The sequence below is a fragment of the Rattus norvegicus genome, chromosome 8 (assembly GCF_021556685.1).
Source record: "Rattus norvegicus strain SHRSP/BbbUtx chromosome 8, alternate assembly SHRSP_T2T, whole genome shotgun sequence".
Lineage (NCBI taxonomy): Eukaryota > Metazoa > Chordata > Mammalia > Rodentia > Muridae > Rattus > Rattus norvegicus.
This window is the reverse complement of record NC_141541.1, coordinates 98,510,731-98,654,909: the sequence shown is the minus strand read 5'-3', so window position 1 is coordinate 98,654,909 and position 144,179 is coordinate 98,510,731. Positions and strand designations below refer to the sequence as shown.

The following is a 144,179-nucleotide window of genomic DNA, read 5'->3' as shown; positions in this document are numbered from 1 at the left end:
ATAGAGGAGGTTTGGAGGGAGGAAAGAGAGGAAGAAATCTTGTAATTATAATGTAAAACAAAGTTTAAGACACACAAAAAAATTATCTTTCCCCTTTTGGTTTTTAGTGCTATATAAAATTTGGTTTTTAGGTGCTATATAAAATTTACATTAATACATTTGTCTTCTTTTCCTTGTAAATGTATATTTTATTACAAGGTTCTCAACATGACTCTAGCCACCAGTGTGGAAAGAAACCTCCTCCCTCCCCTGGCATCATTTTCTGGAAACGTTCCCTCTTCTAGCATAGACTTTCACATCGTCTAAGAAATACAACATGTCTTTACCTCTTGACCATTAAAAAAGTTGGCCACACTTTTTAAATCATGATGGTGCCACCAGTTTCATTGTATATTTTCAAACAACCAAGGAGAATGTAACCGTCTCTGTGGCAAGAGACACCTGATTGACTCAGTTATCTATGAAAAATACCTATAATGCCTACAATAGGGACGTGGAAAATTCACATTTTCTTCTGTCTTGGTCCCTTTTCTCGTGTAAAGAAAGGAAACTGTGGCCAGTTGGTAACACAGGTGCTCCACCCTGTGTTATCACATAGCTAGCCAGAAAGGGGTTTCACTGCTGTGGATATTGAACAAGGCCTTGCCAGAAAGCTTTCCATGGCTGGAAGAAAAGATTGTTAGGACCCCCAAAAATGTGCAACCATCTCAAAGCGGGAATTTAGGGTTTGGGGGGATGTTTATACATGGGTTTGAGAATCCTTAATCCAGATTTCTCTAGGGTGGCAAATGCATTGTTGCACTTATAAGCTGTAAGCTGAGCTGATGAATGGGACCTTCTCAGCCCTAAATATTTTTTATTGGAAATTTTTTATTTACATTTCAAATGTTATTCCCTTTCCCCGATTCCCGGACATAAGCCCTATATCCCATCCCCCTCCCCTTCTTCTATAATGGTGTTCCCCTCCTGATCCATCCCCCCCATCCTGCCACTCCCCCGACATTCCCCTACACCGGGGGTCCAACCTTGGCAGGACCAAAACCTTCTCCTCCCATTGGTGCCCAACAAGGCCGTCCTCTGCTACATATGCAGTTGGATCCATGGGTCAGTCTTTGGGTAGTGGTTTAGTTCTCTGGTTGGTTGGCATTGTTGTTCTTATGGGGTCACAAGCCCCTTCAGCTCTTTGAATCCTTTCTCTACTTCCTCCAACGGGGGTCCTGTTCTCAGTTCAGTGGTTTGCTGCTAGCATTCGCCTCTGTATTTGACATGCTCTGGCTGTGTCTCTCAGAAGAGATCTACATCCGGTTCCTGTCAGCCTGCACTTCTTAGCTTCATCAGTTTTATCTAGTCTTGGTGACTGTTTATGTATGGGGGCCCTAATTATTTTTAAACAGGCAGTCTTCTCATAGTAACAGACGGGAGGTTTTCAGGAACTGCGAGCACAGGCATAGGTTTCATCTAGTTGTGTTCTGTGTGTTTTTCTGAGATCGTAGTATAATAAAAATAATTGTCTCATAATGAAATGGGATCTCTTTATATAGCTTTATGGAAAGCTGGGATTGGAAATGATTGTTGTTATAACAATATGATATATCCCTAACTAAACTCTGACACTTTACATGGTAAATGCACCTTTTATTTAAAAAAAAAAAAGAAAACATTGTTGTTCCCCCCAACCGTGTGCCTGCTCTGACATGTGAAGTATACATCTAAACGCATCAAATCTTCACACATCAAAATTTCTCAGAATAGAATTCAAGTATCAACCCAAAGATAAGAAAAAAATCACACACACACATACATACACACACACATACACACACACACATACACACACACATACACACACACATACACACACATACACACACATACACACGCACACACACACTCACACACACACATACACACACACATACACACACATACACACACATACACACACACACACATACACACACACACTATTTGTTTAGCATTTTTATAGAGGTTAACATTTGTTATTTACAAAAATATATGGTATACTACGTCTAAGTTAAATGCTGTGTCTATGGTACACGTGCTACACACCAATTTGCCATTGTAACATTCAGTCTAGTATAGATCCAGCCAGTGTAACAAACTGTTTAACTGCTATAAAACTTAGTCTAATCTGTTTTGATACAGGAGATGAGCATCTGAGATTGGCCCCTGATTTCAATATCCCAGGATGCAAACCTGGCCCCTTAATCACTATCTATATGACTTTATCCTCCACTACCTACCTCACTGTACCTGCTTCTTCTCATTTGCGGAATTGGAAGCCACCTATTTAACAGGTTATTCTGGGGATTAAATTAAATAAGAATGTGGGAAGCTTTGCCATTTTAATTAGAAAGAAACAAAGCCCTGTTTAACCTACCAAGAGACTACAGATTATTTTAAGCAGAAACACTTTGCGTTTGTTTAAAATAAATTAAAGAGCAGAACACTTTGGTTCTTGTGCATTCATTAAAGCAGGTGAGATGAACAATGCTAAACAGGTCTTTGATGAGGAATAATACAATCTTAATTTTCAAAGATGGACTGTTTAACACAAACCATCTGTGGTTACACACACTGGTTTCTCGCTACAAAAGCGCGAAGCCCGGGACAGGCTGGAACCTCACTATTTAGGAATCTTTGCGTCTTCACCTGTATTCCTTCCAGAGAGATAGAAGGAATGTTTGGATCTCAGGAATGCTTGCGAGCCAAGCGAAAAAACTAAATTAATTAATTTCATTATGAATTCATAGCGACGTATGCACAAGAACTGTGCAGGCTCAGTCCAGATGTAACTCCAACACGGAGAGGCGAAGTGCACAAAGTCCCACCTCTAGCTAAGTGGCTATTAGCTGTTTTTGGCTTCTGGAAGAGGGCAAGTACCTTTTTCTTTAAACGGGCTCCACTAAGGACCACACGTCCAAGAATTTGTAAACAGCACAAACTGTACTTCATGATTAAGGAGGGGTATAGGTAGGATTTGGTTCGTGGTAGAGTGCTTGCTTAGCATAATAAGGCCCTGAGTTTAATTCCTAATACCGTAAAAGATGAATAAATAAGAAAATGGGATAAAAAGAGGACGCAAAGTTGGACATGTAGGCAAATAGGGTTGGAGCTGGGAGAGGGAGCTACTATGGTCAAAATGCATTATGGGAAATTCTTGAGACGCTAAAAAAAATGAGAAAGAAAACTGATAACACACACCCACCTGAGAATTTTATTTTAGAGGGCTTATTGCTGGTAAGTGTAGAAAACTTAAATTTAAAAAGAACGTTGTTCTATTTTGTTTTCTGAAGCGAACTAAATATACTCTTCTAATACACTGCGTTTTATCAACCTCTGGAAGCATTTTCGAGTGCATGGTGGATTTAACCCCATTAATGTTTGGAAATAGGATGAGTGGTTCAGATTCTGATTTTCATACTCAGCTAGCCTAACTGTAAGAGACTCTTTCTTGCCTTATAGGGACATCTGCTGGCAGGTAACTAAAAGGTCTGGGAGAACAGGGTACAGGCCTCAGCCTGGGCAGAACTCTGCAGCCCCACATGTCTCTGCTTCACATTGCTCATGGCTGCCGAAATTCAAAATATTGTATCATTTTATGGTCCAGTGTTTCTCAGATCAATGATGAATAGTGGAGGCTAATTACTACCTCTCACTTTAAAAGTGAATGCTTGATAAAAATTCAGGAACTGGTAGCACTTTTTCTGCTAATGTTGGCCATCAAAAAAAAAAAAAGGATAAGATTATTGAATTGACTCTCTTTTCTTTTTTGATTAATCAAGAGTCACCTTCATATTCTTTTTTTTTTTTGAGAAATAGTGCTGGATTAAATCAGATATTATCATCTTAGCATTAAACTGCCCATCAAAGGTAATATTACCCACAATGCAACAAACAGCTTGCTCACGCCACTTCTTTAAGCATCCCATACATTCATTGGTGGGTGGATATTATCAAAAATAACCACCATGTGCCTTTGTCTCCTATTATTCATACGTGTAACTTTTAAAGACAACAGAAGACTTCCATCAGCTAAGTGTAAGTACACTGTAGCTATCTTCAGACACACCAGAAGAGGGCATCAGATCCCATTACAGATGGTTGTGAGCCACCATGTGGTTGCTGGGATTTGAACTCAGGACCTCTGGAAGAGCAGTCAGTGCTCTTAACCACTGAGCCATCTCTCCAGCCCCCAGACTTTACATTGTAACTTGTTAAATTTTGCTTTCTTTGGTGAAGTACATGTTAAGTAAAAGCAGAAGTTCAGATATTTTCTTTCAGAAATTTGGAAATAGAATGAAATGAACCATTATTTACCATATGCTCTTACAAAATACAAAAGAAAAATGTTAATAACAGAGGGAATAACATAATCTATACATTAAAGAATGGTGTTTCAAAACATACACACACACACACAGGAAAATTGTAGGAAAAGTTTAAACTGTTTACTTTTAGTTCAACACAAATTCTTGTAGCTAATTATCATGAGATATTGCCTAGAAATTAACCAGTCATGTTGTGTTTCTATCTCCAGACTTACAATTAGTAACGCTATTAATGTGGTTCCTGTACTTTGCATTACTAATTATTCTGCTATGAACTAATGGTGATAAAAATAGCAATACCCATCAACTACCAATTAATGCTTAATGAGAGCATATAAACCTTGGCATTGTAATGCATTTCAAAACTGTCATTGCTCACGTTCCTTTTGTAATTGTGCAAAAATGGGTAAAACCAGTAACCACTATGATGGAAAGCGTAGAGAGCATAGTGATCACATCATTGAAAGAAAATCAGAAAAATAAAGGTTCCTTCAATAATATGTGTATGTGTGTATGTGTGTGTATGTATGTATGTATGTATGTATGTATGTATGTATATAGAGAGAGACAGAGGGAGAGAGGTGACATAGGTATGTAACTGTGTCAAGTCAGTACAAAATTAAAGATACATGCTAGAAAACCAACTCAATTGTCATAAACTCTTTCTGAAGGAATTTCTTCAACAGGGAAGATAGATTCTAATTCAAGAGCAGACAGTGTAGGTGGGCAACAGACTGTGACAAACCAGCATATCTAGTCTCTTCTATGGGCCCATAAAACTTCCATTAAAATTATTTACAGTCTTCTTGGGGTTCTGCCACAACTGCCACAACTTTTGGAAGCATTAACTTTTTTCTCTCATTTTAACTTGTACACAACTTAAAAATAAATATAGTGGTATGCCTTTTCTTCTGGTCAATTTGTTATCATTTTATAGATCAACTACTAAGCCTAGAAAAGACCCATTGGGTTTAATCACAATATTTAAAAATATACCCTTTATTTAAGAGAAAAAAAGATAAACTCTAGCATCTGTTCTGAAATGAGGATTTGCATTATAGCCCAAAGTTGTTCTCAACAAAGGGTCAAAGTGGTCCAGTGTGGATCCCAACCATCCTTCCTCTCTGAGACTTTCCGAAATCACAAACCGGGTCATCAGTTGGAAGGACAGGAGGGTGGCAGGCTGGCCTCAGCTCAAAGGCTCCGTTATTCATAGATAGGTTCAGTGTGTGAGACGATGTTAGCCATGATACGGTTCTTAGCCTAAGTTCGCCGATGCTGTATGGAACACCAACCTTCGTGGTTACTCCTTCACAGAAGGCAGGTGTAGACTTCTTATATCGTACCTCAAGGCTACAAAGGTAAATGTTCAAACCCACACAACCAGAAGTACAGATGTTCTTTTCTAATTTCTAGAACCTGGCGCAATAATAATTTGTGGTATGCACTCCTGGGCAAGCCGTATTGACGCTCAAATTCCAAGGAGGAAAAGGTCATGGACATTATATCTCAAGTAATAGACTTCAAAGGCATTTGAGTGCTACATGTATTAAGTGCTGCCTTTAAAAACGTGATTCGCGCCATTGAAATGCTTTTCAGTGTTTGGCTTCTAGCTTTCAGTTCCTACTTCTCTAGATACACAGTTTAAGATCGCCGCACTCTTTGGAAGTCTACAGGTAAAGTCCACTCATGCAGCATCCCGTCACCCCGACCCCTGCCATGCCTTCTTTCAGAAAAGGTTACTGCTTGAAAGATTGAAAATCTAATTGGGGATTCATAGATAACCAAAACTATTGAAAATCATTATTTATGCAAATTATTTTGTAGAATAAGAACTAGGAAGTATGAGGATGATGTCTTCAATTGATTTAAGAAGGAAGAAAATTGGGGATTTTTTTTATTACTATTAATTTTTTTACAGTCCAGTCATTGTTCCCTTCCTGTTCCACTCTCCAACAGTTCTTCACCCCTCCCCCACAACTGGTCTCCAAGAGGATGTTCTTCCACTCACCCAGGCCAGGCCTCCCACTCCCTGGGGCCTCAAGTCTCTCAAGGGTTAGGTGCATCTTCTCCCACTGAGGCCAGACCAGGAGTCCTCTGCTGTATATGTGTCGGAGGTCTCAAACCAGCTCATGTATGCTGCCTAGTTAGTGGCTCAGTGTCTGAGAGATCTTAGGGGTCTGGGTCAGTTGAGACTGCTGATCTTCCTATGTGGTTGCCCTCCTCCTCAGCTTCTTCCAGCTTTTCCCTAATTCAACCACATGGGTCCCTGACTTCAATCCAATGGTTGGGTGTAAGCATCTGTGTCTGTCTCCATCAACTGCTGGTAGGGCCTCTCAGAGGACAGCCATGCTAGGCTCCTGTCTGTAAGCTCACCATAGTTTCAGTAATAGGATCAGGCCTTGGAGCCTCCAGGAGAGAAATTTTTAAACAAGTCTCAAGTAATAAATACCTATGCTGTAGCAAGGATTATTGAAAGATCTAAGAAGTGTTGGTGATCGTACATTACCCAATAAATTGGTTCTATCATAAATGATGCTAAAACAATAAAAATACAAAACAGGTTTGTTTTTGTTTTTTTACCTAGTTACAGTTAAAGACTAAAAGCTTTAGTTATATTTCTCAGAACTTAATGGTAATAAGTTTTCTATGATTGAGAACAAAGGCATTATAGATTCAAAAACAGTGACATAGTCGTTCCATTACTGTAAGCTGTATCTAAATTACTGTAAAACCTGGCTTTCACTAAAAGATATAAGATAACTAAGTTGATTGTCTTTATATTTAAAGATGACCTAGTATGACGTAAGAAGTTAATACATAATCAAACCCCATTATAGGCAGGCACACAGAATGAACATTGAAAGTCCGTCACTTCTTACACAGGGAATTTGAAACAAGTCTTTTAGTTACGTTCACCAATTAACATCTTTACATATTACCGTAATGTAACTGGGGATTTCTGAAGGTGCATTCTCGCTGACTTCCAGATTTTAGACCAATAAACTAAGACTTCCTCTCCCTTGTATCCACACTTCTTTTTTCATATCTTCGACCCCTTTCAGTTAACAAATGAGCTATCCTACCCAGGCCAAAAGCAACAATTCTTAGACCAGGCTGTGGACAGTTATGACTTTCCTAGTGTTTCTTGGTCTTTTTCTTTAATTTTCCTTAAACTTAAATGTGAGGCACTCATTTTTTTCTTAGACAAACAGTATGCTTTTATGTATTGGCCATTACAGTGAAAGATAATGACTGTGTGCATCCAACACCAGATGGCACATTCACATCTTGAAAGCGGGAGGAAAACCATATTTACATAAAAAGGCAAAGAAAACTTGAAAGAAACTTTTACAAAGGCAAGAACTAGGATCTATGAAAACAAATGAAAAAACTATAAAGATTTTATAATTTAAAAGATAGATTACATATTTACATACATGTATGCATATGTAGATAGTATTGGTTAGAAGATGGATCAATAATAGATGATAGGAAAATAGCAGACCCCACCCACTCAGAGGAGAAGGGGGTGAGGGACCAGTGAAGGATTGTGGGAAAGGATGAGGGAGAGGAGGAACAGTGAGCAGGATGTAAAGTGAATAAGTAAAAAAGAAATAAATTTTTAAAAGAAAAAATAATTACTTTAGTACTAGTATTACTGGTGGAATAAGGCTTCACGAAATTATTTTATGAATTGATTCATCATTAGAAATTCCAAAAGAAACATACATATCATTGACCTAACATCACTTACTGTTCTGGAAAAAGAACATTACCAATGTATAAAGATTTATGGAAACAGATGCCTGTCACAGTTCTTACTTGCATGCCACACGTATTATTTTGGGCAATAGCAGCAAAGGCTGCTGTACCCTTTGTAGGAGTGTGGTCGGAAGAACCACCCCAATATCTGTACAGTGGACTATTGCGTAGTTATTTAAAGAAAAGTTGGAGCCAAGACTGGCAAGGGTGGCCTTAATAAGTTCAAGGCAGTGTCACATAACATGCTCAACTAAAATCCTGTTTCCAGTTAACAAAAAGAGAGAGAGAGAGAGAGAGAGAGAGAGAGAGAGAGAGAGAGAGAGAGAAGTGAAAAGATATTGATAAGATTTATGTAAGTCTTTTTAATTATGGAAAGATTTTCAATTGTGTTAATTGCATATGAGGGGTAAGATTTTGAGAAAAGTAGATTGGGATTTGGATTATATAATGTGTTTAAAACAATCAGAAAAGCAACAAAAATGAAGAAAGGCATGTAGTCCTTGAATTCAGCTTCATTAGCATGTTTACTTAATCTGTTTATTCAAGCTCTCACACAGATCCCTCTCCACCTGAGCCAGAAGGGATGGGTTGTGCAATGGAGGGCGAGAAAGCAAAGGTTGTCCATTGTGCAACTCCTAACATTTTTCTCCATGGACTTGGTACAGCAGAACACAACTGTACCAGCTATGATCATATATGCACATGCATTTGTACTATACGGTGAAAAGGCAGGTATTCAGACCAACATGAGAAAATAACATACAATAGTTTACTTTGCATTTCTCTGGTGGAGAGGTAGATGGAGGACTTTTTAAAAGCGGTTATGGGGTATTTGGGGAGGGTTTTTTAAAGTGTCTATACAATTTATTTGTCCACTTGTTGACTAGCAGTTTTGTTTCCTTTCTGTTTAACTTCTTCCTATTCTAGTTTCCTCTTTGTCTTATGTAACACTGTGCTCTATTTCCTCTTCCTCGGTAGAGCCCCTTCTGCATCCCGGTCCTTTACTAGCTACCCAACCTCTGTGGTTATTGTGACTGAAGCCCATCTACCTCAAGCCTAAAAGCTAACACCCTCTTATAGAAGAAAATTTCAATATTTGCCTTTTGACATCTGGGTTACCTCTCTAAGGATAGTTGTTTCTAGCTCCATCCATTTACCTGCAAATTTCTAATTTTATTTTTTATAAGTTGAATGATATTCTATTTTCATCATCAATGACACAACAGTTAATGAACATGTAGGTTATTTCCAACTTCAGGCTATTGTGAACAGAGCAGCAGCGATGAACTTGGAGGGTCAAGCATCTCTGTAATAAGATGTAGGACCCTTGGGGTGTTTGCACAAGAGCGGTTTAGCTAGATTGTGTGATAGATCGACTTTTAACTTTCTGAGGGATTGATTTCTGTGGCAGCTGTACCAGTTTACACTCCAACAACGAATAAATGTCTGCATGTCCCACACCCTTACCAGCATATACTGTCCTTTGTTTGACTGATTTTGGCCATGCAGACGGATGTAAAATAAAATCTCAAAGGAGTTTTAGTTTTCATTTCACTGATATCTTAAGATCTTGAACATTGTGAATATTTCTCAGTCATTTGCCTTTCATCTTTGGGGAACTGTTTAGCTTGCTAGCCTAATTTTTTTAATTGGCTTATTTGTTTTCTTGAAGTTCAGAGGGTTTTTTTTTTTCAGTTTTTATATACTCCAGACACTAACCCTCTATTGAATGCATAATTAGTAAATACTTTGCCCATTCTGGAGGCTTCCACTTTTCTCACGTGATGATGTCCTTGTCTATGCAGAAGCTACTTAAATACATGAGGTCCCATTTAATAATTGTTGGTCTTAAGGCCTGTGATATTAACCCTAACCCTGAACCCTAACCATGAGTCTTGTTTAGAATGTCCTTTCTGGTACCAATAAGCCTAAACTTATCCCCCTCTTCTCTTCTATACGGTTTAGGGTCTAGACTTGCATTAATATTCTTTATTATCTGTTTAGAGTTGAGTTTTGTGTGAAATGATAGATACATTTCTACTTTCATTCTTTTACATGCAGGTATCCAGTTTGACAGAAATGTTGGTTGAAGACGCTGCCTTCTCTTCAGTGTGCGTTTTGGCTCATTTGTCAACTCTCAGGTGTCTGTAGGTGTGTGAGGTTATGTGCTGTTCTATTCCATCGACCCGTGTGTCTGCTTTTATGCTGGTCCCATGCTGGTTTTATTACTACAGCTCTATTAAGTCAAGTTGAAGTCTGGGATGGTGATATTTCCAGCAACTCTTTTATTATTTGGGATTATTTTAGCTATTCTGGGTCTTCAATATTTTCATATGATTTTAAGTTTTTTTTTTAACTTCTGAGAGTTGTGTAGGAATTTTGATTGGGAATGCATTAAATCTATAGATCGTGTTTAGTAGAATGGCTGTTTTTACAGTATTAATCCTACCAATCCATAAGCATGGGAGAAATTTCCATCTTCTAATGTCATAAAGTTTTTATTATACATGGCTTTCACTTGATTGGAATTATATCAAGATATTTTTATAGACTACTATGAAAAGCATCATTTCCATGATTTCTTTTTCAGTATGTTTTTTTTTTTCATGTAGGAAAGTTACTGATTTTTGTGTACTAAGTTTGCGTCCTGCTGCTCTGCTCCAAGTCTTTATCAGCTGTAGAAGTTTCCTGGTAGAATCTTTTGAATCTTTTATGTATGGAAACATAATATGTGCAAATAAGGATGCTTGAGCGTCTTCCTTTCTTATTTGTGTCCTCTTGATCTCCTTCAGCTTCTTACTGCTCTGGCTAAAACTCCAAGTACTATATTGAATAGGTATGAAGACATTAGGCATCCTTTGTTCTTCCTGGTTTCTATTTTTAAATAAGTCAAAAAACATTGAAGAGAAGATCCTCTTCAACTGATAACACCAGAAAACTATTTATGTACAGAATGAAACTAGATCCCTATCTCTCACCCTGTACAAAAATAAATTCAACATGGATCAAAGGTCTTCATTTAAGTCTAAAACTGCTAGAGAAAACCAGGTGAAACATTTTGAGCTATGCCGCACTGTACGGTGCACGGACTGTGCCACCAAATGGGCACTGGACTGGTGAGGTGGAGCATGTTCAAACCTGAGGAGTCTCAAAGATTTGAGACAAGAGTGGGGCTGCTCCCTCCCTGCATACATGCCTTCTCTGGATCATGTAACCATGACCCTCAGCTAAGATGACCATAGGCAGTCAGAGACGTAGCACAGCACCTGGAACGCCTCTTCATGCTAACGAGGCATCTCAATAGCTTAGCCTTCACTCAGTGACCTTCCTTTCCTGGATATTCTCATGCCCTTCCCCAAAATTATATAATCTCTGATTCACCCCCAAATAAAGCATATGTGTTCACATACATCCGCGATAAAGAAACATGAACAAGCTAAGATAGGCTCAGAGAGCTGCTTTACAGGGAAGGCCTTCGCCTAAATAAGCCACAGCACTAAGACTTCTGAAGAAGGCCTTCTCTCTTCGCTAGCCCATCTGGCACTCAGCCCTCTCTCGAAGCAAGATTGGGATCCTGCTCATACCATGCCCCACAGTCCCCTTCTGGCCTGACATACAGTGGTGCTCTGATGCCTAAAGGGAGACTTGGACTGTAGACTTCCATCCCAGACTTTGCCCTATCCTCCCTGCCAGTGTATTAGCAGCCTGAACACAGCCAGAGGAGAGGCAGAGCACAGGACCACACCATACCTAGAGATTTACCTAAAGGGTCTTAAGTCAGTATGTCACAGAGATATCATTTGCATAGCATTCACTGTGGCACTAGTCACAATACGAAAATTATGGAAACAACATTGGTATTCATCAACAGACCAATGGCTAATAAAAATGTAGTGTAAATATACAATGGAATTTTATTCAGCCATAGAATGAAATTATTTTGTGTGTAGGAAAATAGATGCAATGGAACATTATCATTTAAGTAAATTGAACCAACTGAAGATTATCATTCATGTAAATTAAGTCAGATTCAGAAAGACAAAAGTTACATTTTCTTCCATCTACAAATCCTAGATTCATAAATATGGGTGTGCATTCCGTCTCGCCACTGGAAGGCTGGGATGCCATTCTGGGAGACAAAACACAGGGGTACTTTGCTATATTCCTTCCTCTCCACCTTTGGGGCACCAGGCTCCTGGCTGCAGGCTAGGGCCAAGGTTGGTTCTCAAACTCCCTGGGCACCCAGATGCCACTGGGAACTGCAGGGAGTAAGAGTGCACACCCCCACCCTGCGCCCAACATGGGGTGGGGGTCCATTAGCTCAGGATGTAGGCTTGAACAACTGGTAAAGGATCAGCTAGAGGCTCAAAATCTAGAAGAGTCTACCAGCCCATGGAATTCCCCTGTGTTTGTTGTAAAAAATTAAATCAGAAAAATGGAGGATGCTAACAGATTTAAGAGCAGTTAATAAAAAGATAGTTCAACCAGTGGGTCCTTCACAGCCTGGACTTCTTTTACCATCTTTGTTGCCAGGATTATGACCTAAAATAATAATTGACTTGAAAGATTCCTTTTCACAATACCGTTGCATAAGTAGGATAGGGAAAGGCTTGCTTTCCCAGTACATGCTTTGAATAATAATTATCCACTAAAGAGATACCACTGGGAAGTGCTTTTCCTCCCACTGGAGGTTAACACCTCAGTATTCTATACAATGACCATTAGAAATAACTCATAAGCAATTCCCTCAATCTACCATTTATCATTATATAGATGACATTCTGTTGGCTGATTCTGACAAAGATGTTTTAAAGAATATGTTAAGGTAACACAAAGAGTTCTGCCAATCTAGGGGCTACAGATTGCTCCAGAAAAAAAATGCAAAGAGAAGATTCACTTAGTTATTGTGATTGTAAAATCAATCAACAAAAATTTCAACCACAAAGGTACAGATCCACAGGGACCAATTGCAAACACTTAACAATTTTCAAAAATAAAGGGAGATATTAACTGACTGAGGCCTACAATCAGATTAATATATAAGAGTTAATTAATTTGTTTCAAACATTACAAAGAGATTCAAATGTAAACAGTCCAAGATGTCTAACAGCTAAAGCAGAAAAAGAGTTAATTCTTGGAAAACAAAGACTGCGAGAGGCAGATGTGGATCACATTGACCCTAAATGTGCTTGTGTTTTCCCTTCAATTCATTCTCCTACTGGGCTCATTATGCAAAGAGAAGATAATATTATGGGATGGATTTTCTTAGCTTATAGAGTAAAATATTGAAGGCATATATAGAAAAGATTTCTGAGTTAACTATGAAAGGTAGAATAAGATTATGTCACCTGTCAGGAAGAGATCTGCTGAAATTGTAATACTTAACAAATGCTGCGATTACGTTATCATAGATGATTAATTAATATTGGCAAAGAACTTGTAGTAATTACTTTGGCAAAATTAATAACAAACATCCAGAAAAGCAAACATATACAGTTTATGAAATGAACTAATTGTTTTTTCCATATATCCTAAAAAGAACACCGACTTCTGAGTTCTACAGCAACATTCTATACTGATGCAAACAAGATGGGGATGGTTATAATTGAGACAAAATAAGCAAGGTGCTCAAAAGTCTATAAACCTCAGTTCAAAAGTCAAAATTACATGCAGTCTTTATGGTTTTATTAGGTTATCCTTAATCTCTTAACATAAGCACTGATTCTTTATATGCAGAAAAAAGTTGTTTTCCATACAGAGACTACTGAAATTCATTTGCCCATTTGTTGATTAGCAGTTTCATTTCTTTGTGTCTAATTTTTGAAATTCCTTTTTTTAAATTCTGGATATGAGTACTTTGAAAGGAGAGCTACAGATAGTCTCCTTGCTCTGGGATATCTGTTCTGCTGATTACTTTTTTTGATGTACAGGAAATTTTTCCCATGTAGTCCCATATATTAATAATTGGGGTTGATTCTCTTTAGAAGTTCTCAATGTTTTGAAGGGTAGCTTCTGTGCTTCCTTGTAGAAGTTTGTTTCAGGTCTTAGGTCTTTGATTGTGAATAGATTTTTTTTACAAAGTGAAATACATAAATCTACTTTCATATTTCTTCATGTAGAGAACGTTCTGCTAACCACTTGTTATGTAGCCTCTTTGCAATATGTCTTTGCCTTCTTTGTTAAAAATTAAGTAGCCATAGCTTTGTCATCTTATTTCCAGGTCCCTATTCTATCCCATGGGACTTCCTGTCTATTTTTATGCCAGTAACAAGCAGGCTTTGTCACCATAGTGCTATAGTATAATTTGAGGTCGTACATAGTAATACCTACAGCAGTTTCTTACTCCAGAGAATTGCTGTAGCTGTTCCTGATCTCTTGTGGTTCCATTTGAAATTTTGTACTGTTGCTTTCTAAACCTATGAAATATGACACTGGAATCTGATAGGTATCTCACTACTCTGTAAATTACTTTTGGTAGTATAGCCATCTCATAATATTAATTCTGATAGTCCAAGAATATGTGGTATCTTTCTATCATCGATAATCCTCTGTAATTTTCCTTTTTAATATACTGAAGCTTTGATTGTGGAGGTTTTACTTCTTTGGTGGAATTTTCTGTATCTAGTTCTCAAATCTAGTTCATCCATACTACATTTTATTTCTGAGGGTTTTTTTTTTAATTTGGTTTTAGTTTAGGAAACCTATTTAAATACAAGAGTGGAGTTTTAAATTTCCCCACTGTCATTGTGTCAAGACCTATGTGGTCTTCTATGTCTTTTGGTGTTAGTTTTATGAAATTGTAAAGGTTTACAAATGTTATAACTTCTTAATTAATTTTTATGAATGTGTAACTTCCCTTCTTATCTCTCATAATTAGTTTTGGTGTAATATTTGCTTTGTTAACATAAGGATAGCTCTCCCTGATTCTGTTCATTTTCTATTTGCTTGATAGCTTGTTCTCATTGTCTTTGACATTAAGTTTTGGGCTATCTTTGGGGGCTAAATGTGTTTCTTGGAGACAACATAGAGTTGGTTCTTATTTTTTCAATACAGTCCATTACTTTGTATCATTATAGCGGGTGAGTTGACACTATTTATATTTAAGGTTAATATAGAATGGGGTTTGCTATTTTCTACAAATTTTTTAGGTAATGTTTTATTTTAATAGATTATTAGTATTTATTTTTTCTCTCCCATATTAATTTTTACATTTTGCTAAGTTGCTGTGCTGGACATGGTTGTTTATTTCCCAAATGTGATTTATTTATCTATAGTTTTGATAAAATATGCCCTGTCATGTATTCATCTTCCTCTCTACTAAGTAGACACACTTCCTCCAATAAAGCTACACCTTCTCCAAAAAGTCTACCCCTCCTAATAGTGACTCCTTATGAGCCAAGTCTTCAAACACATGAGTCTACGGGGGCCATTGCTATTTAAATTACCAAATGTTGTCAAAGATTCACTATTAATAAACTTTAAAAAAAGAAGAAACTTTAATTCACATACCAGTGCCAGGTCTATACCTGGGACTCTGGATTCCAAAAGTGCAGCACACAGACACCTTGTCATGAGCTTTTAAGATCAGAGAATACAGTTACATTTTGCCTATATGCAAGTAGAAAGGTTACCTCATGCAAAGCAAGTTTTTGTTTACAGAAGCAGAAACAGCAGTTTTGTCAAAATTGCACAAGAACCAGGCAATCACATATAGTAGCTCTTAACATCCCTTAACATTTGAAGTTTATTTTTGCTTTATATTTCTCTTAAGCAAAGTGATTTTAAACTTTTAAACAGAAAGGGCATATTTCGAGACAATGCAAATTAAGGCAATTCTTGACAACCAAGCCAACACTACAGAAAGTTCTTAGTAGAATACATTAGTACAGAATACTTAGTTACCCACTGTCTTTTTTTTTATTAGATATATTTCTTTACTTACATTTCAAATTTTTCCCTTTCCCAGTTTCCTGTCCATAAACCCTCCCATTCCCTCCCCCTCCCCATATGGGTATTTCTCCCATACACCCCTTTAGTGGCCCCCCATATTCCACTGCACTGGGGGTCCAACCTTGGCAGGACCAAGGGCTTCCCCTTCCACTGGTGCCCCAACAAGGCTATTCTCTGCTACATATGCAGTTGGAGCCTCAAGTCAGTCCATGTACAGTCTTTCGGTAGTGGTTTAGTCCCTGGGAGCTCTAGTTGGTTGGCATTGTTGTTCTTATGGGGTTGCAAGCTCCTGCAACTCTTTCAATACTTCTTCTAATTCCCCCAAAAGGAATCCTGTTCTCAGTTCGGTGGTTTGCTGCTAGCATTGCCCTCTGTATTGGACATGCTCTGGATGTGTCTCTCAGGAGACATCTATATCTGGTCCCTTTCAGCATGCATTTTTTAGCTTCATCAATCTTATCTACTTTTGGTGGCTGTATATATATGGGCCACATGTGGGGCAAACTCTGAATGGCTGTTCCTTCAGTTGCTGCTTTAAACTTTGCTTCCATATCCCCTCCTGTGGATATTTTTCCCCTTTTGAGAAGGAGTGGGAGCATCCGCATTTTGGTCATCCTTCTTCTTGAGCTTCCCATGGTCTGTGGATTGCATCTTGGGTAGTTCCAGCTTTTGGGCTAATATCCACTTATCAGTGAGTACATACCAAGTGTGTTTTTCTGTGATTGAATAACCTCACTCAAGATGATATTTTCTAGTTCATTGCATTTGCCTATGATTTTCATGAAGTCATTGTTTTTGATAGCTGAATAGTACTCCATTGTGCAGATGTACCACATTTTTTAATCCATTCCTCTGTTGAAAGGCATCTGGGTTCTTTCCAGCTTCTGGCTATTATAAATAAGGCTGCTATGAACATAGTGAAGCATGTGTCTTTGTTGTATGTTGGGGCATCTTTTGGGTATGTGCCCAAGAGAGGTATACCTGGGTCCTCAGGTAGTAGTACTATGTCCAATTTTCTGAGGAACCTCCGGACTGATTTCCAGAGTGGTTGTACCAGTCTGCAATCCCACCAACAATGGAGAAGTGTTCCTTTCTCCACATCCTCGCCAGCATCTGCTGTCACCTGAGTTTTTTATCTTAGCCATTCTCACTGGTGTGAGGTGAAATCTCAGGGATGTTTTGATTTGCATTTCCCTGATAATCTTCAGCTGAGAACGTTTTATTTAGCTCTGTAACCTACCCATTTTTAATAGGGTTATTTGGCTCTCTGAAGTCTAACTTCTTGAGTTCTTTGTATATTTTTTATATTAGCCCTCTATCAGATGTAGGATTGGTAAAGATCTTTTCCCAATCTGTTGGTTGCCGTTTTGTCCTAATGACAGTATCTTTTGCCTTACAGAAGCTTTGCAGTTTTATGAGGTCCCATTTGTCGATTCTTGATCTTAGTACATAAGCCATTGGCGTTGTGTTCAGGAAATTTTCCCCAGTGCCCATGTGTTCGAGATGCTTCCCCACTCTTTCTTCTATTAGTTTGAGTGTATCTGGTTTGATGTGGAGGTCCTTGATCCACTTGGACTTAAGCTTTGTACAGAGTGAAAAGAATGGATCAATTTGCAGTCTTCTACATGGTGACCTCCAGTTGAACCAGCACCATTTGTTGAAAATTCTATCTTTCTTCCATTGGATGGTTTTAGCTCCTTTGTCATAGATCAAGTGACCATAGGTATGTGGGTTCATTTCTGAGTCTTCAATTCTGCTCCACAGATCTATCTGTCGGTCTCTGTACCAATATCACACAGTTTTTATCACTATTGCTCTGCAGTACTGCTTGAAGTCAGGGATGGTGATTCCCCAAGAAGTTCTTTTATTTTTGAGAATAGTTTTCGCTATCCTGGGTTTTTTGTTTCCAAATGAATTGGCAGATTGTTCTTTCTATCTCTATAAAGAATTGAGTAGGAATTTTGATGGGGATTGCATTGAATCTGTAGATTGCTTTTGGCAAAATTGCCATCTTTACTATATTAATCCTGCCAATCCATAAGCATGGAAGATCTTTCCATCTTCTGAGATCTTCCTCAATTTCTTTCTTCAAAGAATTGAAGTTCTTGTCATACAGATCTTTTACTTGCTTGGTTAAAATCACACCAAGATATTTTATATTATTTGGGACTAATGTGAAGGGTGTCAGTTAGGGTTTCATTGCTGTGAAGAGAAACCATGACCAAAGCAACTCTTATAAAGGAAAACATTTAATTAGGGCTGGCTTACAGTTTCAGAGTTTCAATCCACTATGCTCTTTGTGGGATGCATGGCAGAATGCAGGCAGATGTGATGCTGGAGAAGCAGAGAGGTCTACATCTTGACCTAAAGGCAGCTGAAGGGGACTGGCTCACACTGGGGACAGCTTGAGCAAATGGGACCTCAAAGCCTGCCCCCACAATGGCACACTTCCTCCAACAAGGCCTTGCTTCCTAATAATGATACAGCCTATGGGCCAAGCATTCAAACACATGAGTCTATGGAGGCCAAACCTATTCAAACTACTAAACCTACCATAACAATAACAGACTAAACTTCTGACCTGTAAGCCAGGCCCAATTAAATATCTTCCTTTATAAGAATTGCTATGGTCATGGTGTCTCTTCATAGCAAAATAAATCCTAATTAAGACAAACCCCAATTTATAACATTTGGGTGTTCATCCAGGATTTGGATGCTCATCGAGATCCACCTTCTTTTTCTGGCTAGGCTCAGGACCCTAGAGGCTTCTGGAGTACTGGGAACAGAGAAATCATGGAGGCCCAGCATTTGGAAGAAGTCACTGGCAGGTTCTCAATATCTCAATTGTAAGAAAAGAGACTTCAGAAAAGCTCTGGTATAAGTAAAGGTCCTTTTGTTTGTCTCAATTTGTAGGACCCCTGGAAAAGCTGGACACAGCATTAATTCTCAAGTGGGAAGGACCGACAGAAAGGGTATGCTGCTGACCCCTGTCCTCTGTGGACAGTGAGGGTTCAAAAGAAAACCTTATCTGGGGCTGGAGAGATGGCTCAGTGGTTAAGAGCACTGACTGCTCTTCCAGAGGTCCTGAATTCAAATCCTAGCAACCACATGGTGGCTCACAACCATCTGTAATGAGATCTGATGTCCTCTTCTGGTGTGTCTGAAGACAGCTACAGTATAATAATTAATAAATAAATAAATAAATAAATCTTTTTAAAAAATCGTATCTGTAAGCTTTATTTGTTATCAGCTTACTCTGGCCAGTTTTACAGGAATTCAGGATTCTTTTAGGAGTGGATAGTATTAAAATGTTGTTTTATGCTGTTCTACTTGAGTAAGAGCAGGCCCCGAGGTTGAGTTATGGCTGTTCCTCCTCTAGATCCTAACATGCCTATTTAAAAGTTTTCTCCAAAATCCCTGTTCTGTGTCAGATGGGCCACCTGACTATGTGACAGAGAGAAGAAGAAAGAGAGATGAAGTTTTATGTGGGGTGGGGAGACTGAGAACCATTTCTAATGGGGATTGTTGCCTAATGCTTTGTACTCTTTGGTTTCATTTAATTCTCTAAAACTTTTTTCTTTTTTTTCTTTTTTTTAAATATTTATTTTATTTTTATTTATATGAGTACACTATAGCTGTCTTCAGACATACCAGAAGAGGACATTGGATCCCATTACAGACGGTTGTGAACCACCATGTGGTTGCTGGGAATTGAACTCAGGACCTCTGGGAGAGCAGTCAGTGCTCTTAACTGCTGAGCCACCTCTCCAGCCCTAATTCTCTAAAACTTTTGCTATGAACCTTTGCTATAAGATCAAGTATGAATCTTATCTCAAAATTTGTAAGACTATTACATAAACTTCCTGTAGCTCAGGATTTGTATGTTTGTTGGGTGTGGTTTAAGATCTGTAAAATTTATAACAAAAGTTAACTTAAAATCTATAGTAAGAGAGTCAATGGTTGGAAGTCTACACATAGGTAATCTTCATTCCTATGGTGCATTGTATGTGTTACTTGGACAGTATTCATGTTCTGAAAGAATGGGTACTTGTAAATAACAGTGGGACTCCTAGATTTTTTGAACTAGGATGAAGCTATGTGGTGATTCATGTGCTAATAAGACTAACGAATAAGGACAAAATGATTTTTTTTAAATGGTTTAAGAAGATTAACTGGGAGATAACACTGAAAAGGCTATGATCATTAAAATGTAATATTTTCTATTCCTCAATCAAGGCAACATACATGAGGATTGTTTCCCATGTTCAACAATTCCTTGATCTTTTTAAAAATGGCTAAGTAACAGGTCTTCTGGATGTCAGCTTTATTTCAGAATAAAGTCATGGATTAAATGAAAATGTTTGTCCTTGATGTTCTCAAAATTCATCGAGCCTGTAATCATCAGTGGTTTGAATCTTCTAGTAATTTTGCCAATTCTCATTTCACTTGAAATACAGGACTACAGCCAAATACATACCTGAGCTAATAGAATACACCAGCTCAGGACCCAGAGGACTAGGCCCAAGAAATCCAATTAAAACATTCAAGACAGGAAACACTGCCAGAAGCAGAACCAAGTTGAAAAGCTCCAGAAAGGAAGCTGTCCCAAAAAATAATCTGGTCAAATCACCTCCTGGTAAAGGGCTCCTTGCCTCTGGCCAGGTTTTGATGCTAACCTAACAGTCACTCTCCAGCATCCCTAGTTTGATTTTCTGATTAAAAATATGACCTTAAAAAAAAAGACTAACAGAGGTTTTATGTCATGAGATAAGATCTTACCAGGGTTTTGGACGACTAGGATGGCAGAGAGAAAACTGTATTATTCTAGATGAATAATAACAGGGGCTCAAGAGACAGTGTAAACTAGGATGAAAAGCGATAAAAGAAAAACTAAATGTATGTAAAAAAAAAATGGGAAGCTAAGTTGGAGCTACAGTGATTAGCACCCAAAACTGAGGTATTTCTATCTTGTGACATGGTAGGACAATGGCCTAACAGTTTGGCAAGAACCCATGGAATGTCTCTCCTTACACAAGACAGCATTAACTCTCTGATTACTACATAGGGCAGCATTAGCCTTTGGTAGCCAGACACAAAAGATCTGAGAGAATTTCCTGTGGAAATTCTGTGAGGAACTTGAAACATTCAATTCTTCACTGTTCTGTTGTCCACAGTCTTAGTGGGATCCTGCAGGGGGATGGGTCGTGTGTGACTCCAGGGGACTGAAGTCACTCTGCCTCCATGGAAATTCCTGAAGAGGAGCCTGTAGTAATCATCCAGGTAGCTGGTATTTATCGGTTTATTGACAGCGGCCACTTGGTTTATACAACCTGCTCAAATTTATCTTCCTCAGATCTCTGGTGGTATTGATGACCAAAGGGGGAAGATGTTACAGAATATTTAATCACAGTGTGAACCTGGAGATTATCTTTTTTACTAGAAATACCTCTTTCTTGTTGTGGTGTAGCTTAGCCTTAGCACACACCTTTAATCCCACTGGCTGTAATACAGACATGCCCTTAGTACACATTTTTAATCCCAAACAATAAAGGTAAAGGTAGTATGTAGAAGGAAGCATTCATGTTTGAAAATAATGTCTAATTGAGTTGCAGACAAAATGACAAGTCAGAGAAAGATTTGACAGAATAGGATAAACCCAACGGTCTCAAGAGCAGAGAGAAAAGAGAGGCTACTTAAAAGAGAGCAGTGTGGAAAGAGGAGGCAGTTTTCCTGGAAGAGTTTTAAGAGATAAATTGAAGAAAAAACAAACTAGGCACAGGTGAAGACAGAATGAACAAGAGAATGAGAAGGAACCAGAAGAGTAGACTATATTGCCAAAGTTAATATGTGGCCAAGCAGAGCAATTCAGTCAGAGGCCAAGAGAAGCCAGAGAAATCAGTCAGCTTAGAGAGGAGTTTAAGCCAGAACAGCTGAGTTGAACCAGCCATCCAGGGTTCAGAAAGAACAAGAAAGGATGAGCTCATTCAGCAGTAAATCTCAGAAGTTGAAAACATTCTAAGCCTAGATTAGATTATATGTAGGCTAGAAAGTTCTAGCACTAGGCCTAGGTTAGCAGATGGAGACAGTAAGCTTTAGAGACAATGATTACATCAAACAAACATAAGTTACTTTTACACTATAGGTTTATCAGTTTAGCAGCAGCTGCCTTGTCAATGCATTCTCATATATGTAAATCAGGCCTTGCTTTTTATGCAGCTATTAGGTCTCCTGGTACTAAGGGCAAACTCACAAAATAGGTTTCCATGTAACTTTATACTATTCCTTTATTTAAAAGAACTTGTTTTTCTATGCTTTCAACCACTGTCTTATAGTAAATGACTGAATAGACAAAGGAGAAATGTCTGAGGTTTATGCTAGTTATAAGGATCTCATAAAATTATAATAAAACTTAAAGACAATTTATTATGTTAAGACCCCAAGGGTTTTATCATGTTAATCAACAGAGTTCTGATATGCTATTAATTCCCTTTGGTTTTTAAATTTCCATTCTTTCCCTAAATATAGACCAAAAGGTGATTCCCATCATGCTAAAAATATCATATATATTATATTCACACACACACATATATATATATATATATATATATATTAATCCTTTTACCTCAAAATCATTTTGGGAACCAAAAGCTTTTACTATGACTCAAAGGTCTACTGCTTTTTTACAATGTGGATTTCTGTACAGATTACAAACAGTGGTAATCCTAGTGTATCTAAAACTTTTGTCTCCTTTTGTAAACTTTAAATTCATGTAAGCTTCAGGAAGTTGTGACTTGAATTCACTTTTCATAAATAAGTACCTCTGTCCATCAACAGTAAAAGCTTCCTTACCTACTGCTTATTTTGGAGAGGGAAGATCTAAATGTAACATTTTCCTTTAAGTTCTTAAACTTTAACTTCTGTCACTAGTCTATATTTGTTCCGGGAGATTTCCACTTGCCTTACAGATGCCATCCATGAATCAGCTGCAAATGACAAACTGCTCCAGACAGCTGCAAACCCTGGACTTGCTGAAAGCTGATATAAACCAGACCAGTCAATGAGTTTGTTCCGTATCTCTTCAGCTGGGCCAGCAAACCAGATGCCTCTGCTGAGTGCCCCCACTGCCTGAATCCTAACCTTTGGTCTTTGGTTAGCATTGTAGCCTCCATGGTCCCTAATATCAGCTCAGAAGCAGCTACAGAAGAAACTATGTCACCACGCATCCTCAACAAAAGGCTGAAATATTAGGTCTAAAAGAAACTGGGACCCCACTAAAAGGGACCACACCTTGTCATCCTGACTACCCAAACTGCTATCAAAGGTGGACTGTATTCACACCTGGATATATCACTCCCAAGTCAAACACATCATGGGATTATAAGCTGACTTCAGAAAATGGACCATCACCAAGACCTGAGAAGACCCACTAAAGACTGATGTGAGTGGTTGACTCATAATTTTGTTTTGTCTAACTAAGTTCTCTTCCTGCTCTTTTATGGAAGATTTGACTAGATCTCCCTTTAAGAACAAATGCAAACTTGCCATAAATGTCTCACAGCTCCCAACCGCCACTTTGTCAGGTGGACATTTCTTCCTTCACTTCCTGGAACAAACTGATTGGTTTACAAATGCTGGCAGATAGCTCCTTGCTTGCCTGTTTGGCAGGTGTATCAAACTCTGAAATTCTGTATCTTGGTGTCCTTGTTCCCCTGGATGTATATTTATGATGGTCCAGTAGGGAGAAAATACAAGCATGCAAGGACACACAGGCTCTTTCAGACTCCATGTTCAGGTGCGGGGGATGAAATTTCCATCCTCATAACCTTCATAATAAGCTTAGGGTTAGGAACAGCAGGAACGGGTCTTGGGACCACTGGTATACAAATGACTAACATTAACTGCAAAAAACCTAGGGTGCCAAGTAGCTCAGGATCTGTTTGTATTTATTGATTAAAAATCTATTGCCAACCGGGTCTGAAACCGGGTCTGGAACCCCTCAATCAAATAAATATTCACCAGCTTTCTGTTATCGAGGGTTTCCATCACTGCTTAAGCTTTTCTTAGATTCCTCTCCACAAATTGGAAGCTTACCCCTGAGGTGACCACTCCCTTTATTCCATTTAGCATCAGGCTTTTTCTTTAAACTTTTCAACTCTTTGAGAGAAGGAGTTGTCTATCATTCTTCCTGATGCTCCCTTTCTCCTCAAATTGTACACTTTGTACTATTCCTTGCCCAATGTAGTATTTTTTTGTTTTCATCATAGATCTGTATAGGAGTCACTACTAACGGCCCACAACAGTCAATACAAGGCTGTCTTGAAACCTCTGCTGCCAGTGTCCTTAATCCAAACTCTTCAGTTTAGCCTTAGGCAGATATTTTGTGTAAAAATCACAAGAGTAAATATGTAAGTCAACATCAAGACAGAGAACGGTTATATAAGCTTCCTCACATGGGAAATGGTTTGAAACCAGATTGTCTTGCCTCATAGGAATCCTCAAATGTGGGGGAAGATAGCCAGAATAATCCTTGTAGATTGCAAATTCTATGAATACCTAAAAGCCAAATCATTCCAAAAGCAAAATCATAAAAATAACCCCTTCAAAAAATTTAAAACAAGCAATTAAAGGAACCACAGTTGTGTGGGGGTGCATATGAGTGGACAAACTTGTGGGTGTGACAGTTTGCTCATCCTTCTTTGTGCCTGTAAAGACCATAGTCCTCATTTGGCATCTTTTTTCTTTACCATTGTCCTCATTCTTTATCATTCAGTCTCTCACTGAACTTGAAGGTCGTTGGTTTGACTTTGATGAATGGCCATTAAGCTCCTGGCTTCAGCCAGTCCCTGCCAACACCATCCCTGCCAAAGCTGAGGTTACAGAGATGCATGTCATCCTGGAGGTTCAAAATTCAGGTCTTCATGCTCCTAGGACTGAGCCATCTCTGTAGCTCTCCCATACTTTTAAAATATTTATTTGCATTCGATGTGAATTTTTATGTATAAGTGTTTGCATGCATGTCTGTGCACCATGTGCATGCCTGGTTTACAAGGAGGCCAGAAGAGAATATCAGATTCCCTGTAACTAGAGTTACAGATGGTTATGAGCTGCCATTCGAGATATTTGGGGGAGAGAGACGGAACAGACTCAGAGCTGTAGGGGAGATCTTCCGAAATGAAGGCAGAAAAGGAAAACATCCCACGGAAGGGCAGCCTGAAAGTGTCTTGGACAGTAAGACCAACGGACTTCACAGAAGGTAACCAGGAAACTAAGTTGAGAGTAGATTTAGAGGTGTTGAGCTCGGAATAAAGATAAGGGCACGCTAGTCATAGAAGGCTTAGAAAAGCCCAGCCACTGAGACAATAAGACAGGTTAAAAATGAACTAATGTGTGTGTGTTTCATCTGCAGATCCCAGGTAGCTCCTGGGCGAGTGCATAACGCGACCCACTGGGAGCTCAAAGCTGGGTAGCCAAAACTGCACGATACAACCGCCAGCCCCATTTGACCCATGAAACTATCTTCCTGTATGCTCTGGTTCTTAAGGTTCCTGACAACCTAGAGAAACGGAACCCTCCCTCAGAGTGAGACTCGTCAACTTCTCTGACAATGCACACAAATGAGTGTCTCTATTGAGACCCCAGCTTCCCTCGGTCACATGAAAGAAGGAAATAGTAAACTTCTACACAGCTGCCTGCTCCCCAAAGCTAAAGAAAGGATGAGCAGTTAGGATCCATTTAGAGCCCATTAGGAAAATCACGGCCAAGGATCAGACCTTGAAGAAAACCTGTTCTACAGCTTCTTGGAGGCCCCGTAGCTGCCAAGGGGCCCAGGTAGGTAGGCTGGTCCATCTGGTCGATTGCAGGGCTGGGGCCCAGGAGCTGCCTGTTGTCTCAAACTGGCCCTGACACTCCTCCCTTCACCTACTGCTGAGAAAATTGAGGCCCATGGTATACCTCTGATTAGTTTTATTTGTCTGGGTTTTTTTTTCTAGAGGTGGGAGTTTCACTACATAGCCCAGGCTTCTCTTGGACTCACTGCTTTGTGATCAGCTGGCATTACAGAGTTTTAGGCTCCTGTCAAGGGTCAAGAATGTGAAATAGCAACACAAGATTTCTGTTGTCTTTATAGCAGGAGTACATTTACTATCAGTGTTCATTAGTTCTCATAGGAAAACAGGTAAACTGGGACTCAGGACACAAATCATCTGCTCAAGACATAGAAGAATCCCAGACCCTTCCCCTACTCATGACACATAACCTCTCATGACCGTGACCCCTTTGGCCTAACAGGAGATTCTGAAGTATCATCATCTACATATTTATTTATCTGTTGCTATTGTGTTGAGTTTGGGTATCACTGCATAGCCACAGATGACCTTGACCTCTCTATGTTGATTAGGCTGGCCTCGAACTTACAGAGATCTGCCTGTCTCTGCCACCTGAGTGCTAGAATTAAAGGCATGTACTCCTCCTATACCTGGATAGAACCACTTTTAAAATGTAATAATCCAATTAACATTTATTCCAATTAATTGAGTTTAAAACATTTTCCCCGAGCCACTAAAATGTCCCAGATTCCAGGTATTCGAGAGGCTCCCAGGACCCAATGGGGATGACATTAGCCGAAATACCCAACAGAGGGGAGATAGAAGAACCTCAGACCACCCCCAGTAGATAGGCATGGCCCCAGTTGAGGAAAGGGACCACTCACTCAGCTCAAACTTTTTAACCCAGAATTGTTCCTGTCTAAAGGAAACATAGGAACAAAAACAACAACAAAAAACAAAAACAAAAAAAGAGCAGAGACTTAAGGAAAGACCATCCAGAGACGACACCACCACCACCACCACCACCACCACCACCACCACCACCACCACCTCGGGATCCATTCTATCCAGACACCAAACCCCAACACTATTGCTGATGCCAAGAACTGCTTGCAGACAGGGGCCCAGTAGGGCTGCCCTCCAAGAGGCTCTGACAGCACCTGACTAAAACAGATGCAGACACAGCCAAACAATGGACTGAAACTAGGGACCCCAGTGGAAGAGCTAGGGGAGGACTGAAGGAGTCGAAGGGGATTCCCCATAGGAAGAACGACAATATCAATTAACTGGACCCCTCAGAGCTCCCAGGGACTAAACCACGAACCAAAGAGTATATACTGGGTGGGATCATGGCTCCGGCTACAGATGTAGCAGAGGATAGCCTTATCTGGCATCAATGGGAGGGGAGGCCCTTGGTCCTGTGGAGTCTTGTTGCCCCAGCAAAGGGAGATGCTAGAAGGTTGAGGTGGGAGTAGTGGGTGGGGGGAGCACCCTCTTAGAGGCAAATGGGAGGGTTGAAGGGATGGGGGGTTCAGAGGGGAGGCCGGGAAGGAGGACAACATTTGAATTATAAATAAAATAATTAAAAAGAGAATCATTTTCCCCTCCACTCTAGCAAAGGCTTCTTCAAGGTCTTTTCTGAGCCCCGTTTCCATTATCTGGTCTTCTGGGGTCTTGCCACGTCACTTTACTTACTACATAAGCACATTTCTGAACCCAGAGATGCCTGACCTTCTACTCGCAGAACAGCAGGTCTCTTCAGGCTTTCGGTTCCATGTTCCTTCCTCCCTCATGGAGCAGAAGGTGCTCGGTCCTCCATTCTGTATGAGAAGGAAGGAAGGGGCTGCAAATGAGCTCAGTGCCTAGCGCTTGCTGAGCTTGTGTGAGGCCCTGGGTTTGAACCTAGAGAATTGAGGTCAGGGTTGGCTGAGTGGTGCTGTGGTGGGGATGGGTGTGGTGAAGGCAGAGGGGACAACAGTGGCCTGGACACCATGCCATGCTCTAGGGATTAAATGATAAACAAGATGGACCTAGGGCCCCTGCCACTTCCATCCCATTGCCTCCCCTAGGGTCCAGGTCTTCCCTGCTCTCTGGCCAGCTTGGCTCTTCATACCTTCTGTGAGAGCCTTGTGCACTAGGCTTAGGGCTCCTGGTAATCTTCTACACTCATCAGCTCCAAGGACATCCAGGCCTCTGCCTGTTGACAGCTTGGTTCCCCTGACCCTAGGAACTAGGAAGTCATCCCCCTCAGAAGGAGAACCTGAGGTAGATAGATTTGCCTACTGGTTTGCTAGGAAAATAAGGCCCCTTGGACAGCAGAGTGAAGTGACTTGAGAGGGTGTTTCCCAGAAATTTCCTTCCAGTCCAAGTGTCTTACAACAGGGACCAAGCCCAGAGCCCACACAGGATCTGCCTCACCCCAGCCAGAGGCACAGAACAAGAACTGGAGAGGTTTGTGGAATATCTTAGCCACTGTTGACATTTCACTGGATGTCAGGGACCTGCCCATGTTTACATTCACTAAGTCAGGTGACTTCAGGACAGCTCCAGGAGAGCACTGTACTCAACTCTGCTCCATTGCACAGGTGAGGAAGCTGAAACAGGGGGCTTATTTTAGCACATTACCCAACCCCCAACCCCCATCTTTTCCAGTTTCTCCCGGAACCCTCCTGGTTGGGCTTCAAGCTTGTTGCAGAATGCACCTCCAAAATAATGCAGACAGCCATTACACTGAGAATGGTCTCATTCTTCCCCTCCCCACCCTTCCAATCTACGAGTTTCCTCCTCTATCACTGATCTCCTACCATCGGGCCAGCTTCTTTATACTGTGCCCCAGTCCTCAAGAAATTAACCCATCTCTGTCTCTGTCTCTGTCTCTGCCTCTGTCTCTTTCTCTCTGTGTCTGTCTCTCTCTGTCTCTCTGTGTGTCTCTCTCTCTGTCTCTCTGTCTCTCTCTCTGCCTCTGTCTCTCTCTGTCTCTCTGACCGTTTCTGTCTCTCTATCTCCCTCTGTATGCCTTTCTCTCTCTGTCTCTCTCTGTCTCTCTCTGTCTCTCTCTCTCTCTCTCTCTCTCTCTCTCTCTCTCTCTCTCTGCTTTAAGAACAGAGGCCTTAATTGTATCTCAGTGGCTCGAGAATAAGTATGACTTCCCAAGCAGGGAACAGGGATGATGCCAGAGTGTTACCCCAAAGTAGTCATGCACAGGAAACCAAGAGGACTGAAAGCACAAAGGCTTGAATGACTTGGGAAGCTGCAGTAAACCAACCACAGCTCCCCCAGCCCCCAGCCCCCAGCCCCCAGCCCCCAGCCCCCAGCCCCCAGCCCCCAGCCCCCAGCCCAGCCCCAGCTAGGCCTTCCGTTGATGTTAGGTTGCAGAGCGAGTGGAGTAGGTCCTGGAAGAGTTCTCATCCCACCATTTCCTGGTGAGAACTGAGGTCCTACTCAGGGGACTTGCTGTATAGGTGGAAACTGGGGTCCTGGGCAGAGGATTTTCTATACTGGTAGGAACTGAGTAGCATGTAGTTTGAGGCTTCTTTACATCCTCTGGGCATAGGAGAAACTGGCTAGAGATGAACCCCTAGATGTATGTTCCCTGGGGTTTGCCCAGGGACTGGCCTTGTGTAAGTAAGTTCATTTCCCAAATTTCCTCTTTTTGGTAAACAGTGGCTACTTCCTTCTGTGTGGCTACTTCCTCCTGGTCACTGGGTTTCAAGAAGCTGGCCAGGCAAGGACTCACATGTCACAGATGACAAGCCCTCTGACTCCACGTTTAAAATGAGAAAAACTGAAGCTATGTTTGTTTGGTTTTCACTTTACATAAACTAAAAAGTATCCAAATTGAATGTAAAAAGAGGTGCAGAGATGAAATAAACCTAGAGTCCTAGATGAGAAATAAATAAATAAATAAATAACATGAACCGAACGGTAGTCTAGAGTGACCTTAGAGAATGGGTGGGGTAGAGGAATGGGCAGGATCAAGTTAAATTTGAGTTGATTGCAAAGGCTTGGGCATTCCCAGTCACTCATGGGAATCCAAACTTTCCCTGGACCCCTGAAGGTACTTTACATTGCCACTGGGGATCTCAGGCCTGTGGTTTCAGCCTCCTGAAAAAGCCACATTTTGGCCTAGCCAGAGTTTTTGAGGGACTTGTGAAATATCTATTGTATAAGAAAAATAGCAGTTGTGTTGATAAATGCCAGTAATTGCAACACTTGGGAGGCAGAGGCAAAAGCATAAGTTCTAGACCAGCCTGGGCTTCATAGAGAGAAGGGGCCCTGCCCAGCAAAAGACAGAAAGAAAACAGGAATATATTGACCTCAAAAATCCACAAAGAGGACCAAAATCAAAATTAAACATTTCTGTAAATATGTTGCGCATAAAGTGCAGCATTATGTCTATGCCTTTACCCTCCAAAAGATCCTGTAGATTTTTCTTTTTTCAGTTGGCCAGAATTGCCATGGAGACACAGTAATGCTCAGGAAATCATAGCCAGGGGCTGGGGAAAGAGACCAACAGTTAAGACTGCTTGATGCTCTTGCCAAAGACCAGGATTCTGTTCCCAGCACCCATGTGGTGGATCACGCCCATCTGCAACTCCTGCAGTACCCTCTTCTGACATCTTCCAGCACCAGGCACACATGTGATGCACACATGTGCATGCAGGCAGAACCCTCACACACATGAAATAACATAAGCAAAGCTCTGCTTTAAAAACCAAAAGGGACATTAAAATGAGCAATTCATCATTATGTAATATCAAAAATTTATGGATGTATCATAGAACCTTTTAATTTCATATTGGTGTGTATGAGTGTTCTCCTCGATGAAAGTATGTGAACGCTTGCAGTGCTCACCGAGGAGGATCAGATCCCCTGGAATTGGAATTACAGCTGGTTGTGAGCCATGTAGGTGCGGGGAATCACATCTGGGACTCCTGTAAAAGCAGCAAATGCTTTTAACCATTAAGCCATTGGATCTCAACCTGTGGGCCATGACCCCTTTGGAGGTCAGATGGCCTTTTCATATGGGTCCTGAATGTTGAGAACCATTGCACTAAGCCATCTCTCCAGTCTAATCTTTGAACATTTATTATAGTCAAATTGTGTTGATATTTTCTCTGCGACATGAGAGCATTCCAGGGTGTTTAATATGATATAGGATGTAGTCTCCAAAAGGAAGAAGGCAGGGTCCTGCAGCACTGAAGTGGTGTCCCAGGGACAACCAATGTGAATGTGAATGTGCAGGGAATTCAGGTGCAGCAGAGTGAGGCTAGGACCAGCTCAGAATCCCTTGCCCAGCAATGTCTACCAGCTCCAGCCTGCCAGCCCAGACAGCCCCCCAGGTTCCCCATCTGTCTGCCCAAGAAGGATGTTATCTCTATATTTGCTGGAAATCTAACTCCAAGTACCATCTACAAAGCTTGAATCTGTCCTCTAGGACCGTAATTCAGTGGTAGCCCCACCTTCTCACAAACCACTCGCTGACTGAGCTGCGATGGGCTGTATCCTGCCCCTCACATCTCAGTCACCCAGCTCTTCCCCTTTCCATAGTATTTCAAAGTCACACCCCATCTTGACAGCCTTCTCCACAAGCCAATTAGTCATAGGCCTTGTATCCACCGAGGGAGGCTCAAATTTGAACTTAGTTCCCCTCACTCCCTGGGGCAACTCAGCTGGCACGAAGCACGGAGGTCTTTTGCCTAACATGCATGTAGACCAGTAGGACCGATAGATTCCCCTCTCAGAATCTGCTTACCAGGGAAGAAGCAACACTAAGGGCCCCATCCAAATGCAGTCATAATAACAATGGCAGTAAATAAAGGACTACAGCAAAGGGAGGTTAAATAGCCTGACCTAAGATCCAACTGGGCAGTCTACTTTGGTGACCTTGTCTTTTTCCAGTGTGTGTGTGTGTGTGTGTGTGTGTGTGTGTGTGTGTGTGTGTGTGTGTGTGTGGCGGGCACCTGTGCATTTAAAATATGCAAGAGGGGTGCAAAGGGCTGGAGAGATAGATGGCTTTGCAGTTAGAAGCACTAGTCCCTCTTGAAATGGCTTTGGGTTTGGTTTTCAGCACCCACGTTAACACGCGACTATCTGTAACTCCCGATCTATGGGATCAGGCACTTCTTCTAGTGGTGTTTTTGATATGTCCTCACAAACATAACTAGAATGTCTATCTCTCTATGGGAAAGGTGAGCTTCATACTCATTGTGCCTTCAGCCTGGACTGCTGTCCCCCTCATCAGTCTCTAGTTACCTCCCCCCTCCCATCGTGTAGGGATCCATCTTCCTTGGCAAACTCCATCCTCATACTTTGTTCTGTTTGTTTTTTTAAAGCACTGAAAAACATCTTGTGAGGTTGTTGTTCTGGGGATTCCAATAAATTAATACAGGAAATACCGGGAAGCTGGGTGGGGCTAGCACATTCCTGTAATCCTAGCACTTTGGAGGTGGAGACAGGAAGATAGCCAAGGCTCATTACCAGCCGAGGCTACACAGAAATCGTCTCAATCCTACACTCCCAACACCCTCAGGTAATCACTGGTAAGTGATATCTTAGTTAGGGCTCTATTGCTGTGATACAGAACCATGACCAAAAGCATTTTAGGAAGAAAAGGTTTTGTTGTTGTTGGGATTTGTTTGTTTGTTTGTTTTTTCACTTCACAAATTATAGTACATCTCTGAGGGAAGTCAGGGCAGAAACTCGAGTCAGGAACCTGGAAGCAGGAACCATGGAGAACGAGCTCCTCACTGTTTGTCTTTCATGACTTTCCCTTCAGTTGCCCAAGCCTGTTTTCTTTCTTCATCCAGCACCAACTGCCCAGGGGTGGCACCGCCCACAGTGGGCCTGACCCTCCCACACCAATCATCAATCAAGAAAATGTCCAGTAGACTTGCCTACAGGCCAATCCTATGGAGGCATTTTTTTCCAATTAAAATTCCTTCTTTCCAAAGGACTGTAGCTTGGGTCAAGATGACAAAATACTATCAGTACAGTGGTAATATTTTAAGCAGCAAATCCTTCTTTGCCGGTAATAAGAGCATCTGTGCAGCAAACAACTGTTTTGTTTCTTTGCCTTTTAAAATGTGTGCATTATTGTTCCTCTTTATTCGAGTATATTCTCCATGAGGCCAGAAAGTCACTGCCAAGTATCCAGTGATTGAATCCTACACAGAACGCCTTCCATAAATATTTGTTTTCATTCAATGAACAAACCAGGATGCAGAGAGGCAGTAAATACTTTGGCTTCCATCCACAAACTCAACAAATATTTACCGAACACCCACCCGTTCTGTACCAGGCAACTGGCGCTCTCATTTTCGTAGTATCAGCCTATGACCGGCTGGACATAGATTTTTAAAATCAAAGCTTATTCGGAGTTCAGGGCAGTGTTAAGTAGACTTTCCATAGTTTTTGAGAAACCCTTTCGTGGAATCCACGCTCACATAAAGAAACAGAACGTAGCTTCCCGGGCTAGGGCGGAGCTTGAACGCCCCCCATACCCCCCATCCCACTCCACCCCCCCAAAAAAAATTAGTAGAGGCCAGTTGGAGCAAGCCTGGATCATTAAAAAATCCAGGCTTCCCACGCTGTGGGGGCGCGGCGGGGGCGGGACTACAAGTCCCAGGCTGCTCAGCGCGATACGGCCCTGCGGAGGGCGCGGCGCGGGGAGGTGGGCGCTGCGGCGGCGGCCCGGAGGCGCGGGGCGCGAACGCGGGCGCGGGCGCCGGCGGCGGGCCATGCCAGGGGCCGGGGCTGGCGCGGAGGAGAGCTGCAGTGGTGGAGAGGGAGTGGTGCCGGGAACAGGCTCGGAGGCTGGAGCGGTGGCGGGACGGGAGCCCTCGCGGCTGTGCGGCTACTTGCAGAAGCTCTCGGGTAAGGGCCCGCTGCGCGGCTACCGCAGCCGCTGGTTCGTGTTTGACTCGCGCCGCTGCTACCTCTACTACTTCAAGAGCCCGCAGGACGCTCTACCGCTCGGCCACCTAGACATCGCCGACGCCTGCTTCAGCTACCAGGGCCGCGATGAGGCTGCGGAGCCAGGAGCCGATCCGCCCACGCACTTCCAGGTGCACAGCGCCGGTGTGGTCACGGTGCTCAAGGTAGGGCGATCGCGCCCCGGTGCCCACTTGTATCCCGCCTGCAGATTTTCCCCCTCTACCTTCCTTCCTTGCCCCAAAGGCCTCCTCTTATCCTGCCCAAGCCTCTCTTCGCCACTGCCAACTCTGATTCCTTCCTCATTCTTATCTTTTGCCCTTTACCTGTGCTTGGACTATGAGGCTCAGGCAGGTTTGGGAGTTACTAGGCTAATCTTTGACACTTTGACCCATTGCCTCCCAGTGCACCTTTCCTTGGATCGCTCTCGCGTCCATGCTCACCATCTCTTAGATGCTCTGCGAGTCCCTCCCACAGTAGCAGGCTTCCACCCTCCATCCCTGACTTTTTAACTCCTTCTGTGACCTTGGATATGCCCTTTGACTGACCCCTCTGTGCTTCAGCTACCCGCACTGTGAAGTGGGAACAACAATAATATAAGGGTGTTGGGATTAAGTGGTTAACACTCTAAAGTGTTCAGTAAACGTGGCCCGTTTAGTGCTATACCCAGAGGCAAGTGATAGCAGGGCCCCTGGAAACAATTTACCACGGCTCCCCTCTAGAGAGGTCAGGGATGCTCCAGCAGTACCCATTCTGGCTGTTTTCTTGCTTCTTGGGAAAGATGGGAGGGGTTGCTTCAGCTTATGGGAGGCTTCCTTAGGTTTCCCCAGAGAGACTGAGTCTTAGAGACTTGGCAGTTGTCACCAGCCCTGAGACAGCATTTCCCGGTTGCTGGGAGTTCTAAAGGCCTGGACCTTGACATCTCCTAGGAATTATTGTGTTTGGAGCACGCAAGGGTCTGGGCCCTGGCCTAGAGCTGGGCTGCCTCTCACTCTAGGCCTTGCTCCCTGCTTGGTTCCCTGAGTCTCCACCCTCTCTTTTTCTGGCTTCTCTTCCGTATTGCAAGCTGGGCTTTCTCCAGGGCTGGGCTTGAAGTATCAGCCCTCTCAGAGCTAGCCAAGTAGAGAGCAGCGTGGCCTTGTGAGCATGCAACTGTTCCTGAGATCTGCACAATGTGCAGCAGCTGGGGCCATTCCCTCAAGCCATTTCTTGGAGCTTTGTCTTACTCAGCAGAGTCTGAATGGGGTCGGGGAGGGGGAGACGGGGAGACATGGTGGTTTGGGCCCCTCTCTCCGCCTGCTCTCTGAGCAGATGCATAAAATGTTTCTTTAAAGGAAGCTAAGCAGGCCTGCAGTTCAACTTGAGGTAACTCAGTGTCTGTGTAAACTTGGGACTGGCTCCCAGAGTGTCCACAGGGAGTTTTGTCAGAAGCAGATGCTTGTCCTCTGTGTACATGTGGACAGTGGTGAATTTCCGGTGGAATTGCTTGTTAAAAAAGAAAACTGAGCTTCCTGTTTCAGATTTTCTCAGATAACTTTAGAACTCTCTCCCTACCAGTTCTTTCATTTTTAAAACATCTAAACAATGGCAGTATCTGCCTAAGAGGAGTTACAGTGTTTAATGAGTGTGGCTTTGGACTTGGATGGATTTGAACTTGCAGCCTGAGTCATGGATCATGTGTATTGGACACATTTTATCACTTCTCTGTCTAGTTCCTGCTTTGGTCTAATGTGAACTTTACCTTCCTCCTTGAATGGCAGTGAGAATAGAAAACATTCTTGGATGGCTGCCAGGGCTCTAGAAAACATTATGGAAAATGGCTGGTACATTGTAAGCACTACCTGGCAGACATTTAAAACATCAGGCACTGTCTTTGGCCAAATATATTGTATAGTCTGTTGAATTAAATATGAATTGGGTACTACTACAACAGTCATTGCAGTCCTATAGCGGAATGGTATGGGTAGTAAACAGGAAACTGAACTGCATGTGTCAATCTGTATGCTTGTCACAAATGTAAAACTGAGCAAGAAATTAGTTTCAGGATGATACCGTTTAGGTGAGGACTAAGAAGTTTGTCTGGAGTGACATCCATACACCTGGATCTGTGCTGTGCCCTGCAGGCAGTTGGGAAGCTATGTCACAGTGACAAGCTCTGGTTTCAGGGTGGTAGATATCTCTGATAGGATAGGATTATGGAAGGGGATGGATACCCTTGGGCTTCTAACTCTGGTTCTGCAAGGCTTCTCACCTTAGGCCGGGTCATAGCTGTACCAGGGTTGGTTGTGCTTTTCAACGCATCCTTTTGTAGCTCTGGCCAGCCTTAAACTGGCAGCTTAAGTACCTCTGTCCCCTGAGAGCTCAGATTAAGGGTGTGTGCCACCACCACCGGTTTAGATTTAAACTTTTTTTTATTTTATATATATGAGTGTATGTATTTGTCCTGGTTCCTGCAGGGGCCAGAGAGGATACCTGAAACCTGGAGTTACTTGCAGTTGTGAGCTGTGGAGTGGGTGGGAACTGAACCTGGGTCCTTTGTAAAGGCAAGTGTTCTTTAGGTATTAGCCATCTCTCTGGCCCCTGATACTGTTTTGTTTTGCCTTTTTAAGAGGGGAAGGGAGACACGGTCACATGGTTACTGACTTACCTGATTTTCATTCAGAATTTCACAGGCTTCATGAATATTCATGCAGAACTTTTTAAAAAAACTTATTTTTATTTTATACCTACATTTATGGAAGTGTGTCATGTGTGCTGTTCCCGTGTAAACCAGAAGACTTAATCAGATCTCCTGGAAGCAGAGTTACAGACGTTTGGGAAGAAGCACCAGGTGGTTACTGGGAACTGAACCCTGGTCCTCTGGAAGAGCAGCCAGTGCTCTTAACCACTGAACCATCTCTCCGGCCCTCATGCAAGACAGTTTCATATGTAAAATTGGAGTGTTGGCCTGACAGAAATGGTAGAAATGGAAAAAGCCAGGGCTTTCTAAACGAGAAGGGTAGCTGAGATGTAGAAGTCAGAGTCAGGGTGGCTTTAAGAGACTGGAAAGAAGTGCTTAAAAGGACCTAAATTTGATTCCCAGCACCCTAGTAAAAGCTGGGCATGGTATTACCATACCTATAATCCTGCTGGAGAGAAACAGTTGGATCCCTGGAGCTCCCTGGCTGACCAATCCAGTCACTGGTGAGATCCAGGCACAGTGAGAGAGACCTTATCTCAAAACGGAAGGTGGAGAGTGGCTGAGGAAGACACCTAACATTGATCATACACACACACACACACACACACACACACACACACACACACACATCACACAGAGAACTTCAGGGCACAGTAGTTCCTTTTGAGCTGCTGGAGTAAAAATGTTTCATTGGAAAAGCCGGAAAAGACCAGTCATCCTCCTTCTCATGTGATCTGAATCCCATGAGTGTGGAGATTTAACACAAAGGCCAGGGGAGACCAAAGAGGTTTGGTTTCCAAAGAGGTCTTCTGGTGAGGACTTAACCCCTGCCCCAATTCAAGTCTGCCGATAACTGCACACGCCATTTCTTCTGCAAAGGATGAGTAAAAAGAGAAGAAAATCGGTGATTTGCTTATTTTATCATCATGTGTTTCTTATTTTAAGCATCTTGCAGCCTTCTCAGGAAAAGCTGTGGCTTTGTTGGGCTTTTTCAAAATGCCTGACTGCTTAAGTCTTAATGAAAACTGAGACTGGAATTTCTTGGTAAACTCCTCTATTCTTGACGTCAGGGATCTGGTCCAGAGCCCTATTTTACAGATGAGGGACAAGAGGCCCAGAAAGGGGCTAGGATCTGCCTGAGATCAGAAGACTAGACTCAGATCATCTGTAAGCAGAGTCTCTGGGAACAGGGCGTATCCAAGCCCCGTTATCTGTTTTGGCAAATCTCTCTCCAGACTTTGGGTTGGTTCTGTCTTGTTCTGGATTAGGTAAAGTGTAGTGGCTTCCACCTTCCCTCGGTCCTTGGAGTGCAGCGAGTACTAGAACCTTGTCCCGTCTAGTTCTGCTAGCCAGAGGTACTGTAGCTTTAAGTAGAAGCTGCTTCAGAGGCCTGGAAGAGGCAGATGCTTCCTAAACAGGGTGCAAGAGGCTTCTTCTCCAACTTTCCTGGGACCAGAGGCATAAAGATCTTTCTAGGGTTAAACTGGTATTTAAGATAAGAAAGCATGTGACTGAATGTGGACCACCCCGCTCCAGCTGAACTCTGCAGTCCTTGGAGCAAGATACATCATCAGACTGGTCACAAATGAATCCCCCTCCCTGCTCTCCCTTTCTTGTAAGCATTTGGTGCTCACGTGGACGTGTGTGTGTGTGTGTGTGTGTGTGTGTGTGTGTGTGTGTGTGTGTGTTGCATGTTGGTTTCCGAATCACACGTAACTGAACAACTACGCATCCCTACTTCGGCCCCATTCTGTGGGAGAAGTGCCCATTCCCTCGTGTGGAATGACAAACATTTGTTAGTGTGGGTAATCATAGTGCGCTCGGTGCAGAGTAGATGTGGTAAGCCAGTCTTCCTTGCTGAATGGCTCTGCTAAGCTGTTCTGCATTCAGGCATCTGTGTAAGCTCTTGAAGCATTATTTAAATCCTAAGATGGGGGAACTTGGCTTTTCACAGACTTGTTAGGGTTTCTCAGGGCGTCAGTTCCTTAAAAGTAGGCATAACTACCTGTTCAAGTTCCTAAGATCGTAGCTTTCTGTCTCCCCCTGCCTCTCACACACTCCTTGTTGTAGGGGGTCTCTACCGTGCCACGTCTAGTCTAGCTCTTTTCATAAAGTAACTGTGCTATAGACTGAGTGAATATTTATTTCCTTTTTCAAAGTGTATATGAAGAAGCCCAATCTCAAGAGTGGTATGGATTTGGATTGTGGAGCCTTCGTAACTTTTTTTTGCCTCCTTCAAAACATTTAATGAAGACTGGTTGTGTGTTAGACGCAGACAGTGGCAGAACACAGGGTCACATGTCCTTGTCAGGGACTGATGTCTTGGCATTCGAAACTATGAAGAATAAATTTCTGTTTAAGCCACTCAGCCTGTGGCAGAAGTATTATCATCCTCATCATCATTACCACCATCATTTGCATGTGTGATGTATATGTATGCATGGCACATACATATGAGTTCTTATGCAAACAGAAGCCAGAGGCCATTTTGGGCATCTTCTTTTATTGCTGTCTGCCTATCCCTTGAGACAGAGTTGCTCACTGAAGCCAGTCAGTAAGTTCCTGGGATCTGCCTTTTGTGCCACCTCCACCCCAGTACATACTTACACACATACATGGACATGCACACAGAGTCACAGAGTACTAGGGTAAGTGTCATACACTGCCATGCCCAACATTTTTACATGGGTGCTGGGAATTCAAACTCAGGTCCTCATGGTTGCATAGCAAGCTGAGCCATCTCCACAATCCCACTGGAGATTTTCTTTTCTTTTCTTTTCTTTTCTTTTCTTTTCTTTTCTTTCCCTTCCTTTTCTTTTCTTTCCTTTTCTTTTTTCCCAGTACTAAACTAAAACAAGGAGCCTCAAGCCGACCTTTGTTACCTGAAGGAAAGGCACCATGGCCAGTAAGCACAGATATTAATGGGACCTCTGGCCCTTTAGATGTGATCATCTAGAACTCTCAAATGTGCAGATGTTTTAAGAACCTGTTTGCCACATGTCATGAGAGTGACTGCCACTCAGTAAGAAGCCAGGAAATGTCACAGGCAGTAACAAGCCAAAAGAAGGTTCTGATTCAGCCCTCCCCAGAGGGCATTCGGTCCTGTATGTGGGAGTTTGTGGTGTCTTTCTTGCCCACAGTTTAGACTCTGGGGACACTGTTGTAGCAAGGGCAAACTTTTTACAGAAAGGGGCACATGGTAAATAGTTAAGGTTGCACAGCCCATGCCATCTCTGTCCTGTTGTAGTTCAGATGCAGTCTATGCTGAGTATAGCTGGGTTCCCAACATTTGAATTTCACAGAATTCATGTAATATTCATATGCCACAAAAGATTTTTCTTCTGATTTTTTCCCCAACCATTTACAAATGTTCATTTTTAAAAATCTATGGCTGTTGGGCAACACAGAAGTGAGCAGCAGCTGGCCCTGAGGTAGAAGGACTCACACAGGAAGGCTCATATTTAGAGGCAGCCTTGTTCCCTTGGCTTCTGTGGACTTACAGCAGGATTTGGGTCTCTGCTTCTGAGAGCTGAAGGAATCCGTGAAGGTTAAGCAGAGACTGATGACTGTTTCCCCCAATGGCTGTCTCCTCCAGCTGGACTGCTGCAACGTCCTGCAGACTAAGTAGCTTATAATACCTGAAATGTGCTGCAGTTCTAGAGCCCGGGAAGTCCGAGCCTGGGCCTGCTGAGAGCTCACTCTGCCTCACAGATGATGCCCTCTGGCTGGGCCCTCAGGTGGTAGAACTCACTAACCCCCTACACCACTTCAAAACAATTCTATTTAGCCCACCTTACTCCTTCTGCTTTTCCCTCGGCATAGGGTTTCATGTAGCCCAGGCTACATCTGGTTTATGTAATGCTAGGGAGAAGCCCAGGCTTCATGCATACCAGGTAAGCCTTCTACCAACTGAGGCACATCCCCAGCCTTGTACTTTCTTTTAAAGACAAAGGAATTGGATTCGTCAAAGCCTGCCTGATGATCGTGTGTGTGTGTGTGTGTGTGTGTGTGTGTGTGTGTGTGTGTGTGTGTGTGTACAGAATCCTTCAGCTTGGCCTGATGATCATGTGTGTGTCTGTGTGTGTGTGTGTGTACACAGAATCCTTCAGCTTAGCCTGATGATTGTGTGTGTGTGTGTGTGTGTGTGTGTGTGTGTGTGTACACAGAATCCTTCAGCTTGGCCTGATGATCATGTGTGTGTCTTGTGTGTGTGTGTACACAGAATCCTTCAGCTTAGCCTGATGATTTTTGTGTGTGTGTGTGTGCGTGTGTGTGTACACAGAATCCTTCAGCTTGGCCTGATGATTTTGTGTGGTGTGTGTGTGTGTGTGTGTGTGTGTGTGTGTGTGTGTACACAGAATCCTTCAGCTTGGTTGCACCTTTTCCAACATGGAGCTTCCTTTGAAGGAATTTTTTATTCTGCAAAGGCAGACACGAGTCTATGCCCACAGGTATAATACAGCAAAAACAAAAGTAATTCTTGAGTCCCTGAGAAACACCAATTGGAGATGGAGCCTGCACATCCTAGTACTTGGGGGGCCAGAGTTGCATTTTTGTGCCAGTGAGATGGCATTCATGTGTGAAGCTCATTCTTTCGATTCCTCTGCCACAATGCATAAACAGAGGTGGACCATGGAGGTAAGGGGGGGTGGGGAAGGCTGCCTCTAAGGAATAAGGTAGCCTTGTGTAAACTCCCAAACACCTCTCAAACCAGGAAGATGACAGTACTACCAACAGAAATCTGAGTGTTTCTCTTCTGTTGCCAGTGGCCTGATTCGGGGTCTTTTCTGATGACTTACACGTGCTGTAGTCCATCTGCCCACTGGCCTTCCTAACCAGTCTTGTTGCAGAGGTGAGAGCATAGTAGATCAAGTGTTAGGAAACCTGTGTTCCGGGCTAGAGGGATGGCTCAGTGGTTAAGAGCTCTGACTGTTCTTCCAGAGGTCCTGAGTTCAAATCCCAGCACCCACATGGTGGCTCACAACCATCTATAATGAGATCTGATGCCCTCTTCTGGTGTGTCTGAAGACAACAACAGTGTACTCACATACATAAAATAAATAAGTTAAATCTTAAAAAATAAATAAAAGGAAACCCATGTTCCAGGCTCCATTTAGTTTGCTCTTTCCTTCCCTAGGATCACTGGAAGAAAGCCATGCCTTCTTTCCACACGTAGGATAAATGACAACTGCTAGCCACGGAACACTGGGATTCAGTTGTTGTTGTTGTTGGGAGAGTCTCCAAAGATAAGGGAGTCAGGCTTCCTGTGGGTGAGTTCCTGCCTCGCCTGCCTGCCGTGCTGTTGAGCAAGAGACTCTGGCTAGTGATGGTTTCTACTTCATTAGCAGTCATTGACGGTCAGTTAATTTTGGGAAGTGTTTGGACAGGACCTAGGACATTACTCACATCATTATAAAACAAAATGCTAAGTGTATAAATGGATAAAGAAAATGTGTCACAGACCGTGAGGTTTTGTTCAGTCATGAAGAGTTAAATGGTGCCATTCGCAGGAAAATGGGTTGAAGAGTAGAATACCATGCTATGCAAAATAACCCAGACTCAGGAAGAAAAATGTTGCATGTTCATGTGGAATCTAGAATTAAAAAGATTATGTGTGCATACAAGACTATATATATATGAATATATATTCATATACATTTATATATGAAATATGCACATGTGAATGAGGGAACATGAAACATGAAAGTAGAAGGGAACATCCTGGGAGGGGACTGAAAAGAGTAATGGGGATGATGGAAATGCATTGTAAACACATACAAGAGTCATAATGAAGCCTATTGATTTGTGTTATACAATGAATATATGCGAATTTATCTAAAAAGTAGATAAGTGTAGCGTTGGAGATTTCTGAAGTATCTTTGCTTTGTCAGGGCTAAGGGTGCTGATACCTGAGGTGATAGTTTGGGAGGCCCTGCCCTGCCCTGCCAGATCCTCCTCCTCCTGATGGCCATCTTCACTAACTGGGTGATTCACATTTTTTCCCTCCTATGTACACTGCCAGTTTATTTCCCCTTCCAGGATAACTGATTCCTGAGAAATAGAGGGGTCACTATGGTGGTTTGGATGAGAGTGATCCCCATAGGCTCATGTTTTAATGCTTGGCCCCCAGTTGGTGGAAATTTTGGGGGAGGATTAGGAGGTGTGCCCTTCCTTGTTGGAAGAGGTGTGTCACTGGGAGTGGGCTTTAGCTCTCCCTGCCTCGAGGTTGCCATCGCCACATGTAGGATCTCAACTCCTACCTGCCTGCTGCTCCCCTCCATGACAGTCATGAACTCTATTACCCTTTTGAACCCTGAGCCCCAAAGTAAATGCTTTCTTTTGTAAGTTTCCTTTGTCTTGATATTTTGTCACAGCAATAGAAAATTAACTAAAAGAAGTACCAAGTGTACTTGATACTGATTTCCACCTGAACACAGGATCTGAGGAGGAAGACCGGTCTCTTGGTTGAACCATTTAACAATCAGCCACTGGTTGCCGCCTTCCCGTCCCTAGTTAGAACAGAATGCAAACAGTAGCCCTCCTCCTCACAAAAGGAAGGAAGGACCCTGCTGATGTAGAAATGATTCTCGGACTGGGAAAGGGAAAGAAGTTTTGATTAAGAATCTGGAGTTCTGATGTCCAGAGACGTATGTATGGGATTTTCCCTAAGTCCTCACAGGTTTGGTTTGCTTTCACGAGTGCCTGCAGTGTGGGCATCGGGAGTTAGGAAGTGGTGATACTTCTAAATAGTTTTCTGTAAATTCTCTCTACCAAAATCACTTGGTTCAGATTAATGCCCTGGGACTGGTAAGTTTTGGGCACTTCTGTGAACAAGAAGCTGAGGGCCCAGGGAGACTGTCACCTAGATGTTTACTTCTGTGCTAGGGACCCAAGCTTGAATCCTTATGCTTGCACAGCAAGCACTTACCTAACCTGAACCTTTTCCCCTAGCCGCTGTCGATTGTCATCAAGAAAGTCCCTAGAGAAGATAATGGGGGGGGGGGGGGGTTAGGCTTTGATACAATGGTGGAGCTGCACAATAACTTAGTGCCTCTTGGGTCTGCAGAAAAGGCCCCAGGAAGATGAGAGTTTAGACCACCGAATGAGGTTTTATCCTGTGTTTGGCTCAACTTCTGCAGAGGTTGTGTGGAACAGGAGTTAGGGGGCTTTAGGATGTGGATCCCTTGGCTGCCTCCTCTGCTTTCACCGGGACTTTCTTCCAGCAGAGTGCCTTAAGCCAGGCCTGAGTTCCTGCCTGGAGGAGGGCCGGCCAGTGTTATCAGGATGTTGATCTTGGATTAAAGGAATTATTTCTAGGCAGCCAGCCCAGTTTTATTTCCCTTTGCAACTCTCCGATGTTAGGGAAGACTGTAGGGAAGGTGGCCTGATTTTTCTAAATGTGATTGCAGCCAGCCATTTACCTGGCAGGGTTCATAGGGCAAGGTCCTGATGGATCTGCAGCCGGAGTCAACTATGCCTCTGGCCTCAGGGAGTGCTTATCCTTGTGTACACTGGGATGTGATCAGGGCACTGTCGTTAAATGGCTCTGCCGGTTGCCCCAGAGTCAGAACTAGAGAGGTCCCCTGAGATTAGCCTGCCCTTCCCATGCATATAACACATTGAGGAAACTGATTCCCACTGTGACTTAGTCTTAGGGCTAAACTCTCCTCCAGACACAGGGTCCACATTGTTAGAGATTACCTGATCCACAGTGAATGCATTATTAGGAAATCAGTTTTATACATACTCACAATTATTCATTTAACTATTTATGTTGGACATAAATCGAAGAAGCTTAACTGCATGGAGCTTGGAAATGGACGGTAGAGATTATAAACTTCCAGTGGCCAAACAGAAGCAGTGATGGGTCTGTGCCCATCCCTCTCTGGCGCCTTCATGATAAAGTGTTTACCAGAGGAAGCAGGCTTTTGGCTAGAGCAAGTCCTCTAACCGTAAGAAGGGAACTCAGCAGTTTCCCAGGCCCTCGCGTGTGCCGTTCAGAGGGAACATGCTAGTAAGACTTCCTGTCCTTCCTCAGACCAGGAGTCTTGGAAGTGACCGTGTAGAGCAGGTCTCCAGTGCTGTGGGAGTGCAGTGGGGTCCTGCTGTGCTCGCTAGGCCAGTGTAGGCCTCAACAGCCTGCATTGCCAGTGGACATCCCTGCCCTTCTGCTGTAGATCTCTGGCCTCCCCTCTCTGCATTGTGGGCCATGGGTGACTGTTCTTTGGGGTACTGTTTGATGGTGGCCATGATGCATGTGTAGACATCACAGGACAACTTGGGAGAGCCGTTATTCTCCTTCCATTACATGAGTTCCGGGGATGGACTTAGGTTACCTTCTCTCTGGCCTTTGATGGTAAAGTAAATATAACAGAACCGCGTGGGTGGAAACCAGTGAAGTGTGAGCCCTTTACTCTTCGGTTAGCAGTCTGTGGTTTATAGCTGCAATCGTCTTTGCATGCTGGGTTTCTATGCTCTGGGAGGAGGCAGTATTGGAGCTGGGCTGTCCAGCAGGCCCCTGGCTGAAGCCACAGGAGTTCTTACTTGTCTTGGCCCTCGCTGACTTTGCAGCAGCAGAGCCACCGGAATCTAGCTCTCTGGTCACTTGGAAGCTTCCCGTGTTCCCTTTCTCTGGAACTGAAAGCATTTGACAGGCTTTGCCATTTCCTGAGAGGAAGAGCAGGCCCAGGGAGTGGCCTTGGCCCATGCTTGCATCCTGATGAACGTTGCCTGTGTGGGCAGCCCGAGATGAGATGTGGTTCGGCCAGCCCCTTGCAAGCTGGCCATGTCTGCTACACCCATGCCTTCATACTTTCTGCCTCTTTTCTGATTGTCTAGTGGACTTTCTTCTGAGTCCATTACCAGCACTTGCCCCGTCCCCCCACAGCAGGTCCCAGCACAGCCCAGGCTGGCCTGAAACTCACCAGGCAGCCCATGTTGGCCTTAGCCTCTCAGCAGGTGAATGTTGGAATTACAGGTGTGAGTCACTGTACCTGGCCGCCATCTACTATGGTGTTAAGTTAAAGGTCCTTTAAGAAACTGCTTTTCTCTCCAAGATTTTTTTTTTAATTTGGCATGTCTCACAGATTGACTTGCCATTCCTTCATGGGACCATTACTAATGTTCTCCGTTGGCCCAGTGTTAGCATATGTGCGGCCCATGCTAGCACAAGCACTTGCTTTGGGTGCTAGAGAGGGCAGCACTCTCCAGCTGGACACCCAGCAGAGTAAGTCAGAAGCACGGAAAGCATCCAGCCTTCAAGAAGGGAGTTGGGCTAGAGTTCAAGTGGTTATTTTCATAAGATATCTGAAAATGCTAATTTTTGTGAGTGATTTAAAGACTTAACAAATGAGACTTTCTTGTTTTCCCCAGAAGTGTGGAGTTTGTAAAATATATCTTGTCTTCTGAGGAGCAGGAGTGGCCCAGCATTAGCTGCCTTGGCCTCTCGCTTGGGTTCAAACAGACAATTTCAAAAACCTTCCAAGGGAAACAGTATTTTTCCATTAGTCTGGAGCAGGATGCCTTGAGATTGTTTCTAGGCTCATGTGTGACTTTGAAGCACCCAAAAGAAAAACTTGGAAGCTAAAGTTTGTTAGATTTGGGGTGTTGTCTGCCGACTACCCTAACTTTGTTCTGCATTATCAGGCTTGCAATCTTTATTGCTTATGGGGAAAGCACCTTGGACATTCCTTAGAAATTAGTATGCCCTTTCTTAAGTTTAAGATTGAGTTCCTTCCCATTAGCAGCTCTTACAGCCCTTAAGAACTGTGGGTAAAAGCTTTCCTGTGATTTGTGCAGCTTCCTAGGATGCAGACTTAACCCATCTGTATGTGTGTTCTTCTGCCTTACTGTCGACTCTGCTGTTACAGCTTACAAAGGACCTGGTCCCTGAGGAGGAAGCCAGAGTGCAGTCTCTAAGGCAGAGTCGAAGCCATAGTCACAAATGGCTCACTGGAGAAATGAAAGATTGGCTCTGCAGAGGCCGTGGGACGTTGAGGTCGTTAGGTGGGAGGTGGCGTAGTGGAAGCAGAACTGGCCTGCTCATCCACTGTGTAGGAGGGCTGTGGTCCTGTGGAGGTGGGCAGTATAGGCCCTGTCCCCGGCCAGATCAGTTGGCCTTTGAAAACATCCAAGGGTTTTAGACATAGAGAGGGTTTGGAAAGGGAAAACTAGGAACAGCCATCCAGTTGGAGGACCTGCCACAGAGGCCTGGATAGTTTGAGAGCTTGGTCAGGGCACCTGCAGACCTGGTGGGCCTGCTCTGTGCAGAGGCTGTTGCTGTCTTTTGTACGTCTGTTTAAATGTGTGCAAGGACTGCTTGCTACTTTTCGTTTCTTTTTATCTTGGTTTTAGACATTTGTTTACTTCGTGTGTATGAGAGGTTGTTTTTCTGTTTTTTGCCCACTTGTGTATCTGTACACCACACACCTGCCTGGTACCCTCAGATGTCAGAACGCAGTGCTGAATTCCCCGGAACTAGAAATATGAATGGTTGTGTGCTGCCTTGTGGTTGCTGGGAATTGAACCCATATCCTCTACAAGAACAACAAGTGCTCTTAGCCACAGCCCTGCTGCTTTCTGTTTTTAAACCATGTCCTTAGAGTGGAACTGTGGTTGCAAGCATCCAGTGAAAGCACCCTATGGACTGTCGCACTTGCTCTCTCAGCCTCAGGATACCATGCCTGTGCTCCAGAACTGAGAGGCCCAGTGCTTGAATGAGTGTGTGACCTCTGGTGCACCCCTAAAACCAGCACCGCCATAGGGTTTTAAACTAAACTTCAGTGCTGTTCAAGGTCACCAGCCTTTCAGCATTTGAGAAATGCCGTAGAGGAACTTCTGTTTCCTGCTCAAGTACAGAGAGTTTGTCTTAGGCAGACTCTCATCCTCCTCCAGAGTGGGGCATGCGTGCAGACTCTGAGTTTGAGATTGGCGGACACTGGCTGTGGGAGCTGGGGAAGCACAATGCCCAGGTGAGTGTAGCTCCTGTCACATCAGAACATCACCCAGGATCCTTGTGTGAGCCCCATTCATCAGGGAGGCATCCAGGGCTTGGGTAAATGAGCCTCGCCCAGCTCTCAGGCAGGGATGTGGTGATGCTTAAGCTCCATGGGTAGGCAGGTTGGTGGCGCTGTTTGGGGAGATTGTTGTGAGGGTTAGATGACTGTGTACAGCAAAATCTCAGTGCCTGGCAATTGTTTTATTAACAATGTTACATTACTAACATGCAAATGGAGATGGCTGGAAAGCCTGTACTTCATTATGGTTTGGTTTTCTTAAAGGAAATTGGTGTACGTATTTGTAGAAAAAATGTTCAGAAAGACGTACACCAAAGTTTTGGGAGGGACCATTTCTGGTGATGTGGTTGTGGTCACTTTATTTTCTTCTTTGTTTTCCAAATTCATAACAGGAAAGTGTGTGTGTGTGTGTGTGTGTGTGTGTGTGTGTGTGTGTGTGTGTGTGTGTGTGTTATTAATCTTTAAAACTGCTTTATTCAGAAAGCAGCCAGTCTGAAGAGACAGTGTAGATTAGCATGCTAAAAAGATCTGTCTTTCGTCTAACCTCCAACCAGCTCGGCATTTTATGTCGAGTATGTCGTGATGAGTATGTGTCTAGTTGTTTGCTGCTGGGTAGAAGAAAACATTTGCTTTCCAAGTGCCTTAGCAACAGGAATCAATTGGGTCTTCTTGAGATCTGTGTCCCTAAGGCTAACTGCTAGGGTGCAGTGCTGACTTCTCTGTAATGTATGTACCACTGTCCCCTTTTCATCTTTAGGAGGTCTTGGGATCAGTTCCTAGGAATGGGGCCACGGGTCAGAGAATTATTATGGTTTCTAAGTGTATGGACTGAGTTTGAAGGTAGGAGACAGACATGCACCACAGGTTCAGGGTGTGTGCATATATGTGTATATTCATACAGAGGCCAGAGGACAATATCAGCTGTTATCCTTGAGTGCTTTCTACACCACCCCCCTTTCTCTTGTGTTTGTTTATTTGTTTTTGAAACAATATTTCTCCTTGGCCTGAAGTAGCTTAGGTGTCTAACCAGCAAGCCCCTGAGGGAATTACAAACATGTTACTGATGCTGCTACTTTCCCTTTTTCTTTCCTCTCCTCATTTTTATAATAAAGGTTTGGGGATCAAACTCAGGCCTTCGTACTTCCAAGGCAAGCACGCCCCCAACCCAGCCCTCCCAATTATAGAGTGTCCATAGGTGAACATTCTCAACCAAGGGAGGACTGGAGTCCCAGGAGGAGAACAGCTGAGGTAGGGCAGTCAGAAGCAGAGACTGCTAACAGGTGAAGCCCAGCTCCCTGGCTTTGCTGCTAAGTCCTCAGCCAGGTCCCCAGTGATATGTCCTACTGTGGTGAGAGGTCTGCTGAAAAGGTTTGCATGGTTAGACATAGAAGTCTAAGTCAGGCAAAGGTGCTAGTAAGTGTTATACAATACACATCATATCTGGACTGTCAATGTAGAAAATGGCCAGTAAATCCTTTTGTCACTTCTAATTTTTTTATTTTAAAAAAAGAAAATTTCTGCTGAAATCAACAACCCTTGGGATTAAATGATTTAACGCAGTATTATTTTGAGCACTGAGGTGAAAGCTGTCTGGGTTGGAAGAAGGGCAGTCCCTGGGGTCCTCGAGAAGGAACAGAAAGCCAGGGCCTGAGTCATCTATGGGTGAGTGGGTTTCTTAATTCGATGCTGTGGCAGCCTCGGCATAAGAACTTGGGGCAGCAGCTGAAGCATCCAATGGAACTTCTTAGGCGGCTGTCAAGGACAGTTCCTCCTCAACCCAGAGAGGCATGCCAGGCTCCATTCTCTGATATCATGGCTCCTAGAGGCATTATATGGCTACCATGCCGCAGTTGTACCCACAAAGCCCTCATCCGCCTGACCCTCTCACATCCATGCAACTGTAGAGGAGACAATCAGGTGGTTACCCAGGATGTTTGGTTTGGACAGGACTGCCCAGTTGAATTTGAGAATTTGAGCATTCTTGAGACAGCAGCAGCAACAGAACATTAGAAACCAGACATGTGTTTGCCTCTCATCTGTGTTCAAGGCACCAAATTCTTTGATCCAGTGAAAGCAGCTCGTTTGGCTCGTCTTAGAGAACATAGAAGAGTAACTAACCCTTCCTTCATCCCTTCTCCCAGCTCCTATATCCATTCTGCTCTTCTTTACATCATTCCCTGAGCCTGGGAAGGGGTAAGGTTACTGCTGTGTGCTGCAGAAAAGAACCTTCTCTGACCACAGGCGACAGCAGCCCTGTGGACATTAACAGACATGTGAAGGTTCACACGTGTGAGCATGTGGAGACTCCAGATTGAACCGGACCTCCTTTCTTGATCCCTCTTGTGTACTGAGGCACAGTAACCTGAGCGCACAGATCCCACACAGCCTCGTGACCCAGCTTTCTCTGGGAAGGGGTCCTGTCTCTGTCTTCTGAGTACTGGGATTACAAGCAGCTGCCACACTTTCTACATGGGCCTCACGCAGGTTCCGGAGAGTCAAACTGTGGCCCTCTTACTTATGCAGCAAGTGTTTCACCCCTGAACCATCTCCCTGGCCCTGATTTCTAGATTTCTTTTTGAAACTCAAACTCAGTTTTTCACGCCTGATAGACCATCCCTAGGCTGGCAGTCCTTGGTTCTATAAGAAAGCAGGCTGAGCCAGCCATGGGGAGCAGGCTTGTAAGTAGCGTCCTCCCGGGGCCTCTGCTTCGTCCCTGCCTCCAGTTTCCTGCCCTGACTTTCCTCCATGACGGACTGTGATCAGCACTTGTGAGCTGAAGTCAGAGTCTCCCAAGTTGCCTTGGTCTAAGACACTGTATTCAGAAGCTTTCAAGCCTTCGGTGGTCGGTCCTAACCCCTAGGCTGCATGTGTAGGGCTCCTTCTTCAGAGCTATTACCTCACCCGCCCTTCCTCCTGGCGCCCACTAGTAGGCCGGACTCCAGTTCCCAGGAGCTGACAGGTGCTCAGTGAAGTTGTGGAATGAGTGAGTGGAAGGAATGCTTGGCTGATAGTGGAAAGAACTGCCCCTAAATGTCACAGATCCTAAAATACACGGTTTTCTTTACCTCAGGCAGGAGTGCAAAGGAGCCCAGGCTAGAGTCAGAGTGCCTGGAGGTTCTCCTAGAGAGTGGCCCCTTGGCATCTAGGCCTGTTACCTGCTGTCAGATGTGCATGACCGGGGAAGCACTGTGTCTGCCATCTGTACTCCACGTGCCAGCATTGACAAAATTCCCACGGTTCGCATTTTTCTTTTGCATGGGGTGGCTGGCTGTGTGACCAACACTGTCTTATTTGGAGCTTTGCTCATCATTTGGTTCCCTTGTATCTGGGTTGATTGTATGTGCGCATGCATATGTGTGATATGTGTATGCATATGTGTGATGTGTGTGGTATGTGCACACTTCTGGTGTTTGTGGGCTCCCGGGCTTGTGATTACTGCAGGGGGACACTAAATGTCCTGCTCTACCACATGCTGCATTATTCACTTAAGAAGATAGGTCTCTTACTGACTAGACCGGTAGCCGGCAAGCCCTCCTGATTATCCCGCCCCCACCCTCACAGGGTTCTCGATACAGGCAGTCGTAAGTGACCATGCCTGTCTTTTCACATGAGATCGGATTGTCATGTTAATGCAACAAGAACTCTCGCCACTAAACCATCCCCTCAGCCCTTGGTTGATTTCGTTTTTAAATGTACTTATGTTACAGAGTGAAATTCATTCTTTAGGCAGGTCGGTGGATTTGGACCAGTGTGTAGAATCATGATGACCACAGTAGCTGTGATACAGGATAATTCCATGATCCCTCTTTCTCTGCGTTTGCCCCTGGTTGTCAGTTCCTCTTTCAATCTCAAGCCTGGAAACCCCACATTGTTGCTGTCCTTGTGTGTTAGTCACTTTTGGTTGTTTGAAGATTATACGATGTGACCTTTGTGACCTGACCTCCTTCACTGAGCACTATGCAATAACAGTCATGTGTTCTGTGAATCCGTACTCCACTCCTTTCTCTGTGCAGATTGCCAGTGTGTTTACCCACCCACCAGATGGTGTGTATTTTGGGTTGGTGGCAGTTTTTGGCAGCTGGGAACAAAGCCTCTATAAATGTTCGCATATGAGCTTTCTTGTGCACAGTTTTCATTCCTCTTGGGCACGTGTGAGAAGGGAGGCTTTGCTGACATTTGATGGTTGTACATTTAGCTTCATATAGAACTGCCAAGCTGTTCTTAAAGTAGCTGGATCACTGTGTGTGTCCACTACAGTTTATGAAAGTGGTCGTTGCTTTAAACCTTTGCTGATACTCAGTGCTACAAATGAAATATTAACCATTCTGAGACTAGCACCGATCTAATCTTTCCACTCCCTCTTCAACATAGGATGCTGTCTGAGCCAGAGGGTGACACAGATGTCTAGTTTAGGGCTGATAACTCTTCCATCATTAATTCTTGGTATTCTGACCAGTTATGCTCCCTCACTAACTGCCACCCACAGCTGTGGGAAGGTTCTCTGACCAAACTGAGAACAGCACTATCTGCAGATATGCATATGAGTGTTTGGAAGGCAGTTTAACACATGTGCATTTAGCAAAACAATAGTAGTAGGTTCCTTTCTGGGGCCTATGAGTGCCTCGGCCAGGGACTCTTGACTAGGTTTACAGTACTAGGCGTGGGTTTCCCCAACCCCGTGGAGCAGGCCTCAAATCCTAACAAAAAATAGGTGACTAACCATACCAGCATTGCACCAGCCAGAATATTGTGCCTTATCGTGGTGTTGTACCAGTAGGGTTCACATCTGGGCAACACTGGTGATGGCTTTTCTCCCCAGCAGACTGGCTCAGCAGAATAAAGTTTAGATAGCAGGAAGAATGCTTCAGCTCTGTTCCACTTCGTTTCTTTGTTCTGTATCTGAAGTACATGGCTGGTTTCTCAGCAGAAGAGTCTTACAATTGTGTTCTCCTGGGCCACCAAGCTGCTCTCTCCTTAATGCTGCTCTCCCATGAACAGTTTATGCAGGGAGGTTTTTAGCTCTTAATGTTATGGTGGTTCTAATACGGTTTTCCCTCCTTCCTTCTAGGCTCCTAATCGGGAGCTCATGACTTACTGGCTACAGGAGCTTCAGCAGAAAAGATGGGAATACTGCAACAGCCTTGACATGGTCAAGTGGGACAGCAGGACGTCCCCAACGCCAGGGGACTTCCCCAAGGGCCTCGTGGCCCGAGATAACACAGGTAAGGCACAGGTGGAGGGTGCCATATCTGCTCCTTCTGGGTAGCCGTTTGACGCAGCGACTCAAGTCGGCAGTGAGTGAAAATGAATTAAGAATGAAAAGAATGACAGTCTGTATTCCACAGTGCCAAGAGCTCAGGGACAGAGCCGCTTCCAAGCTAATACTGAGTGGCCTGGGTGCAGTCAGGCAAGGCTGTGAGGGCTATGAGGTTAGTCCACTTTCTGCCAAAATTAAAGATGAGGCACGCTCACCTCTGCTATGCATTCGTGCTCGGGCCAACTTCCTGAAGGCTTGCATCTTGGATGTGCCAGGAGAAGAATCTCACGGCATCCCACTGGTTATCCTCTAGTACTCTTAGGAAGCTGAACAGCCAAGCCCTGGTTCTGGTTTACTGCAGGTCCATGGCCATGTTATAGTCCTAGTAAGTCCCAACCGTTTACATCCAAGAGAATTCGCTTTTGTACTTGAAAAGGAGACTTTAAACCCCAAGATCTTCTCATGATTGTTGATCTTATTGAACCCTCTAGAAAGAATGAGTCAGTTATGTGTAAACCATCTTTCTGACCTACCTCTCCCCCCTCCAAAGGAAGGTGAGACTGGTTTTTTGTGTCTCCTTCCTGATAGCTTGTTAGAACAAGCCTGAAGCCCCTAAGCCCTGAAATGAACTCTAAAATGACCAGGGCATTTTATGAGCAATTTAAAAATTACTTTAAAATTATATTTGAGAGATGGCTCAGTGGTTAAGAGTACTAACTACTCTTTCAGAGGTCCCAAGTTCAATTCCCAGCGCAACCACATGGTGTCTCACAACCATGGGATCTGATGCCTCGTCGAGTGTGTCTGAAGACAGCTACAGTGTACTCAGTAAAATAAATAAATATTTTTTAAAAACTATATTTGCATTTGCGCAGTGCATGCATGCTTGTGCCTGTGTGTGTATGCCCCGTATGTACTACAGTGAACATGTGGGGGTCGGAGAACAACTTTGAGGTGTCACTTTTCTCTTTCTACCCTATGGGTCCCGAAGATGTCATCAGCCTCAGCAACAAGGACATTTGCCCACTGACATTTGCCAGCCTGGTATTAGCATTCTTAGCTACATTTGTTTGAGATAGCGTCTCACTCTGCAGCCTTGGTTAGCCTAGAACTCAACTATGTAGACCAAGCTGACCTTAAACTCATAGAGCTCCACCTACCGCTGCCTCTGTGGTGCTGGGGTTAAAGCTGTGTGACACCAGGCCTGGCCTATGCTAACCTACAAAGGTGTGCACATTAAAATCGAAACCAGTACAAGGTTTGTTCTAGCACTTCTGTGAGGAGCTGTGGTCTACACTCCATAGAGCATGTGGACCCTCTGCTCAAGAGCAAGAGCAGTGCTGTCTGAGCGCTGAGTACACGGCTGCTGCTTTCTTCTGGAATCACTCACCATTGCCAGCCTTGCTTTCCTGGTTGTGTGTGGGGTTTTCGTTGGTGGTGGTGGTGATGGTGGTTTTGTTTTTGTTTGGTTTGGTTTTAGCAGACTGTCTATCTAGTCAGTGAGAAGATAACTCTATATACTTGTACATGTGAATGTTTTTCTATGAGTCCTTGTCATGGAGTCAGCATTCTGATTCTTCTGAGAGTGGAAGGGAAGTCTTTATATTCCGGTGCATGTGGCTTCTGTTGTCTAAGGCTTAGTTTGGTTTGGGTTTGTTTACTAATTAATTTTTCTTTTCATTATTCTAGGCTAACCTTGAACTCCTGATCATCCTGCCTTAACCTCCCCTTGCTAGGTTACATGTCTGCACCCCCATATTGGTTTCTGGGGTGCTGGGATGGTCTATGGGGTGCTGGGATGGTTTCTGGGGTGCTGGGATGGTCTATGGGGTACTGGGATGGTCTATGGGGTGCTGGGATGGTCTATGGGGTGCTGGGATGGTCTATGGGGTACTGGGATGGTTTCTGGGGTGCTGGGATGGTCTGTGAGGTGCTGGGGTGTAGTAGGCAAGTGCTCCAGCAGTTGAGCTGTGACTTTTTTTTTAACTTGTTTTATTGTTTTTTGAGACAGAGTCTTATGTAGCCCAGGCTCACTTTGTAGCTGAGGAAATACTTGAATTCCTAATCCTCCTGCCTCTGCTCCCAGACCATAGACTGAGGTATCCAGAAGGCACCATTAGCATTCGTTCAGTGACAAGAAGTTCTACTCAAGGTCATTCAGAACACGGGGAAGAAGCCATAGGGCCTGGCCAGCCTCAGTGCTAATGGCTTTAAGATCCATTTGCCTTCACTGTGAGGACACAGATCACTCCTCCCAGCAAGGACTCTGGGTGTGCTGCTGAAAGGAGAGCAAAGAGGTAGCACATGGTCTTGGAGTCCCTCTGTCATGTCTGTCCTGCCTCCTTACAAACCAGAGGTTAGGAGAGGAGCCAGAGGCGTCATCTTCCCTTTCTCTGGTTTGGGAATTCCAGCTGTGGGAGCTTCAAGTTTGTGCCATGCTGTTTGCCTATTCAGCAAGTTGTCCCCAGTTTCTCCCCTCAACAAGTGTTCCTGTCAGACAGAATGTTTGTGCAGAGAAAAGCAAGAAGTGTCAGGGGAACTGCAGGGCAGCGTAGGCCCTTGCATGGGCTGAGCTCAGCGTTGGCCTCGTTGGGGACCTCGCTAAGGACACCATGGTCAGGGCCAGCCAAGCCAATCCTAGAATGAACTAGGAGAACCTGCTGGCTGGCCTTAAAATTGGAGATTTTTATCTAAAGCCAGAAAGTGAAAAATTCTAAAGTAAAACGTCAAGAAAATGGGTGGAGATGGCTCAGAAATGAAGAATGCTTGTTCCTCTTTCAGAGGACCTCAGTGTGGTTCCCAGCACCCAAGGATCACAACTGCCTGTAATCCAGTTCCATGAGATCCATGCTCACTTCTGGTCTCTGGGAGCAGCAGCGTACACATAGCAGATACACAGTGGATACACACATAAATTTTGTTAAAGAGAGGACTGCATTTCAGACCCTTTCATTTCATCCTCAGTGGGGAAAAATTGGTTAAAAGATAACTTTTGTGGTTCTGTAGCCATGTCCTGTAATTTTCTGTAGTTGTGCTGTGGTTACCGGCCCACTTTGGCCTAACTTGGCTCAGTCTAGCTTGATTGAAAGAGGACCGTTTTTTATAGCACTGGTTTGCATGAAAAATAAGACGTGTCCTGCTGCCTCCTAGGCACCTATCGCCTCTCCCAGCCGAACCTTTGTAGCCTGAGTGTCCACCCATTCATGACCCTCCAGGCACCTGAAGTCAGTGTGGAGAAAGAAAGAGAAAGACATGTGCATGGAAAGCCAAGTGCTTACCGGAAGGCGAGTCTATCTGGAGGCTTGTGGGCCTGGCTCAGAGTTGTGACTCTGGTATTACTGGTCATTGGCTCTGAGCAGGTTACTTATCCAGTACTACAAGAGTGCACGCTGTGCCATGAAAACCAAGTGTGCCCACCCTCCACATCACAAGGATCAAAAGGGAAAGCCCGTTGCTAAGGTAGAGATCACACACACACACACACACACACACACACACACACAGACACGCACACACACAGACACACACACACGCGCGCACACACATGCACACACACGCGCGCACACGTGCACACGCACACACACGTGCGCACACACACGTGCACACGCGCACACACGTGCGCACACACACGCGCACACACGTGCACACACACAGACACACGCGCACACACAGACACACACACGCACACACAGACACGCACACACACACAGACACACACACACGCACACACACACACATGCACACACACAGACACACACACGCACGCACACGCACACACACACACACACGCACACTTTCCTGACAGTGTGGTTTTGAACGGGTGAGGATTATATGTCACTACAGTTGATAGGAAGCTGGATTAACACGAACATTCTTTTTCTCACTCGAGGGAAGGTCAAAGCTGGAGCACTGACCTCAGCCACTTCCATTGTCCCATTCTTATCACACTCACTGTCTCTGGGCTGGCCCTCGTGTCACAAGAGGATGCTTTCACAGACACCTTCAGCTTCTCGTTAGCAGTGACTCTCACGTGGCAATTCCTTATGCCACAGCAGATACCTGGGAGGGAATCTGGGGAGCTGAGCACATGGCTGTGAAATCTTACTCTTGAGAAGCTGGGATGAGTAGCTGCTAGGGGACTGTCACTGTCACAACTGACATGTGTCTGTATGTCACACCTTCAGAGTAAGAGACTGGTACCTGTGTGGTTTCTCGGTCAGGCATTAGAGCGTGAGGTGACTCTGTGTCTCTTTATGTGTTCCGTCCGTTATCCCTTCACAGCCCGGCTTCTGAGGTGCCTCAAACCTCATTCCCCATTGTCTGCTGGATTTGGTTGGGTAGGGTCCCACCTTCAGGTTATGACTTTGGAAAGATACAAATCAACTGCCGACATATAGACCTTCGTATCCACTAAGAAACAAGGGCATGCCTGCAGGTTTTCATAGAATTTGAGAATCCACACACTGAAAATGGACCCAAGGTGGATGTCCAGTCCACTTGTTTACTTCATTCCCCACAAGACCTTTAGAGAAAGAGCAGAGATAGTAGGGGCTTTCTGTTGGTGAGGCTTCCTGAGAGTCAGGCATGTGACCCTGTCCTCTGCTTCCTGCTGCGTGGGATAGTCCAGGGGCAGGAGATGCTTTACCTCAAGCTCGGGTGGTAGTGGGCTGATTGTCTGTATGTGGATGGTATTTCTTAAGAAAGCGGTATTGTGAAAACAGCTGGCGGTGACCACACATTTCCTCTGCAGAAGCGCATAACTGTCACACCTTCTGCAGTTCCGTGTGAGCATGGGGATTCAGTAGCATAGGCAGAGGTCCCTCTAGGCCAGTGGTCCTCACCCTTCCTAATGGCGTGACCCTTTACTACAGTTCTGTGTGTTGTGGTGACCCAGCCCTAAAGTTATTTTTCTTAGCTATTTTATAACTCTGATTTGCTGCTATTCTAAATCATAATATAAATATCTAATATACAGGGTCTCTGATATGCAGCCCCTATGAAAGGGTCAATCGACATCACCCCCACCTCCCCTACTCCATACCCCCACCCCACCACCCTCCGCCCCCCCTGCCAAAGGGGTTTCAACCCACAGGTCAAGACCCACTTCCCTAGGCCTTTGGGCTGCCTGGAGGCATGTGGTGGCGCACAGAGCTGGCTGTAGCAGCACAGTCACCTGTCACTCTTTGATGCCACGGTTCTGTGCAGTGATCACACTTGTGTGTCTGTGTTACCATTTGTGAAATGCTACGATACTGTGTAGTATTTTATATATGCGCTGTGGTAGTCAGCAGCGTTGACTCTGAGAGGCTTGTATCACCGTGACTCACCACATCTTAGCATCCTCTTTAGGAAACAAGATGTTCTCAGAATCAGGTTCTGTGGACATCAGGCTGTAGGAGAGAGGACATAACAGAGATGTGTGCAGGAGCCTCTGAAAGGAAACTGCCCAGAACTGGCCAAGGTTTGGCCCACGGAGGCATCCTGCATCTGTACAGGTGAAAGCAGGGGCTGCTGTAACTATGGATGGCAGCTGGGGCTGAGATTGCAGAAGAGCAGGGAGGAATGGGAGAGAGGAGAGAGATGAGTCTGATGTACCTCTGCTAACTCACGTAACTTACCAGGAAGTGGCAGGAAGAGGAAAGTCAGGAGGAGTCATGAGTGTGAACCCATTGAGAACTGTGGAGGCCTCGGCCACCTCCTACATCATTTCCTCAACCCACAGGAAGCCATCCTTGCCTCATAGCAATCCCTACAGTTAGCCATTCAGCCAGCCATGCTCCTGTTTGAGGTGAGCTTTTCTGCAGTGAGGTATTAGTTATGCTATTAGTGAATCAGGTCTCAGGCTGTCATTGCTGGAGATCATGGACAAATTTAGGTACATACGCTGGTCCACCCTAGGGGCTCTCTGTGGAAACTATAGCCTCATGAAGATAGCCCAGTTCCTTCTGACCACTCACTCCTTCACAATCTAGATTGAAACTAGATTGAGGTAAAAAGCCTTTTGGAGGCTGGGATTGTGGCTCTGTGGTGGAGTACTAGCCTAGCAAGCACAGGAACCTAATCCACATACAGCATATCTGATCCTCCCCCACCACTATTCTGACACCAGTTCCTTGCTCTCCAACACTGGAGTGGGGCAGTCACCCAGTGACCTAACCTTGGGATTTTCCTGGAACATGCACACACTTTGCTGCATGCAGAGGTTTCTGGGAAAACCAAACTGAAACTTCAATAACCATAAAAATATACTCAGGGCCAGAGAGATGGTTCAGTGGTTAAGGACGCTTGCTGCTCTTCCAGAGAACCTGAGTTCAATTCCCAGTACCCACATGATGGTTCACGGCCATCCGTAATTTCAGTTCCAAGGGACCTGAACTGAAATTCAGGCATGTACGTAGTAAGCGTACATGTGCAGGAACATACTCAACCATGGATGGATGGATGGATGGATGGATGGATGGATGGATGGATGGATGGATGGATGGATGGACGGACGAATGGACAGATGGATGGATGATGGATGGATGGATGGATGGATGGATGGATGGATGGATGGATGGATGGAGAGAGAGACAGAGAGGGGTGGGGCAAGCAAGTTTTAAAGATCATTTCTATACAAGACCCCAATAGAAATCATCTCTGCTATGTGGTCTCCCATGGTCTCCCTGAAGACCCTTTCTGTCCCACCCCCTCCAGCACCTCTAAAGTCTTTCCTGGGTGCACTGTGGGTTTTTGTGGTGATAGGTAGCTTGCCACATCTGAGAGTGACAACCCCTGCTCTTTCATGGCCTCCTGGCCTCCTGCCAGCCCACACAGGAAAGGGCACTGCACCGACAGACCATAGCAATGGCTCCTGTCAGTCTTGTCTCCTGGCCTGGCTTACAACTGCCTTCCCTTACTCAAGTTGGGTCTGTAAGAGACCAGCCTTCAGGAAGTGTGTGGAGCAGCTCTGTCTTTCTCGGAAGTAAAGAGTAGGTCTCAGTGCGCCTGGGCCTGGCCCAAGCATTCTCAGGTGATGAGCGCTGGCTGCGTTTTGTCTAGCGATGTCTTCCCTGCTTCCACATGAGGCCCTGCCAAGGCAGGTGACACTTATCCCTGGCTCAGGGACTCAGTGTCCTAACACAGTAGCTAGCGATTGGGCCGAATTAGTGGTGTCAGAATTTTTTTACTTTTGCTTACGAGATCCCCCTTTTGCTTATAAGATCTTAAAGGGGACCCCGACATCTCAGTGAAGAGAGCAACCACTGTGCTTTTCTTTCTCTGCAGTCAGTGGCTCCCAGGCTTCTCCTGGAGCCCATAAACCCAGAGCAAGGGTCTGGCTACCAGGACTTCCTGCGTTCTGTGGTGACTAGGAGCTGGCCACATTGACCTTCCTTAAAGAATTCTCCTTTAGGGTAACAGCCCTATGTCATTAGTGCTATTCCCTCAGCGCCTAGTGCATAAGAACAGCAGCCCCTCATTCCTGTCACGATCAGGGTACTGTCACAGGGCATTCTTGGAGTCTTTCCCACTGACACGGTACTCAAGTCTGTGAGCTGCCTGCAAAGTGAGAGCCTGTAAGAAGGCATTCCCAACTAGGACATCTGTCTCCAGGAATCACTGCTGCTAGGATACTTGGGCCCTGCTGTCTTGACTAGTCTTTTGTGGAAACCAGTCCTAAGCAGCCCTGTGGTATGCCTGTCCTGTTAGAAATTAATTTTCTTCTTGGCTGTCAGGAGTTAGCAGTTACATTCTAATTGTGTTTTCACACTGATATTGTTAATACTTTATTTAAAAGACATGTAGATTAAGTTGATTATTATCCAATAACATGAAGTTCTGTTTACAAACATTGCTTATTTTCAGAACATTGCCAACTGGGAAAAAATACAAAATGTTTGGATTGTTAGAATTGTTGCTTTAAACGTGATGCAAAATGAGTAACAGTATTATCTTCATGTTTATTAGATGGCTTCATTAATTTCTATTTTTATTATGACATTTTTATTTCCTACCCCTACCTGCCTTTCTAATTTTGAAACAATTTAGCATGTTATTTGAAACAAATATTATTTAAGGTATAAATATTGTTACCCTCAAGTAAATCTTGGACATCATATAATAATATGGATGTTATTATTAGCTGGAATATCCCCAGAGGTTACATTAAAAAAATTCATTTTATTTATGTGTATGAGTATTTGGCTGTGTGTGGCTATATTGATGTGTTCCACATGACTGCAGTACCCTTGGAGGCCAGAAGAGGGCGTCATGTCCCTTGGAACTGGAGTTCTAGATGGCGATGAGCTGCCATGTAGGTGGTGAGAACTGAACTTGGATCCTTTATAAGAGCATCCAGTGCTCTTCACCACTGAACCAACACTCCAGTCCCCAAATCTTACATTTTAAAGAAAAGTTTGGGGCATCGTGCCTTTGCCTCCCAGTTTGCTGAGCTCCTGTACTGTGAGAAACCATATTTTCTCACTGTCACAGTTTACAGATGCTAGAAAACATGCTTATATCTAATCTTTCTGTTTCCGAGGAGAAATGAAATAAATAGGGTATACAAAGCTGGTCCTTGCTGTGCTGTTTTCAAATAGCAGTTTAAGCCTGAAAAAGAGTCCTTACCACAGTTACTGACCTACAAGACTAGAGGAAAATCTTAGCCTTTTCTCTCTGCCTGGACCAATGCTGTCAGTTGTCGGTGGCCTTAAAGCACATCATAACCCTACTCTGAGAAGCATGGCTCTGCTTTAGATGAAGAGAACTCACGAGCACAAAAGCTACTCATACATCAAAATGTACGATTACACGTGTGGTTGATACTGTTAGGTAGTGTATGTAGGAAGACAACGTTTTATCTGGGATGGTAGGTTTCCTGTGAAAGTTTGGGTTAACTAACAATTATCTACCTTTCTTCCAGATATAATTTCCCAGCACCCAAATCCTTCTGCAGAAAAAGCCAGAACTGTGCTCGCCGTGGAAGCTGCCCCTGGAGAGCTGGTGGGGGACCGGGCTGCTCATCATCCAGCCCCCGGGCACCCGAATTCCATTAACTTTTACTCTCTGAAGCAGTGGGGAAATGAGATCAAGTGAGTCTTTGGGAAGTCGCGTGTGCTGTTGGAGATGGAGTCTCTCTGACAATGAGTTATAATGCAGGCTATGTGTTTATATGTGACGTCAGAGAGGCACTTTACACTTATGAAGGGCCTCTGTGCTCTGCAGCACAGGTTGGCAGAGGCCATGTGTCTGAAGCTGTAGACAGTGTGCCTGCTCTGTTTCTGGTCATCACGTGGTTTCATCTGCTTGCCTGACTCTACTCGCTAGATCAGATGGCTGGCCCTCTACAGAGACTGAAACTGGAGGGAGGAGTGTGTGTGGGATGCCGAGGCTTCCCGATGAGGGCTGGGCTTGTCCTTCCAGCTTCACCCTCTTCCTAAATCTCAGGGCTGGTGCAGAGTCTCTGCTGTGGGGTTCTGTTCTCTGGCTGTGTGTGCACCAGTGAGAATGGAGGTAGGTTTTTGTCTGCTTTATGTGTTTTGCCCTATTAGTTTTTAAGAATGGCCTTTTTGTGATATAATTCATCCATTTACCATTTAGTATTTGGCTGGTTTTCATATACTCAAGAGTTGTACAGTCAATTTCAGAACATTTTGTTGTGTTTGCTTGCTTTTTTCTTTCTTAGCTATGGTCTTGCTAAATACGCAAGGCTAGTCTTGAACTTGCAGCTATACTCCTTCCTCAGCCTCCTGAGTCTGGTACTACAGACATATGTGAGCCTGGCTCAATTTTAGAACATTTTTGTCATCCCCAAAAGACAGCTTTTATACAGTCCTTTCCTGCCTCTCTTCCCTTCTTCCCTCTCTCCCCACCTCAGTCCTAGGCCGATCTGCTTCCTGTCTGTGTGGATCTGTCTGTTCTGAACCTTCATGTAAGTGGAATCGCATAACATACTATGTGGCCTTCTTCGCTTTGCATGATGTTTTCAAGGTTTATCAAGGTGGCTGTACATAGACTCATCGTTCCCTTTGATGGCTAAGTGTATCCTGGTTCTGTTTCCTGCTGCCATGATAAAGCAATCTAACAAAAGCAACTTTCTTTATTAGGCTTACAATTCCAGGTTATACACCATAACTGTGGGGAAGGCAGGGTGTCCGGAACCTGAAATTGTCTGAGGCAAATCCTCAGACGAGCGCACAGAAGGAAAGCTCGTGTGTTGTCCATGGCTTACTTTCTCTTATGTATAGCCCAAGACTCAACCAGCTCTTCCAGCATCAACTAATGTAATCAAGACAGCCCCCTCAGTCTTGTCCAAGTCCGACCTCATCTTGACATTTCCCTCATAAAAGCACTCTTTCCAGATGGTCAGTCTCTTCTCGATTGACAGCTGAAACTATGCATGAATAAACCATGTTTTGGTATTTTGCTTGGTATTGTTCATTAGTTGGGGAGCATGAGTTGATTTCAAATCTCTCATTTTTTTAAATGTGTATATGTGCCTGTGTGCTTGTGTGAGTTTAATGGGTACCACATGAAAAAACCCTCGGAAGCCAGAAAGGGCATCCCGTTCCCTGGAACTTAGAGTCACAGGTGGTTATAAACTGACATGTGGGAGGTGGGAGCCAGACCCCGGTCCTTTGCAAGAGCATATAGATGCTCCTAACCATCTCCCCAGCTCCTCTACGTGTTCACTGTTGGAATTAGTGGTAATATAAACCCTATGTGCAAGGTTTTGCATGGACACACAGTTTTGTTTCTGTTGGCTAAGTACCCACAGTTGCTAGATCCATAGTGAGTGTGTCTAACCCTTTGAGGAACTGCCAAGCTGACCCAGTTGTTCGGTCTGACACGCAGCGTATGAGATTCTCTGTCCGTGTGTAGCATGTGCCCACATGTGTGTACATCTCTCCACCTATATGAACATCAGAGCCCCTACTATATCCTTTTCCTATTCTCCTGAGATAGATCTCTGGACCCACAACTAGGATGGGATCCAACAAGTCCTCATGGTCCTCCTGGATTCTCTCTCTCTCTCTCTCACACACACACACACACACACACACATGAGTCCTCGTGATCTTCCTGGATTTACATAAATACAAACAGTCCTCATGAGCCTCCTGCATTCACACGCACAGTGTTTCGATTACAGGGGTGTGCAGGAGCACACCTGCCTTTTTTTTTTTTTTTCAGTGTGAATTCTCAAGGACTCATGCTTGCCTTGCAAGCATTCTTGCCAACTGATCCATCTCCCCAGCCCTTGTTGTCACCTTTCTTATCTTAGGCATCCTGCTAGTGTGAATCGGCTGCTGTCTTATTGTGGGATTGATGTGAATTTCCTTGACGATATCAACATTGAGCGTCTTTCCTCACATGGTCGTTTGTGTATCTTCCTTGGGGCAGTGTTACGTTGGGTCTGTTCAGAGTCTTTGCCTGTTTAAAATCGCATTGATTTTTATTGTTGAGTCATATGTATTACTTAAATGGAGGTGATTCATCGATGTTCACAGCAATACACTTGGTGGCCACAGAATCTTAGAAAATTTGGCTTAAGTTGGACATGGGAGTTAGTAGGAAGGTTTGTACTCCACATTTTGGGGACACGTGAAAGCTTTCTGGTTTACTGTAGAACCCACGTCATGACCAGTGCCCTGTCAGACAGCTGTGCTTCAGCAATCTCCCTGGGTGCCCAGAATGTTGTAGAAGCCACCACCTAAAAATACACTGTTTTAGCAAGTGTCTTCGCCATACTTCCCCATACTTCTTGGTTGCATATAATAAATTCGTTTTCGTGTGTTTTCAGTTCTTCAGACATTAACTTTGTATTGACCAAGTAGAATGTTACAGGGGTCTCCAGACCTCAGAAGGCCTCAATGAAAGAGATTACTAAGAGGCCTGTCCACTCTGCCTCTGCCTGGGCAGTGGTCTCGCCCTCACCCCTGGTCTGGCTCTGCTCTATTTTATCCATGTTCCACCCTTCTTTCCACTGACCACATGCTCATCCTGCATCAAAGAGTCATGGGGGCAGCTGTTCCAAGCCTCCTCCTTTGTCACTTAAGTGTCAGCAGTGTGATTCTAGTCTGTCCCTTGAGTATCTGTTTTCCAAAATTCTCCATCTCTGAGCCTCTGCATTCTGGCCACGTGCTTCTTTCCTCTTCATCTGCAAGCCTCCGCCTCACTACCCATCGGCAGAGGCCCTCTCTCTCCTATCTCGTGGAGCCCCAGTTGCCTGTGAACGTCTGACTACTCTGATGGAGGCCCCACTCAGTATCTCCCAGTCCCCAGGGAAGGAGGCAAGGGGAAGTCTGCCTCCCCTGACCCAGCACCATATCGTGCTTCTTAGTAAAGAAAGGGCTCTGTGCTCCTAAAAATGTCAGGAAACCACAGAGACTCTTGCTTCATTTTTCATGTTAAAAAGCTGAGGCTTAGAGAATTAAAGCGACTTGCTCAAGGCTGCATTACAGAAGTGTGTGGCGGAACTGAAAGGCCCGTCCCAGTCCCTCCAATGAGGACTTCATATCCTTTCATTCTTCAACATAAGAGCCTACCAGAACTGGGCATGATTCCTCCAATGGCCAGACAGAGTCTCAGTAAAACAACAAGAATGTGTGTGGAGGGCTCTTGGTTAGCCAGGGGTGTAGTTGTGCGGCCCCCTCTGCCCCAAGAGGAGACAGTGGAGTGAGGTGGAATGAGCCTACAGTGCTAGGCTCCCATTTCCCAGAGCTCAGACTGTCTCCACCTGGAAAAGAGAGCACGTGTCAGCTGTGTTCGAGAAAACTCGCAAGCAAGTTTGGAGGTGACGTCAGCAGGAGCAGCGCCAGCTGTGCTGTCATGGCGTAAGATGCAGACTCCCCTAGAGGATTCTCAGCTGTGCCAGTTCATAGGCAGCTGTCCCAAGCAAGTCGCCATTCTGTGCCTTCGTGTCTCATCTGTAAGTAACCGTGCATGCCCTGTGAGATGGGCCAGATGGGAAAAGGTTACTATGAACAAGCCACGTGGAGCAACATGGGACTCCGGTTTTAGGAGAGAGAATGTCTTGTGACAAGTGACTTCCTGTGACATTCCATGGGTCCACGCTCTGAAGAAGTAGGCTGCTCAGACAGATCTCAGGCGGTTATTTTTTTTTTTTTTCTTTTTACTCGTAGGCACGTGTTAGGAAGGTTAAAACAAAACGATCTGAGGGAAAGGAGAACTTTTTTTTTAATGGTTCCAAGGATTGCAACATGCTAAGCAGGCTTGTGCCTTCTGAGTACAACCCTAACACAGAGAGGACTTTATGACTTTAGAAGTAGTAAAGCTGTTTTTCCCTAAAAGGAACAACGGCTCAAGTGTTAAATTTTTGTAATGGATTTGAGCTAGTACTAAATTGATTGTGGTCAGGGTTGAGGATAACCATGTGTCTGTGTGCACATTATATCCACCAGTACAGTTAGGGTCCTCTGTGAGACTCCCTGATGAACTGAGTTTCAATTTCACACTGTTGTTCAAGACTTGAGGGCCCTGCTCCTACAGCCGAGTAGAAACTTGCAGGAGTCTAATGACTGATGGCTGTCGTAGTGACTTCGTTCAGTGGTCATGGCAGAACACCATGACCAAGGCAACTTGTAAAAGAAGATGCTTGACTTGGGGCTCACAGTTAGAAATGGTTAGAGCCCCCATGGCGCTGCTGGTGCAGTAGCTGAGGCGTACATCCTTATCCACACGCAGGAGGTAGAGAGAGATAACTGGGAATGACTTGGGCTCTTGAAACCTCTTCCAACAAGGGGACACCTCCTAAGCCTTCGCAAAGAGTTCCACCAGTTGGGTAACAAGTACTCAGATATACGGGGAACATTCTCCTCCACACAGCCGCAGATGCCCATTGTAACTGTTCTTGCATTATACGATTGAATCGTTTAGTAATTCCTTAAGATATAGGAGATTTACTTTCCACTAAAAATGAGTTAGATGCTTAGGGGAAAACTGATAAAGGTGGCCATGCCACTAAAATATTGTTGAGGGACAGTAGGTGACATGGTTATGAGGAATTAGAAGAAGACTTGTTGAAAGCCTTTAAGATTCTCGTCTTATATTGTGAGTGTGTGTCCTTACTTCCTTAAGAGCAGCAGCAGCAGAACAGGATTAGAGAAGTCGGGTGGCATCGCACAAGTGTGGTTTATCCTGGCAAGCAGACGGTAGCCCGTAGCCCTGGCAGGCAGGCCCACTTCTACACTCGTGCTTAGGCACCCCTGTTGCAGCTGTAGTTACTTTTACTTGGTTTCCTGCTTTGATGACTTTGTCGTTTAATCCACCCACCATTCAGACCACGCCAGGTACAGGAGCTAGACCTCGTATGGCATTCCAGGTGGCATTCTGAATAACCACTGCCTCACAGGGTCTGACTGATGGTCAGTGCTCGGCCACGGTGCCTAGAGGATGCAGTGCTACAGACATTGCTGCTCTTGGCATTGCTCTGACTCTTTGAGGCCATAAATATAGTGAGTTTTCCCTTCATGTCAGGTGAACACACACACACACACACACACACACACACACACACACACACACACACACACACTCTGCCTCCCAGATGAATGGGAAGGCTGAACTTGCTAGAAACCTTTTTCTATTGCTGACTATTTCCTAGCCCTTCATTTCTGCTCTCCTCATGACCCCTCAAGCCTGGTAGCAACGTCACTTGTATGCGTGACTGAGATTCCCAAGAATCTACTGGTTTTGTCATCTAGGCCTATGCCTGGTGGTGACTCAATTCTTTCAGAGCCCCATTTCAAGGAAAAGGCAACCTCAGCCCTAACCAGTACCCAGATATCTGGTTCATTTGGGGAAGTCATTCATGTGTGTGGCTGGGTGGTACTTGTTTATATTTTCCTCATTTTAAGGCATAGCTCAGCCTGTGCCAAGACATTTGAGGCTTGTAGTCACGTTGGTGTTTTCAGAGCCAGATCTTCTAGAGGGGAACCACAGGGAAGGTGGTGGAAGAAGTTGGCCAGGCTGTATGTGTTGCTGTTGATGTCTAGTCTTTCCATCATGGTTGGAACCATGCACTTCCAAGGACCTGGTCACTATCAGGACTTCTTTAGCTTTAAAGAAATCATGGCTGGGGCTGGGGATTTAGCTCAGTGGTAGAGCGCTTACCTAGGAAGCGCAAGGCCCTGGGTTCGGTCCCCAGCTCCGAAAAAAAGAACCAAAAAAAAAAAAAAAAAAAAAAAGAAATCATGGCTGTGGCTTGCAGACTGGAAGACCTTAACCATGGCTAGGATGGCATCTGACTCAGTATAGGAAACCGAGCCCCAAAGAGTGTCCATCTCTGCCCTTACCCAAGGCCATCAGGAATTCACTAATCCAAGTCTCACATTCTCTTTAGAGCTGGGAGCTATGGCAGGGAGAGCAGTCGTCCTCTTCTGTTGGTGCTGCTGGGTCTACTTGTTGCAGGAGCCAAGTTCTCCGTGTCCTGGATCAGCTCATTCTGCTCTCTTAGCCTTTCTGATGACAAGAAAGATAGCCTTTCTCATTGCCTCAGATAACCCAGCATGACCTCCCCAACTCAAGATTCGTCGTGTAATCCCAACAGCAGAGTTCCATTCCTGGGATTCAGATATGCACATCATGGGCAGTGGGCATTGTTTATCCCACCGCGGTGAGCTTTCCCTTAGCTAGCACGCTCACCTGGCTTGAGTGCTGCCACCCACTAGCTTCACTCAGTCTGTCCTTTTTCCTAGTCATGTGTTTCTACTTGATGGTGAAAGGCAGGCGTGCTTGTAAAGAGAGAAGCCTGCTCCTTCTCAAGGGCTTAAACAGAAAGAAAAAAAAAGAAGCCTTTTTAAGTCCCTATTCAAGAGGTAGCTACTAGAAATGGAATTGTATATGTAAGCACCCCGGAATTCTCTTTGCCTGTTAAAGACCCTACATTACCCACTGTCTCGTGCCTTAGCGCTTGCCTGACTTTCCCCTGGATGTGCTTCTCTGTCCACCAAGTCATGAGGCCCACTTTCACCAGGACTGTGCTCTCAGCTGCAGTGAGAGGCTCGGCAGCAACGGGGTGTGGATGACAGCTTCATGATTCCTAGAGCTGAGACACTGTATAGCCTGGAGCGACCTAACTCGGTAGCTCTGTTGGGGCTGGTCCACAGAGTTCATCTGCATGGCTGGCCCTAGTTTATTCCATCTGTTCCCCAACTGTGGTATCTGCTCATCACTTCAGAGGAGGCATTGCTAGTCACTCTGTCTCGGGGAGGAAGGCATCAGTGAGAGGCTACACCTTGCTTTGTTTTTCTGACCTCGGTCTAAGGGAAGGGAGCTGAGTACTGCCTCTGGGATCGCCTGCTCCCCTGCTGCCTCCAGCCTTCTGTAAGTCCAAGCTCACGTTAGCCCAGCCTCTCACCACTGAGGAGTTCAGGTGCTGGCCACAGTGTGGCTGTACAGGCAGCTTGAGAAGTTAAAGGCTCTGGAGAGACTTGATGGGACCTTTCTAAACACTTCCCTCAACTTCCAGTGTCCACTTGCTCATGCTTACAGTGAGTATTTGAGTATAAAAATACGGTTTGGGGGTTGGGGATTTAGCTCAGTGGTAGAGCGCTTGCCTAGCAAGCGCAAGGCCCTGGGTTCGGTCCCCAGCTCCGAAAAAAAGAAAAAAAATACAGTTTGAGTTAATTTAAATTATATTTATTTATTTTGGAAAGTGTGGCACAGTGTGTTGCACAATGAAGAATTGGGTTCTGCCAAGAACACACTCACCCAGGGCTTGATTAAATATACTTCAACTGAAAGAGGGTTCACTTTGAAACCAATCTCATTTCTCCATTGCCCAAGCCTTGGCAGTTGACACAGCACCCTAGGCTGTCCCTCAGCTGTCCTTCAGCTGCAGGGGCTTGCAACAGCCTGGAAACAAGCCCTGCTGGGGAAGCAGATGACAGGGAAGTTAGTTATTGAAACTGCCTTTCTTCCCGCCTGGGCTGAGTTCGGGTCTTCTCTGGTTTCTCCTTTTTTTGTTGACTCTAAGAGCAGGAGCGGTAGGCAGAGCTCACTCCTTCCGAGCACGCTCCTCACTGGCAGTGTGTTCCACAACCGTTCCCAAGGAGGGAGGGCACAAGAGCACATTCTGGAGCCATGCCAAGTGGCAAGGAGATTCTAACGCCTGAAACATGTCATAGGAGAGCAGGACACAAGGAGTTCAGGCCTGGAAAATGTCCCTCGAACTGTTGGGGGCAGGTTCACAGGGGCTGGGAATGTGCAGGGGCAGATGAAGCACTTGTGAGACTTCCTTCTCTTCCAGAGCAACTATTTTGAAATCATATTCTCCACAGTTTTGAGATGTTGTGAAACCAGAATTCACTAAGACACTATAGCGTGCTCTTTTAGGTTTCCCCGGATGTTGACAGAGCCACTCCGCACAGAGCCAGGCAGCAGAAGAGATTAGGCTGTGAGTAACATGGAGCGCTTACTCTGTTTACCGCCGGTGGTTTCAGTACTTAGTAAGAAACCAGCTGCCAGGACTCAGACAAGTGTAATCACCGAGTTCTAGGAACTCAACGTTAAAGCTACATGTGTGTGTGCTTGCATGCGTGTGTGCACGCAAAGCAATGCCTTCACATAGTTTGCCAGCAGGATGAGAACCTATGTGTGCTATATAGTTTCTTTTTGTTCCCCTAAAACCTTCTATAACTTTAGTATAATTCATATACAAGGGAGTAAACCATGCTTTTAAAAACACAAGTATTGGGAGGTAGAAGCAGGCAGGTCTCTGAGTTTGAAGCCAGCCTGGCCTACAAAGGAGTTCCAGGATAACCAAAGCTATATAAAGCACAAATGTTAAGGAACTTGATGACTCAATGAATAAGCATGAGGCCCTGATTGTGGATCCCCAGTACCCATGTAAAAGCCAAGCATTAGGGTACCATCTGTAACCCCAGTCCTGGGGAGGAGCTCCTAAAAGCTTTCTGGCCAGCCAATCTAGCTAACACAGTGAGTGCCAGGCTCAGCAAGACCTTTTATCAAAAATAACGTGGAAAGGGCTAATGAGATTACTGCCGAGCAGACAGATGTGCCCACCACCAAGACTGATTACCGGAGACCTGGAAACCTGTCCTCTGGCTTCCTCCACGCATGCACCGTGGTGCACATCCCTCCTGCCCCCTCCTCCCAGTAAATAAGCAAAATGCTTATTTAATGAGTACGACTTATTTGTGTGTATGTATACTTGTGTAGTGCATGTATGCCTGGTGCCACAGAGAACAGGCATCATAACTCCTAGAACTGAAGTTACAGGCAGTTGGAAGCAGCCAGTGGAGTTTGTTGGGAATCACACCCAGGTCCTCTGCAAGAGCAGGTGCTCGTAACCACTGAGCCATCTCTCTAGCCAAAAAAAAAAAAAAAAAATTGAATTGAATTGAATTGAATTGAATTGAATTGAATTGGAGAAAGATACTTGATCCTGACACCTGGTCTTCACCGATGCATGCACAGGAAACCACAACTGCACATAATGTGCACACACACATAGCAATGAACACTAGAAAGAAATAAAGTACTGAGCTATAACTACTTCATACAACGGTGCCATCTGACTAGTTCAGACTAGAGACTCTCTAGTTTTCCTGCTCACCTTCAATCTGCCTCAGCAAACATCAGTGATGCATGGGTTTCTCTCCTGGTTTAGCAGCCATACTGAGGTGTGGCTTGCCTGTTAGACTCACTTATTTTAGGTGTACAGGCTGAGAAATGTTAGAAAATTACACCCCACATGTACTGCACATGTCAGAGCACATGCCTGTAATCCTAGCAGTTGGGAGGCAGAAGCACGCAAATCTCAGAAAGCTTGAAGCCAGCTTGGTCTGTCTGTCCATTCTGGGCCAGCAAGGGCTATATGCATAGTGAGACGGTTTCAGATGGTGGGACGGGAGGGAGAGAGGATACGTGTGTGTATTCCCTCATGGGCCCTCCCTTTATCCCTGACCTCGGGCATCCTCCAAGCTGCTTTCTTTAACTGTAGCGGTGTTTTGGTAAGAATTTAAAATAAATGAGCCCTTGTGGCCTGTGGCCAGTTATATTCATCATTTACTTGACATAACTCTTCAAGGTGACTGCTCCTTTTCACGTTCCCACCAACACTACCGGCCAGTTCCAGTTGCCCCACATCCTCCCAAACACTGGGGCTTGCTGTGGTTTATAATTTTAGCTGTTGGAGGTATGATGCATTTTTTAACTAATATGTGATAACTAGCGATACTTTTTAAAGTATTTTTATATTATTTTATGTCTGTTTTGCCTACATGTATGTATGTCAGTGTACCACATGCATGTCTAGTGCCTATGGAGGCCAGAAGTGGTTGGATGCCCTGGAACTAAGAGTTAAAAATGGTGGCAGGTTGCCATGTGTGTGCTGGGAACCAAACCGGGGTCTTCTGCAAGAGCAGCAGGTGACCTTATTCACTGAGCCACCTCTCCAACCTTGATGTTATCTTCCTAACCATTCCTAGACAGCCGCCCCTCAGCTTAGAATGGGTTACATGGTAGGATCCTGTCCTAGCAAACACAAACGTAAGTTGAAAATACAGAAAGGCAAATGGGCATTTTATATACCTGACCCCACAAAAACCGTGGCTTAGCCTCATGAACTCTGTAGAGGACCAGTTGTTCAGGTCACCTGTGATACGGTGGGGCTCACTGGAAGTCACTCCCAGCTCTGTGTCTTTCTGCATATCACAAGCCCAGGAAAAATTCAGCTTCAGAGTGTGATGTGCAGTGAATGTGCATTGCTGTGGAATCGCCATAAAGTTTTTTAAAAGAGTTTTTTAAAGTTTTTTAAGCCCAACTTTACTAGTTAAGAAACTGCATATATTTTTCCTTTTTCTTTCTTTATTTTAAATTTATTTTTCTCATCTCTTGATCATTTTTAAATTGAGTTGTTTATTCATTTTATTGAACTTTAAACATTCTTAAATATTCTGAATATGAGCCTTTTGTCAGGTATATATTTCGCAAATACTTTTCAAAGGAGAAAAGTTTTAATAAGCTCAATTTTGCTCATTTTGTCTTGTAGACTGCTTTTAGAGTCCTCTTTAGAAAATCTGTCTCACGTGGGGTTATGGAGATGGCTTAGTAAGGAAATAAAGTTGACTTGAGTTTGGACCCCAGGGACCCATGTAAAAAGCTAGATGTGTGTCTGTAGCAGGGGGCTGGGGAGAGGCTGATCTTTGCAGTTTGTTGCCTAGACTAGCAAAGTAGGTGAGCCTAACCCTGTCTCAAAAACTAAGCTGGAAAGTGATTGAGGCAGACACCTTAAGTTGACCTTTGGCCTACACATGCATGTGTGCACACATACAGATGTGTGCACATACATACAAAAAGGGAAGAAAGTGTAACTTAATGTAAAAAGCACTTTCCCCTTTGTTTTCTTCTAGAAGCTTTGGTGGGGCATGTTTTGTTTTTATTTTGAAATAGGATTTCACTGGATAGCCCAGGCTGGCCTGGAACATAGGATCCTTCTGCTCCAGCTTCCTAAGTGTTGAGATCACAGGGGTATGCCACAGCGACCTGCCTCTATAGTATATTATGAATTAGTTTGTATGTGTCGTATGAGGTAAAGCTCGAGTTTATTTTTTTCCTACATATAACCAGTTCTTATATTTCCCTACTTGAATCTCTTAATGTTCTTGCTGACGATCAGGTGACCATCAGTGTAAGGAGTGGTTAGCATGGATAATGTAGTCTATGTTCTGGTGTCTCTTAGGAAATGCTGGCCTCTTGAGAAAGGCAGTCCTCATAAGAATATATTCACTGGTGAAAGCGCATAGTCCAGTGTGAAGCTCCCAGCGTCGGAATAGCTCATCTAACTGTACAGAAGTCCTCTGAGATGCGAAGACTTTGGGTCCAGTTAATCATGATGTGCGATTTTTAAATAAGGTGTTTTGGGGGTTTTGTTTTTTAAGAAATTCTTCAATTTAACTTTGCATTGCTGCTTTCTGAGCTTCTAATAACCTACTAGCAATGTCTGTTTTTTCATTTTCTATATTCTCACCAACATTTGGTATGATCAAATCTTCATTTTTATCAGTCCTATATACAGCTGTGTTTTGCTTTGCCCTTTCTTGTTTTTAAATAGAAATTCAATGTCGTCATTCCGTCCTGGGAGAGGGCACAGTGAGAGTCGCAGGACTGTGTTTTACACCAATGAAGAGTGGGAACTTCTAGACCCGCCTCCTAAGGACCTGGAGGAGTCCCTCGCACAGGAAGACAGGAAAAAGCCAGTGCCTGAGGGGAGTAAAGGTGCGTGTGCACCTGTGCCCTGCTGCACCTGTGCCCTGCTGCACCTGTGCCCTGCTGCACCTGTGCTGCATTTGTTACCTCCAGGGACAGAGGCGACACCGGCTTGCCGAGTCCCTGGAAGCGAGAAGTGGTGGGGCCGTGCATTATAGGAGTGGGGATACAGGTGGGGGCGGGGCAGTAATTCATACATGTTTATAAAATGCTACAAGGAGTAAATGTCTGTGTAGCCTGGTTGCTGCAAACTTCTTCCGGGAAATTTAATACCTGCCATGCCTCTGTACATCACAGAGATGCTGACTGAAGAGACTTTGTACTTATTAAGCCAGGCATTGTGTCATATAACTGTAGTTTAGGGCCAGGGAGGTCAAAGCAGGAGGATTGCTCATTTCAGAGGAGCCTGAGCTGTATATCAAGACTCTGTCTCAGAAACACACACACACACACACACACACACACACACACACACACACACACACACCATCTTTATTTACAGAAAGTTGGGATGTATCAAAAAGAAGAAAACATAGTATCACAGACCCTGGAGAACTGGTGACATTAATCCTATTCCTGTTACTATAACCAGTACCTGAGGGAAGCTATCTTTTTTTTTTAAGATTTTTATTTTATTGTATGAGTACGCTATAGCTGCCTTCAGACACACCAGAAGAGGGCATCAGATCTCATTACAGATGGTTGTGAGCCACCATGTGGTTGCTGGGATTTGAACTCAGGACCTCAGGAAGAGCAGTCGGTGCTCTTAACCACTGAGCCATCTCTCCAGCCCCGAGGGAAGCTATCTTATGTAGGGAAAGGATTTATTTTGTCTGTGACCAACTGAGTCCATCGCTTTGTGCCTGTAGAGGTGTATCACTGCGGGAACCTGTGGCCGTAAAGCAAAAGAAAGAAGGAGCCTGGGGTACACTATCTAGAAGACTTTACATTAAGCCCCCAGTTTTCATCAGTACCAGCAAGCTGCTGGCCTAAGTCGTTAACACATGGGCCTTTTGGAGACGTACTAGATCCAAGCAAGGCCCCAAGTCAGACGTGTGCCTCTGAGCTGTCATGAAGCAAGCACACCAGGCATCCAGTGTCAGGTGCTCCTGCCCACCCTGTCCTCCAGTCTCTGTCTGACCCCAGGGGCCACTGTGCTCCTCTAACAGCACTGATGGGTGCCTTTGTCTCTCCTAGCTTTAAATAATCAAGAGACCATAGAACTTTTGTGTCTCCAGTTTGTATTTTTGAGTGTACATTTGAAGCCGTCCACACTAACTATTATTTGGATTATTTAATATGTAAAGTCGCACTTCAAACAGTGTATTTATACTTTTTAAAAAACATTCATTTTGTTCTTAACCAAAAACAAATGAGTAAAAGTAAGAAGCCAGGGATTGCCTGGTGCACCTCAGTTTTCCTCACAGTGCTCATGCTGCTGTAGTCTGATATAAAGAGTGGTCCAGCAAAGACTCTCTGCTGGCTTTAGGCCTATTGGGCATTCTCTACAATGAGACGGGACAAAGAGACATCTGGCTGTCCTGCTTTCTTCATGGGTTGATGAGTCCACATACCCCAGGGTATGATTTGTAAAAATACCAGAAGGTTTGACTGGCTCAAAAAAAAAAAACTTTTTTTTTTCAATACAGGAGTCACTAGTTCAGGATTCCCCTTTGAGTTTGGACGGAATCCTTACAAAGGAAAGCGCCCCTTGAAAGACATAATTGGGTCATACAAAAACCGCCACAGCAGTAGTGACCCTTTGATCGAGGGAACATCATCAGGCAGCAGTGGGGGTCTCGCTAAGCCAGTCCCTGAAATGCAGCTGCAGATTCAAAGCCAGCAGGAGGAGCTGGAGCAACTCAAGAAGGACCTATCCAGTCAGAAGGTAACTATCTCTCCATGTCTGTGTACTTTCAGTGGGCCAAAGACTGAGGAGTAAAGCTCTTGCTCCCCGGAAGCCCTTCCCTGAAGCTGCTGGGGCTACCATCCTGTGCCCTGAGCTATGCTCACGTTTATTGAAAGACCCTAGACCACGGGCAGGTAACAGGTGCTCCTCTCTACGGCCATGCCCAGTTCCTCAGCGTTCAGTTCTCAAGTTTCCACGTCCTGTTAGACAATAACATTTTTCTAAACTGTTAAGAATTTCTTCTACCTAATCGCTGGACACCTCAGTGAACCTTAGAGCCTAGATCACTCCCTCTTCTATTTTACTTTTAATTATATGTATGAGTTTGTAAGTGTAGGCATCCTCGGAGGCCAGAAACCAATGTCAGGTTCAGTGAGCCTCCTAATGTGGGTTCTGGGAATCAAACTCAGATCCTCTGCAAGAGCAGTATGTACTCTGAACGGCTGAGCCATCTACACACACACACACACACACACACACACACACACTCTCTCTCTCTCTCTCACACACACACACACACTCTCTCACACACACACTCTCTCTCTCACACACACACTCTCTCTCACACACACACACTCTCTCTCACACACACACACACACTCTCTCTCTCACACACACACACACACGCATTCTCTCACACACACACTCTCACACATACACTCTCACACACGCACAAACACACACACTCTCACACACACTCTTACACACACACAAACACACTCACACACACGCATACATACTCTCTCACAAACACACACACACACTCTCTCGCTCTCACACACACGCTGTCATACACACACACTCTCTCACATACACACTCTTACTCACACACTCTCACACATACACTCTCACACACGCACAAACACACTCACACACACGCATACATACTCTCTCACAAACACACTCACACACACACTCTCTCGCTCTCACACACAAACACACACACACTCTCTCACAAACACACTCACACACACACTCTCTCGCTCTCACACACACACGCTGTCATACACATACACTCACACACACACACACACACACACACACACACACACACGCACGCACTCTTCTATTTATTCATTTATTTTTGAGACTGCATCTCACTGTGTCACCGAGGCCAGCCTGGAGCAGTTGGTCCGCCTGCTTCCCCACTGGATTACAGGCATGTGCCACCACACAGCTCTTCACAGATCCCTTAGCACTGATAAGCCTGTGCCAGGAGCCATTGCTAATTACAGCATGCACGTCCATTACTTCCCGTTTCCTATTATTGTTCTCTTCAGGCTGTATTTGTGGACTGCATTTTTTCCCTCTCTATTTTTGAGGTCTTTCAAGAGGAAGTTCAATATTAAAATGTTTCCAGTGGAGTTTCTTCCTGCATTTTCTCAAATTCCAGTGACTACTTATATAACACTGTTATGATTTCTGCTTTTCTCCCCCACACCCCAGCTTTCTTATTCTTCACTTCATTGTCTTGGCTTCTAGGAGCTCGTTCAACTGCTCCAACAGACGGTCCGATCCTCACAATATGACAAGTATTTTATGAGCCACCAGATCAGCCAGGGGGTCCCAAGGGACACACTGGAGCTCCTCCACCAAAAGGACGAGCAGATCTTGGGCCTCAGCGGCCAGCTGGAGCGGTTCGGCCTGGAGAAGGAAAGTCTCCAGCAGGAAGTGAGGACTCTGAAGAGCAAGGTGGGAGAGCTCAATGAGCGGCTGGGGATGCTAATGGAGACCATCCAGGCCAAGGACGAGGTCATCATCAAGCTCAGCGAATGTGAGGGCAGCGTGTCTTCGCCCACCATGGGACCCAGCTCTCCTTTGGCCACCCCAGCCAGCCGGGACCAGCTGGAGCTGGACAGGCTAAAAGTAAGGGCAGGGTGTGGGCTGGCTTTCTAGGCCGACACTGCAAACTCAGTTAGCTCCATCTGCATTGACCCCTAGAGGTTGTCAGGAGCAAGTTCTGGTAAGAGCAGAGCAGGGGTGAGGTATAGAAAGAGACTTCACGGTCAGATCCCAAGAGCTGCCTCAGAAGTACTTCGAGCACTGCTGCCATTGCTGCCACTGCTGCCATTGCTGCCATTGCCTGGGACACTTTCAGCTCTTCCTGTCCCTGGTTTGGAAATAGCTGAAGCACTTCATGATACCAAGGAGGTTGTCAGTTTCCCTTTTGTGTACATAAATACAAACACAGACTTAGTTTGTACAGCCTCCCACAGGCCTGGGTAAGCGTATTGTCCCAGTAGTCAATGGAGGGCCAGCTGGGAAAGTGGACCCAGCTCCAGGCAGACAGGAAGAGAAGCCTGCTCAGTCAGAACCTGCCCAACGTGAGAAGTCCTGCACTCAGGGAAGGTCAGAGCTGTCTTTCCAGTGCCCCTCTCTCAGGTAGCCCAGGGCTGAGCGGCTGGCTCCTGAAGAGAAAGGAACTGGACTGAGAAGCAGCATATGAGGGAGAGGGAGCACGCTCCCTGTGGGAAGCAGGGGCAGCCTGTCCCTTATGCCTGTAGAGCATCCTGCTGGTCCAGAGCAGAGAGCTGAACCGTTTGGGCTGCGCTGAGGAAGGCTGTAGAGAGGACCAGCGTGCCTTTGCTCTCCGCAGCTCCTGAGACTTTACCAGAGAAGTTTTAGGTAAACAAGCATCCTCTGGGACACTGGACATTAGGTAGAGCCCAACTGACTCCAGCAGACCCCAATATGCCTGCTACCCTCAGTATTCCCACACAGCTGTTGGTTCTAGGTGTTTGAGTTCCGAATGGAGTTTATCCTTGAAGGATCCAAGTGTGTTGCCGTTGAGATCATTCTAGATCATGTGCTTCATGGCGTCCAGCACCTTGCATTTGCCAGCAATGAGCCGAGTGAGTGCTCCGCTAGCCAGGGACTTCGGAGTTGCGAACACTGGAGCAGCGGCTGCAGTGCTGTGATATGTAGGTGGTCTGTTTTAGTGACAGCACAAAGCCAGTATGTATGTATTGTGGGTGCACATGCATGTGAACTTGCACATGTACAGGTATACTCGTGCATTGATACTCTTCCTTCATACCTCTCCACAATATTTTTTGAGACAAAGTCTTAATTTAGAGCTTACTAGTTGGCCATGGAAGCCCCATGTAGCCTCCTGTCTCCACACTCCCTGCACCAGAGTTAGAGAAGTGCCATCCCACGTGGCTTTTCCATAGGTGATGGAAATTCAGACTCAGGTCCTCATCTTGTGTAGCATATTCTTTACTGCCTAAGCCCTCTCCGTAGCTCCCAGTGGGATTTATTAATGAGAAACCAAAGCACCTCTCACTGTTTCATATTTATATCTGCTATAAAACAGCCTTTATTTTACTTATTTACATTTTGAGACAAAGTTTCGTGTTGTAGTTCAGGCTGACCCAGAAATCACTGTAGCCCAGGTTGGCCTCAAACTCAAGGTAATCCTTTGTCTCTGTGTCCCAGGGGCTGAGAGTCCCGGGTGTGAGTGTCCATGTCTGATTGCTTGTTTGGTTTTGTTTCATTTTCTTTTTATACAAGGCTAGTGTTGCCTGTAGAAGGCAGTTTAGTTTATATGCCCAACTTAATGTTCTGTCCAAAGTAGTTGTACGCTTAGTGTCGCCATTTGTAGCATGGGTTTTCCAGACAGCAGTTTTTGTTTGGTACAGGAAAAAAGTATTTCCCAGGGATCTGAGCCAGGGTGTGAGAATGGGCCGAGTGGCTGCTGTGACCACTGAACCTTGGTAGACTGCTAACTTACCTCATGTAAGTGGGCCATCTCCTCCCGTTTCCTTGGGTAGCTGGGATAGTTTTGAATCTTCAACAGCCCTCAACCTTTAAAGCCGTGACTCTAAAGTCTGCACGGTGAGGCTTACTCAGGGGTGTGTCCTGAGTGGCGGGTGATTATCAGGTGTGTTCCTATGTCAAGACCTCATGTTTTTGGCATTGCTTTGCCTGGGCCTGTTACCTCAGTGAGATCCACTTCTCCCACAAGGTCAGGAGCTGCTGTTGTGAAGAAAGGAGATGTAGAAGAGTGTGGACAGCTTGCACGGAGCTCAGCCAGCTTTATGTGGTGAGCTCTCAGAGACCTGAGGTCATCTGTGAAGCAGTACTCCCCCACCCCCACAGGGTGCTGTGAAGGTTGAAGAAGTACTCCACATCTGGGCCTGGCACCTTGTGGAGTCTTTACTGCCAGATGTTAATTGTTAGATCAGAAAGTGTACTTATAGCAAATACTTAGCCTGGGGCGCAAATTTTACACTAAAGACAAATCCAAACAGCCAGTGAGGACCAAGCTCCTGTAGTCTTAATCTTTCCCTCGCTGTTGAGTATGTTTAGTTTCTCTCCAGCCAGCCTTCCTCTAACTGAGCTGCCCTACAATGATGCATTTGTTCCTTGTTTCCAAACACAGTGTTTTAAAGATGCTGGGAGAGAGGAGGAAAACCATGATGTGGACCAGGAAAGAATGCTTTAGTCCTCTTTTAGGTCAGACATTTTTACAACTTGAGTTGCTGAGGCTAAGTTGGTCCAGTGCAGGGGTTGGGGTGCAGGTGGGGAGACTCAATCACTCAGCCTCGGCCTCCGAACTCAGAAGCTGGCTTCTTGGTGCAGCATTTAATGGATGCACAGCAGCGGGGCTGTCTGGGAAATAAGGACGAGATGGCTCCTGGGACTGGGAGGTCTAAGTGCCTTGCCCAGAGTACTTATGACCTGTGGCACATGCTCCATGAGTGCCAGCAAGTCAGGGGTACCAGGGAGACTTTCTAGTTCTTCAGCATCTCATCTGGACAGACTACAGCCTCAAGGAAGTTCAGTCTGGACACCGGAGAGTGTCTGGAGAAATATGTAGAAATGGTCAGGGCCAGAGCAAGGACACAGTTACAAAAGATGGAATTTATGAGGTGTTTTCACCAACCACAGCCTTAAAGATGGTTCTAATTCATCTTTATTTAGAAGCCATCTTGAATTACCACGCAGATGATCTAAAGGAGTCTCTAAACTTATTTTCAGATCATTTTCATGAAAACTCTTCCCTACTCAGTTACACCTTCCTTCAGGTAGAGTAGGGCAAACTTCGTAACCACAGGAGGCTGAGGCAAGCCAGATCTCTGAGTTCAAGGCCAGACAGGCCCACATAGTGAGTTCCCAGGCAGCCAAGGTTACATAATAAATCCTGTCTTTACAAAAAGGAAAAAGAAACCTCTGTCTCCATCTTTGTATTCTCTAAATACAAATAAATGTTGCAGAAGTGAACAGTTGGCCAGCTCAGTGAAGGGCTGACTGTGTTCTTGGTAATTTGGGAGGTGGTGCTGGGGACTGGACCCAGGGCCTTGTGTCTGATAGTCAGATACTTTACCACTGAACTCTACCCTCTGCCTAATGTCCTCCTCCAACTTTTCCACAGTTTGAAACTGCACTGTACAGAATGAAGAGTGTTCCCTCCAGAGTGCCTGATGCACCACAGGTCGCAGTGGTGGTCATTGTTACGTGCCTTTCTTAATTAAGGGTGTTTGTATATTTTTATAGCCTTTTAAAAATATAGAACTACGTAAGTAAAAATAAGAACCTACATAGAATACAGTCCGTCTCTGGTTTAAAAGGATATCAAGTGACTGCTTTCTCTCGTCACCAACTCATCGGTGTGGCTGGAGTTAGGAAGTGCATCCTCTTCTGCTGTCAGCTGAGAAGAAAGCACCACTGATGAGTAAATGTTCTCCCACCTCCTGCTGCTGCCTCAAGAGGCCAAAAAGATTCACCAGAGAGCGCCTACTAACGCCTTCCATTTGTTTTAGAACTTGCACTAGCTTAAAGATGCTAATTACATAGGCTAATTAGCCAACATGCAACCCACATGAATTGATAAAAAAAAAATTTCCCAACAGGACAGTCTACAAGGGTACAAAAGCCAAAATAAATTTCTAAACAAGGAAATTTTGGAACTCTCAGCTCTACGAAGAAATGCAGAAAGGAGAGAGAGGGATCTGATGGCGAAGGTAAGTCAGGACAGACACATCGTACCGCTCGAAGGGAGGGTGGAAACCATGCTTGAGCAGATGTGCTTTCAAACCTACCCAGCCACCATGATGGGAGACACATGGCTACTGGTATCAGAACGTGTAAAGAACGTCTAGTACGTTTCCCTGTTAATGACAAAGAAATGCTTTCACACGTGGCCTTTGGTACGCAGTTTTAGTCGTGAATGAAAGCAAAGTGCAATCGTAGGGTTGCTCCAGATTAAAGTAACCTAGATCTTTGTTTAGATCGTTGTTTAGATCGTTGTTTATACTGTTGACGTTTAGGTTCACACATGTGAGACAAGAGTGGTGAGAATATTACCTTCCCATAGGTTTAGCAGGGCCGGTTTAAGATTATGGCTGCAGAGGGCTTTGGAAAGGGTAAGGGGCCACAAGCAGTCCAGTTTATGAGTTATAAGTGCCTGGCGTGTGTCCACAGCTGTTGTGTGCATGTACTATTTTGAGCAGCCTCCCAAGCACATTTCTAAAGCCTTATTCCTGCATATTTGCTGGGTAAAGTTGATTTTTCTGGTCAGGAGGCAGATGGGGACTGATCCTGCCAGGACATAATGTCCTAACAAAGTTGGTATGCATGGGTCAGTGCATTCACAACCCATGTAACCAAGTCAGGGTAGGCTCGACCTCAGTCATTGGCTTGTGACCCAGTTTCTGTTGCCCATTCTAACCATGCTGAAGGGTGGTTCTCTGCTTATTGGCACCCTTTCTGTGCTTAGACAAAAGGGGAGCCATAGCAGGCTCTTTTAACCCTGAAAGGGTCTCAGGCATGAGTTACCTTTTTTTGCCTGGGTTACAGTTTGCAGCAGGCTCACTTGAGCATGCTGGTTTGGGCTGATTGGTTGCCTGTGATATCTAAGGCTTGCTTTGTCAGTATTTGTCTCTGGATGGAGGTAACACCTTACGCTCTCTGTAGTACTCTAGCCTGGAAGCCAAGCTCTGCCAGGTTGAAAGTAAATACTTGATACTGCTCCAAGAAATGAAGACACCAGTTTGCTCAGAAGAACAGGGCCCTGCCAGGGATGTCATAGCCCAGTTGTTGGAGGACGCTCTGCAGGTTGAGAGCCAAGAGCAGCCAGAGCAAGCGTTTGTCAAGCCTCATCTGGTCAGGTAAATATGCTTCAGTCTGTTGGGGCAGTCTGCCCGTATCCCAAGTTCCCTTCCACAGCAGTAGACATTCCTAGGGCACTTAACACTGTATGTCTCTTTTGATGCCCTTGGCAAGTGCTGTCAGGCCAGCAAAGCAGGCATCGTCATTCTACCACAGAAGTCAAGTGATGGAGCTGGAATCAGGCTAGGCCTATTGATTCCCAGACCATGTCAAAGTAACCTCACCTCCAATATATACCTCCTTCTACAGGGGCCAGTTTTCCAAAGAATTGGTGCCTTTCATGACACCACTGCATCCTGTCTGTGGGGGGAATTGAAAGCAAACAGGCCGTGGAGAGAAGCTGGCTTTTCTTTGTGTGGGAAGGTGGTTTCTGGAACCTGATTGAGTAGCCTAACACCACTCCATCTGAGACAAACCATGGACCCACCTCCAAGATGCACTTGGACATATAACCTGTAAAATACAGTGTCTTTTTTTATGGGAGGGGGTCATAGAACCTCGACTGGATCTTGTACTAGAGACTCATATAATTTCTGACCAGTCTCAACGTGTCAGGGCTAGGAGAAATCTGCAGGTTACCTGGTGCAGCCTCTTCTGTCTCTGTCACTCGGATATAGCACTGTCTCTGGGCCTTGCTCTTTGCAGTCTCCTCTCTGCCTTTCCTCCAGCCTCAGACAAAGGCCTTTGACACAGCCTCCCCGGGCTGACAGATCCTCCCTTCCAGCATTGACTGTGCTTGTCAAATGACAGAAATGAACTTTCAGAATATAACCGACACCATTGTTGCAAAACACATATTGTGAACAGTGTTCTGGATGCAGGGACCATTAAGTGGTTCCCATGTAGAATCGTGTTAAATGCTCATTACAGGTGGATCTGCTCTCACTCTTAAGTGAGGTGGCTACGTTAGGAAGTGCTGTAGCATATTCTGGGTTACACATCCTATGGCACATGAATAAGGCCCAGCCCAGGCAGCCAGAGTCTCAAGTTCAAGAGTGCTACCCACATCATATATGGTTGCTTTGTTCGTAGTCACTGGTGACCTCTGGGCGCTGTTCTGAAGTGTTCCCTTTTTCCCGTACATTCTTACCGCTTTGCAGAACTCCGTTAGGTAAATAGACCACAGTGGCATTATTGCTCCCCCTCATGAAAAGCAGATAGGACTTTTCCAGTTTTCTTAGTTACAAACACCATGGTATATGTTCTGTGTACCCAGGCAAGAATTTCTCCAGGATGTAGAAGAGAAAGGAGATTCCCGATGTGAAGGAAGTGCATGCCTTCAACTCTGCTAAATTTCCAGAGTTCCTGAGACTTTAGCGTATTCAGTGTCAGATGTGTACTGGATTCTGATACTGCCATGACTAACCAGGGACTCAGCAGCAGGTTTGCTGTCAGAGTTCCTAGGTCAGAAGGCAACATAATGTCTGATTGGACCAAAATCTCAGTTCGATCAAGGACCGGGCTCCTTTCTGGAGTTTCTGGGGAACAGTTCATTTCCATCATTGAAAATGTTGGTAGACACAGTTCCTGGCAGATAAAGCAAGACCCTGTGTCCCAGCCTCTAGGGACCACTTGCATTCTAGAGCTCATGACCTCTTCCATCGTCACAAGCATCAGCAGCTGGTCTAGTGTGCACTCTCACACATACTCACACTCACACCTACACCACACACTCAGTACCACACACACACACACACACACACACACACACACACACACACACACACTGTGCCTTTTGTCTCTCCTGCCTCTTCTCGACCTCTGTCATCTTCCTCTGATCTGTTCTTCAGCCTTCCCTTCTCTTTGAAGGGTTCATGTGGACATCGGGTTCCTTGGTAACTCAGTCTCCTTGTGTTAATTCTGTAACCTTAGTATCACTGCCACTGTCCTCTCCCTGTATTTAGTCACAGATTTCAGGGGTAGGATGTTGACATCTGTGGGGCCATATCCTGTCCACCAAAGCCTTGATTAATATTCATACCCAACATCTTACCAATACCCTCTTCTTTGTCCTTCACCTTTTAAAATGATGCCTTCTGAACAGGTATAGTGACACACACCTGCAATCCCAGCTACTTAGAAGGCTGAGGCAGAAGGATCCCTTGAGCCTGGGCATTTGAGACTAGGCTGGTAAACATAGTAAGATACTATTTTTTATTAAAATAATATCCTTTGAAGCAAGAAACCATTCTGTATATAAATGTAATATATCAAGGCATGGACATGTACGGTGGCATAGCCACATGAAGAGGTCTCTTTTTTCTTTCTTTTCTGTCCCATCCCCACACCCTCTCCTTTGGAGACAGTGTCTTTCTAGCTACACTCAGACTTGCTCCAACCTTACAGTCTTCCCTCTTCAGCCTCTTGAATACTGAGAATAGAGGTGTGCACCATTGTGCCCAGCTTAGATCAATCTTGTATGATAATGGTGTCTGTATTTCCTCCTGACTTTATATGCAGAGTTTTAACCCATCTGAAAGTGAATTTCCCTGTGCACTATTGAGAAGCGATCTTGTTTGACCCTGCTCAGTTGCGAAGCGTATGTGCTTCGTGATCTGAAAGGGTCCTGTTTCTCTGCACCCTTTGCCAAGACCCTCTTGTTGTTTGTCCACAGTGAGTTCGATATCTACGGGTTTAGGACTGTCCCTGACGATGATGAGGAAGAGAAATTGGTCGCCAAGGTCCGAGCATTGGACCTGAAGACTCTGTACCTCACAGAAAACCAGGAAGTTTCCACTGGGGTCAAGTGGGAAAACTATTTTGCAAGCACAATGAACAGGGAGATGGTGTGCTCTCCTGAGCTGAAAAACCTGATCCGAGCAGGCATTCCCCATGAGCACCGCTCCAAGGTGTGGAAGTGGTGTGTTGACCGTCACACCAGGAAGTTCAAGGACAGCATGGAGCCAGGCTACTTCCAGGCCTTACTCCAGAAGGCTCTAGAGAAACAGAACCCGGCCTCCAAGCAGATTGAGCTGGACCTGCTTCGGACTCTGCCCAATAACAAACATTACTCCAGCCCCACGTCAGAGGGCATACAGAAGCTTCGCAATGTCCTGCTTGCCTTCTCGTGGAGGAATCCGGATATTGGCTACTGCCAAGGCCTAAACAGGTGGGTGTCAAACTATTCCTGTCTGTGGTTTAGAAAAACTCCGGGTACCAGGCAGTACCCGGCAGCTCCCTCTCCTCCCAGCTGACTGAGAAATGCTTGTATCCTGGGGGAAAGGAGGGATAGCAGCAAGATAGTTTTCATGATGTAGTACCTCAGTTCCAGAATAAGGCAGGCAGATTCTGCTTCAGAAAGCATAAGGACTACAGAGGGGTGTGGGCTGTGGCTCAGTGGCACAAGTAGCACTCGGCTAGACCCCAGCACTGGGATGAGTCAGCACAGACGTCAGCTCACTTGAAGATCTTGGAGTCTCATTTTTTCCCTCCTTGCTCTTCTCTTCACACTTGGGTTTGAATCGTAAGAATCTGACCACTCTGCTTGACAGTTGATGGAGCAAAAGCTTGTGCCCTTTGCCTATGCAGGCTCCTCAAGTGTTTGGGTTTTTGTTTTCTTCTGCTGATTAAAACTCAGCCCTTGAAGGATCTAAACTTTCTTGCATATATATATGCATCCCCATCTACCCCCTCCTCCCCATAAATTTTTCTCATTCGTATCTGTTCAGTTTTGTAGCCAGTTTGAGTAGACTCCCTTACAGGTCTTGAATATTTTTCATAAGCAAAAACCACTTAGGGCCTCTCACCGTTTTGGTGCCCCAGGCTTGCCATCCTGAGCTCTGTGTGCTGGACCAGGATAAGGCTTTGGGAGTAACCAGAGTCCGCTCCCTACCCAGCTCCTCTCAGTGCCACACTCTGAGTGCCGGAAACGGCTTCTCACCATGAGTCTCCTCTTACCCTGCTTCATCTCTCTCTGCTTTCTGTTCTCACTTCAGTCTATGTGTTCGTATTCCTTTCCAGATAGGGGTAGTAAGTAGCTTGTCAGAGAGATAAACTGGGCATGGTCACTTAATCCCAGAACTTGGGAGGCTGAAGTAAATGGGTCTCTGTTAGTTCGAGGCCAGCCTGGGTCTATATAGTGAGTTCTAGGGCAGTCAGAGCTAGATGATGAGACCCCACCTCAAAAAGGAGTTGGGGGGTGGATATTTGTGGGTACTTGAGCAGATCTCCCATAAGCAGTGTGTGTGTATGAGTTTCAAATGCTGGCGTTAAGTCTGGCTGCTCAGAGGCTCCTGACCCATGTCAGCTTCTGACCCCACCCTCAGTAAGCTGTGTGTCTGCAGTGGGAGAGCTATGAGAGGGAAGGTTTAAAGCTGGACTGCCACTTACTTAAAAAGCAGATGAAGCCTAATGGCTACCAGGGAGCCATGATGTCGTTGTCAGCGAGGACAGAGTTGTTCTCTTTACCTGGGAAACCATGACTCCTCTGTCATCAAGGATGGGGTAGTTCTCTCTGCTCTTGGAAGCTTAAAAGGGACTTCAGGATCTCTTAGATAGTCTACATTTAAAAACCAAAACCAGCCTAAAGCGGTCTTGGTTTTACTTAAAGCCACAGCTCACACTGTATTTACTAAAACATACTAGAAGCTGAAAACCAAGTCCAGGACACCACAGTGAAGACTAACTGGGCACCCACCCTGCCCCCAACAGGTCTGTGAACCTTAGAGTACTGAGAGCTCTGACTGGCTCTGCTCCTGTGCTATTAACACTTCTGAGTTTTAAAAGTTGGGGTCGGGGAGATATTTTCCTGTCTTCCGAGAGCCTTGTTCTTCAGTGTAAGAGCCGTCTCTTTCTGGATTTGTGCATATCATCTCCAGCCTCGGTTTAAATGACGTCTGACAGTCTCAGTTCTGGATGTCTCACCCCACTCCTGGTGTCCTCAGGGTACACCTTTGATTATTTGATTTTTGTCTGTGTAACTGCCCCCCACTTTCCCGACTCCCCATCCCTTTTAGGAAGCTGAGGTCACCCCCTTGCTTCCTACCCAGGCCCTGCTTTTTAATTTGAGGTTTGCTGATTTCTTTCATTTTTATCAAAGAAAAAGGAGAGAGCAAATTCCAAGCAAGGATGTTTTCCCTATGACTCAAGCAGATAAGCTTTAATTAGAGCAGAAGTTCTTGGATTTCAGCGAAGTACAAAGGGACTTTTCCTCAACTCTGCTCCATTTCTGAGAACTGACCTCAGGGCCTCACGCATGTCAGACCAGCTCTCTGCCCTAAGTCAGCCTCATCCCCACCCCTGTTTTGTGATGCTGAGAACTGGACCCAAGGCCTGAGGCATACTCCTAGGCAAGTGTTGTACACTGAGCTGCATCCCCAGTACACACACCTCCTCACACTCACCTCTATTCCAAACTCTGAGACGGGCCTTGCCAACTTGCCCAGGCATGAGCCTCAATTGTGCTCAAGACTACTCCAAAACTGGGATTAGTCATTACCAACAACCTCTTGATTGTGACAGTGTTCAAATGTTTGGAGCCAGGTTTCCACTGTGAGCAACACAGCAGTTGATGTGTTGTGAGCCTCTCCTGCCTCACATGCCCACCTCAGGAAGTTCCGAAGGCCTCTCATGGGATCCTGTGCGATCCTGTGTCCTCCCTGCAGTGAGGCAGCTGGGTAGTGGGTGAAGTCAGATTCGTAAACCTCCTCATACCCTCACATTCACCTTGTTTTTTAGACATTAAAAGATTTTTTTTTATTTTTTTATTGGCTATATTTTTATTTACATTTCAAATGTTATCCCCTTTCCCGGTTTTCCAGACATTAAAGGATTAATTAAAACATTCTAAGCAATGAGCTCAAAGAATTAGCTGCATTAGCAAAATGTAAGAGCGAAACATTTTTTTAAACAAGGCTAATGTATCACAGGGAGGTGATTTCACTGGGGAATAATTTCAATTTTGAACGAAAATCAAATGAAGAATCAGAGGAATGTGGCCTTTCTCTTCAGGTCTTAGAGGATCTGTCACTTGCCCAGATGTGCTTACCTTTCTTCATTAGAGAAGTGGAAATCACACTGGCTACTCGAGAAAATGGCTTGAGCAGGTGTCCTGGTGAAAGCAGGAGCGGGTGCCAGCACTGACCTAATCCTGTCTGCCTGTAGGTTGGTGGCAGTGGCGCTCCTTTACCTGGAACAAGAGGATGCTTTCTGGTGTCTCGTTACCATTGTGGAAGTCTTCATGCCTCGAGACTATTACACAAAGACTCTATTAGGATCCCAGGTACTTCTAAAAACACTTTGTCTTAGTCACTGGCATAGAACCATAGTGACCTAATTAACCCGGGGTTGGGGATGGGGGTTGGGGGACAGCTTGCATACATGACTGCAGTGACTGATCTCCGTGTGGACTCTGTCAGCTCCTTCAGCTCACTGCATACCACAGAGAGACAGCCCTCCTGATGGCAATCTGTCACAGAGCAAAGATGCAGGGGGAGCCTATTCTGTTACCTCAGGCCTCCCAGAATGCAGGCTCCACCTGGAGATGTGCCTGTAGGATGACAATGGGCTGCTGAGGAGGCTGGGTGGGACTCCATCCTGGAGAAGAAGTGAGTTGAAACAGACTCTCAGCCATTAGAGGTACCACAGGATCAGCTTCCTTGGTGCCCTACCTTGCCTTTCTCTAGTTTCTGAGAAAAGATAATGATGGATCCTGAAAGCAGCTGTAGGATTAGCTCAGAGGATCTGAGTGGTGCATTTCCATTCACACCATTGACATCAGGGGCCTGAGCAGGGTGGTATGGGCTGGAAGAGGCCAGATCATCGTCTACATTTGGTTTTGCCTTGGGCACTCACCTCTCTCAGGGCCTGGGGCTGCCCTAGTATTCTTACCTGCTTTCTCTGCTGTCCTGACCCTTTTCTGTTTCCTGACTGTCTTGCTCTCCAGCTCTTCTTGTCTCTCAACCACAGCTCTGCTGCAGCTGCCTCCCCTGGTCCACAGCCAACCTTGCCTCCTTACGCAGCCTGTCCTTGCTTTCTGCTCCTCTTAGGCTAGTCCCATGGGCTCATGGACAGCTTCCACCCACCCATAAAGCTGCTGGATACCGTTCACCCTCTAGTGACAGGGCACTGTCCCTGTTTGTGGGAGTTCTCTCCCAGAACACCATCCCCTGCTCATCTAGAAAGTTCCAGGTCAGGTCCAGAGTACACCCTCCCCTCCAAACTGCCTCACTGTGTTCCCAGGACAGCTGTGAGGGGCTCCTCAGTTCCTGCCACCCTTACCTGTGATGAATATTACCTGGCTGGATTAACCCTTTCCTGCCTCTTATCCTCCAGCTAATTGCTGGTATCATCTGAGTCGCAGCTCTATTATCTTAGGACGTCCAGCACATTCCAGAGAAATGTCAGCACTGCAGGAGCTCCTGTTTGGCCAGAAAAGGGAGCCAGTATTTAGTGAGGCTGGCCCCATACAGCCAGATCCACTCTCGGAACATACCGAGTAGCAACTTCCGGTCCCTCATTGGACTCTGGAGAATAGGAAGGCTGAAGATAATGAGCTAAGGCTAGTTAGTTGCCTAGGCCCAGCAAGGTGGCTCACTAGGTAAAGACACTTGCACCAGTTTTGATGGCCAAAGTTTAATCTCTAGCACCCACATAGTGGAAGGAGAGACTTGACTCCTGCAAGTTTTCATCTCCACACCATGGTACATGCATGCCGAAAGATGATGCAGTTGCTATGGGGCTGAGCTGGGAATTGGACTCAGCCCTTGAGTCCCCATGCCTAAGCGTTTGCCCCTTTCCACAGTGTCACTGGAAGGTGGTGAGAAGCTGAGCCATGGCTTCCCACAGCTGCCAGGTCCTGGTCCCTGTGCAAGCTGCTCATATGTCCATGGACACTGAGAGAAGCTGGCCCAGTCTCTTTGGGTTCTCTTCACTTTCTAACTACCTGTGAGGTACTTCCCTGTCAGGATGAGTTTGTAAGCTAGGACATGGACAACAGGGGGTGAGGCACTGCTCTCGGTCAGCTGGGATTTTAAAAGCCAGTGGCTAATGCTTGCACCTGAGGGTAGCCCTTCAGGCACCAACTCAAAGTCTCAGATGACCTGGGGCTTTGTAATAAAACAACAAAACAAAACAAAGCGTTGCTGTCCCTGAGCACTCAGGGTCATCTGGTACCTTTTCAGCCTGAGGTCGGTGCCAGCTTCTTCTCTGAGACATCTATAACACATTCAGTTATCTTCAGTATCTCTGTGTGCCGTGTGTGTAAGGCTGCCCCTAAAGCAAGCGTGCCCTCAGCCCCAGCTCTGGCTTTGCCAGCTCCCGGAGCCCCAAGCCTGCTGCCTGCTGTTACTGTGACCCAGCTGCTGGCCAGGATTCCCATCTTACCATCCTTGAAGTGCGCGTCGTGTGCCAGGACCTCACCAGGCATTTCAGACACCAATGAATGACACACTTATCCCATGTCCTCCAGTGTTCAGGGAAGGAGGGGTGAAGCAGGCCTGAGCAGGCATTCCTTGGCAGCCTGCTCCATGCCCAGCCCTCTGCCAACCCCTGGACAGCCTCATGTGGGGCACCGTCTGCCACCTACTTGGGGGAAGAGATGTGTACACAGATGTTCTCCCGCATGGAAGCCAGATGGATACCCTGTCCTTGCAGATGTGTTGGCTGGCACTCATCTGGATAGAATAGATCCTGTGTCATCACTTGGTCTCATGCTCAGATGCCCATCTCTGTTTCTTTCCAGCTACTCCAATGCAGCACCCGTCCCCATTGCCAGAGACTTGAAGTGTTGCCGGATGTGTCATTGTTTGAGTGCTGAGGGATGAAATGAGCAACAAGTGTGTGTTCTGACTGTCAGGACGGCACTCTTCAGGGGAGGGGACAAGGCTTCCTGGCAAATGCTTGACCTCATAGGCAACTTCTGGGCACCATGGGATGGTCTGACAGCTTTTAAAATATTTTCAGCATTTCACATCTAACCTGAGTTTGTCAGGGACAGGTAGACATGGGTGAGAGGTGAGACGGGCACTATAGCCTTTTCTGGGCACTTTTGTTTCTTAAGTATTCGAGAAAATGATATTCATTTCAGCAGTTTGTACCTCTGAGCCTGTCTCTTGTTCTTGTTAAAAAGCAAATGTGCATTTTAATGCTGTTCTTCGTCGACCCTAGGGTATATTTGTAAGGTATAGAATTAGTTCTAAAACACAGTTTTTAGCTATTTATTTACTTATTTGTTTTTGGGTTTTTGAAAGGGTTTTGCTGGCCTAGAACTCTGTATCATTCTGCCTCAGCCTCCCAAGTGGAAGGAATAAAGGTGTTCACCATGCCTGCTGGTTTTTAGCTTTGCCCTTTAAAAAGTTATAGAGATTATTAAAACACACACACACACACACACACACACACACACACACACACACACAACTTCCAACAAGTGTTGCCATTATCAAAGTTTTGGGCTGTCCGTTAGAATAATGTTCTTAAAGTGTTACTATTTGATTAGACTGTAGCTGTGTTAGTATTCCAGAAATCCCAGTAGTGTACACACCTGTAGTCCTAATTAACTGGGGTGGTCCTAGTAAGGGCTACTAGGGACCCTTACTAGGGCTGAAACGCCATGACCAAAGCAACTCGAGGACAAAAGGTTTATTTGGCTTGCACCTCTGTATTACTGTTCATTACCAAAGAGGTCAGGACAGGAACTCAAGCAAGGTGGGAACCTAAAGTCAGGAGCTGATGCAGAGGCCATGGAGGAGTGCAGTTACTGGCTTGCTCTTCATGGCTTGTTCACCCTGCTTTCCTACAGAACCCAGGACCACCAGCCTGGGGATGGCACCACCCACAACTGGTTGGGCCCTCCCCTGTTAGTCACTAATTAAGAAGGAGCGATACAGCAGTGATTCTCAACCTGTGGGTCAATGACCCCTGGGGGGGGTTGTCAAACAGTTCTTTCACAGAGGTCACCTAAAACCATCAGAAAAGCAGATATTTACATTATGATTTATACAAGTAACAAAATTACAGTTATGAAGTAGCAACAAACATAATTTTATGGGGGAGGAGGGTGTCACCATAACATGGGGAACTGCATTAAAGGGTCATAACATTAGGAAGGTTGAGAACACCGCTCTACAGGCTTGCCTACAGCCTGATCTTATGGAGGCATTTTCTCAATCAAGGTTCCGTCCTCGCAGGTGACTTTAGCTCATGTCCAGTTGACATAAAACTAACCAGCACAGGGATACAGTTAACAGCTTTGCAGATTAGCCTGAGCTGTCCTCCAGGGCAGACTCCATAGAAGCACCTTCAGTACCTACATGCTGCCATACTGTTCTCCATAGTGGCTATCCAGCTGATTTCCTAGTCAGCTTCCCTAGAGAGGGTGTCCTACCCCACGGTCTCAGCACGAGCAGACCAGAGCCTGATCCTCCAGGGCCTGGCTTTGTGCTCCTCGTCACCCCCTTCTTGCACTTGTACCTCTCACTGTAGTGGTCTCAGATGCCACATCTTTGCTGTCTCCGTGGCAGGCTCAGAAGTGGGGTGTTCTGAGCACCCTTTCTTCCCACACACACAAAGGAGAGTTACCTTTGGCAGTTACCTTCAGTAGTTTTGAGTTCCTTGCACCGACCTCTGTTTTCATCAGTTTGGCAGGGACCTCGGCCATCCCTTCTAGTCTCCCTGTTGCAGCTGGAAGGATGGACCTAGAGAACAGGTTTCACTCTCCCGGCGTCCTCCTGAAAGCTGTAAAACGTTCTCTTTTCTTCTCGGATGTTTGCAGACTGGGGGTAGGGAAGCTGGTATTCATCTTTTCATGTGTCAAGCAAAATTGATTAGACTGGAAAAAAATGCATCTGAGTCCCACTGTGCTACCTGAGCATTGTTCTGTGAATCTTGTTTCTGCTACCTACATGCACGTGCACACACACACACACACACACACACACACACACACACACACTCACGGGGGGGGGGGGGGGAGGTCACACACAAAGTAGGGAAAGCTCCTTGGTGTGGCCTCTCAGCCCTTGCCACAGTTATGCTAATCCATTTTTCTAGCTGCCCCATTTATCTCTTCAATCCTCTCAGTCATCCTTGAACCTTATTTAGCCTTCTACCCAACACAGGCAGCACTCACCAGTCGCCTAACATAACATGCAGTGTCTGTAGCCACCTGTGACTTGTCTGTCGTATAGTAGTATACACGTCTCTTTTAATGCCCACAGCAGCACAGTGGGTAAGTCAGCTATCTCTTCCTGTCCTCCAGACGAGTACAGAGCGGTTCCGAGCATCCCTTGTAGGTGGGTAGACGCAGCTAATAAACTGGAACCGAGTGAGATCCGCCTGGCATCCTCTACTCTAGTGTTCTCTGACCTTGCCCTGTCAACCCTGTCCATTGCATGGTGTGAGCAGTAATGTTATACTCTTGTTCGGTGCTCATGTATCTAAGACTGCCTGTATTCATAGGAGCGTTGGCAGGCTGACACCAACCTGCGCTCTTCAATAGCCTGCTCCCACGTGAGATGCTGAGTGGAGGCTGCTTTCAGATTGGAGACCGTTCACTTCTCCCCATGCCCTAGGGAGAGTGACACTTAGTGGCCCTGCAGCATTTGAGGTCGGCTGCTCCTGGGTCACAGAGCAGTCTGGCTCTGTGATGTGCCCCACATGGACATCCAAAAGAGCCGTGTTGCCGCGTGTCCCCATGGGCGCCACCCTCTGTTCTCAGGTGACACAGCTGTTCTGGTTTGCCTGCTTCGTGCCCTGGCAGACCCCAGTCCTTTCTCCGCTTTGTTCCCTCTCCAGGTGGACCAGCGGGTGTTCAGAGACCTCCTGAGTGAGAAGCTGCCTCGACTGCACACCCATTTTGAGCAGTACAAAGTGGACTACACCCTCATCACCTTCAACTGGTTTCTGGTGGTATTCGTGGACAGCGTTGTCAGCGACATCCTCTTTAAGATATGGGACTCTTTCCTTTATGAGGGACCAAAGGTGAGGAGACTCTGCAGATATAGACACTTGTCAGATGTGTCAGTACTGGCAGAGTAGCCGACTCACCTGGAACTTGTGAGGTTACCCCAGCATCAGATCTGCCTCCCTGTGATGTGCCCCGCAGGCCTTGGGGAGCAGCAGTTACTCATCCATGAAGGACCTCACTGTGAAGCTATCCTGTCCTAGAGTAAACTAGCATAACACTCAGTGGCTTCATGCTCCAGCACTTGCCTTGCTCATGGGAGGCCTCTAGGTTCAGTCCCTGTCCTCCTGCTGCCTCCTGCTACTGCGCTACACCGTAGCACAGCACACAAGAAATAATAAACAAAAGGCTGGTGGGACAGCACAACAAGCCTCACAGCCCGAGTCTAAATCTCTGTGATTACATGTCGGCAGGAAAGAACCAACTTCTGCAAGTTTTCCTCTGACCTCTACACATAAGCATATAAACAGACCAAATAAAGAAGTTTAGTAAAAATAAAAACTAAATATAACTAAGGATATATAATAGGAACACAGTCTCTCTCGATTTATATGTTGCCTTCCACGTTTCTTAGGCGTAGCTTTTAACTTGACTGCATCTTGGAGCTGGTTCTGTGTCAGCACATACAGGGCCTGTTTCGTAATGTGCTAGAGTTTCCTTGTACCCAGCAGCCCCCAACATTTTGGCCATCTTGGTTGTTTTCAATCTCTTGCTGCTTCAGAACGAGCTGCACCCAGCTCTCGTGCGACTTTCATCTCTCTACACTTATGCAAGTGCATTATAGATTTAGCCTAGAATTTCAGGATCGAAGGTTGGTCCATGGGTAGCATTGGCGTTACATCAGATTGCCCCTTCAAAGGCTTTCTGCAGTTGAGTGTATATGTCACCCCGTATGCAGATCCAGTGTCCAACACAAGGCGTTACCGCTTTTGTTGTCTAACTTACCGTTAGTACAAAGATTTCTCAGCTAGCATCATCAACACTGTTTCTATTGGGCCATAGCTGAGTATGTGAGGAGAACCATGAACAATTTAACCCTGTAAATACCACTTTCTAAGTATGATACAGTGTAGGCTAGAGAAGGCTATTCAGGGCTCTTAGATGTAGAGAAAACAGTTTGTTCCAAAGCTGCCTGAACTAGTAAGATCCCCCCTAGCCTTGCCCGGGGTACCCCAAAAACGAATCAGCGAAATCCACTAATTATTTCACCATATTGAAAAGTTGGTCAGACCCCTGTTCACCAGCTGTACCTGACTCTGGAGTTGGTGGCTTCCCATTTTCAGTCACAAAAGCCCGGGTTTTGATCTTATGTGAGACTGTGTCTAGGTGTGCATTCTTTGTTAAATACAAAGATTAGTTAGCCCAATGTGAAGAGATTCATGAGTCACCTTCGTTCGTGGGAACATTTCTGATTTGGGCTGAACAGTCGGGAACCACAGCATTGCTTTTCCTGTACCTAAGGGCCTTGCCCAGTCCTGGAAGTCAGCCTTCAGGGCAGGTGTGTGCCCACGGGCAGGGCCCTCAGGATACTCCTCTAGCAGTTCCAGGAAGGCACTCAGCTTCGGTGACAGTTCCACGGTCTTCCTGCAGGTTATTTTCCGTTTTGCCCTGGCACTTTTTAAATACAAGGAAGAGGAGATCCTGAAGCTGCAGGATTCGATGTCCATTTTCAAGTATCTCCGATACTTCACTCGCACTATCCTTGATGCCAGGTGAGTCCAGAGGGGCCCAGACTCAGCTGTCCAGGGCGCTGTGGGGCTCCTACCTGGAGAGAGAAATGGGAAAGGCTGCGGCCTTCCAGTGACTGGACACCAGAGATGAAGTGGGTTTTGTCCTTTATTCAGTGAATAACTCCCAGTAACTGAAAGCAGTGGTTCTTACCTAAAGCTTTCTCTGCCTCTGATAGGCCAGAGCCTGTAGGAGATGGTAGACAAAAACTCAGCCCTGAGTTCGAGGTTTCCTGAGAGAGCAAGCCTCTCCTGATCCACGTAGTAATGAAGATGTGTGCCTAAGCTGTGCTTGACAGGGATGCCTCGGGCACAGGTGTTTGGGGACAGTGGGAGGGGCCAAGCTCTCGCCAGGGTGCTGAGGCCCTTGGCTACATCCTCACCTGGCTCCTTGGACTGTGCTCAGGAATTTTAGCTTAATTCTAAACATGATGGAAAGCCACTAAAGGATAAAAGGATTGGGGCAGGACCAGCCACTGGGAGAGTAGACAGTGGCTGTTAGAAGGCGCCAGGGAGGAAAGGTGGTGTCCTGGAGGGGGTGTCCTGAGAGTTGGAGAAAAGTGGAACAGATTGAAGAGATTGGAGATTTTGAACTTAGAAGAACCTGAGATTTCCAGCTTGAACCTCTGGAATAGTCATGAATCATTTCCCCACATGTACACATGTACACACACACACATGTATACATACACACACCTCAAGCCACATGGCTGTTTCTTGTCTGGGCCGCCATTTTCCCTAGGCCACAATTGGTGGTTGCTCTGGTTCTGGCAGCTGGGGTAGACATTGGTTGGCAGAAGTTATACCAGGTCTCAAGGGAGGCTGTCACTGTTTTTAGGCTCTTTCTCTTGTGGAGTACATTTTCAAGATGGTTTTAGGCTTAGTGCTAACAGTAAAACTCACGGGATTCATGCACGGTGAGAAAGGGTATCTGAGTGTTTGCTGGGCAAGACTAATGGAAGGTTTAGGATGAGGACTTTGTTCATACCGCATTGGTCAAGATTATTAAGAATAACTGAATTCCCACATGGCAGTTGATACTCTTGAGAGAATTTTGGTTCCAGAGATGGATTTTGCCTCACCATGACAGTCTTAAGGGAGATGTCAGGGCTGCCTGGAGATAAGTCCTCCTCCTCTACTTCCTGTCACCATTGGACAGGATGGGGCAGCTCCCATCTTGCCTGATCCTACAGCGCCACCTTGTGAGTGGCTCGTGGTGCAGTTTCCCCTTTGCTTCAGAAAGTCAAGGTCAGGGACCAAGAGCTCCCAACATGAGTTCCAGTTCCCATTCCCCCTTTCCTGCACCCTCCCTCCCACCTCCTGAGAAGTTGCTGGGGCTGCTGGTGCCTTGGTCCCACCCGACTCTGGAGCTCCAGTATTGTAAGGAGCTGCCCATACTAGCTGTCTGAGGAGAGGCAGTTCTGCAGGGTGGATACAGGAACCAGTGTAACTGACCCATGAGTGCTAGAGAACAAAGCCAGTCATTCAGACAGTCCTTAGCACTATTTTTATTAAAGACTGTCCAGTGGCTCAAGTATTACAAACTTGAGACATTGTTGTCATTTGGTGCATTGAAAGCTGAGTGTCCCACTGTAGAGTGTATCTGGGCAAAGGTCACACTGCAGATAGGATCTGATGTCACCACCACGCCTAGTCCTAGTCCAGGACAGTTTTCCTGAAGACTCGTACTCGTTGGCACCTGCTGTCACTAAGTGAGCACAGGCTCTCAGAGCCCTCATGTAGGAACCATCTAGAGTACGCCGCTGTTGCTTCCAGCGTGCAGATGAAGAATCAGACCAAAATGGGTTCTGAGCTCACTGAGCCTTCCGCCTCTGCATAAGATGGGCCTCGGCTCCCGGGATGGCGTTCCCCCATCACCCGGCACACATCCCTCCCCCCTTCTCTGTGTCTAGGCAGTGCTCTGAGCACTCGCATGAGCTCTGCTGACGTCTGTCTGCTGCCCTTTGTCCCACCAGGAAGCTGACCAGCATCTCCTTTGGGGATCTGAACCCCTTCCCCCTGCGCCAGATCCGGAACCGGAGAGCCTACCACTTGGAGAAGGTCCGGCTGGAGCTGACAGAGCTGGAGGCCATTCGAGAGGACTTCCTGCGTGAGCGGGACACTAGCCCTGACAAAGGCGAGCTGGTTAGCGATGAGGAGGAAGACACTTGAATGAATCCCCACCCCAGGATGCTGCCTTCCTTCTTGCCTTCCTTCATAACCAAAAGTAGCAAAGGCGCATCTGCACATCAGCTGTCAGAGCGAAACATCTACAGCCTCTGGGCACCTGCGGGGCAGATGTCCAAAGCTAAGCTGCACTTTCTCGTCTGCCAAGAGGGCAGGGGTCTGATGGCTTTACAGCCATTTCCATGCCGTGGCATTCAGTCATATGCGTCATATGCTTGCTGCCTGATGGGTGAGTCACCAGGCGACTGTTTCCAAGGGCCTGTTTACATCATCTGCCAGTTGTATGTTTCACCTACAGAAACTGTTTGACATTTCCCTGTGCGCTTTCTTTTTATCCAAGGGCAGCTCTGTGGAGGAGTGCACATGGAGCTGCAGCGTGGCTGCATCCAGGGGTAAAAGGTCACCATAAGAAGAGGGACCTCTTTAAAAAAAAGCGAGCACAGAACTGGCCTCCCTAGAGAGCGTGGGAGCCCTCTGCTGGTGGCTTCGCACTGCCAGCCACTATCCCTTCTGGACTAACCTTTGCCCTCCTATACAGCCTTTTCAGATTGTAGCACTCACGCTGCTCTGCAGCCAGCCCCACACTTCTCATTGCCAGCTATTCTGCCAGATGTCTGTCCCAGCTAGCTAGCGCATCTGGGAGGTGACTTATAGACAACATTCTCCAACTGTGGCTAGATTGGCGTTCCAAAGGAACCTTACAGTAACCCACCCCTGCATAAAGGAACACAGGAAACTCCTATCTGTGGCTTGTGGGCTCCTGGATGGCAGTGGCCAGGGCTCTAGAATCTCTTCTGCCCAACAGCTGGGTGGGGAGTAGAGCTGACTGCCAGCTTCCTACATCTGGAAGCACCTTTGCTTGGGAACAAGAGTAATGAGTTCTCCTAGTCTCTGTGTTGCCTGGATCATCCTTGTCCTTAACAGGGATCTGAGGACACTGTGGCCTCTGGTATAGCAGACTCTGGGGACTTGGAACACTTCCTTCTTGAAGCCCAGAGAGGGTCTGAACAAAAAAGGTTATTTTTGCTCAGTCCCAGAGCATCCCTGATGGTGGCTGTTATGAGAAAACATCTTCTTACACAGTATTATGGGAACACAAGGGAAACAGCCTCAAGTGGACTACTTTACACTACCTAGGGAAAAGAAATTAGAAACAATCCTTAGTGTAAACACACTCAGACTGAGGAGTGGAGCAAGACAGTTTCGAGAAACGCTTTTTCCATGACCCGTTTTCCTGTTTTTGCTGTCTGCTTTCTAGCACTTGAATGGCTAGTCCATTTTCAGCATCTAAATTTGCTTCACTTCTCTAAAGTTGCTTCATATATTACCATGTAAAAGGAGCTGGTCTCTATATTTAGCCAATAGCCCGTCTCTTTTCAGGTATCAGAAATGTCATCCTTGTGTCTTTGAGATGATGGTTTGAGGCCCGGCTTCTTGAAGAAGCTGTCTGGAGCTGGACAGTGATCTATCTCACCACTGTTCCTAGGCCTCCCTGAGACCAAATGCTGGAAGATGCCCCACCCCCTGTAAGATGCCGGCTGTCAGCCTTGGGGACAGCTGTTAGGAGGTTAGAGTTGAAGCCCCATGGCTTAGCTCCAGCCACTCTGATTTCGGTTGTCATGTCAATTTCCTACCAGAAGATCCAGTCCAAATAAGTATTTGGTGTGGATGCTCTCAGTGGAGCATTTGGTGTGGATGCTCTCAGTGGTGGGTTGCTTTCGCCCTGGCACCAGTGGAGGCATCTTTAAGTACTTGGTGATGCTGAGGACAGGACCATGTTCCTGGCATGCGGGGCCCTGGGTTCCATCCCAGTGATGAAAAAAATCTTCAGTATGTAGGGATTGTGGGGAGGCGCTGTTCTGCCATCCCCTGAGAGACAGCATTAGTTTCTCAGGCAGTTAGTATCAGTGCCCAGGTAAAAGTCTCAAGAGGTCCCAAAGGGACTCTCCTCCCTGGAATAAATGACTCGATGTCTGCAGAGCGGAGAAGGGACGGTTGCCCTCTTTCCAGTTTGGGGACAGAATAACAGAGATTCATCCCAGAGGCACAGCCCCAGTGGTTGAGCCATCGTCTCTCATGCCCTCGTCACTGAGATTGTCTTTACCCTCCAGTACTCCTGAGACTCCAGACTTCTACCAGACACCATGGCAGGTACCCCTAAGGTCAGTGGCTGCCTCAGGCTGCTTTTCATCTAAACCTTTACCCAGCATGCAACCCATGGCTCCTGCCTGGTGAGCCTTGTGGGCTGAGAAACCCAAAGCACAGCCTCCAGCGCGTGGGTCCAAATGCGTGTGCCACAGTAGGGGAGCACCCTGCCCTCAGCACCCCATATGGTGGGACTTGCCAGTATTTCAACTGTTGATACTTTTATATTTTCACTACATTTTATATTTTTATAGACTATTTTATATTAAGGTTTTTTCTAGATTCTGTACAACTTTTATATAACAAGTTCTATTTTGTGTGCACATCTCCCCTGTATGTATTTATATCAACCCAAGCCTCTCAAATTCCAGGTCCCTCTTGTGGCACCTTTTCCCCTTAGCCTTGACTGTCACTCTCTTCTGCTCACCGAGGTAGCCTCGGGGGCTACTTCTAGCCACCATGACAGCCAGACAGCAGGAACTGGTGTTTGTCAGCTGTGGTCTGTTGATACAGGAAGTACTCTGGGCAGTAACCCAGTAGCTATGTTACTGCACAAGCCCTTCTCGCTTAGTGCAGTGATGTCCTGGTGCAGCCACCTGTGGGCGGGTGGCTGGGCCCATCACGAAAGTCCTTGAAGACAGAGGCTAGATGAAAGCCCAGTGTCTGAGGTCCTTCTGTGGGCAACTGGAGGACTTGAGGGCACACTGCCAAGTGACTGTCCTTTTATATCCTAGCAGCTTCTGTGCTCACCCTTGAGTTAAATGTTAGACTTTTAAAGGAAGAAATAAACTAATTTGTATTACATTCTGCCTCGAAAGGTAGTTGTAGTCATTTGTGACAGAAGCCTCTACATGGTCTTGTGGTACAGGGTGTGCATGAGGGGCCTCTCCAATTTGCCAGCCTGTGATTCTTATGTCTCCTTCCTTGGTTCCATCGGGATAGGAGAGACAGACGAGCTGCCCTTCTCAGCACGGGTAGGCCTTAGTTGTCCTGAGTACCACGGCTGAACCCTGGGCAGAGGCTGAAGCCAGAGTGAAATGCTGCCTGTATCAGGAACAGTTTACCCACCACACACCTCACCCCTCGGGAGATAGGTACCCTTTTGCACCAGCTGTGCATGCCCAGCCTGACTCATGGCTTGTTTGCCTCCTGTCTCTGTGGCCAGCTCAGACCCAGCTGCCACTAGGGACTCCCCCAACCACCTCTGGAAAAAAACAAGAATGATTAGGACCAAATGTCTTTCCAACAAGGGGGAGGGGAGTTTGACCAGGGCTCGTCAGTCAGTGTAGGCCTGGACCTATTACACAGCTGCTGTTCTTTGGGAGACGTAAGTTTATTCAGCAAGGCTGGGGGAACTCCTGAGGCCACATAGCACTATAGTAATGGCAGAGGCCAGAGCTGGGTCAGGGACTTTAGGGCTGTGCTACTGTGCCAGCGCCTGCCGTGTATGGGTCTGGAGCAAAGAAATGGCTCTGCTCCCATCTTTGTGAGGAGTTGCTATGGGAAGTGAATTAGGCAAAGTTATAGGAAGCCATTACTCAGACTGTGGGTCCCTAGGGCCTCTTTGGGCCTACAGGGCAGCTGCAGACACAAACAAGAAGGAAACCCAGTAAGAAGCTTCTCCACCCTCATCCTGGTAGTACTTGGATGCACACAAGCCACCAGTGACTTGCTTTCCTGAATGACCTGGTAGACTGCCTGACTTTGACCAAGCCATTGTATGGGTGTACCTGGAGCCCAGAGTAGGAGGTAGGGGTTCGAGCTATAGTGGGCCTTTACCTCCTAGGCTTGCACTCCTGGACCAGTCCCTTCCCTCTACTATGACCTTCTCACCTTTCAACTTCAGGATGAGATGGCAGGAGCATATGGAACCCAGAGCTGGGTAAACACCTTTACTCCTAAGAGCACCAATCCCTGTTCCACCCTTCCCTACTCCTAGATAGAGCAAGTCAAGGGACAAGCATTGACTGGGTCCTCCTTCTGATGCCTTTCCTAGCCTCAGGGAGCGACTTCCAGTGTGCCCACATTCTCAGTGGCCAGGTGCCTCCGTGCTCCCTCGTGCTCCGCACTTTGGCAAATAAAATGGGGCGGGTGCCCTCCCTCAGAATCTCAAGAGCCTCAAACTTGGAGGAGGGCCTTTATGCCTTCCAGAAGACTCCAGAGTATGGCTCTCAGCCAGAAGGAAGGGGTAGATGGGCCAAGCCCGGAAGGAAGGCTTAGTTATCCGTCACTAACCAGGATCATCTTCTAAGTACCTGCATGCCCAGCTGCTCTCGAGTAGCACAGCTGAGCTGTACCCACTGTCATGCCACAAGTAGTCCCTGTGGGAGACAAGACAGCCTATTGTATGAGTACCCAGGTCTCTGAGGACCTTCATGGAAGACAGCAGGCAGGGGTGAAGAATGATCGGGGACAGTGAATAGGACTCCCTGGACCTCTGCCAACCTGTACCCCCTGCAAAGAGGACCTTCCTGCTCACACCATGTAACCCTCCAGAGATATGTCTTCCCTAGAAACCACCTCCATGTCTATATTAGGCATCTTTGCATGGTTTCTGTGCTGGCCATGCTGACTTGCCCCCAAAGGAACAGAGAAGCTGCCGTTTGCTGTGGCTCCAACAAGAGACAGGGTAGTAGCCATTTGACAAGAGAGGTAGGTAGGGGTCATATTGGAGAGTCTCCAAATCCAAGACAAGGAAGGCCAAACCACTCCAAAATGGTAGATACTCATTTATGTAAAACAATAACAAATGTGCAAACTGTTAGAATAAAAAAATACCTTTTTCTGAAAGGAAAGGGGGTCCCCAGCCTGCCATTGTGCAGGGATGAGGTTAGCACCATTAGGACACGAGGAGCAGGGGCTCCACCGCAGCCTGTGGTGGGGCACTGAGGTCTGTGTGTCATGGGTCGGTCTGTGCATCCTGATGGTGCGTGGGTTTATCGTCTGGCCACCCGTTGATGGCCTCGGGAAGGGACACCGCGGCTGAGTGGGGGACATGAGCGGCAGCACTGAGCGCGGATGGTGGGCAGCTGGCAGCGGCCCAACAGACGCAGCGTCTCACAGAAATTGAAGGGCAGGCGATCCCGCTCACAACCTAGAAAGGGAAGAGAGGAGAGGAGGTGCAGTGGCGTGGTTAGAAAGGGTGAGCATGGCCTCCAGAACCACACTTGGTCACCCCGTGATTCAGTTGAAAAGCCCCTCACCGTATTGCCTTAAGAAGCCTAGCAGCCAATAAGAAACCCAGTTTCTGAAGGATATCCCCAGAACCCCAGGTCCCTATCTCTTGTCCCTGCCTCACCTGCCCTTGTACCACTGACACCTTTGGGACACCTTTGGAAAAAAGGTTCAATGACTCCATCCTTTACCACCTCAGGAGATACCCAAGAGCCTACTGGTCAGTCATGTAGTTCTTGAACCCCATCTTTATCCCTGCTTTATCCCTGGTGGTACCAGGCCCACCACTTCATCTCAGGCACTGGGTCAATATGCATCCACTCTACACTCTGCCACCTCTCTTAGTCCCACATGCCTTTGCTGTCATCACTGTGACACACATACACACACACACACACACACACACACACACACACACACACACACACCCTCCTACTCTCGTGTGGGTCATGTTCACCCTGAACTTTTGTGTGGCAAGACAGCCTGTTTCATTGGGTGGTAAAGCCCAGAAAGTTGAATTTGGCCAAGGCCACAAAGATCATCAGCTAGGGACCAAAGACTGGGTGCAGGCCCCTAGTGACAGGGCACAGGGTAGGGAGATTCTTAAGCCCTAGTTGTCAGGAGCTGAGGCCCAGCTGGCTCTCCTGGGAGAGCTATTTTGGAAAGTGGCTTGCTTCCAGTCCTTGGCCTTCCTCCCAGTGCTACTATTTTGCTTTTGCTGCCACTGAAGCCACAGCTGCCCAGACCCCTGCTTGCTTGTGCAGATTCCCTGGGGAGGAAGCACAGGAGGGCGCAGCTGTGGGCCCTGGTCTGGGACATCCCTAAGTGCAACAGAGGGCACAAGGCAGCAGACAAGCCCCTCTACCCTATCGTTTAGGCAGCAACTCCAAACTGTTAAACTAGTTCCCCAAGGGTGACTTCTGGCAGGCCTAAGCACTGAGTGAAGGTTTCCTCTTGATAACTGTCCTCCACCTCCATGGGAAGGACACATGACCAGGCACGTGAGCTGCCTTGCCATGGTGATCACACAGCCTGGAGCTTCCAGGATTTCCAAATGTCCTGTTGAACAATCCCACAGACCATCCAAACATCCTGGAAGCTCCAGGAGCTTGTGGTCCGAGAGTCTTCCCTGATTAGCTCCCTTTACTTGGGTGGTGATGAGAGATGGGGGGGAGGGGACTCTTCACATGGATGGGCATTGGGTAGGAGCCTAGCCACTTCCAGGAGTCCCTCCTAAGCCCATCCTTCTCATTCCCCCTGGAGATCTTGCAAACCCACAGCCTCCTGAGCCAGGCTGTTTCTGGTAGAGCCTCAGTTCCTGCTCTCTCCCTCTCTGTACCACCCGGGGCCATAGATGCTGTGTTCCCTGCCAACCCAGAGCTTGGTGTGAGAAACAGAAGAGCTGTAGGCACTATCAGCCCCGAAGGCCAGCACTGTGCTGAGTGTCTTATAAGTCTGGGATAAATGGAAGGAGATGATGAGAGAGAAACAAGTTGGGATGGCTTAACAAACCCAGGCTGCCATCTCCCTGGCACCTTGAGGCAATGGGATTCAGGGCAGAGTAGCAGAACAATAGCTGCTCTGGTCCTGAGCCAGTACCACTAGGAACTAGCTGCTGGTATTGAAGGCTGTGCAGAGCAGGGAGAAGCAAAGCAAGACGGACACCCATAGACTGTCCTAGGGACAGGTGCGTCAGACCAGTAGGTAAATGCCAAGCTGTTGGGTTCCCTCAGGTGTCAACTCCCCATGCCTTTGCGATAGAGGACAATAATGGCTGACAAAAATGGGAGGGAGGGGGTAAAGTGGCCCAGCCTTCCAGGGAAGGGCCCTGGTAATACTGAGTCCTTTACCTGCAGGCCCCACTAATACAAGAATGAGGATTGACAGCCCCTTTATGCATGAGGAAATGGCCATCCAGATCAACAAATAGAGCCCAAGACTACAGAGCTGGTGAACAGGTACCCAGATGTGACTCAAGGGCCACGCTGATTCCTGTGTTCAGCACTGCTGGGGACAGCTGGGGCTTCAGGAAGGAGGTGATTTCCAGAACCACCACTGGCTCAGACCTTTACTCCATAATGGCCCAGCTGGTCAGGAAGCCCACAATCAGCAGCAGCAGCAGCAGCAGCAGCAGCAGCAGCAGCAGCAGCATACTGGGAAGGAGTCCTTCCTGTGGCCCCACTGCCACCTCCAGGCAGCTATCCTCCTAGGATTAGGGAATGCCCACAGCCTGAGGACCTCTTCCCTTCACTATGGGGACTAAGACCCACAACTAAGGTCAGGAGGTTCCTTCCACATCCCAAGGCTACCAAAGCTGCCTGTAGGATGCCAGAGTAGCTGGGATTCCCCTTGGCTGAGTCCCAGTTTTGGACCTTGGCACCCTGTGGTCTCCCAGTTACAGTGACCATGTGGTTTGAGCCAAACTGTAAACAGAACAGCAGCTGTTCTGGAACCGACATTTAGATGATTCTCTAGTTCCCAGCCATCCTTCTCCCCTCATCCCACCATCTCCCAGAGTAAGGAGACACTCACGTGAGGGTTCAACCAGTTCACAGTCCTCAGTGGCACATGGCCGTGAGCTCTCAGGCCAGGCCTCATGGCTACACAGGTCACTGTCTTCCTCTGCCAAGCCTGTCTGAGTGTTCACACACTTGACCAGACGCCGCTGAACACCACCACCACAGGGGGCTGAGCACTGCACAGAAGAGAAGAGAGAATGAGTCCAGGATCAGCCGTCACAGTCAGGGACTGGCCATCACCGGACAGCACCACCCTCTCCAGGAAGCTATCTCTGACTAGAGCCTAGTGCTGACCCCCACTGTCCCTGGAGAGCATCTGTTCTTTCAACGAGTGCAAGATGCAAACAAGAAAACTGTAAAACACACCCAAGAGGCCTGCACAGAGAAGGCAGACGCTGGGGATGAGATACCGTGGTGCCCACGAGACACAGAAGCTGTGCTCCAAGCAGAGGGAGGAAGACAGAGTGTCTCAGCTGTGGTCCCCACCGTGAATCAGCCTGTTCTCAGGTTTAATCTGTGCTGACACGATCCAGGCTCTTCACTTCATTCCAATTTTCCACTCCCCCTCTCTGCTGCCCCCAACTTAAAGATGAAGGGGAAAAACACAGCCCAGCAAGGCAAAGCACCTGCCCAGAGTCACTCAGCAGCCAGTGGGTCAAGGACTCACTAAGGTTCTTGAACCAATGAGCACACAACAGACTCGGCAGCAAACTATCCCTCCCTATGGGGGTCTCTCTCTACTTCCTTTCTGCCCAGGGGTCTTTGCCCCATTCCCCAAACACTCCATCGTTCCTGCTTCAGGGCTCAGTACTTGCTGTTCTCTTAAGCCCTCTCTTTAGCATCACTGACTCCTTTAGGTGTCAACCCAACGTCCCCTCCTCAGAGGACTTTCCCCAGATGGCCATTTTTCCTCTATCTGATTTTCCCTGGCAAAGTCCAAGGACCCAATCAGGGCACTACTGTATATTTAGTGGCCACAGGGAGACCAGAACACAGCACATCTCACCAACTCATCCTTCAAAGCCCAGGGGCCTACCTGTCAAGGATTGCTGCCAATTCCTCCCCACGAGCAACCCTGCTCACCTGACCCCAGGGCCCTACCACCCACTGTGTGCAGGGGTGGGTGTTGCAGGGCCTGGTGTTGTTGGGTCTCAGCGACTCCTCACAGAGGCCTGGCTCTGGACAAGTCACCAGACGCTGCTGTTCGCCACCACCACAAGCCTCAGAGCACTGGAAGAACAGGGAGGCATCAAGTATAGCCAGGGTCTGAGGGTGTCCTCAGTTCCCACTTCCCCCAGACCCAGACCTCACCTCTCTCCAGGAGGAGGTGTACCAGGGGAGGCAAGGTTGGGTCCCACAAAGCTGACGGGTGGGTGGCTTGGTAGGCCCGGGCTGGCAGTGAAAGGGCCGCAATGGCCGGAGATCCCGTGTGTCCACACACTGTACATCCCTGGTAGCGGAACCGCCACCACAGTTGCGAGAGCACTGGAGAACCAAGAATAGATACATAGAGACGTTCTATGCACACGCATGCAACATGACCCATTGAGGTTTATTGTACAGCAGGGTTAAACCTTCCAGGCTAGACCAAAGAGTCCCAGAAGACTTCCGACACTAGGTAGCAGCCCCAGGGGATGAGGCAGAGGGAATTAGGGTGAGCTGTAAGAGAGAGCGGGTGTCGCGAATACAGAGGAAAGACAGCCATGTGAGCAGGGCCAGGTCATTCTGAATGAAGAGCTCCAAGAGGAATAAGGACAGGACGGGATTAGAATACAGACTGTGGCACGACATTCGCCCTGCCCTGCTGGTCTTCAAACCACAGTCATGGGACCCGGGGCTCCCAGTTTACCTTACTCCAGTTGCCTGCACGCCAGGCAGCACAGGGCCTCAGATGACAATGGCGGGCTGGCTGGGGACGGCTTGAAAGGGTGCAGTCTTCATCATTGCCAGAGCTGCAGCGCACAAGCCTCCAAATGGCACCCAGGCCACAGGTAGTGGAACACTGTGGGACACAGATACTGTAAGCCCAGCAGCCGCTCACCCGCCAGCACCTCGAACCTACCATATCTTTATCTGCGAGATAGACTCCTCCACCCACCTCCCAAGAAGACCTCTATGAAAGAAAAGTCAAATGTCACCAGCAGTTAACTATCCCGGCTCCCGAGGGCCCAGCAGGCCCACCTACCTAGGCTGCCATCCTGTGACTTCTCATCAGGGAAGCCTGGCCCTAATTCATGCAGTTAAATGGGTAGGTATTTCAATCTGCCTCTCTCCCCACAGATTATGAATCTCTTATAATGACAATCTAGAGGGGAACTGGCCATCTTTTTCCCATACAACTCAGGCTATTATGTGATCCCTAACTAAAAGAGGGAACTTTGAAGGGTGACAATGGTTGAAACATCTAGAGGAGTCGTGCTGGGCCTCAGCTAAATCTGCCAGACCTTCCAGGCAGCACTGGGTCTGGGAGCCATAGAAAGAGGCCTTCCTGACCCATATAGCTAGCCAAGGTATGATTCCCATTTCTGGGGCACGCAGGCCAGTGTGAGGATGCTCCTCCCAGAGGCATTTAATTTGTAGCTGCTACTGTTTTCTGAAACCATTCCATGTGGCTTAGGAATGGCCCTTTAGGAACTCAAGACTCAAGCAGATGAGAACCCTCACTTTACTTCTACTTCAAAGTTGATCAACTGAGGCTCAAGGCTGTAATACTCTTCTTGTTTTGTGGAACCTCAACCCACCATGGCTGGCAGTCAGCTCACCCCAGGAACAGTTACACTGTTCTCCAAGGAAGGCAGGATGAACAGGGCTGTCTCGCTCTGCTCAAAGCTCAGTCCCAGGGTCTTGCTCAGACTTTCCCACCATCCTGGTGCTGCACAACTCACCTGGCTCCAGTTTCCTACTTGCCAACTGGCATTCTTGGCAGGCAGCAGATCTGTAGGGGCGCCGTCCTCCACTAGGCTGGGCTGCAAAGGCTGGACTGCAGGGTCCTTGCTACTGTTAGTTTGAGTCTCCTGAGCTGGTCTAGGTAACAACCCAGGACTCTGGGTCCCCTCGGTGTGAGGGGTCTGTATCTGGTCCAGTAGTCCTGGATCAGTTGGTGCTGTCAAAAGGAAGGTCCCCGGCACTGTCAGAGTTTTTAGGTTCTGTGAGCTCAGTCCTGGGGTTGAAGAGGTGGAAGTCCCTGGTTCAAGAGGGCTCTCCCTGCCCCAGACACCTGGCACAATGGCCATGGAAGGAAGTGGAGGAGAAGCCATCTCCACAGTGGGTCGCAGCTCACCGTGTACAGGCTTCAGGTCAGCCTCTAGCACAGGGTCCAAGGCCACATTCCATCCTGTCGACACCTCTACTGCATCAGGACTCAGAGAAGCTTGGGTAGTACTGTTGGAGGGTGATGAGGGCTGGGTGGGGAAAGGGCTCTTGGGAAGGGCAGGTGATGTAGGACCCAAGGGGTTACCATCTTTAGAAAGCTTGTTCCTGTCAGACCATGGAGTGGATGGCTGGCTCTGCGTATCTTCTCTCACTAGCAACTCATCAGGGTTTCCAGGGGCAACAGATGTCACCATTCCATCAACTGAAGCAGGGGGCCAGGACACGCTGGGGAGCCCAAGTTCAGGGGCCCCTATGGGACTCTCTTCCTCGGTCAAGAAATTGGCCAAGGGGTTCACAGGGGTATTCTCTAATAATACTGGTGGGGAATGGCTAGCCTCACTGAGTAAAGGGCTAGGAGACCAAGATCCCTGAATGCCCTCTTCCTCAGCTCCAGGAGCTCCTGCAGTAGGCACTGGAGAATCTGAGGGGGGTTCAGTGGGTCTGATGTGAGGTGGTACTGTCTGACCCCCAATATCAACCAGGTCTGAATGGGATTCTTCAAAGGACCCATAGGACAGGTCTTCGTGGAAGTTAATGAAATTGTAGTCATAATAGAAATCATCCACAAACACAGGCCCTGGCGGATCCAGTTCCAGGTCTTCCTCATCAATAGCGTTGCTGATGCTGACTGGCTTGGGTGAGGATGCTGGGGAAGGGCGTGGGACCGGCTGGTGCGGGTCGAAGTCAACCTCATTGAAGAGCTCGGGACTGGAGGAGCCGCTCCCAGAGGCACCTGTGTCCACTATGTACGTGGAATACTGGCAGGGTTGCAGAAAACAAAAGGTCTCAGTTATTGGTCGCTCAGCTCCATCACAGGGGACACCAGTATTGTTGATGCAGAGGACACTTCGTTGCCGAATGCCAGCTCCACATGTCACAGAGCACTGCAAAGGAGGTCAGAGCTCAGGCCAGGAGGGGGGCTTCTTGGAAAACTGGGGCATGGTGGCAGAACCTGCCCGATGCTGGTGTCATAGGGACAGAAGTCTCAGACAGCCCTCTCTGGCCATGCTCAGCTCAAGATAACAGAGTAAGTCACAGCATGCCAGAGAATCCCTGACCTCCAAGGCTCTGAGAACAGTGTTGACCCAGGAATGCCCCCAGGCTCCCTCCCACTTCAGGAACCAAACGGTAAAGGAATCCAGGCAATGGCAGGCAGTACCAGAGGCAGGTCCCCTTCTACACTTACCTGAGACCAGTTCCCCACACCCCAGGAGGAAGGACAGGCAACATAATGGTAGCACGGGATTTCAGCCAAGGGACGGGGAAGATGTCCACAAGCAGATGGCTCAAGGGCACGCTGCTCATCCAGCCCTACACTACGTGTGCAGAACACAGCCCGGCGAAAGAAACCTCCAGGCCCACAGGATCGGGAACACGGCTGCCAGTCCCCTACCCACCACCTGATAAGGGGCAACACAGTGGTGACAGAGTGACATTAACACCTATCATGAGCAAAGATGGCCATGGCGTACATGGCTCCCAGCCACTGGAGTGCAGACAAACCTGAATGGAGGATTAAACCCCAGCAAGCCAAGTCCCAAGTTGGTGCCCTGCCCCCAAAGCCCAGTGGCAAAGCCCTCTTCGTTCCCATCACCCAGGTACCCTGGGACCTGGACAAGGTATCCAGAAATCTAAAGAAGAGTTATCAAGAGCATCTAGGCTGGCACGGGCTGCCCAGTGCACTCCAGGGCCAAGCTGGGTCCATGGAAGCCAGCCAAGAAGCCACCCCCTCTTCTGAGCTACCAGGGTCTGCAGAGGCAGGAGCGGGACACCTAGGAATCGGAAGTCTGGCAGGGAACAGTAAGCTCACCTGGCAGGACAGGGCTCCTCATTGCATTTCCTCTTGCGGTCACGGGGCCGACTCAGATGGTCACAGTGTCCCTCATCTACAATTCCCGCCTGCTTCTCCATGCAGTACAAACTCTGCCTCTGCACACCTGGAAGCCATGGGGAACTCAGCCTGGGCCTGGCACCAGGATGTCCCAAGAGACATGCACACAGCCTCTCTGCAGAGACCTCACAAAGCAGGGTTCCACTGCCTCCCCTCACTGTCCTCCCAGCTTCCCCCACCCCCACACACACACCCAGGGCACCCTGTACTGTAAGCGAGTTGGCCCACCCTGCTGCTTCTCAGTGGCAGCTTGAAATGGAAACAAATAACGAGACCACTTCAAAGCCCCGCGGTGACCGTTACATGTGATCACACAGGAGCAGGCTCAGCAAAGGGCTTGGCAAGTGTTGAGTCTCACCTGTCCCACAGGTGACTGGGCACTTGCTCCAGGGCCCATAGTGCCAGGAGAACTCAGGTGGCTGGGCTTCACTGTGGCTGGCCCTCTGGATGGTATACTTGTAGTGTACCCCAGGGTTTCTCTCCTGGAATAGCAGCTGGGGCAGACAAATGAAGGCCTATGAGCACAAGGGCTCTTCTCCATCCGCCCAGCACCTACCCCTAGGATCATCTCCAGCCACCTCTGGGAACTGAGCTGGACTGGAGACCTACACTAGAGATGATAAAACTGAGACCAAGACTCAGAGACCCCAGTGGCTCAGCTTAGCCCAGAATCAGACCCTATGGAAGCCCTAAGGTTTCCCCCTTTGTATCCTGCCTTGGGACCGCCGCATTTATTCCTCCCATCCTGGCCCTGAGAGGCAAGCACCTGGATCCAGACAGGCTCAGTGGTGGGGCCTGGGGATGTGAGGGTCTCCCAGTTGCCCTTGCGTGTATAGGTGAAGGTAGTGCCTGCCACCTGGTAGTCCCCATTCCACTGGATGGTCCAGCCGCCATTGAGGAAGTACTTGTCTGGGTCCTCACTCCGCAGGGCCAGGAAGTTGGCAGCCTCGGCCACCTCCTCAATGAGAATCTCTCGGGCTCCAGCTGGGATCAGCCCTACATCCACATACCCTGTGGGCAGGGGGTATACAGAGTTTGGTCCCCGGGGTTAATCAGTCAGTTGTCCCCCTCCTTCTTGCTTGCACTTGCTTCTGCTGCTGAAGTCAATGACTCTACCATCAGCTCATTATTCTGAGTCCCCTCCCAAAAAATATAGGTATTGTATCCACGTCAGGTCTCAGAAAGGGTCCACGGATCCTTCCCCTACGGTTCATGCCCCAACACCACTGTCTGGGAAACTGGGAAACGGAACTGATCTTCATTAGTTCAGCCTGGCCCATCATCTCTCCCGTCCTGGAAAGCCACTCGGGTCTTTCCTCTCCCCAGGCAGCCTGACTTTTCTCTTTCCATTAAGCAGCAGTGCTCTGAGGTGTGCCCAGCACTACTCCATAACATAAGACACTGTCGTTAGCCCCACTCTACAGATGACGAGATGAAACACTGAGGTTAGGAGCTCTGCACAGGGCTCCTACGGAGATACAAGGCAGCCCTGGGAAGAAACACAAGCTGTGGAGCCAGCATTATAGCCTCACAGCCCTTCTGCCTTACAGGAGCAGGTTCTACCACAAGCTTGCCTCTAGCTGGGATTCTCCTCACCCAATCTCCAGAGTCATTCATCATGGGGCTCATTCTCCACCTCCTATGAGAAGTCTTCCCTGATTTCCCTGACTTCCTAGCTTGGTGTTTCCCTCTCTCCCTGAAGTACATAGCCCACTGCCTTTGTCACAGTGAAGATTCCGTCCCCTGTCAGCTCTTCACCTCAGTGTCCCCCACAGTTAAAGCCCGAAGTTGGCACTAAAGCAGTATGTGTGAGACATGGTTCTGGGGATGTCTCTGAAACTTCAGAAGACAACAGCCCTCTGAAACGTACACACCATTCACAGTCACTTGGAAGGACCCCTAGGAGGACAGGTCTCACTTGGAACAAGGACTCACTGACTGCTGCAAGGATAAGGACCCTGGCCAAACACGGAGGGCCCTGTCGCCACATCTAGTCTAGACAAGGAGCACAGGGGCAGGGAGGAGGATTACAGGCATACATTCACAGCCCAGCAGCCCCAACATACCCATGCCTTCAGCCTCCTTGAAGGTCCTGCTCACGGTATGGCAAGTAGAACCATCCCCCCGGCACACCCCACAGCGGTCCTCCTCAGCACCAGAGTCAAGCTCAAAGTCACAGCCCACTTTCTGCAACAGAGAGAAGGTCCTTTGTTCTGGCTGCCTGCCCCCATGAGTATCTGCCAGGGCTCAGGGGAGAGACCCTAGGAGGAGGTCAAAAGCCTTTGCTTGGGTTCAATCCCTTCACTGTCATCCCACCTGATGACTGAGTTCTTTTCCCCCTGAGCCTCAGTTTCCCCAGATGAGAAAGGGGGGAACATCATTCATCCCTTAAAAAGAGTGTTAAGAGCATCCCGGGAGACAGGAGGCAGGAAGTGTCTCTCACATAAGGCTACAGCTAAGCATGGACTCTGTCTGGCCTACTGTGGAATTTTCTAGAAATAGGATTCACTATCAAAGACACTGGGTTAGCACCTCCTTCTTAAGCCTCCTCTAAACCCGGGCCTTTAGTGCAGTGGCTTTAAAGGCAAGAAGCAGGGTGAGGAAGGTGGCTGGGGCCCTGGGCATGGAAGAACAGCAAGCACTAGAAATCAGAAGAACCATTACCAAGCACAGTGCCATCTGTAGGCTCAGAGCCCAGCATACCACCAGTACCAACTTGCCATCCCCTTCTGGTGAGAGAGGAGGCAGTTGCCTAGGCTTTCATGACTGGAGCTGTATAGGTAAGCACAGTGGGATGAGCAGTAGGAAGCTACTGGAGACAAAGTGATAAGGTGGTAGTGACAGGAAGGTGCTAACTGTGGGGTCTCCATTGCCAGAGACAGTTGGGCTAGGATGCAGCCTGGAGAAAGCCAGGTAAGCCCTAGAGGTGCGTCTGGTGCCTGCCAGCAGGGCTGGGAGAACCTCTTGCTATCCCACACACCTTGCAAATGCCATCGATGCAGATGTCACGGCTGATGCGGCCTTGGTAGCAAGGGGTGCCATCCATCACAGCATCCCTCAGCTTCTCTCTGTTGGAGTAGTTGAAGGGCCGGCAGTGCAGCTCACATGGGTTCTCTGATGGGACAAGTGGAGGACTCATGGGCCAAAGCCAAGAGCAGGTGTCACAGAGGACACTAGGAAGACCCCTGCATCCTCCATGACACACATCAGTGGTAGGCCAAGGGCTCCCAAGGGACACAAGCTGTCAGGGCATCTGCCGAGCTGAAGACTGAGGAGCTGGGAACCAACAGTCGTCTCAAACATCATCAGGGAACCGCCAAGGACAGAGGGTCCTATATCACTGCACTCCATATATCCCCCACCTCTGGGCCTCAGTATCCGTGTGGGTAGCATAACTTACCGTCGTTGAGCACAGGCACCCATTTGTGTAGTTTCCCCTTGTACAGCATGCTATCAAACTGGCTACACTGGGTGTGGCGGAAAGAGGGACGGTCTGGTGGGCAGGCCTGCAGGTTGCAGAGCCGGTACCGCTTCCGCTCCCCCACACAGTACTTGCCTTTGTTCTTAGGCCTGTAAGGAAAGCCATGGGGGCTGTGAGCATGCTATTAGTGCCCAGTGCCAAACAACATCTACATCTTCTGCACCCAGATTCCCCTGGCTATCCTCCCCTCACTATGCTGCTCTACCCTCAAGGGCTGCCACATACACCCCTCCCCCACCCCAACCCCCATTTCCAAGGATCTAAGGAAAAGTGGCAGCAAGATGCCTAGGCCCCTTAGCCCAGAACTGCTGAATGACCAAGAACAAATGCACTGCCATGTTCTGGACCTCAGTCTCCTTGTCTCTAAAATGGAGTCGGACTGCCTCTAAGACGGGTACCGAGAGGCTGGAACATGTAGTGGGCTGATGGGCTAGTAGTGTGTTGTTAGAGTGTTTCTGGGGGCAGCATGCCTGGGCTGGGTCAAAGGAAGCCTCCAGGCCCACCCGGGTGAGAAGCTACCTTGGCTTGTCATCTAACCTGTACCTCATCTAAGCCAGGTCAGCCCTACACTGGCTGAGCTGGAAGCAGGACATGCAGAGGAGTAAGGACCAGAGGCCTGGTGAAGCGCCATCCCTGAGATGGAATTGGCTGTGAGTCCACCTGCCGTCCAGCCAAGCAAAGAAGTTTGTCCAGTGGGGCCAGGCAACCCCTTGTTTCATTAAGTCTCCCAAAGCCCCGTTTAGATGAGAAAGCTCACCCGAAGCTATAGCCACCCCCTCAGTACTGCCCTGTTCTCTCAGCTGCAGCCAACCTCAGATACCTGAAGCAGCTTGTACTGGGTGTTTCCCACAGCATGAGGAAGGTTCAGTGCCTTACCCATATTGCCTGACTTTACCCAATGGCAGCTTGACTAGAAAGGCTCTGCTAGCACCCATTAGCACCGAAACTGAGGCCCGGAGGAGCAGTGGAGAAGGAAGGCCCTGGTGTGAGGATGGAGGACCTAGAGGCTGAACATCCCAGGGCCCTGGCTGTGAGCATTCTCCTCTGCACCCTCCTCTCTGCAGCCACTGCCTTGCAGCAAGGTCTCTATGCCTCTCTCCAAGCTCTTGGAGATCCCTCCCCTCTTGGCTACTGTGTAAGCTCTGGGATACACTTGCAGAACACTCCCTGGAAGTGTCCTCTGGTGACTTAGACACTGGACTTGGCCATTCTAGGGACACTTCTGAGAGATGGAGGCTGAAACAGAGGTAGTCTCTGCTATCAGCTGGCTCCATTCAGATCCTTTCTCCCAGCCTGGGCCCCACACTCACACAGGCTGTGTGCACTGTCGTTCAGAACTCCGTACGCCCACGCCACAGCTCCGCGAGCAGACAGACCAGGCACTCCAACCGGACCAGCCACCGTCCACCGTCTCGGGCTGGAAGCCCTCAGGGACGCACTCTCCATTGAGACACCACTACTGAGACATATGGGGGCAGACCCCGACACCTGTCAATCAACCTCACCCCATTGAGATCAAAGTGGGCAAGACAGTATCAAAGACAGAGGAGGAGAGGAGCTGTAAGATAGACTTTATGGTCACTCACAATGCAGACACCATGGTAAAAACAAAATAAAGCCTATGTTGACTGGGCCAGAGAATTGTAACAGCAATTAAGAAGGGCTCAAGAGGGCTGGAGAGATGGCTCAGAGGTTAAGAGCACTGACTGCTCTTCCAGAGGTCCTGAGTTCAATTCCCAGCAACCACATGGTGACTCACAGCCATCTGTAATGGGATCCGATGCCCTCTTCTGGTGTGTCTGAAGACGCTACAGAGTACTCATATAAATAAAATAAAAATAAATCTTTAAAAAAAAAAAAAAGAACAGTTCCAGATGGTAAGCCAAAGCTGACCCCTAGCTAGGCATGGGCCTCCCCGACCCCAGATTCATCCAGGCTGAGGTTTCTCACTCACCTTGTTCTTCCCACAGCTCGTACCATCCACAGCAGCATCCATCTTGGAGTGACAGGTGGTCCCCACCGAGCACCACAGAGTGTAGCAGACATTCTGCAATGAGGCATGTTCATTAAGACACTCTCCCCAGCAATACCACCCATTCTGTCTCTACTGTCCCCCAAGAATCCCCTGGACACATTTCCATAGGGACAGCCTATTGTGTGAGTGTGCAAGTGTAAGGATCCTCTGGCCCCTCTCCCTCAGTCACGTGATATCATGGGGCCTTAGAGAGGGGCTAACCTCCAGGCTGAGTTGGTGCTGACAGCTGTCTGCAGCTGGTCACCTCTTCCAGCCCCAGGCTAAACCTCCTGAAACAGTCAATATAGAAGTTCGTGTCATGTCTTTATGAGATGGTTTCTGGGACCCTAAAGAGCTGACTTTTCCCCCTTCTTCGCCAAATCCAGAGAGCTGAGGGACTTGTCCCTTAAGGCTTGATATAGAATCCAGACCTGGACCTGTGCCCACCCAAACCCAGGCCTCTACCACAAGTCACATTAGGTATTACCATGCCCCCTGAGGGCACACCCCAAGCCAGGCAGTTTCTCTGAGTCTGGCATTGTCAGGCTGGGGAGGGCCACCCACCTGTGCCTCCCATACCCACACTCACATCCACGTCCTCACAGTAGGCTGAGGAAGGCCCATACTGAAGGCGGCACTGATGGTTCACATCGTACAGGACACCGGGCAGCACCGAGGGGAAGTTAATGACACCCTTGGATGGACGGTCATCTAAGCACAGGCCCCACCCACGGCTGAAAAACAAAACGGAAGGGAGGATAACTAGGGCAGCAGTGCAGCCTGAGAGCCATGGGAGAAACCTGGGTAGAAGAACAGAACAGGTGGGACTTGTGGGCCTGATAGGTCAGCAGGTTATGTGACCCCAGCCTATCAAAGCAGCCCTGAAGACCTCTCTCATCTCTCTGGAGCTCCAGTCAGCTGACAAATATCCCACCCCCACCACAGAGACTCTGGCATCCTTCTTCCAAAGGCCTGGTCCACCAAGTCCTCAAGTGGTTATGTTCTTAGCTTCTGCAGCACCTGCTGGGATGCTGAGACCCTAAGGCCAGGCTGGGCTGCGTCAGACTCTGGAAACGGCCACACCACAGCTGACACAACAAAAGACCTCGGGGGTGGGGAAGAAGGCTACCCACCACCTCCCACCCTGACCTGAGGGATCAGCCCTCTGCTTCTTACGGCCCATTCCTTCCTGCCTTCCTCTAGTCACCATTCCAGGGCAGTGACAAGAGAATGGGCCAGTATGAACAGGTACAGCCCACAACCTTCACATACTCTCTACGAGAAAGGTGGCCATGCAGCCCCACTGAGCAGACAAGGAGCAAAGAGGCAACAGGACTCTTGAGGATGGCCTCCCAAGTCTCACCAACCACCTCTACCCTGACTATACGTTCTGTGAGGTTGCTTGAAACAGGAGGGTGGGAGCTGCCAGCCTCCTGGGGCTCTTTTGGTCCTTCGGGAATGGGAGAAGGGTTCAAGGCCCAGAGCCTAAAGAGAATTGAGCCACAAATTAGACACCTAGGAGCTGAAGGGGTTTGCAACCCCATAAGAACAACAATATCAACCAACCAGAGCTCCCAGGAACTAAACCATCCAATGAGTACACATGGACAGACCCATGGCTCCAGCTGCATATGTAGCAGAGGATGGCCTTGTTGCACACCAGTGGAAGGAGAAGCACTGGGTCTTGCCAAGGCTCGCTGCCCCAGTGTAGGGGAAGTCAAGTCAGGGAAGGGGTAGGTGGATGAATGGGGGAAAAACCCTCATAGAAGAAGGAGGAGAGGAAGGGATAGGGGGTTAATGGATGGGAAACTAGGAAAGGGGATAACATTTGAAATGTAAATAAAAATCCAATAAATAAATATATATGCACCTGGGTCACCCCGGCAGAAAGGACTTGGTTAGAAATAATAGGGGCAAGATCTGTGGGACACAGAGGAAGATAAGGACAACCCCAGGCCAGGTAGTCTTGAGGACAGAAGGAAGCAGACCAGGGAGCCAGGAAGAACATGGTGCTGGTTGGAGCAGGAAGAGAGAAATGTCCCAGGAAGAAATACAGAAGCAGAATCTGTCAGAGGGAATGAGAGGGGACACTAGTCCCTTGTGACAGTGTGCCAACTTCTGCAGAGAGGGCACTGATGGGCTTGATGCTGGACAGCTAGAGAGATCGTAGCCTACCTCTCTAATTGGCTGAGGGTATCATGTGGCCTCGGTTTACCCCACAGCCTCTCTGAATCATCACATCCTCATGTCTAAGGGGCTGATCTCAAGCTATAAAAGTACCCACAACAGTGTCGGTTTGGGAAAAGTCAGGGAGGCGGCCGTTCCTTCCTCTGGCTGGCTCACTGCCAGGATCCTCACCCAGCCAGACACACACCAAGGGCCCCACACCCATCAACTGTCCCTTCAGGGCTCTTCCTTATGCTAATTATGGCAGGGCACCCCACATAGGGTTGAAGTAGACAAGGGATGCCCCGTAGGAAGCCTTACTGTTACCTGGATATTGCAAAGAGCTGTCTACTGCCTGTGTGCCAGTTTCCCTTCTGAGCTCTAGTCTTTCGTCATGGAGCAACTCAATAGGCTGTTGGAGGTGAAGCAAAGGATTCCACACTCCCTTAGGCCTACCTCCCACTCTGCAAAACCCTAACTTTAAGATCAGGCACAAGCAGGGTCACCGAGGACTGAACAGTGGAGGCTCATGGGTGCTGCAGCCTTTCCACTGTCCCCAAGCACTACTCAGCCCAGAGAGGTTCCTGGGGTTCTTCAAGTCAGCTGTCTTAGACTAACTAGCAGGCTCCCTGTCACCCCATTACCACACCCTGATCCTTCACCCTGTCGGCTTCCCTAGTCCTACCTCCACCCAGCTTCCCCCATGCCCAGCTTCCTCTCCTACCCAGCTTCAGTGTTAGCTCTAAAAGCCCTCAGAGTGTGTCCCTGACTCTAAGAGAGTCTCTGTCCCTCTATACCTACCTATATGACCCCCTCCCAACTGATGCTGTGCGCTCTTCGCCTTGAGTTACTGTGTTTCCTCTTTGTATAGTGAGAGCCTGCAGACAGGCTCTACATGTGGCCCACAAGGACAAGCCAAGTCTCTCAGTCTACTGGCACAAAAAGCAGATATTTGCTGGGAACCGAGGGGTGTGGTCACATAGGGAGAGTGGGTGGTCTGTACATTATGCCGAGAGTTCCCCCAAGCTGTGGAAACACTGCTGCACCACCCATTCAGCACCCACTCCCTCAGATTCCCGCCCTATTTGGGCAGAAACTATCTCCTGTCCCACCCCAGCAAGGAGCTAGTGGAGGGGAGATAGAACAGCCGCTCTTCCTGTTGTGGAGGGTCTCCTGATTTTTCCTCCTCCTGGACTTCGCTCTCCTTGCCTGTCACTCACAGATAGAGCAGAGAAGTGCACCCTGACCTGGGGTGCTCGACTCTCTCTCAAGCACCTTCAGGTGGTTCCATTTCCATCTGCAATGAGGGCGTCAGGCTCTCCTCCTACCCTCGGCCCAGGCCCCCAGCCAAGGTTCTCACACATTCCAGCAGCTAAAAGAACACTGACTTGCCTGTTCAGCTGTCTGTCCCAGAGCCAGGGTGCTGGGTGGCACTCTGGGTGGGGCAGCCGGGAACAAGCCCTGCGGGTGTTTCGGGGTCCTCACTATTCTGATTTCCCAAGCAATCTCATTCCCTTCCCCTCTCTGGGGGGAGGCTCACCTCCTCCCCAACCCCAGGCTACTTCTCTGGTTGAAGTTCATGGGATCAACCATTTGGTAACTGCAGAAATAATAGCAACTGTGGCCATGCACTCATGTACTGTGAGGTAGGCACTGTGCTAAGCGTGCCTCGTGCTTTCTTGGTTAATCCTCACAGCAAACACTGAGGTTGTCCATCATAATATCTATTTTTGGAAGCTTAAGGGCTAATGTAACTCATCCGCTAACACGAGGTGACTGGGCCAGTATCCAAGTTTTAGTCACCAAACTGAACTCTTCAGTTTCCAGTTGTCACCCCTCACACAAACCCTCTTCCAGGGGAGACCGGAGTCCATGCTCTCACTGGCCCAGAGGCCCTAGGCATGCATCAGACTACCCCGTGGGGAGTGGGCTTCCAGAGAACCACAGCACACTGAGCAGGCCTGTCTCTGCTCTCTGCTGAAGCTTTTCTGCCCTGACATTTGAAGGATAAACAAAGCATAACTCGACCCGGGCAGAGGGTAAGAAGGAAGTGATGACAGCAGATGAGAGATGTCGACGGAATTCTGGAAGCTGGAAAGCAGATGGCCAACCGGTAGCTGAGTTGGGAAAATGACAGAAGCTGAGAGCTAAAGCCTGTGAGAAGAAATGGTGGAGAGGCAGAACACTGGAAGACTCGGGATCTCGGAGCGCCTTAGCTATCTGGGGCCAGCAGAGCTGAAGCCAGCTAATCTGAAGGTTTCTACTCCAAAGACCCAGGAGGATCTGGCCTAGGGATTCCAGCCACAGGCAAAGGCCCACAGTAGAGAGTCCTACAGAGAAAGGGACACTAATAATCTATATAGTGAAGGCCAGGACACCAGCAAGCCCTGCCCTATTGGCTATGACAGACAACAGCAGACAGATGTGGCACTCTCCCAGGAGAGTAGCATCTTCTCTGGGTATCCCGAGTCACTCAGAAACATGAAGTCAGTTTCTAGCTTTTAAGGATGCTTAACAAAAAAGCTGCATTCCGAGAGGCTATTCAACAGTGACCCAGAGAGTCATAGCCAAAGCTATAGATCTCCCAATAGGCAGTTGTTTCTCCTCTGTACATTCTGTATGTGAAAAGCTGACTTTGGCATCTCAAATAAAACTGGCACCAGGGAATGGACATGTAGCAAAGTTTCCAAGATCGTGCCTGGCCATGTTTGAGGCCCTGGGTTTGAACAGCAGTATCTCATGCCTGGTCTGTATGAAAACAAAGTGAATGGTAGACTGTGTGCTAAGAAGTTGGTTAGGTGCCCACGGAGCTGGCTCAGTGGTTAAGTGGCCTCCTATCCAACTGCACACAGTTGTCCTCCGTCCCCCATACATCTCTCTCTCTCTCTCTCTCTCTCTCTCTCTCTCTCCCTCTCTCTCTCTCTCTCTCCCTCTCTGTCTCTGATACAGTTTAAAGGGAGAGAGTACGAAGCATCTTAACGTTAAAAAACAAGAGGACTGGGCTGGGGATTTAGCTCAGTGGTAGAGCGCTTACCTAGGAAGCGCAAGGCCCTGGGTTCGGTCCCCAGCTCCGAAAAAAAGAACCAAAAAAAAAAAAAAAAAAAAAAAAAAAAAACCAAGAGGACGAAGAGGAGTTGTGGGGGAAGGAATTTCAGACCAGGGAGATGACTCCATAGATAAAAACCCTTGCATGACAACCTGAATTAGAGCCCCAGAACACACCTAGATTGGATCTAGAAAACCAATGCCCATAAGTTGTCCTCTGACGTCCACACATGCACCACAATAAATAAATAAATAAATAAATAAATAAATAAATAAATAAATAAATGTAAAAAATTTAGATTTAAACTCTTTTCTTATTTAGAATAGCTCAACAAGGGAGGACGAAGAAGTGACTCAGCAGTCAAAAGCACTGACAACTCTTTCAGAAGACCCAGGTTCAGTTCCCAGCACCCACATGGCAGCTCCCAACTGTCTACGACTCCAGTTCCAGGGGCTTTCGTGCCCGCACACAAACATACATGGCGGCAAAATACCAATGTACACAAAAGTAAAGTTTTAAAAATGGCTCAACAAAGTAAGAAAGGAAGGAAAAGCCCACTTTTGCTGCTCTCTTTGCTTGTTCTCACTGGGCCTGGGAAGCTAGTCACCTATTCTCCAATGTTGCTCTACATCGTCTATATACTGCTAGCTCTCCCCCATGAGCTCCTGCCCATCCTCCAAGGCACAGCGTAGGTACACTTTCCAAGAGGACCCTTGAGGCACCACATCTCCCAGGTGCCCCCCACATCACACTCCCTGGCATTGCACCCTGCTGTGGGTCAATGACAACAGATACAGGACCTGCCCACCAAGCCCAGGACTTACTCGAGGAACCTGGTGATGTACTCGCGGCTGCAGCGGGACCAGGTGAGTGGAATGCCTCTGTCATACAGGAGCTGTGGAGACATGATGAAAGGCCGTTTCCCAATGGATTCACAGTCATTGCCGGTGCCGTCATGCTGAATGCCAAAACTGCGTGAGAGCACAGGCCCCAGGGGCAGGTGAGCAGCAGGAGGCCCCCAGGCCCCCTTTCCATGGAGGCCTTCAAGGGGTACAGTCCCAATTCCCAGAGCTAGCTCTGTCACCTAATGTCTGCATGGCCTTGAGAAAGCCACACGCTGTCTCTGAGCCTCAGTTTCCCTAATACAGACTGTGGGGATGACAGCGGTATTCCCTGGGTTTCCCATCTACATGTACTAGGCTAGCTTCAAATGAACCTGTTTTGAGACCCTCACAGACACATCCCTGTACCCAGATGGCAATCCAGGAGACACGGATGGGAGTCTATTGCTGAAAGTCTATTTCTACCCTACAACCTCACTGGCCCCAAGATGACCTCAGGTTTTGAACTTGAGTTAAGAGGTCTGAGCCACCATGTCCCCAAAAGTCTCAAGATGTCATCCTTGGCTCAAGAAAATGTTCCTGAGCACCAACTATGAACCAGGAATCATGCCTACTACTAACTCACTCACTCATCACCTCAGAGAGGCTGTAGAACCTGCCAGAGTAACACAGCCAGGAGGACTGGAGTCACCAACACAAACATGGCTGTCACTCAGTCCAAGCCCTCTGGCCCACAGAGCTCTCTGGGAGCCAGCCAATGAAGCTTTGGCACAATTCAATCCACCAACTTGCCAACCCCAGCAACTGGCAGCCAAGGACTCACTACTGAGTCTAGCCTCCTCTGTCTATGTGGAGCCCACAGAGGCCCATGAAGGACTTGACCCTTGCCCAGAGCCACAGAGCAAGCGGGAATGGAAGCGAATGACAAGAGGAAAAGGAGCCAGCACCAAGGGCAAGAAAGGTGGCCAAGGCTCCCATTGACTGACCATCCCCACTCCTCCCACGGGACACACTACAGATGGGTCTCAGGGATACCCCAGCAGGCCTCTCTCCTGCTCATAGGGGAGCAGTCTTGTTGAGGAACTGAGACAATGCTGGGGCTTTGTGGTTGAAACTGCCATCTCAAGCTGTTTTACTCCCTCAGGTTTTGTGACCCCGGAGCCCTGCTGGCTGGTGCCCAAGGTAGAGTCAGGTTGCTAACTGGCAGTAAGGATAGTTACCTGTGTCCTAGCTCATGGGCCACAGTGAAGGCCAGAGGCAGGCCAGTATCCTCACTGACACTACAGCTGAGCTGAGGGTGGCACAAGCCAGCCACGTGAGACAGGCCCAAGGTTTCACAGGGGTGGTTCATGGTTGCACACAAATCCTTCCTGCAAAGAAAGAAGTAGTCACAGGCTGGCTTAGCCCAATGCCAAGAGGGCAGGGAGAAGGCCAGGCTACCCCAGATCGGGCAGCTAGGGCGTCATTTCTCCTCACTGTTATCAGACCCACATATGGCCATTTGAAGCAGGTGCCTTTGTTCACATACAACCTCCCCTACACTCACTGGGACCTGAAAAAGGACTATGTGCCTAGAACAAACTATTTTTGTGCCCGTCTAGCTGCCGCAGCCCAGGAGAGGGAAAATAACTTCAGGTGGAACTAAAGAACAAACTCTGAGTCAGAAATAACTCAACGGTAAAGGCACTGTGGCCATCCTGAGTTAGATCCCTGGAAACTACATGATCAGAGGCCAGAAACAATGCCTGCAAGTTATCCTCTGACCTCCATATATGTGCTGTGGCATGCATATGTGCACACATACAGACAGACACACAGAAATACATAAATAAAACATTTAAAAGTTGAAGAAAAATAAAATAGAGCCCCAGAAGGTAGGAGAGAGGGAGAAAAGTGCCATCGAAAACAAGTGACATGAGAGTGATTTGAAGGCCACTGCTCAGGAATGGACTCTTGGTCACCAACCTACACTAAATATCACAACACTGTGACTACACACTCTACACATACCATACACACCACACATATGCCACACACATCACACATATACAGTCCACAAACATACAGCACATAGACCACACTCAATTCGTCCGTCACACACACACACACACACACACACACACACTACACACACATGCATGCACACAAATGCATGTACACATATACACACACTCACACCACACACACTATATACACACCACACACACACACACACACACACACACACCACATGCACATACACACACATACATACTCACACACCACACACACTACATACACACACATGTGCACACACATACACTCACACTCATAGACACACAGAACCAGGGAGTCTTAAACAGGCCTTTGGGTTACACCTCTGTCCACTTCCTGCTTGAGTCATGTAAACTCCATTGGACAAGGCATGACCATAGAGAGCTTGGATGGCTGCAAGGTGTTTGTGCATTGCTTCTGACAATAACAGGAGAATCCTCTATTCTAAGGCACTCCCACCCTTCTTGGCGAGGTACCTGGTAAGCAGGATGGCAGTGTCATGGTGCTGTGGGTGGTCATCCCCCTTCATGTTGACATTCTTCTGCCACCTACAGAAGTTCTTCAGAGTGTCATCAGCATGGTGTGTGATCTTTAAGTCCTTCTGTAAGGGTTGGGGGTCAGTGGGGAGAGTGTGGCTCAGGACTCATACTGAGCTCAATTTGCCCCCACACCAAGTCAGGAGTCAGAGATTCAAAGGGCAGATTGACCAGACCTCCCAGTCTCCACCCCTTTGGCTGTAACTAGCCAGAGACTGTCTCAAGGACAAGAAGCGTCAGAAGATACTGTCAAGGCCAAAGAGGCTGTCCTTCCTAGAGCACTCAAGGCACAGGGCAGGAATAGCTTACTGTTGGGGACAGCTTCGGACTATGTGGCCTCTCACCTCCTCGTCTTCCAGTATAATAAGGCGCACAACGGTGATGTGAATGGGATTCCCAATGCTTGGATCGTGATACAGTCCAGCCACCTACCCGAGAAGGACAGGGAGGGGAATCAGGTTACAACTAGCATACAGGAAATGGAACCCGGTGCCCACCCCAGCCACCCAGGAGCATGCACATCTGATCACATACACGATCACTCGGGGGGGCCTACCAGCTGCACACATTACTGTGGTCATGTATGAACTAGTGCCTGCCTCTATACCTGCACTCACACCGCCCCAACCCAACAGTGACAGATCACCCACAAAATCCTTCCAGGTCACTTCTAGGATTCTGGCCTTTTCTGGGAAACAGTTGACATCTACTTGCAAATACTGACCCTATCAACCCCTCCACAAAGCCAACAGCAGCCCAGATCTCTGAACGATAGTTGCTTATCATGCAGCTCTGGCTCTTCTCTTTCTCTCCTGGGGAAGCCAAGACCAGCCTTCCCAAGGAGTAGACATGAATGGATCCTAAGAGCCAAGGCAGAGGATTGACCTTGGATGTCATGCCTTGGAAACTATCTTGTTTGTTTAATTTGATTTATTAAATTATTTATTTATTTATGCACACCTATATACAATATGTGAATGTGGACATTCACTTGGTGCATACATATGAGGAGGTCAGAGGCCAACCTTCAAGGGTTCATCCGTTCTCTCCCTCCACCATCAGTTCTGGACATCAACCTCAGATGCCCAGGCACTGCAGGCAAATGCCTTTACCTGCTAAGCTCTCTCTCCAGCCCCCATCTTGTTTGAGACAGCTTCTTCTTTGACCTGAAGCTTGCTGATTAGTCTCTGCTGGCCAGCTAGTGAGTTCTTGGGATTTACCTCTCTCAGCCTCCCCAGCACAACGATTACAAACAAGGATGTGTCACCTTATCTGGTTTTTTAATGTGGGTTTGGGGATGGAGCCCCTGGTAAGAACTTTGCCAATTGTGCTATCCCTTGGGCCCTAGATGTTCTTTTGACCTCTAAACAGGTGAGGCAGGGTTCTTAGCCCTAGGGTCCTGTTCTTCCCAGTGAAAGGAGAAATGTCCAGGGTACATATCCTCTTGAGGTCAGACGTGGAAATAAAGTGATGCCAGGGGCTACCATCGCCCCACATTCAGGCTGGATGACGGTCCCTTAATCACCTACAGGGGAATTAAAAAAACCAGCCTGCCTCTACCCAATAGAAACTGCTGAGCCCTGGAGCAAAAAGACTGGGTAGTAGGTCTCACTGTGAGCAAGTCTTGACACACACCCACTTCTATCCCCTAGGACTCAGAAGAGGTGAGGTGAATCCTGCTAACTATAGGTGGTCCTGGCCAAGCTGCAACCTCTTTCAATCTGAGCCCTTAAGCGGGGACACTGGGAAGAACAGGACCTGAGGGTGAGAACCCTGCCCTGCTCTTCTTCACTCAAGCAAAGAGACTTGAGTGAGACCCCTGAGGCAGAAGGCCTCAGAGGTCTTTTGCTCCCTAAAGAGCAAGGAACCCGCAATGGCATCCAATTGGAGGACTACCTCAGAACTGCACTTCCTCATGAGGACTCGGGCAGGGGGACTGTGATGTTAGCTGGTAAACATCAGCCATGGATACAGCTCCTTTTAGAGCCCTGGATTCCCAGCCATACTTCCTAGTTGATCACAGAGACACTTCTTTTAAGGTGGCAGCAAGCGAACCCTGGCCTTGGGGACAGAGCAGTACAGAGATCTTTTCTCCCAGGAGGCTTACAAGGATGAGCCTGCTGGCCTGCAGGCTCCTTCCTGCCCCTCAAGGAGGGGTCTGGGAAGAAGGCCTTGACAACACAGTCAGCACAGGGCGGGGTGGGGATAGATCAGTCACAGTCCCTACTGGGTGAGTCTTTGGAGATCCAGATTGCCTTGCCTGGCTCTGCCTTGCCCCTTTGACTTGTATGGTAGCTTGAATGAAAATGGCCACCGTAGTCCCATAGGGAGTGACACTATTAGAAAGTATAGACTTGTCAGAGGAAGTGGCCACTGTGGGCAGGCTTTGAGGTCTCAAATGTTCAAGCCACACCCAGTGGCTCAGTCTCTTCCTGCTGCCTTCTGATCCAGATGCAGAACTCTCCTCTCCTTCTCCAGCACCATATGTGCCTGCCTGCCTGCTACCATGCTCTCCACCATGACAGTAATGGGCTGAAGCTGTGAACGGCAAGCCAGTCTCAGTGAAATGTTTTCCTTTATAAGAATTGCCATGGTCATGGCGTCTTTTCACAGCAATAAAACCCTAAGACAACTTGTTAAGTCCACACCTCCCCAACCCCCTGTCATCTCAACTGTCAGGTGGAATCTAGAACAATGTGCCCAGCTCACAAAGTGTTACCGTCCACCCCAGCTCAGAGACCTGCCCAAGGTCATCAGCTAGGAGACCCCAAAACTGAGCAGATAGTTCCAGCTCGAAAGCTTGTAGATATCTCAGGTAGGGCTAGTCTAATTACATGTACCTGTCCCTAGCTCAGCACAGATCCTGACATAAAGCAAGAGGGATTTGTTCAGGGCATAACATATGAACCAACCAGACCATGAACAGGCACAGAGCTGGGTGACCCCAACCTTCATTCACTCACCCCGGCCCGGTGGCTCAGCACTCTCTGTGGTCTGAGGCAAGGGAGGGGCATGCACAGTGCAACTCAATATCCAAGAAGCCCCATGACTGTGTTCTATAATACATCCCCCTTCTGGGGATCCTGTCAGGGCCCTGCTTCTCTCTACACTGGAGCCTGGAGACCTCCTCCTTCATGCTAGCAGCCTAGTCCCCCCCTGGAAGCCACCTGTCAGTATACCTATCCATATCACCCCTCTATGTCCCATTGCAATGTTCCCTCCTCTGTCACTCTGTCCACCCCTTTAAAAACTGTAGCAATCTCACCATGTTCATGATCGTCAGCACATAGCTCTCCACTTGCGGCTGCCCGTGGTACTCCACCATCTTGGAATCAGCCACTACCAGGGTCTCCACCCACTTCTCTTTGCTGATTGATCGCTGCTGCCTCCGCTTCTGCTGCCGCTGTTCCCAATGTTCTCGCTGGTGCTTCAGCTCTGGGGACCCTGGAGGACAGAGATGAAGTCGATAGATTCCCCCCAGTACTACTGAGCTGTAAGGCCCCAACAATACAGGTTGGTTGGTCCAGAAGCAGGAGAGAGCAGCAGAAGGCTGCTCACCAGTATCCCTGCTGGAACTGGCTATGGGCAGGGCAGCCCAGCCACTTGAGAAAGAATGATTGATGGAGCCAGAGACACCATAAGCAACATGTGGAGAGAGCAGAGGAAGATGAATTATCAACATGGACAAGGGAGATGAATAGCAATAGGAGGGACAGTCCAGGGGAACCGCCATGCCCATGCCACAGGTTAATAGAACATCAAAGGCTAGGGTGGTAGATCTGTTTAACTAGTCCAATGGTTCTCAACCTACCTACTGCTGTGACCCTTTAATAAAGCACCTCATATGTGGTGACCCCCAACCATAAAATTATTTTTGTTAATTATTTTTGTTGCTACTTCATAACTATAATTTTTACTACTGTTATGAATCATAATGTAAATATCAGATATTCAGGATACCTGATATGCAACCCCTGTGAAAGGATCATTTAACCTACTCAAGGGTCTTGACCCACCGGTTGAGAAGCACTGCTCCAGTCCAAGAGAGCCTGGCATGAGGGTGTTCAGAGAAGTTTCTAGAAAGGATATGAGTCTCCAGGTAGTCCCTAACCACAACTCCACAGGGAGATACATACCTTGCACCCCACAGGTGCCTGAAGTCCTTGAGTCATCCTGCTGCCCAGAGCGTTTGTGCTTGTACACCATATGGGGCTGGGCATGTCCAGGCTGAGCTGGAACTTCATCCAGAGGCTCAATGAAGTAGTCCTCATTGGAGAGCTGGAACACACCTCTCTGGGAAAAATTTACCAGGGACACAGGTTGGCACAATTGCCTTTCCACATACCCCTGCCCTGCCTAGTTGGGCCCCACCTCCACAATCTGGACCCACAATAGATAGATAGGGCAACTCCCTCCTTCTGGGCTGTTGCTAATTCTTTCCTTGCCATTCTGCACAGCCAAGGGCTTCAAAGAAAAACTTAAGGCTCTTACTAGAAGCCTCTTGAAACATCCCCAAGGCTTTGTCCCATCCCTGACACACACACCATTAGGAGGGAGAAAGTGGACTGCATTGGAATCTGACAAGATGACTTTTTACACATTCTCAGAAGGCCCTCCTGAGTCGGATGGCCCACATCCATGTCCCCAGGATGTTTTGTGCTTCCTGTGCCTGCCAGTCTTCTCCAGTCACCATGCCCCCTCCCAGCTGGCCATTGCTTCTCTTGACCTCTTCAGTCTCCCTGAGGCAATGAATCACTTCAAAAGCAGCTCTGTCACACCCAAGCCACCCAGTTGCCATGGCCACCAAGATATTCTGCTTCCTGAGTCCACAGATGGCCAGAAAAGGAAAAGTGGCAGAAGCACTTTGGACGCATCTGCCTGGCATAGAGTTCAGAGAATGGAAGGTTGTGAGACACATTCAGGCAGGCCACCACGTCCCTAGCAAGCTGGAGACTCCAATAGAGAGGAAGGGGTCACCCCCTTTAGACTTCCCCCACAGAGCCAATTAGACCCCACAGAGCCAAGAAACCCAGAGTACCAGAAAGTACACCTGCTGTAGGGACTACAGAAGGGGCTTTGAATCAGGCTCCGTCCCTTAGGCAAGGTCTGCTTGAAACTGTTCCCTTTCTGTGTGGAACGGGAAGAAGTCCTCTGCTTAGCCTCCATACAGGCTCAATGAGAGGAGCTGCACCTAAGAAGCAGGCACAGGCTTCTAAACCAGAACAGATCACTGCACAGACGGGCCTCTCAGGCCTGGGCACTGTGCAGCTCACGGTGCATGCCTTTTGTTTCTGGTCTCATGGTTTTCACCTGAGCCATCTTGGTGAGAGACCTTGGAAGCAGTGGATGGTTGTGTCTGTGTACCCCCATTCCAGCTACACCCCTCGGGGGGTTGATGGTACAGAAAGCAAATGAATAGTTTAGCCTTTGGGAAATGGAATCCCACAGGCAATTAGGAACTGTCTTAGAGGCTAGCAGAAGAAGGAAAAGAGGGGTTTCTAGGATCTCTAGGCTGGGCTGCAAGGCTAAAAGACAAAGGGTTTGGCTCGTGAGTTTGCAGAGAAACGCTCATAACTGGAACCCCAGGGGAAAGGGGGCCAACTGCTTACTTAGCCTCTACAAACTCTGGGGTCTCTGGGGTAGTAGCTTCCTTGCGACCCAGGACATTTCAGAACTCCAAGAATTGGATCCCATAACAAACAAACAAAGCCAGGCCATAGTGGTACACACCTTCAATCCTAGCACTCGGGAGGCAGAGGCAGGATCTCAGAGTTCAAGGACAGAATGGTCTACAGAGTGAGTTGCCCAACCAAGGCAAACAAGGATTCTGGCACACATAAAACTTTCAGGCTTTCTGTCCTTCAGAACAAGGAAGTCTGCACTGCCGTTTCTGTTTCCCTCATAAGCTCCGAGCTGACAGAGGAAGGTTATACTGAGCAAAGCCACCAGCCAGAGTTCATGTCGCGCCAACCCCAGCCCTCCCCACATGCATCCCAGAGAACTCACTAGGCCATCACAGGCGCTGATGGCTGCAAAGCCACCTTCCAGCTCTGGGTCTTGGACATCGCCAAGCAAATGGCAGGTTGGGACACTGGTTTGGATGTGCACGTTGCTTAGGTTGCTGCGACGTCGGATCTCACTCACAAAGCCGGGAGCCAGGAGATAAGGGTTGGTGGTCAGGTTGAAAAGCAGCTCCCGCCCTTGGTACTGCAGCTGGTAGAACGCGGATGAGGCCTGCACAGCAGACACATCCCGCTTACGCAGCACCCGTGGCCACAGCTCATAGGACAGGAAGGAGCCTCCAGCATCCACTCGCACAGGGTGCACGATGTCCAAACCCGCCCGGCCCTCAGTTGGGAGACCTGCAGAGAGAAAGCAACATTTAGGTCCAAGGCAGACTCGGGGGTCTAGCCGATCACCAGGAACTAGAGAAAGGGCAGCTAAGAGATGGCAGGATACCTAGATGCAAATTCCTACGGTGGCTAAGCAGAGTGTGGAAAGCTTGTAATTCCAGCACTCTGGGGGTTCATTGAGACCCTATATCGAGGGCACCCCCCACTAAATAACAATACCCCATATCAGAAAAACGAAACCATCCCACTTAAAGCGCAGCTCAGCGTTACAGCAGTGTCGCACGAGGCGCTAGGCAAGGAGGCTTCTCCAATCTTATCTCCAACCCCTCCTTCCCTCTGCTCAACCTCCCAGTCTCGTGATGTTCCTCAGCAAACCAAATGTCTCCCCACCTCAGGATTGTTACTCCCTGTGTCTGAACAACCTCCCCTCTGTCTTCCACCCTCTTCCTTCACCTCTGCTCTGAGACATGATGTTGTCAGAACAGCAGCTTTCAAGCCAAACCCCAGTCCTCAGTTAGAAACCGTCTTCACCAAGAGTCACACCATTCTGAGTACAGGGGTCAGGGTGGAATGACTCTACCTCCTGTTCATACACGTGAACAACTCCTATTGCCAGCATTTCGAGGACTAACTGGTAACTAACTTATTTGTGCCGCTAAGGAAAGACCCATGTGAATACATCAAAATAATACCAGAATCACCAGGTGTGGGAGTTTGTCACACCAGATAGAATCTTCTCACTTTGCACTTTTAAAGGAGCCCCAAGATTGAACATGGCAGGCACACTGACCTACCATCATGAGCCTTATCCAGAAAAGCTGTCACCGTGAGGAAACTTCATCTGTCCTGGGGATTCCGTTCAAGCAGTTTTTTCTGTCAGGGACATATGGCCCGCTTAAAACTGACACTCAAGGGGTTGGGGATTTAGCTCAGTGGTAGAGCGCTTGCCTAGCAAGCGCAAGGCCCTGGGTTTGGTCCCCAGCTCCGAAAAAAAGAAAAAAACAAACTGACACTCAAAACTGCTGCCACCTGGACCTGCATTTGCTAACTCTGAGCCCCAACAGCTCTGTGGCTCACCGTTCATGAAACTTACTTGGTCCTGCTTTGAAGCTGGCTGCCTCTTTATCACATTCTGTAACATTTATATAGAATTGTGTGATGGATGATGTGCCAGCGAGAGTTAATATTAGTAACTAAGATGAGACTAGGGGACTAGGATGGATGGTTCAGTGGGTGAAGTGCTTACAACTCTAGCACAAGGACCCGAGCTCAATCCCCACAACCAAGGTTTAAAAACCAGGTGTATTGGCATGTATCCGTAATCCCAGAACTGGGGCAGGCAGACAGGAAAATCCATAGGCCTCCTGACAAACCAGCCATTCTCACCAAATCGGTAAGACCCTCTCTCAAAGGAGGTGGACAAGAAGTCCTGAAGAGGATGCCCAAAGTTGTCCTCCCTGACTTCTACAACGTACACACATCACACACACACACACACACACACACACACACACACACACACTTCAGAAAAACAATAATGAAATAACCTGTTTACTGAGGGCTGGAGAGAAGGCTCACTTGGTAAGAAGACCACTGCACAAGAGTGTGAAGAGTTTGGATCCCCAGAAAAAGCTAGGTGCAGTAGTACCTACCTGGAACCCCAACTCTGAGGAAGGGAGTAGGAAGACAGGCAGGTCTCTGAAGGTCATTAGCCAGAATCAACAAGTTTCACGATCAGTGAAAAACTCTTCCTCAGAAGTTAAAGTGAGAGTAATTGAGGAAAGACAACGTCTACCTGTGACCTCCACGTGCATGAGTACATGGAAATGCCCAGGCATATACACTACCCAGTAAACGCACAGAGAGAGGTGGGGCAGGGGGATACCTGTTTGCTGATGACTATGAGTACCAGTTGATTTAAGCTAGGAATACTCAGTGAATTACAGCCAACAAATTCCATGTAACTTCTTGCCTTGTGCCTGTTTCTCCCATGGTTCATGCGTAACCTCCTCAAAGCCCTTGCTCAAACACATCTCTGTGAAGCCTCTCCTGGCTGTTTTATTTTAATATTTTGACTCACCGGCTTTCTCTATCCCCCTTCCCTGTTTTGTTTCTCCCCTACAGCAATGACACACCCTGTCACTTAACGTCTTTTGTCATGTGTCCCTTAGCTCCCTCTCTCCTCACAATGTCATTTCTAGAAAGGCAAAGATCTTCATGTTGTTTGTTGAAGAATTTAAGTGCTACAAGTGTTTGGAACACAGCTGTTTTTCAGGAAATGTCTGTTGAATGAATATGTAGGATGGAATAACAGTAGAACTTACATTTCAGGGGCTTCTCTGAGGACTGAGCATACTAAGCCACTCTACACACAGTGGTGCCTGGCCCACTAGACTCTGCAGACATGGTTGGGATTGTTAGCCTGGTGGGGTGTGTCTGCAGATGCCTGTGGGATATGCACATATCTGTTGCCCTCCTGGGTTAGGGAGGAGGACCATCCAGAGGGGGCCCTCTGCTGCCTTTCTAGCTGGCTCATGACTTCTTCCTTCCAAAGAGTCCTTGTGAAGAAAGAGCTCATGAGCTGGAGAAAGTCTGAAGACCTCAGCTTAAGCCCTTAAGGTTTAGAACTGTCCAGAAAGGAAAAACATTCTTCACATTGTCTATTTGTCTCTTGGTTTGTTTCCCACTCATCCCTTCTAAGAGAAGCATTTGCAAATGCCTTAGACACAAGGAAGATCAAAAAGAGGTCCACCATACGGAATTATAGTTCTTAATATAACCTTGAAGGTGGAGTGCAGAATTGTGTGGTCACTGAGTCACTAAGCAAGGTCTAAGGACGACATGAGCAACGATGGTTATTTTGAAGTCGTGATGAGCAGTAAAGCTTACTTCAAAGTTTCTGCATCAGTGGGACAAGAAAATTAGGGCTGGAGAGAAGGGATGGCAGTTAAGACACATGCTTCTCTTGCAGCGGACCTGGGTCCAGCTTCTAGCACACCCATGGCAGGTCACAAACAACTGTACCTTCAGTTTCAGGGGACTTCATATTCTCTTCTGCCCTCCTCTGTCCTTTGTACACATGTGGTACACATGCATACACTTAGCATACACAACATAAAATAAATTTTTTAAAGATGTATTCATTTATTTATTTATTTATTTATTTAATGTATGTGGGTACCCTGCCTCTGTGTTCAGACACACCAGAAGAGGGCATCAGATCCCATTAGAGATGGTTGTGAGCCACCATATGATTGCTAGGAATTGAACTCAGGACCTCTGGAAGAGCAGTCAGTGTTCTTAACCACTGAATCATCTCTCCAGCCCCAATAAATCTTTTAGGTTAAGAAAAAATGTACTTGCAGAGCTGGGAAAGATAGGTCAGTCAGTAAAGTGCTTGCCTTCAAGTGTAAGTTCGATCCCCAGAACCACATAAACATCCAGGCCAGGTGATACACACTAGGTGATCCCAGCACTAGGGAGATGGAGGCTGGGCATCCAGGGACTCCATGGCCAGCCAGTCTAGCTAAATTGGCTAGCTCCAGGTCAATGATAGCCACTGTCTCAGTGGAGGTGAATGTCTTTCATAAAGATGATACCAATGTTGTCTTCTGACTTCCACATGTATGTGTTAATATTAGGATTCATTGAGAATGTTCATAATTAAGTATTCATATTTCATAAATTTAGTGTGTCAGTCTTATGCATAATTAAAGAAAAATGCTACATGTCTTTTGAGGTTGTAAAAGTTGTAGGTGTAATATTTTCCAATCCAGGTTCATCACTTCCTGGGATTTGTGGTTCCCTCGGGCTGGACTCTAGGTTAGGGCACCAAGAATACGGTATTATCAGACTGCCTTCCAGGTAAGAGAGCAAATGAGAGGTAGAGTAAGCTAGCGCCACACTCTGAGAGTGAGAGAATGACGACTCGATCCTGTTTCCCAGACGGCTTCTCTTCAGTAATATCCGTCTATACTCTCACACGTCTGTCCTTTCTCATCATCAAGATGAAGAAATTTGATGAGACATGTTTCCTAGAAGTCCATAGCTAGATTCAGAAGGGATCTCAGAGATGTGGCTCGGATGGTGGAGTGATGGGTAGCATAACACGAGTATATGAGCCTGAGTGTGTAACCACAGTTGCAAAACTGATGGCACGCACCTGTAATCCCAGCATTTGGGACGGGAGAAATGAGAACCAGAGATCTAAGGTTATCCTTAGCTGCATACAGCGTGTGAGTTCAGACTGAGTTATTTAAGACCCTCAAAAACAGTTAATTTTTCTGCACACCTACCTACAGTGGTGCTGGGAGCCCCTGCTCTTCCATTGTCCCCTAGCCCTTTCCCTCTCCAAAGTTTGTAGACTCCGGGGAACAGCTAGGAAACTCGCTGCTCTGATTCACTGAGGTTGTCAGCCAGATATCTGACCCCTCAGGGCCAGAGAAATGTTCTGGTCCAAGTGTCCTGCAGACATATCCTGAACTCTTGGCTACCACCTGCCAAGCTGGGAGGCTGAGCCTACTCAGAGGCTCAACTATGGCCACGTTATAGAACCAAACCTTCCCTTCACCTGCTGCCAAAACTCACACAGGGTGCCTCTCACATGCCAATGGCGCACTCCTACTCAAGACATGGCCCTCTGCCCACGGCTGCCCTGACCTCCCTCAGAGTCACAGGACGAGTGAGCTGGGAAGAAATGCCGTGTGGCTCTGAGCAAGTCTTTCCAATCAATGAACTTCACGGGGTGGGGGAAGTGCAAAGAGTTCCCAGACTTCCTGGACAAGAATTTCTTAAAAACAAATTCCCAGGCCCCATCCCAGACTCACTGAATCAGCATCTCCACAAAAGAGGATGAGGAAGCTTCCTTTTTTTTTTTAAAGCAAAAACCTCAGGGAACGAACTGGACTGTGAGTAAGGATAGAAATCTCCCACTGGGAGTGAACTTGACTGACTGACCTCAGTCAGAGCTTTGAAAAGCTCCAGGCACATAAGACCTTGGCCAAAGGCTGCTATTCTGTAGGTTTGGGGTTCTAGGGTCCCAAGACGTATTGCTGGGTGATCATACCTTCCCAGGGGTTCTAGCTAGGTCCTTTCAGAGGCTAGCATGCTTGCTGTCCTGGCATCCTGAGAAGAGTGATTGAGACTACTACCCCATGACCTGGAGACCTGTTCTACTTTTTGGCAAATATGTTGAAAAAATTAGCCAGCTTCTAATGTTTAAAAATTATATGATCTGGGCTGGAGAGATGGCTTATCGGTTAAGAGCACTGACTGCTCTTCCAGAGGTCCTGAGTTTAATTCCCAGCAACCACATGGTGGTTCACAACCATCCGTAATGGAATCCAATGCCTTCTTCTGGTGTGTCTGAAGACAGCGACAGTGTGCTCATATACATAAAGTAAATAAAATAATTTTTTAAAACAATTATATGACCTTTACCAAAAAAAAAATCAATTCCAAGTCTTCTTTGAAGTCTTGTTATCTACACACATCCGATCTAAACTCCTACCTGTCAAAAGTGGCTGGAGAGGGCTGGAAAGATGGCTCAGTGGTTAAGAGCACTGACTGCTCTTCCAGAGGTCCTGAGTTCAAATCCCAGCAACCACATGGTGGTTCACAACCATCCGTAATGGAATCCAATGCCTTCTTCTGGTGTGTCTGAAGACAGCGACAGTGTGCTCATATACATAAAGTAAATAAAATAATTTTTTAAAACAATTATATGACCTTTACCAAAAAAAAATCAATTCCAAGTCTTCTTTGAAGTCTTGTTATCTACACACATCCGATCTAAACTCCTACCTGTCAAAAGTGGCTGGAGAGGGCTGGAAAGATGGCTCAGTGGTTAAGAGCACTGACTGCTCTCCCAGAGGTCCTGAGTTCAAATCCCAGCAACCACATGGTGGCTTACAACCATCTGTAATGGGATCCGATTCCCTCTTCTGGTGTGTCTGAAGACAGCTACAGTATGCTCATATATAATAAAGAAATCTTTTTTTAAAAAATGGCTGGAGAAAAGCAGTGAGTCCTCCTTCAAAACCTGTGTTCCCCATCTGTCTCTGTCCTCAGTACTTACTATTGTGGCCAGCACTGAGGCTGAGTGGAGACAGGTTGCCTGTTCAGTTCCACGCACGTATTTTCTTTCATTCAGTCAGAAACTTCATCTCTAACCAAAGTGGAAAGAGCAATAAACAGGCCAAGACCCCTTTATTCTAAACAAATCTGTCTTTCCACCAGCCTTGTTTGCTCATTTCTGTTATGAAATGCTGGGTTCACGGCACCTGGTGTATGCCCTGGATCCTAACTGGGAGCATTCGGTGTTCCAAAGTCCAGGAAAATGCAAAAGACACTGCCCTACCCTCATTAAATAGAGAGGTTGGCACAAGGCATCCACAGCCTCTCACCCTGGTGCAACATAGAGAAAGTCCACGCAAAGGAAGGAGATGCCCCTTGCTTAGACTGTACTGGGATGAAGATCTCTTCATCAGAGACAGCTCACTGTAAACCACGGGTCCTCAGACTTGCTCGGCATGTGCCATGTGAACTGAGTCACCTCCTTAGCCTGAAACCACGTCAAAAGATAAGCACAATGAATTAAAAGATGAGTAATTCTCAGCCACCTACCAGAAGACCCTGGGAGAGACTTGGGTGGCTGAAACCATCAGCACCTAGTGGTCGTAAAGGATAATTGCAGGTTCAAATACATTCACAGGGGCTGAAATTCCCATGGCATAGCAGCTGGCACCACCCAGTAGGGCGCCAGGGGCTCATGGCAAAGTGTTCTGCCAGCTCAGGTCTGCCTTGAAGTGACTGAGCTCCTGCCCCACGACACACACTCCTGTGATAAAGCACTCCTGTGATAAAGACTCTGCATATCACTCCTAGGTGACAAATCTCACCCCAGAGCTTCTTGCCAGAGAAATGCCAACATTGTACCAACCCTCACCTCACTATCAAGAGCCTAAATTACCATCCAGCCCTTCAAATGACCTGCAGAAGTACATACACACAGGGCTTGCAGAAGAAAATATAACGGGTGTGAAGGGAGGGGGCAGTCATAACCCACTGGGCAACCCCAGAGACCTTGAGAAAAAAATTAATATGAATGTCCCTAAAACCTGAGCCTAGAACATGCTCCTTGATCTTCTATTTAGTGGCAAGAGTCCACACTTAGAAAAAAAAAAAAAAGACAAAGAGGTCCACAGCCTCAGAGTCAGAAATCCTGAGACCAGAAACAGGAGGACCTCACACTACATATCTGGAGGGATTCCAAAGACACACACTCCACCCTGGTGCCTAGGTTAGTGACGGGAGGGTGGCTGGCCTGCTGGCACCCTGGCAACAAATCCAAATAGCGGGGCTCATTGAAGACCAGTAATCCTATGGTGTCTGTCTAACAGGGTAATAAAGACAATGGCCCCTACATGACAGTTACTACCCAGTAATAAGCAACTGATCTTCAGTATTTCGGACCTCATAAAATCCTAAAAGGTGGGCCTCTCCCGACCACACACACCTTCCAAGGACCCAGGCCCCGGGGCTGTTTCTTCTCTCTCTTTCCACTGCCCTCTCTGACAGTTCGCACTAGTTTTTTAACCGGTCTCTATACCCATAGAAGAACTTTTTATACATGCCGGCTGCCTTGCGGTCCCGGTAACACATGATGAGAAATAAGAGTAAGGCTGGCTCCTAGCAGCTACTCACATACGCACATACCCAACCTTCTTCTATGCTACTGTTAGGTGAATCCCAAAATGCTGCTCTCCTCCACCACACCCCTCAGTGGTTTAAATGTTCCTGACATCAGACCCATAGCTACAGTATCTTCACCAGGAAGGCAAATGGTCTAATCCGGCCTAGGGCAGATCTTCCTTGAGGTCCCCCTTGCCCCATCCATATTGGTCCAACTCAAGAGTTCATCTATCTCTCCAGTCCCTTCATCCCTGTCATACCCTTGAATTCCTCACCTGCTGACACTTGACCAGCCCCCATTTAGCCTGGAGCTTCCTAAACACAGGCTCTGGGGTCTCCCACATCCCTGACTCTCACAGTCCCAAACCCGCTGCTCCAGGCTCGCCAGAAGCGCGCTGCAACCCAGGTCGCGGCCAAACAAGAGCCTGGACGCTGGCCAGAGGCTCGTCGGAGGCCGGGCCGGCCGGGCGGGGCTGGGAGAGTTAACCCAGGGCGGAGGAAGAAGCTCCGGCTACCCACTCCCCTCCCTTGAACACTTGGGGGAGGGGGAGGCAGGAAATGCAAAGACGATGGGGACCCGGACCCCCGCGCCGGGCAAGCAGAGAGGAACGGCGGCGGACCCTGGTAGACCTGCGACCTGGCGCGGTCCCCAACAGTGTCCTGGCTAGTTTGCTTTCCAGGAGAGTCACCAGAAGGAGAGTGTGAGAAGCCGTGTCTCTCGCAAATCGTTCAGCCCACTCGGAGGAACGCTGTCCCGGGAGAGATGCACTCAGCACAGCACGCGCGGTGGGGAAGCCGAAGCCCAAAGAGCACAAGCTCACTCCAAGGGCAAGTCCCGGACGCCAGCTGAGTGGACAACTGAAGGATGGCTCCCGGTGAGTGCAGCTTTTCTCAGCTGCCAATCCGACCCCGGCTGATCCCTAATCCCAGGGTAAACCGGTCCCGGCGCGGGGTGCCCAGAGAAGCGGCTGGGATTGCCGAAAGGATGGCAGGGTCAGAAGGGTCCCAGAGGCTCATCTACCCACCTGATGCAGGTCCGAGGACGTGGGGCGCCAGAGCGCACAGGATCAGGAGGAGATTCAGACCACGGTGCATGGCCAGAATGGGGTGGCCGCAGGACGACCCCTTGTGCACGCCTTAGTCTGCGCCTTTGCGCCCTAGCCGGGCCTGGGTCCGACTCAGGACATGGCTGGTTTTAAACTCTTCCCAAGGTCCAGGTCCTGACTCTAGCCGCCGGGCAGCTGCACTCGCTCCTCCGGCAACAAAGACTGCAAGGCCCGCCCCCTCAGCCAGCTGCCCAGGCAAAGAAAGAGAGCGAGAAGCCTAGGGGGAAAAAAAAAAAAAGAAAGAAAGAAAGAAAGAAAAGGAAGGAGGGAGGGAGGGCGGGAGGGGGAACAGGGCGCCCACCCCCGCCCCGCCCGGCGGGCTCCTGCCCCCGCCCCCACCGGCCTCGCCCCGCCCCCGCCAGGCCTCAGAGCCCCGCGGGCGGGCCACCCCTTACGGAGCACGGTCCCCACCCTACAACTCAGGCTCTGGACCGCCTGCAGGGCTACAGACGTCCCCTGGCGGTGGAGCAGGCCCAGGCCATCTGTACCCTCTGAGGTCCCCCCAAAAGATCTGGAGTTCTGCAGTTTCTTGTCACCAATCTGTGTTTCAGATGTTTCGGGGTCCCAGGCAAAGAATGCCTGCCCTTCAGAGAAGGAAACCTGGAAACCCGCAAGAGACCGAGATGGCACAGAGAGGAGGCAGGATCTCCTTGGGGGGCTTCTAGATTTGTGTCCAAAGTCAACCCAGGAAAGAGGCCTAGGCCCTTCTAGACTGGGCAGCGGTTTCTTCCTGGAGATAAGAGTTCTCTGATTCCTTGTCTCCAGATGCTTTCTGCATCTGTTTCCCCTGGAATCAGTACAGAGTTCTGCCAACAGCCTGGAGACTCTGCTGAGTCGAGAAGGGACACTGGCAGCCTGGTGGCCGGCCAACCTTGCCTCATATTCCCAAAACCCTTCTGTCCTTGGTGGCCCTAACCTGTGTCTGGCTTCTACTCCCCTTTAGCCTATACTTCCAGGAGCAGACTCAGGAGAACACACCACACACACACACACACACACACACCCCACACACACACACCACACACCACACACACACACACAACCCCCACACACACACCACACCATGCACACACACACACACCACACACACCCCTCAGTCCCCCCCACGCACACACACCACCCACACACACACACAACCCACACACACACCATACACACACACCACACACACACACCACATACCACACACCACACACACACACCACACACCACACACACGCCACACACCACACACACACACCACACACCACACACACACACAACACACCACACACACACACCACACACACACCACACACACACACACACACCACACCACACACCACACCACACACCACACACACACACCACACCACACACCACACACACACACACCACACACACACACCACACACACACACACCACATACCACACACCACACACACACACCACACACCACACACACGCCACACACCACACACACACACCACACACCACACACCACACACACACACATCACACACACACACCACACACCACACACCACACACACACACATCACACACACACACCACACACCACACACACACACAACACACACACACCACACACCACACACACACCACACACACACACACCACACACATACACACACACACCACATACACACACCACACACACACCACACACACAACACACCACACACACACACCACACACACACACACCACACACATACACACACCCCACCTTCACTAAGCCTGGTTATACCCTGAGAGTGATGTACTTGCACAGCCTAACTTCTCCCCTTGGCCACTCTTTGTGTCCCCCACCAAGGTACACGGGGACCCATACAGCTCCTTGTCAGTCTCATAGTCTCTCTCATACCTAGGAGCTCACTTCTTCTACCTCTCTGCTGTCCGGCTCCCTTACCTCTGGGGAGACTTGTATAATGCATGCCCATCTGCTCTCTTCACAGGCATCCTCAGTGACTCCGTCTTAGTTCCTTTACGTCTTGGAACCACCCGAGGCTGTGACTGCTGTCCACTCACCTTCTGCACCTTTCGTTTTGGTTTCTCTAGTCCCTTGTCATCTTTCTTCTCTCTCTGTCCTTGGCTTCTTCTGGTTCCATCCTCTCTCTCCCTCCACCTCTGACATCTCTGACAGTGGCAGGAACAACTAAGACTACCCCATCTTCCCGAACATCTCCCAGTGCAAAGGTGCCAAAAACTGGCACCTAACTGCTTTCTCTTCCTCTGAATATGTAGAGCAAACATTTTGCACTGCTGGAAAATGATTTCATCAGGACTCTGGGGCCCTCTCTCTCCCTCTTCCCCAAAGGATTCAGTCCCAATATCCTCTTCTGCCATGGTTTCCATGAGTATAAAACAGTCTATTCCTAGTAGACACTGATGCACCCTTCTGAGGATAACTGTCCCTTGTAACTCCTACTGGCTCTGCCCTCTTCTCAACCTTCTCCAGAGGGTTGTTCCTATCAGTTGTCCTTCTGCTCAGCCCCTCATCTACCCTCATACAAATCTCAAAGCCAGAAACCTTTACACTGATTGGCCACTGCATATTGGACATGTTCTCTTCTTAGCAAGCTGTTCACTCCACAAGTGGTAGGCTTCACTGTAGGACCAAGGGATACATCTGTTTAAAAAAAAAAAAAATCAATGAATCCAGACTCTGAAGGAGGTCACCCAACGAGCACGTAGGAAAACGTAGAAATGGAACCAGCCACTGAGAAGCACACTGAAGAAAACAAACTGCAAGAAAACAGAGATCTATTTTCTGTGTGCTAGTCACAGAATGCTGTCATGATTACATATCCACAATGACCAGGTAGTAACAATTGCATGAAAGAGAAAAAGATGGGCAAATGCTTGTCGAACTCTCAGGCCTAACCTTTATGTTACTTCTTTCAGGGAGCCTTTGTAATCCCTTTTCAGGGTTCCAGAACACCATACCATGGCACTAATT

General features: G+C 47.3%; 2 protein-coding genes across 9 annotated transcripts; one reads left to right on the top strand and one right to left on the bottom strand.

Annotated features, from left to right (window-relative positions):
* Positions 1–33,550: 33,550 nt before the first annotated feature.
* On the top strand, positions 33,551–101,809 carry Tbc1d2b (TBC1 domain family, member 2B). 3 transcript variants are annotated; one of them, NM_001413794.1, is given in 13 exon segments: positions 33,566–33,990; positions 52,587–52,740; positions 61,678–61,846; positions 73,855–74,018; positions 75,659–75,897; positions 77,401–77,784; positions 81,774–81,884; positions 82,837–83,030; positions 85,646–86,140; positions 89,134–89,251; positions 94,765–94,950; positions 96,524–96,645; positions 98,637–101,809. In NM_001413794.1, coding segments are annotated over 13 exon segments (2,892 nt in total). In that variant the 5' UTR covers positions 33,566–33,630; the 3' UTR covers positions 98,833–101,809.
* Positions 101,810–103,703: 1,894 nt separating this feature from the next.
* On the bottom strand, positions 103,704–143,566 carry Adamts7 (ADAM metallopeptidase with thrombospondin type 1 motif, 7). Of its 6 annotated transcripts, NM_001047101.2 has the most exon segments (27): positions 103,704–104,086; positions 106,699–106,861; positions 107,769–107,915; positions 107,997–108,170; positions 108,535–108,687; positions 109,571–109,788; positions 109,966–110,941; positions 111,244–111,457; positions 111,868–111,994; positions 112,307–112,442; positions 112,715–112,959; positions 114,015–114,135; positions 114,929–115,062; positions 115,349–115,518; positions 116,740–116,885; positions 117,384–117,476; positions 118,033–118,177; positions 123,480–123,626; positions 124,718–124,867; positions 126,008–126,132; positions 126,412–126,495; positions 129,333–129,511; positions 130,204–130,360; positions 132,074–132,429; positions 141,614–141,956; positions 141,958–142,005; positions 143,249–143,566. In NM_001047101.2, coding segments are annotated over 27 exon segments (5,427 nt in total). In that variant the 3' UTR covers positions 103,704–103,928.
* Between the last annotated feature and the right edge of the window lie 613 nt (positions 143,567–144,179).

What these genes read in the sequence shown, in the direction of transcription:
- Tbc1d2b (XM_087562257.1), top strand. Translation starts at nt 33,631, where the DNA reads ATGCCAGGGGCCGGGGCTGGCGCGGAGGAGAGCTGCAGTGGTGGAGAG. An exon ending in CGTGGCCCGAGATAACACAG is followed by an intron (nt 52,741 to 61,677) that starts GTAAGGCACAGG and finishes CCTTTCTTCCAG; the next exon opens with ATATAATTTCCCAGCACCCA. An exon ending in CAGTGGGGAAATGAGATCAA is followed by an intron (nt 61,847 to 73,854) that starts GTGAGTCTTTGG and finishes GTTTTTAAATAG; the next exon opens with AAATTCAATGTCGTCATTCC.
- Adamts7 (XM_087562254.1), bottom strand. Translation starts at nt 141,207, where the DNA reads ATGCACCGTGGTCTGAATCTCCTCCTGATCCTGTGCGCTCTGGCGCCC. An exon ending in CTGAGCCTGTCTGGATCCAG is followed by an intron (nt 112,443 to 112,714) that starts GTGCTTGCCTCT and finishes TGTCTGCCCCAG; the next exon opens with CTGCTATTCCAGGAGAGAAA. An exon ending in CCCAGTCACCTGTGGGACAG is followed by an intron (nt 111,995 to 112,306) that starts GTGAGACTCAAC and finishes CATGGCTTCCAG; the next exon opens with GTGTGCAGAGGCAGAGTTTG.